Source organism: Phodopus roborovskii, unplaced genomic scaffold (genome assembly GCF_943737965.1).
Source record: "Phodopus roborovskii unplaced genomic scaffold, PHOROB, whole genome shotgun sequence".
Classification (NCBI taxonomy): domain Eukaryota; kingdom Metazoa; phylum Chordata; class Mammalia; order Rodentia; family Cricetidae; genus Phodopus; species Phodopus roborovskii.
The window spans coordinates 4,426,355-4,569,963 of record NW_026126558.1 but is presented as its reverse complement, the minus strand read 5'-3'; the positions used below and the strand labels follow the sequence as shown (position 1 = coordinate 4,569,963).

The 143,609-nt window shown below is 46.4% G+C and overlaps 3 protein-coding genes across 4 annotated transcripts; 2 read left to right on the top strand and 1 right to left on the bottom strand.

Moving 5' to 3' along the window:
* Positions 1-38,101: 38,101 nt before the first annotated feature.
* Cog2 (component of oligomeric golgi complex 2) lies at positions 38,102-71,661 on the top strand. Of its 2 annotated transcripts, XM_051201563.1 has the most exons (18): positions 38,102-38,269; positions 43,246-43,407; positions 45,042-45,107; positions 47,263-47,343; positions 48,135-48,238; positions 50,591-50,699; positions 51,423-51,602; positions 53,768-53,892; positions 55,219-55,345; positions 58,390-58,529; positions 62,173-62,234; positions 63,536-63,687; positions 64,704-64,877; positions 65,602-65,674; positions 65,922-66,064; positions 68,282-68,421; positions 69,646-69,826; positions 71,050-71,661. In XM_051201563.1, exons 1-18 carry the CDS (start codon positions 38,198-38,200, stop codon positions 71,149-71,151), a joined length of 2,193 nt encoding a protein of 730 aa, XP_051057520.1. In that variant the 5' UTR covers positions 38,102-38,197; the 3' UTR covers positions 71,152-71,661. The 2 variants fall into 2 exon arrangements, with proteins under 2 accessions (XP_051057520.1, XP_051057521.1); XM_051201564.1 differs by lacking the exon at positions 38,102-38,269 and having other exon boundaries at positions 43,262-43,407; positions 44,958-45,107.
* Positions 71,662-74,607: 2,946 nt separating this feature from the next.
* Agt (angiotensinogen) lies at positions 74,608-84,685 on the bottom strand. The gene is made up of 5 exons (XM_051201566.1): positions 84,615-84,685; positions 78,852-79,704; positions 76,929-77,196; positions 75,526-75,670; positions 74,608-74,982 (listed from the first exon to the last, which is right to left on the bottom strand). The coding sequence occupies exons 2-5, from the start codon at positions 79,657-79,659 to the stop codon at positions 74,791-74,793; spliced, it is 1,413 nt and encodes a 470-aa protein (XP_051057523.1). The 5' UTR covers positions 79,660-79,704; positions 84,615-84,685; the 3' UTR covers positions 74,608-74,790.
* An 8,582-nt stretch (positions 84,686-93,267) lies between these two features.
* Capn9 (calpain 9) lies at positions 93,268-129,817 on the top strand. Its single transcript, XM_051201786.1, has 19 exons — positions 93,268-93,480; positions 102,377-102,517; positions 104,289-104,422; positions 106,853-107,021; positions 108,094-108,177; positions 112,090-112,175; positions 114,966-115,043; positions 115,254-115,414; positions 116,500-116,657; positions 116,805-117,025; positions 118,999-119,035; positions 120,659-120,739; positions 122,729-122,786; positions 124,455-124,519; positions 124,927-124,995; positions 125,853-125,931; positions 127,256-127,372; positions 128,380-128,438; positions 129,677-129,817. The coding sequence occupies exons 1-19, from the start codon at positions 93,268-93,270 to the stop codon at positions 129,701-129,703; spliced, it is 2,037 nt and encodes a 678-aa protein (XP_051057743.1). The 3' UTR covers positions 129,704-129,817.
* Positions 129,818-143,609: the final 13,792 nt, after the last annotated feature.

Here is a 143,609-nt window from a genome sequence, read left to right as displayed (position 1 = left end):
GTTACCCGCTTGTGGTGGTTTGAATATAACCACTGTGGCCTTGTTGGGGGAAGTGTGTCACTGTAGAAACAGGCTTTAAGGTCTGATGTATATACTCAAGCCATGCCTAATGGGACAGACTCCTTCTGGTATCTGCGGACCCAGATGTATAATCCCAGCTTCTTCAGCACCATGCCTGCCTGCACACCTCTGTGTCCTGGCCTGATGGGCTAAACCTCTGAAACTGTAAGCCACCCCCAATTAAATGTTTTCCTTTACAAGAGTTGCTGTGGTTGTGGTGTCTCTTCACAGCAATAGACACCACTGAGCCATCTTTCCAGCCCCCTGCCTGAGTGTCTTTCACAGGCCGCACGGAGAAGCAGTTTGATAAAACTCTGAGGCCTAACCCTAGACATTGCTAGAATACGCATGCTTTGATGGTGGTGGGGAACAATGGGAAAGGAGAGGAGACCATGGGACAAGGAGAGAGCAGCCTCATTCTGCAGCAACTGCAAGGCTGGGAGTGAAATATCTGGAGCACCATCTGTGCACTAAACAGCAAGTGCTGAGGTGAACCCTGGAGGCGGCCCGGCCCGCAGATCGCCATATGTGTCCTTTCAGAGTTGGCCCAGCCCCCCAGTAACACGGCAGCACAATGGGAAAGCAGCACAACTGATTAAAGAGGCTGGATTCCTACCTTCCCTCCAGTTCTGGGAGCTGATCAGTGACACGGAGGTGAGAGATTGACTGCTCCTGCCTCACCAGCTGTGTTGGAACGTCCAGAGGCTGCAAGAAGCCAGGACTGAGGAGTTAGGCAAAGTAGAATTTTGATAAGGTTGGTAATGAAAACCCCCATTTTCCTGACTTTCACTCCTCTTAGAAATCTGAATCCTGCCCAATAGTGGCATCCACACCAATACGGGTTCAGAGCTGTGGGCCTAGGTTGCATGGACCCTATACATTTGAAACAGCTCTAGGGAGATGGGCTCCAAAGCCTTGGAATAGCCACTCAGATAGCAGATGCTTTACATTCTGAAGCTTCAGGCCACACCAGGGAGTTTATGTTAACAATGTGTGTTTTGGTGGTACCTTAGGCCATGCCATCCAAATGGGACCTTTGAGGGACTGGAGACCAGAGGGTTGAGACAAAGCATGTAGGCACCCTTAAATGGCCATTGGGTGAAGAAGCCCTGCGGGGCTGTGCTCCATAGGGTGCCATCCACACAACCCACAGGGAGTGACACAGGCAGCAGCACTCATCTACATGTCACCCCCTCCCATCTACGTCCACACATCTTTCCCTGTGCTGGCTTTGGCCCATTTCCTTAAACCTAAGTGTGGCAGCTTTGTGGGGTTCTATGAGTTCCTTCAGTGACTGCTGACAAAGGGTTTGTGGAAGGGCAGCCTCGAACTAAAGGATGATTTCAAGGCCCCCTGACCTCTTCTTTCCTGCCCCCAACAGTCTGGCTGCAAAGTGCACATCTTTGTTCCCTTTCCCCAAGCTCCAACCTGGCTTCCCTGGCCTCTGACTCCTGGAAAGTCAGGAAACCCCCCCTACCGCCCCCAGCCAGATTCTGTCTTTACCAAGTCTCCAGAGTGGCCACAGTCACTGCTGGCCCTGCAATCAGTCAAGTGATGCAGGACCTCACCTCACCCAAGCATACTCTCAGGAGATCCAGTAGGTGTTGCCCGCTGTGTCTGTCTGTGGGTGCTGGCTTCCATGATTTTCTACTAAACAGAACTTCCTGCCCCTACCTAGTAGGTAGAGTCTTGTGTGACCATTAGCTGTTGGCTGATGCCCACAGTACTGTCTCCCTGGAGCTGAACTCCCTCACATTCCCATGTGCCCCTGGCTAGGCTCATATGTCTAAGTCTGGCCTCCTGGTCCAGGCTCTCCCTGTCCACTGACTTAGCCGCAGGTTACTGACTGTTTGATACTAGCTTCGCTCCCTCCTCTGAACCACTGTCTTAGGGAGATGAGAACAAACTTCAAGATGCTTTCTAGTGTCTGCCTGTCAAAGGGCAGGGAACTCACAGTATTCACGGGAGACTGCGAGCTGCTGACCTGTCCGCAGAGGGTGAAGTCATGTCTGCTGTTTCAGCTCCTCCCACACCTGGCCACTCATCTCCAAGGGCCCAGAGTATGTGCTGACTCTTGAGACCTTCCCTCAAGTCCTCCAGCTCCACAGGCTCCTTTGGTCTGTGCTTTATAAAAACATGTGTTTCTCTGTGTGTCTGATGACTGGAGCCTCATCTGTCGCACCGACGGTGAGCTCGCTTGTGGCACACTGGGAGTGTTCACACTGAGTCCTGGGACCCAGCCCTGCACCTGACACACTGTAAGGGAATCAACCATGAGTGCCTCCTTCTCTCACTCTTCTCTTTTTCTCCTCCTTTGTCTTTTTTCTTCTCCTCTCTCCTCTTTGCTTCCTCCTCTCTCTCGCCCCCTCCTCTTCCTGTCCCCTTTCCCTTCTCTCCCTTCTCTTGCTAAAGTATTTTGGTGGGGTTTTGTTTTGTTTTTATTAGTTTTATTTTTAAGACAGGACGACCTGGAACTTATGATCCAGACTGCCTCCATTTCCCAAATGCTGAAATCACTGAAATTACCAGTATATGCCATAATATCCACCTTAAAACTCATTCCTTGACTTAAAGTGTGAGGTATATGGATCACACCAAAAACTACTTTGTATTTGTTTAAATTGCCATAATGTTTCTTTCTGCATGAGCATACTCTGTCTTCATGTTCTCTTGCCTTCTGATTTGGTCATCTGTTCAAACTTAGAAAGAAATTAGAGAAGCAATTAATTGCCAAGGCAACCATCTCTCACAGGAAAATTATAGATCTGGGTCTCATGAGGTACAGGATGAACAAAGAACAGAGGATAATGTACAAAACAACATAGAATATATTAAAAGCATAGAACTGCCTCAGTACATCCTGCTGTGTGCAACATCCTCCACCCTGTTTCTTCACCAAAGACATATCCAACATGTGTCCTTGCCTGCACATTTAGTCTGATGCTTTCTTTAAACAGCCAGGCAGTGTTGGCTTTCATTATTTATTCAGCTGTTTCTTTTTTCATAGAGATATTGGTTGTCTCCCATCAGGCCATACCTTGTGCCATCTCTGCCAATAAGAAGCCACCAGATGCAGCCCCTTGACTTTGACCTCCAGATATAAGCAAGGATAAACCTGTTTTCTTTATAAGTTACCCAGGCTGAACTGAATGCCACAGTTACAAACATCCCTGGTCTTCCTGCTTCATGAAGGCCAAAGCATGGAGGTGTTCAGCATCTCCCTCCAGCCCAATACTTTCAATGACTTTCCATGGCCCTTACAACAAAATGCAGCTTCTCCCCATATTTCCTATGGTCCTGTACAGCTGGTCCCATCCCGAGCCACTCCCAACCATAACCTGGTACTCTTACTACTTCTTGCTGTATCAAGGTTTTCTCAGTTGGGACTGGGCATCACTTCCTCTCACACCAGCTCATACTTCTTCAGAACCCTGCAGGTGCAGTGTGTCCCCTCAGACTCCACCAGCCCCTCTGGGTTTCCTTCATCACTGCTGCTGTGTCTTGTAACTCTCCCTGCATCCTGTCATTAAGGAAGATCTCCTGCCCTGTAAAACCTACACTGAATAAATTATTATACAACAATCTTAATGGTTTGTACTTTATCAGTTTAATTCTCAGGCTTCTGAGTGCAGGGGGAGAAGGAAAAAGAACTTTGAACTCCAGGTTAAATCACAGGTGACAATACAGAAGTGGGAAGAAGGAGCGTGTGTTTTCTGCTTTGATGCTGAATGGCAAGTTAGAGCAGCTGCCCAGACCAAAACTCAGATACCTCTACACCTATATATGTTCTCTGATCTTTAAGGCCATAAAGAGAAAAGTGCTTCAAAGTATGGCAATGGGAGGAGCCTGCTCACTCAAGATGACCAAATAGGCAGTGTCTTTGGAAGGGTTTTCATTGCCTGCTGGTGACCATGGATGTGACCAGCTGCATCAAGCCTGTGTCTTGACTTCCCTCTGGTGATGGATGGTAACCAGGAATTATAAACTGACCTAGACAAGCTGGTTGTTCTTCAATGACAGGGTCCTGAGGAGGAGGGTTTGCTGGGGATGAGAAAATAAAGAAGAAAGTTAGGACCAGGAAATGAAGAAAGTTAGGACCAAGAGGCCTCATATAAGCTGAAGGCTTATATCAAGCAAGTTTATTGAGTATAGCATTTTATACAGTTTACAGGAGGGGGGATGGGACAGAAATAGCAGGAAGCTATCACATAATGGGACAATGTTAGCAGAAAGTTTATCATGCAATGTTGACAAAGGGAAGACAGGGATACCTCAAATGATCACAGATCTAGTTGAGTTGATAACCACAGACCTTCAAGTGTATGTGGGCGGGGGGGGGGTGAGTTAAGTTTTCAAGATCTAAAACTGAAGCTCCCCCAAGGTCCTGGCCTTGCCAACATGTTCCTGGTAGACAAGGAACTATGTTCCTTCTCCATATATCCTTGTCTCACAGAAAAGTTCCAGGCCAGCCTGGCTCTCAACAATAAGCAAATAAACTCTTTCTCCTTTAAAATTGCTTGGGTCTGGGCATTCTATCACAATAATAGAAACAAAACTAGACACTTGGTGTGCTGAGAGCTCTGTGTAGACTCCAGTGACTACACAGGGTGGCAGAGGTTCACACCTTTAATCTCAGCTCTTGGGAGGCAGAGGCAGGTGAATCTCTGTGAGTCCGAGGCCACTTTGGTCTACAGAGTGAGTTCCAAGACAACAAGGGCTACACAAAGAAACTCTTGTCTTGAAAAAACCAAACCAAACCAAGCCAACCAACCAAACAAACAAACAAAAAAACCAGAAAGAAACCAAACGCCACTCAGCCCAGAGTGGAGTCAAGCTTGGACTGTGGGCATTCTGGCTCTCATAGACCCATTCTCAATGCCTACACTGAGATCCTGATATAAAGATATCACCAGGTTCCAAGCAGCAGTCAAGACTTGTCTGTAAAAGTTTTTCTGCTGTGTGGCTCAGATTCCTGTTGTCCCAACCCATTCTTTTTGAACACCTTGTCATCACTGAGGCTTTGTGTTTTGGAAGGGTATAGAGGTCAGTTTGAGAAGCCTCCTGAAAAACCACTCTGCTCTAGATGTTCTCTTTGTGGAGGATACTGATAACTATCTTCACATTTTAGTTCATCCCAAGCCAGGTTGTATGCTGAGCATGAAACAGTTGCATACAAAGTCCTGGGCACCTTCCCAGCCAATCAATCAGCACCATTTGGGTATTGATTAAACCAGTGACCACTCCACTTCATTGTAAACAAGATCTAATACATATTTTATTATTCAGTCTGTACACAAGTCATGGGGAATTGTCAGAGCCTTTATGAGTTTTCCAGACCTACCCATCCAGCAACCCCATCCCAAGTAAGAGAGAACCTTTTAAGTTGCTGGATCTTAGAACCAGCCAGTTCTCACTTCTCACACAACTGCGGGGTCTCTGCACAACTCTCCCACTTTATCCTTAATGGAGAGTCCTTGTAAAGATTCCATGGGAGTCAGAAGCTCCCTCCAGATCCTCATCCTGTCACGAGAGGGAGAGATAAGAGGAATTGTCAGGTCAGGATTCTCATGGGCCCGTTTCTCTGCAGCCTTACAAAGTGGTGGGCTATGTGTAGGGTATGTTGTTCCTTGCTTATGCTAATCAAATCATTGTGTTGTGTGTGTGATTGTTTCTTAATGGTTGGTTGTATGGTACAAATAGCAAATGCTACAGTGACTTGGATGCTTGCCACTCAAAGAGCGACAGGGCATGTCATCAGCTCCACCAAAATGTCAGGGATTTAGAATTTCATTCCCTCACAGTCTTACTAGGTCCAAAACCATGCAATAACAAGACTCCAGACTGCTGTTAGTTTTAACTATCAGCTTGACACAACATAGAATTAGCTAGGAAGACAGTCTCAATGAGGGGATTATCTAGATTGTGCTGGCCAACAGGCACGTCTGTGGGGGACTAACTTATTGTTAATTGAGACAAGAAGGCCCACCCTTGCACCATGAATGTGGAAGGCACAGTTTCTCTGCTGGGCCCTAAACTGTAAGAGTGAAGAAAGCAGCTGCGCATACACAGCAAGTAAGCAAGTGAGGATGGATTTGTTGGTCTCATTCTTGACTGTGGATGTGCTGTGACTACTGCTAGAGTTCCTGCCTTGACTTTCCCTCAAGGATGGGTGGCATACTCTCCCAGGTTGCTTTTCTTCAGGGTGTTTCGACACAGCAACAAAAATGAAATGAGAACACACCACTTGATGTCCCCTGGCCTCTGCTTCAAGGAGAACTACACAGCCACACAGTGTGAGGTGTCATTTGGCACTCTCTGTCTCAGAAGCCATCTGTTGAGGCGGGCACTGAACCTACAAGGCTGAGAAGCCAAAAGGAAAAGAAGCAAGAGGCTGAAATCTGGAAGACATTACATTCTTCCTCACAGTGAGAGAAAATGCTAAGACCCTCCAAGGAGAGAAGGCCTAACGGGCTCCCAGGCCTGGGTTTGGGACCCAAAGAGTGTTTGACAGAAGGGCAGACAATAATCTAAACCTCCCCATACAGGGCTGAAAATGCCTGGCTTCCAATCAGCTCTACCCCCACAATTGCACCATCTGCTCCAGCCACTTTGGGAAGTGAGACTTCACGCTAAGCTGGGGGTGGCTCAGTGTCAGCGTACACTTAGTACAAATGACCCTGGGGGTTCAATCCTCAGTGTCCCAAATCAATGTATAAATAAAGAATAAATGTTGATTCTTTTTGGAAGACAACTAACAATATTCAGAACCTTGAAGTGTATTTTTTACAAATGATATCTTAAGTTATATTATTTTATGGGTATGGGTGTTCCACCTGTGTGTATGTCTGTGCTCTGTGTGTGTGCCTGGTGCCTGCAGAGGCCAGAAGAGGGTACTGAATACTCAGAACTGAGTTACATATGGTTGCAAGCCACCATGTGGGAGTTGGAAATAGAACTTGGGTTTTCTGGAACCATCTCTCCAGTCCTGTCTCTCACATGAATATGAATATATATACTTTCAGCACCTGGAAGACTGAAGCAGTAGGATAACCATGAGTTCATGAGTTCAAAGCTAGTTTGAGCTACAGAGTAAGACTACCTTAAAAAACCAACCAACCAACAAAACTATCAAAACAAAAACAAGGAGGCAAAAATTGGGGGAAGATGGCTCTCAGTGGGTAAGGGTGTTTGCTGCCAAGACTGATAAGCCAAGTTTGGTTTCTGGAACCCACACCGCAGGAAGAGAGAGCTGACTCATCAGATTGTCCTCTCTCCTCTACATGTGCTCCACGACACGTGCTGTCTCACACCCTTACTCAAGCACACATAATTACATACATTCACATAAATAAAAAATGTGAAGCATTTATTTCTTTTTATTTTATGTGTATGGATGCTGCCTGCATGGATATCTGTGTTCCCCATGTGTGCAATGCTCTTAAAGGCCAGAAGAGGGCGCTGAATCACCCTGGAAGCAGAGTTGCAGGTGGTTGTGAACTGCTGTGAGGGTGCTGGGAAACAAACTTCTTCTGGAAGAAGAGCCAGTTCTCTTAACTTTTCAACCATTTCTCTGGGCCCTAAATAAACATTTTTTTTCAGTGTTTTGAGATGGGGTTTCTTTATGTGGCTTTGGAGCCTCTCCTGGCACTTGATCTATAGATCAGGCTGGCCTCAAACTCATGGAGATCCACCTGCCTCTGTCTCCTGGTAAATAAACATTTTTAAATTGAGGAAGATAGGACTTTACCAATAATTTGTGCTGGCCTACTACCATAGTTTGAATGAAAATGGCCCCTATAGGTTTAAAGGGAGAGGCACTACTAGGGGGTGTGGCTTTGTTGGAGTGGGTGTGGCTTTGTTTGAGGAAGTGTGTCATTGGGGATAGGCTTTGAGGTTTCAAATGCTCAAGCCAGGCCCACTGTTTCTCTTTCTCTTCCCGCTGCCTTACAATCCAGATGTAGAACTCTCTGCTCCTTCTCCAGCACCATGTCTGCCTACACTCTGTGCCACCATGCTTCTGGCCACTATGACAATGGCCAGAACCTGTAAGCCAATCCCAATTAAATATTTTCCTTTATATGACTTGCTGTTGTCATGGTATCTCTTTACAGCAATAGGAACCCTAACCAATACACATATCCTATATCTGCATATCTGCATGGTAAAATAAATGAATGAGTAAACAAACCATGCTGTGTGCAAAACTCAAGCCCATGTAGAGTGTAGATATGAGAAGCAAAACAAGGCTTCCACATGATAATATAGGAGAGGAATTCAGAGACTCTAGTTAAGTGAAGGTGTATTAAGTCCCGATCATAAAGAAAAAGATTGACAGTCCCATCACATTAAAACGAGCTTCTTTTGATGGAAGAAGATAATAAAAAGAATGGAATAAGACATAAAATAGAGAAAATCTTGTAATATTCATATTTGATAAAAATCTTAGGTACAGGATACACACACACACCACATACATACACTAAATTCTAGTATATGGGAATAAAAGTTCAAATAACTCAGTTTCTAAAAATGAGCCTAAGACTTAAGACTTAAATGAGGTAGCCTCAGAGATGCCTCAGTGGGAAAAGTGCCTGGTTTGCAAGCAGGGAAACCTGGGTCATGATTCTCATCACACATTTTATAAGCTGGATATGGCTAAATAAATAAAGCTGGCCTACAGCCTGAGTCTATAATTCCAGAACAGTGGGGATAGGAAGATCCCAGGGGCTCGCTGGCCAGCCAGTCCACCAAACACAATGCAGCACCACATCACTGGGTCCCCTGACAATTGTGGGGGCAGACAGGGAGTCACTACACTGCCCAGCAAAACAAGGAAGGGTCACATTCCACACTGCTAGCCCAGAAAAAGATTCAAATTCAAGATTCAAAAGATGTTTTATATCAGAACATGACATTACTTTCACTCTATTCCAACACTGTAAAACTAGAAGTCAAGACTTGGTAAGTGAAGGTCCCTTTATGCAGAAATCCCACCCCCTTTTTGGGAAAGACGTGGGTATAGCAGCCTGAAAGGAATAGTGGTGACTCCCAGGAAGCTGACCATTTTCTGCTACCCCTGTATCAACAGGGATGTGTGGTCTCCTGCACATCTTCACGATCCTCTTCTGAGATATGTTTATTTGTTACTTACCTATGTCTCTGCAATAAATTATTTTGTTAAAAATACAACGTGCTGGGGCTAGAAAGATGGCTCAGCAATTAAGATCAATTGCTGCTCTTGCAGAGAGCCCAAGTTTGTCCTGGCACCCACACCAGGTGGCTCATAACCACCTATAAACCCAGTTTCAGGGGATCCAACACCTTCTGTCCTGCATGAACATTGTGCACCTAAACTCACATAGACACATGCATATACATAATTTTAAAATTCTTTAAGAAATATAACTTGAAAAATAATTCATGAAAAAGCGCTCAGCATCACTAGTAACCAGTGATATTGAAACAATCAGATACCATCTTCTACCCTGTTGGGTGGCAATAATGTTTAGCATTGTTATTCGGTACAAAGAGTTGGGGAAATGAGTGCTTTGACATATTGGTACTAACATATTGATAGGTGATTATATATAGGTTAAAACCTTTTAAAGTGTTATTTGGAAACTAATACTAAGGAAATAATTACACTCATCTGCATAGACTTAGCTATTAGCATATTCATCCCAGAGGTGTTTTCAACAGTGAGGTATCTGAAAAAAATTAAATGATACAAAATTAGGATTGGATACATAAATAAGGTATAGTCTCATAAATATAATCACATTAAAATGAGAAAATGCGAAGTGTAATCATTAAAGAGATGCTTGTGATCAACTAAAGAAAGAAAAGGCTGTTTACAAAATATAATCTAGGGGCTGAGGATGTGGTCCAGAGGTTAAAACCCTTGGCATAAAAGGCAAGGACCAGAGTTTGGGTCCCCAGAGCCCACATGAATGCTAGGTACCCCTAGAGGCCTGTGTGAAATTTTAGCTTTGGAAAGGGAAGACAGGGAATCCTTGGAGGAAGCTGGTTTGGATGACTAGTTGCATCCTACCTCAAAAAGAACAGGGTGGGAGAGTGATCAAGGAAGATTCCTAACATCAGCCTCTCACCTCCACATTCATGTCTGTGAACACACACAATCTCACACACACACTCACACACTCACACACACTCACACACTTTCACACACACATACCAATACACACATACACACACAATCTCACAAACTCACACACACTCACACACACTCACACACTTTCACACACAATTTCACACATATACTCACACACACATTCACTCACACACACATACACTTACTCACACACACTTTCACACACATACCAATACAAACATACTCTTACACACACATATAATCTCACATACTCACACACACACTCACTCACACACACACACACACTTTCATACACACACTTTCACACACATACCAATACACACATACACACAATCTCACACTCACACACACAATCTCACAGACACACTCATACACACTCACACACACACTTTCACATATACAATCTCACACACTCACTCATACACACACACACACTTTCACACACACAATCTCATACACACACTCACTCATACACACTCACACTCACTCACACACACTTTCACACACACAATCTCACACACACTCACACACACATACTCACACACACACACAGAAAAAAAGTGCAATCTGATATGCTCTTTCTTATAAGGGAGGCAGCCCTACATCGTGTCAGTATACATACATGTCCAGTATTGCAGGAATGTGGTGGCAGCACAAACAAAGGCAGAGATGTGGATCCACAGGGAGGCGGGAGCTATAGTGAAGCATTAATAGTTTCACAGCTGGGAAGCCAGATATAGGTGGCTTTCAATTTCTACATGTCCAATCTCCAGTGTATGTGCCGCTTATTTACTTAAAAGTTATAAAAAGGAGGCAGTCCACCAGCAAGAAGCCACAATAGCTTCATGTCAGGTCAAGTTTTGCTGCAGGATGGGGTGGGATATAGAAACCTGTCTCAAAGCTCTGTGGCTCTGACAGTTTTGTTGGGCATCGTGTACCTCCACATGTCTGCATTGGAGCTTTCTTGTTCCCTGTGATGTCGGAAGTCTGTAAAATACATCCACTAAATGTTATTCTTTATTTCTTTTTTAAATTCAGTTTCTACATTCAAGTGACTTCCAGATATACGACAGCCCAGCCTGGCTACTTTCCATCAGCTTCTCTTGTACAGAACTGTGCCTGCATCCTAGGTTCTAGTCTAAGTGACATTTTCTGGTCTGCAACCAGACTCACCCTCTGCTACCCCTCAGGCTCTCCTGCTTGCTCTGCATGTCCTATCACAGAACATCAGCACTCAGGACCTGAGGTTCCCACCAGCCCCAGCTCCACCTGCCTGCCTGACCATGGAGTCACCCAAATTCCTTCCTGCTGACATTCAGTGGCAATACCACCGACTCTTTTCACCTAATGAAGCACTTGCAATTTTGGGAGCGGTGGGAACAGGGTCCCATTATATAGCCTTGTCTATCCTGGAACTCATTATGTAGTCCAGACTAGCTTGAATTCAACAAAATCTGCCTGCCTCTTCATCCCAAGTGCTGGGATTAAAGGTGTGCACCATAAAGTCTGGCCTCTCTAATCGTTTTTACATGGGTCTGTAATAACATGGCTATTCTCTCTCTCTCTCTCTCTCTCTCTCTCTCTCTCTCTCTCTCTCTCTCTCTCTCTCTGTGTGTGTGTGTGTGTGTGTCTGAGGAGGCCAGAAGATAGCATCAGATTCACTGGAGCTAGAGTTACAGGTAGTTGTAAGCCACCTAGCATGGATGCTGGGACTTGAACTCTGCAAGAGCAGCAACTAGTCTTAAACACTGACCCATTTCTCTTACCCTCCACCCCCTACTCCCCACCCCCTACCCCCCACCCCCTGCTTTGTGGCAGTGCTGTGGATGGAACATAGGGTCTTGTGAATACTACCCACATGCTTTACTATGGTTCCATGCACTCAGTCCCTCACTGGTGGATTCTAGACCTGTGCTATGGCATGCTCCCTGCCCCCAGAATCCTTGCTGGCTTTTTATAATAGAACCCCTGTACTCTTGTAGATTTAATTAGTAACAAAATTGTCGACTAGGATTATTTTGTTTCAACATGTTAGAACACGTTACAACTCCTGAGCCTTGAAACTAGTGCAAGGCAATAAAGGCATTATCCCCAGAGCACCTTCAGGTTCCTGGATGGATAAACAGGTTTACAGCCCAGATGCCTCCCTTTCTACTGCAGCCCTCAAGACCTCACTGACCCTCGGGCACAGAGTTGCATAATAGAGCTCTTCATTCTGAAACCACCCACTAGCCATTTAAATAGTGTGCCAATTATACAATTTGCCTATGTAATGAAGTTATTTATAACTTGCCTTTCACCCAAGGGCAAGCAGACGATTTAAAAACTTCACTTACCCAGAACTCCAGGAGTTTCAGCTTGACCCGTGAAGGATGCCTGATGCTGAAGGCTGGGGAGTCTGCAGGTGAGGAGATAAGAGAGCATTTCCCTCTCACTACCCTCCACTGTCATACACACTCTCAAGATCACACTAAATACGTCTTAATGCTCTTCTGATCTATGTGACCTTAGAACCTTCAGAAATGACCTGAAAATGTGGCATCTCAAACACTTTTCATGGATTCTGGCAAGATGTCTCAGCAGTTAAGAGTATGAACTGCTCTTTTAGAAAAACCTGGATTGGGTTCCCAACACTCACATTGGAAAGCTCACAATCACCTGCAACCCCAGCTTCTAGGGATATGGCCTCTTCCAGCCTCCATGGGCATCTGCACACATGAGGCATATATTCACATGGACACAGAAACACATACACAAATTAAAAGTTTTTAAAATGAACCTTTTAAAAAATTTTCAATTGCTAAAAATAGAGGGTATTTCTTTGACCTGAAGATGGATGAGGTAGTGAGTTAGTCTGTTTTGCAGCACCATAACATAAGACCTGAAACTGGAGATTTTAAAACAAAAAAGGGGAAGAGATTATTTATTTCATAATGTGGAGGCTAAACTCACTCTTAGGTAAATAATATGACTGTTATCTAATGTGCAAGGTCAGACAGCCCCATCTATTCAGCCTCTGATGAGGGTCCCTTGACAGGGTCACAATTGAGGTGTTGTAGTAGGAGTTTATTTGTGAAAGAGAGATCACATGCAAAGACAAGAGGTCAGAGAGATTCAGGGGCCAGACTCACTCCTTCATAACAGCCTGGTGGCTTTATAACACCAAGAGTTCCTCTGAGAACAGTATCCCCTGTGACTTAACCACCTTTGGCTAAGTTCTGCCTCTTAATGGTTCCTACCACCTTCACATGTTTTGAGTAGCTGTTCCTCTGTGGTAGGAAAACCACATCCTACCCACTGCAGTTAAGAAGGAGCTAAAAGACTTTGCATGTATTTCAAACTCCTCAATGGTTTTTTAAAAAATCAACTTACGGTAGTACATCTTTTTTTTTTCAGTACTGTGGGAGTTTGAATGAGAGTGGACTCATATATTTGAATACTCGATCCCTTGCTGGTGGAACTCCTTGAGAAGATTAGGAGGTGTGGCCTTGTTGGAGAAGATATGATACTAGGGATGGGCTTTGAGATTTCAAAAGCCCACACCACTGTCTCTTTCCCAGTTGGCCCTTTTTTCTGCTTCATGTGAACTCCAAGCTGCTACCCCAGCACCATGCCTGTCGGGCTACTGCTATTTTCCTCACTGCGATGCTCATGGACTGTAGCTGTGGAACCGCAAGCTTCCAAATTAAATGCTTTCTTTTGTAAGTCGCCTTGGCCATGGTGTCTTTTCACAGCAACAGAAAGGTAACTAAGACAAGTGCAACTTCCAAATTCCTCTAAGAAATTAATAATTCACATGATCCACAATTTTAATTTGTTTTGAGACAATGTCTCATGTAGCAAAGGGTAGACTCAAACTCACCATGTAGCCTAGGATGACTTTGAACTCCTGATCCTCCTGCCTCTACTTCCTAAGGGCCAGGATTACAGATGTGTAGCTCTATAGTCAAATGATGGAGTTAATTTTAGAAATTTACATAAAGGCTTGTTTGTAGCCTTATACATTCCGTGCTTCTCAAATGCAGCATTGCAGGCTTCTATGCATCTGTGTTTTGAAGGCATTGATCATTCCACACTGTAATTTGGAGGGAGATGGTAAGTGGAGGTAGGAGCTATAATATACAGCAAGGGTACCCAGCTCACCAGGGACTCCCAGGGCTTTTGAATTTAAAATCTAATGTGAACTGTCCTCTCTTAGAAGGTTGAGGGCAGGGGATGGGAATGTATACAAACAAAAAGCTGAACTACTGAAACCTTTCTATTAAAATGTTGAATAGAGTCTGGTGTAGTGGCACGTGCCACACATGCACAGCAGGGGTAGGCTGACCTCTGTGAGTTCCAAGGCAGCCAAAGATACACAGAGAAACCCTGTCTCAAAAAACCAAAAAGGGGGAAAAAAAAAAGATGCTGAATAGTGTTAAATGCAACATTTTCATATCAAAAGATGCTGAATAGTGTTAAATGTAACATCTACAGGTCAAGTGAAAAATCTAGGAGAATGGCCCAGATTGAAGGACAGTCTAACCCACAAAGCATTCTGTATCATGACCTGCCTCAATTTGACTTCCCAGAACCAACTACAAGAGTAAAGGATATTCCTGACAGCCTGACTACCCAAAGAGTTACAAAGATTTTAGGAGTATTGTTCCAGGATCTAGCAACAATGACAAAAATATCTGTTTCTTATTATGAATCACAATATCACACTTTTAAAAAGACCAGGTGCGGTTTTAAATGAGTTATTTTTTTTTTCTCAGCTCATCTGAAAGTATTTTGTTGTCACTTAACTTCTATTGTTGCTACTGAGAAGTTTGTCTTCAGTGCTGGGCAGTAAACAACAGGCAAGTCCTAAGGAATGTGTCCTCAGCCCCAGCTGAGACTTGGTGACATAACCCTGTACCTTTAAACTGCCAGCACTTTTCTCTATCATTGTTTTTGAGGTCTTTGTTGCTATGTATTTAGGTCTATTTGGGGGACTTTACATATGCAGATTTGCAACTTGAAAGTTCTAAAATACTAGCCATTGTCTCATCAACTGCAACTCTGCCTCTTCTCTCTCCTAAAAGTCTTGTTGAAACCTTGTTGTACTTACTGTTTTGGGAGAGCATGAGGACTGGGTATTGAACCTAAAGTCTCTCACATGTTAAGCAAGCGCTCTTCCACCAACTACGCCCTTTGCTTCCATGTTAGATGCTCCTACTGTGCTTTCCTTACCTTATAACTTTGCTTTCAAGGTTTCTGTGCAAGATTTCTATAAGAGATATATTCCTCTTCATCAATTCTCTCTTTAGCCATGTCTAAAACATGCCATGAAACCAACCATACCATTTATGAGATGTGTTACATTTATTTTTCCATGTTCAAGTTCACTCTTTTTTAGATCTCTTTGGTCATTAAAGTTTCTCAACTTTTTAACATAAAATATTTTAACTCTGTGTCTAATTCTAACATCAAAAACCCTCCCAAGACATTCTCTGTTGTTTGTGTTTTAGTGGAAGATTCACCCAAGCCCCTAGCATCCAAATACCAGAGTCTGGAATGTTCTGGTGGAAGTTCCACTCCAAGCCCCCTCCCCTATTTCTCCCTAAATCCTGCCCCATCTCAGAAAGCCTGCCAAATGATGACCCCTCCCCGAGAGATGCTCAAGACCACTCCCACAGGATATTTAAACTGTCCCCTCCCCGAAAACAAACGGGTGGTTTTCCAGTTTCTTTTTTCCATTTCCTCTCTGGGGGGCTGGAAGGCCATCCAGGAGCATTGTATCATTAAATGTGGGCTTTTTTCTAATTCGGATAGATTTGGTCTGATTTGGATTGCTGTATTGGCAGAGAGGCTTATTGGGATTCAGAAACTTTTTAGTTTGCTATTTCTGCTATCTCTCACTCATGATATCAAAAATGTTCCCAGTAACTTGTCTGTATCATCCTGTGAGCTAATTGTTTGCCTAAGAAGTTTATTGAAGGAAATTAATGTCCAAAGTCAAAGCAGATCCTTTCCTAGCCTTACTTTTGCTGGGAGAGGGGGACAAGAGGAGGGACTGGAATAATTAGTCTAGTCCAGTGGCATTGAAATTAACCATTCACCCTTGTTTCACCACTTATGTGAGTCTGTATATAAGGGCTGGCTTGGTGTAGGTGGGTTTGCCTTTTGGCGCATGAGGAGCTGTGCTATTTTCCCTGCAGTACTGTGGTGCGGAGGTAAGCACTAATATCTCCAGCCATACTTGCTCTCGGGCAGGTTTTCTAGTGTACCTAGAGTCTTCTAGCATAGTTTCCTGATTGCCCCATGCCTTATCTCTCAGGACATCCCTTGGGGCTGTCCCCCATATACCCACAGTCCACACAGGGGACATGTCGGTACTGGGTAAATGTCCCAGCTCCGTTTTATAAGCAGAGCTCTGGAGGCTGTGAAAACTAGGGCTTGGTAACTTGGCATGTTCCTCAGGCTGTATGCTAACTGCTCACTTCCCCCAGTCCCGCTTGCCCTTGGCTTTCCCCTGTGTGTTTCTTGGTTTCTTGCCGGCTCACTGAAGCTGTAAGAAGGCTTTGATTTTCAACCTTTTCAGTTATTTTCAACAGGAAGAATGATCTGGATAATTAGGTTGCCATGTTGCCAGGAAGAGAACCCTGCAGGGCTTATTTTTGCAAGATATAAAGGGAGGAAAATGATATTAATAAAATGCACAGGTTGGTAAATAGCACTCAGCTATTCATCCTGTAAACAGGCATGTCAATCATATTATGTCCATATGCCCCAAAGAGGCTTTGCTTTCTTCTCCAGTGGTGTGTGTTGCTTATGTGGCTTTCAGAAGAAGTCCTGGGGAGAGGGATGAGGATGGCAGAATCAGTGGGAATGAAAGGTCTCTACCACTTATAACTGGGAGGCACCACTGTCAACCAGTGACCGACAGGTGCAGGAAGAACTAACAACCCTGAATAAATAGCTCACATCCTTCACACCCTACCTCAGCCTCATAAAAATAGAGCGTTTGCCTGCCAACTACCAACTGTATACATAAAAAATGGACTAAATTGAGCAGGGATTCCTTTCTCTCCAATTCAGGTATAAAAAAAAATTTTTTTTGAAGTTGTCTCAGTGGGTGAAGTGTTTGCTACATAAGTATGAGGACCTGAGTTTGAAAGCCCAGAACCCACACAGAAGAGCTGGGCACAGTAGTAAGTGCTGGCAGCCTGGGGAGGCAGAGGCACAAGGATCCCTGGGGCTTGCTAGTCAGGCAGGCTAGCCTAATGGGTGAGATCCCCAGCCATAAGAGAGGCTATTTCAAAAACCAAGGTAGATGGCCCCTGAGGAACAAAGCCTGAGCTGACCTCTGATCTCCATGTGCACACACATCCATCCACAAGATATTTTAGTTCAGGTGAAAAGACAAAAGTCTTTATCAAAAAGGGAATGAGAACCTCACTGAGAGGTTTTTTTCAAAGAGCCATGTGGTAATTTATACCTCCTCTACTCCAAATGGGTGGCTCCACCTCAGCAGGAGGACCTGAAGCCTCCTTCCTTTCGGGAAGAGCAGAGAAGTAAACATCAGGTACCACTAGCCAGGCCTGGGCAGTAGAGACCAGAAACCAGGCTTTTTCCATTTAGAAGCCTAGGTTCAATATGTCATTAGCAAAACCACACACTGAACTAGACCACGCCTGACACATCAGACAGACAGCAAAGGCTCTCTTCGCCCAAACTAGAGAGTAGGTCTGGAGCTGCTCAGTGCTCTGAGGCGCAAACTCCTTCCTCACAGTTTTCTTCACATCCTCCCTCACCTATCCTTCAGCCCACCTCTCTTAACTCTCATCTCAGCCCCCACTGAACCAGTTCAGATAGACTCTAGAATGTTCCCGGAGACAGTCTTAAAAGAGACCAGTGCTGATGGAAAGAAATGAGTATGAACATATACACTAGGTGTGGTGAGGTTAGCCTCTGCTGACCTGAACTAGGAGAACAGCCGAAGACAGTCAAGTTCTGCTTTGTCAAAATGATATCCCTACATGGTAAGTGAGCCACATCTTCATGGTGCATCTACTCAAACCTGCATTACATGCCATGGTGAGACTAAAGACGTAGGAGTATCCAATCTGTGGCCAACTGGCCGCATGAGCCTCAGGAGAGCCATCAAGGAAGCCAAAACATTTGTAAGATGGCAACGCCCTGTCACATGTCAGAAGATTGGATATCCCTGGATCCTCGACACTCTCACAGGTCACCTTCTGTTTGTCAAAAAAGCTGATCTTGGTGTCTAGTAGGGCTCCATGGCCCACCTCCTACTTGGAATTACACCAATCCTGGAAGTGCATACTGGTCCACACCCTTGAATATCCAGCTGTGTCACACATACTACCGTCTTTGTCCTATGCAGAATAGGGACCTTGCTTTGGAGTTGGCTTTGGTCTGAACAAGAAAAGGTAAGTAGATGGTGTTCAGCTACTGCCTCCACATTTGGCATCTTATGTCCTAGTTCCTGTAAACCATCTCTACCCCCATCCATGCTGACCACATCCAAGTCCCACTGTGATGTCCTGCTTCTAATCTCTGCACTCACTTCTGAAGCACTGGCTCTCCCAAGGAGGCTCTCACTTACATGAGTTTGTTTCTGAGTCCTAGATTGACATTAGCCAGTAAAGATATGTTCCATATGTGGGTCATAAGTATATGGGCAACATTACCTCAGAACTTAGCAGCTTCAAATCATGAATTATTCTCAGTGTTTTTTAAAGAGCTAGACACCAGTAGTCAGCTGGGAGATTCCTTCTCAGGGTCTCCTATGCCAAAATGCCAGTGGGTCTGGAATAAAGTAGAAGCTGGATGGCCTCCATCCAAGTTCACTGTGTGACTGTCAGCAAGCCTCAGCTCTCTGCAGGCTGGGGAGCCTCAGTTGTTCATCACCGAAGGCTCGGTACAGGGCTGACAGCATCTTCAGAGGTAAGACTTGAGTGAGTGTTTCTCTCTCTTCATCTCATGCACACACACACACACACAGAGAGAGAGAGAGAGAGAGAGAGAGAGAGAGAGAGAGAGAGAGAGAGAGATCGTGAAGACAGAGAGAGAACAAGAGACTGAGAAGGCGGTAGCTCAGTGTCCTTTAAGCCAGTCAGAAATGGAGTAGCCTATCTTCTGCCACACCCAGTGTGACATACTGCCTTGACACTGGAACAAGGGCACAAGAGCCTGTGGGGTTCTCCTGGGTACCAACCATGCATTTTCTCTCCACATTCCAGTATCTCTGAAATGAGGATACAGCCTGTGACCAATGGCAGATCACAATTTACTTGCCAAAGGCCCCCATTTTTGACATGGGAAGATAACAAGTGTATCATGATGGTCCTCTGCAGGGAGACATGGCCTGTGCACCTTCAGGCCTTAAAGCGCTTTCCAGTCTCCCAGCTACTTGTCCTGTCACACCTGCCCATGGTCCACTTTGGCCCTGAGGCCAGACACTATGTGACCTCTTTTCCATTACCCATCACGTCATCTAAGTCACCCTCCTGGCAACATACCATATCAGATCTAACTGCACTGGGTACAGCTCTCTGGTCTCTCTGTGTCCCAGGCTCCTCTGGTTCTTGTCTATTCATTTGATGCTTACAATCTTCTGATGGCTTGTGGTAGCAGACGAGTTCTCATGTGTGAAAATTTCTTGGACATACACCAGGTATACATTCAGCATGTACAGCACATATTGCTATGTGTACTTACAGCTCTGAATTTTTACTTTGGTTTAGTTTTTATTTGCTTTTTAAAACAAAACAGGGACTTATATAGCCTAGACTGGCCTTGAACTCTCTGTGTAGCTGAAGACAACTTTGAACTTTTGATTCTCCTTGTCCACCTTCCAGGTGTGCACCTCCATGCCTGGTTTATGTAGTGTTGGGGTCAGACCCAGAGCCTTGTACCTGATAAGCATGATGCCAACCGAGCTATGTTCCATTTCTGAACACGAAATTTTTTAAAAACAAATTTGACTCTTTATGCAATAATGACCATCATCCTCAGCTTCTCAGGGAACATTTTATAAATAATCTGATATACAAAATTATAACCACCAAAAAGGCAGTGGTGGCACACACCTTCAGTCCTAGCATTTGGGAGGCAAAGACAGGCAGATCTCTGTGAGTTCAAGGCCAGCCTGGTCTACACAATGAGTTCCAGGACAGGCTCCAAACCTACAGAGAAACCAGTCTTTAAACAAACAAACAAATGAAAGTATAACCATGCACAAATTCATCTATTAACAATTGTAAGTCAAGGAGCAAAGAAAAGCCCTAAGCACCCTGGCTTCTCATAGCTCACCAAGTTCATGGTGGTCTGTGTTCTGTAACATCTAAGTTCTAAAGAGTATGTTCTAAGGAACATGACTTCTGGATATTCCTTTGTACGCCAGAATAGGAAGAGGGGTGACTGATTTTTATATTTAAAAAGTGATGTTTTTGTCTAGTAGCAGAGTTTGAAATAAAAACTCTTGTAAGTGATTTAATGTGTTCTAATATCTTGGGGTTTAATTTGAACAAGTAAATTGATTTAATCTGCATAAGGCAATTGAAAAACAAAGGGGGGGTGCAGAATACATTAACTTCCATTAAAACTAATTGGGAATCTAGTTGAGAATATTGCTAAGTTTAGGGACTTTTTTCTCTCAGTTTCTTAGATCACTTGTAATAGGCCTCTGCAGAAGACAAATAGTGCTGGGCATTGCAGGAATGCATGGGTATTGCAGAGGTACATGGGCATTGCAGGGATGCATGGGCATTACAGGGATGCATGGGCATCACAGGGATGCGTAAGCACAGAGCTCCTGGCACCCTCTGAACTGGCTAGTAACATCTCTGTCCTTGGGTAAACACACAGGAATGAATCCTCAAATATACCTGCAACCTCTTGCAAAGGTTATTAACAATGGATCACAGATCCATGGAGTCAGTCTGTCTTTGTACCACCAGATCTTAAATAACGACACAGAGACTTATTATTAATTATGAAAGTTTGACCTTAGCTTAGGATTATGCCCAACTAGCTCTTATAACTTAAACTAACCTATTTATGTTAATCTTTGTTCTACTACATGGCTCATTACCTTTGCACAATACCATGCGTCCTACTTTGTCTATGTCTAGCTGGCAAATCACACCTCTCCTGCCTAGCTATTGGCCACTCAGCTCTTTATTAAACCAATCAGAAGGTGCCTTGGCGGAGACACATTATTACATTGTACAAAAAGATTATCCCACAACAGATCCACATCTAAAAACTGGAACTTAATGACTTCCAACCAATTTTGGGGTGAAATTGTCCCACTTTACACAGCAGAGGGCTGAGCAGTAGGCTATCAACCCAGCCCCTCCTCTCAGTACAAGGCAAGAAGGGTAGAACCCTGTCTTAGTCTCAGGGCTAAGCAGGATGGGCCCACCTAAAACTAAGATCACGCTCTGACTCCAGTATGTCTCTGTTCTCAGTCTATGTTGATACCTAACTACAAAAAAGACTCACTGACATCTCAACCTGACATCTAGCAACACACAGGACCAATATTATCCACTCTTTCCACACTTAGGAGTAACCTCAAAGCATAGAGAGTTGGGGATCTATGTTTGTGAGCTGCTCTGAGATAAGGGAGAGGATTCTTGGGACTGAGCCAGTGCCCAAGAGCAGCCACTCACCTTAAGCTACTCTAAGACTAGCACATGCTTTGGAGGGCACATTAAAATAATTCTAACTAGTGTCCCCTCAGCCCATTTTTGACCTGTCTGGGGATGTTTGCTTTTATTGCTGCCTTCCAGAATTCCACAGGCTGCTTAACTTATCACCAACAGAGATTCATGCCTCACCCTTCTAGAAACTGTGACATCGCAGAGGGACCCACCTTTGTGTGTGCCTTCTTGCTGTGCTGCCCCCTGGTGGAAGGCAGAGGGTAAAATGGGAGGAGACAGAAAGGTGGTTTTTCTAAACTGTCAATTTGACAGGATTAAGAATCACCATGGAAACAAACCTCTGGGCTTGCCTGTGAAGGAGTTTCTACATTGGGTTTAACTGAGGTGGGAAGGTCCACCCTGCGTGTAGGTGACATCATTTCACAAGCTGGGATCTACACTGAATTTAAAAAAAAAAAAAAAGGTGAGGGCGGGGGAGTGAGTTTAACACCAACATCCATCTCCCCTCTGCTTTCCAACCTCCTATAGCCAAGTCTTCCTCGCCAGGTTACTATAGCCACACCTTCCCCACCAGGATACCATAGACATCCCCTTCCTCACGAGGATGCCTTTTTAAACTGTAAGCTATCATAAACCTTTCCATCTACTCTTAAGTTGCTTCTTGCCAGGTATTTGGTCACAGCAATGACAAAAGTAACCAAAGCAGAGACACAAAAGAAGACTCACTTTTTTTTTTCTTTCTTTTTTTTTCATGACAGGGTTTCTCTGTAGCTTTGGAGCTCTGTAGACTAGGTTGGCCTCAAACTCACAGAGATCAGCCTCCAGAGTACTCCTGCAATACCAGATGGGTGGAGCTACCAGACCAGGAGAAAGATGGGGAGAGGAAGGCAGAAAGAGTCATGGCCAAGAGACACCATGCCGCCCCAGGGCTTATAGCTGATCCCCAGACCCTACCCCTTCTCTCCCTAGACCTCTTCCTCAGGCCCTGCCCCTGCCCACCGCTACCCCCTGTGCCCTAGGCCTTACATTTCCAGCATGTGCTTTTGGGAAAATCCATTTGGAAGATAGCATCTGCATTTAAATGTTCACAGGCTATTTGTGGGTTGGAGTAAGGTGATGTGGCTGGTAATTTGGGGTGCTTGGTAGTTTGGTGTAGCGCCCTCTCCCCCACTCCCAGCTCCTCTTCTCTGCTGCCCTGGAGTATAATGACAGGGAAAATGCTGAATAAAGCCATCAAAGGACTCCTGCTAGCTAGCTAGCTCCCTGGGTGTTAGAAGAAACTAGGAAGCCTGTGAAGCGCTAGGAGACCCCAGCTTAGTGATGCCTGGGCCACCCCTGTGCACCACGGGAAGCACTAATCGCAGTCATTAGGGACCTGGTGGCAGAGCATATATCATAGGAGGAGGACAGGAGTGAAGGAAAACAATTACAATTAACAAATAGCTAAAGCAATCATGGGGCCACCCACTGAGAGCAGGGATGAGGCAGGATGGATGGGGCCTCAGAAGATACCAGAAGCTTTAGCACACACAGATGGGTAGGTGGGCATCATTTACAAGCAGAGCTAAAGGGGTCTGGTAGCAGACCTCCTAAAGTGTTCCTGAGATCCTGCAAGGTTTGAAGACCTCAAGACCCTGTAGCAATATCCAGAAGAAGACTAGGAAAAGAGGTTGAAATCGCTCCAGAAGTTTCTAAGAATCACAGCCCTCCACAGTGTAGGCCACTAACATTCTGTATTTGTGGATGTTTTCCAGGGAACCCATGGTGTTTAAATTATTAAGAAGTTTTAAAGATTAAGCAGTTTTAGGGGAGCTGGGCAGTGGTGGCACATACCTTTAATCCCAGCACTTAGGAGACAGAGGCAGGTGGATCTCTGTGAGTTTGCCAGTGTGGTGTACAGAGCTAGATCCAGGACAGCCAGAGCCACACACAGAAATCCTGTTTTAAAAAAGGGGGGTGGGGAGTTAGGAGTTTCGGTGGCTGGGGAGTTAAAAGTACATCCCACTCTTGCGTAGGGCCTGAGTTCTATTACCCATGTGGGAGCTGGCAATGCCTGTAGCTTCAGCTCCAAAAGGTCCCATGCTCTCTGTTAGCCTGTTATGTAGGCACTGCACTTACATGCACAGACCCACACATATACACATACTTTTTCAAAAAGAAAAACTTAGGAGGGGCTCATATACCAATCTGCCACTCACACTCCACGTTCACCTCTATTGGAGACACCAGGGATAGCATCACGAGCTCAGAAAGGCCTATCACTGTTGTCTTAGTGTTTTAGTCACCATGACCATAACAACTCTTTATTTTTTTTTTTTTAAATTCTGTGTGTCTTTCACATCAAACATGATGGGGGATGTCCTTCTGTATATATGTTTCTCTTATTGGTTGATTAATAAAACACTGATTGGCCAATAGCCAGGTAGGAAGATAGGCAGAGCTACCAGACCAGGAGAAAGAGGGGGAGAGGAAGGCAGAGAGAGGCCTTGGAGAGAGACCATGCTGCCCAAGGAGAAACATGCTGTATTACAGGTAAGTCACAGCCTCATGGCAATAGATAGTTTAATTGAAATGGGTTAATAATTAAGACAGAGCTAGCCAATAAGAAGCCTAAGCTATCGGCCAACATTTTATACTTAATATAAATCTTTGTGTGTTTATGTGGGGCAAAACAGCTGTGGGGCCAGGCCGGAAAGAACATCCATCTTCACATCCATCTCCATCCCATTCATTTCCTCATTCTTTTGTATCCACCCTCTGCCCTTGCAACCTCCCCCCCCCAATGCCAAATAAAGTAAAATAAAATTTAAGAAAGAAAAAGAGAGAAGGAAAAAAATCAGTCTCATCATGGAAGCTGCAGTGTGACACAAAGAGTCACATAATAAATCCCTTTGTTCATATATCTTTACTTGCAAGTTTTCATTGCAGAGAGTCATTGGTCTGGTTTGAGGCCTCTGGTTTCTGCTACACTATTGATGCTGGGCCCTCACTGGAGCTCCTTTTGGTTATCCTGCTGTTGTCCTGTGTTGTAGAGATTCTGCAACTTTGGGTCTGCAGGGCTGGTCCCTTCATCTCCTCCAGCAGATCACAGATGGGGTGGGCCAACACATAACGCTGGACCTGGGTTCTGGACCTGGGTAGTTGCAGAGTTGGTCAACCTGCCAGCCCTCCTACATTGTCCTGGCAAGTTCACCCTTTGCAGTGATGAACAAGAGGCAGGGGCAGCTCTCCTGCTTTCACATCTTCGTGGTCAGATCTCCCATACCTTCAGGGTCAGCTCTACTGTGTTGCCCTGGTGTAGGCACAGGGGCCACTCTCCTGAGTGCTGCAGCTAATGAGGGGCAGGGCCAGCTTTCCTGCTCTTGTGACCTCAGAGCTAGCTCTTCCACATGTCTGAGGCATTGATGGGCAAGAGGTACATCTCTCCCCTGCCCATGCTGCCACATGACAGATGAGTAGTGGGGACAGCTCTCCCATGCTCACAACTTCGGGGCTGACTCAGCCACACCTCTGCCAATAGGGCTGACTCTATTGTGCTGCCCACAAGAGGTGCAGGACCTGCTCTCCCGAGTGTAGCAGCTGCTGGCAGTCAGAGGCAGCTCTCCCAACCTTATGACCACAAGGCCAGCTCTCCTACCTGCCCCAAGCATTGATGGGTGAAGGTGTATTTCTCTCCTGCCCATGTCCAAGGCTACTCTTGTAATGGAAAGCATTTAATTGGGGCTTACTTAAAGTTTCAGAGGTTAAGACCATTATCCTCATGGCAGGAAGCATGATGGCATGCAGGCAGACATGGTGCTGGAGGAGTAGCTGAGAACTCTATATATAGATCTGAAGGAAGTGGGAAAAGAGACTCTAGCCTGACCTGAGTTTCTGAAATCCCAAAGTCCACACTCAGTAGCATACTTCCTCCAACAAGCCCACACCTCCCTCTCAAGTAGTGCCAGTCTCTGATGACTAAACATTCAAATATATGAGCCTCTGGAGGCAATTCTTATATAAACTACCACATTCCATCCCCTGACCCTCGTGGCTTGTAGCCATGTCATAATGCAGACAAAAAAAAAATGCATTCAGTTCAACTTCGGAAGTCCCCATGGTCTCTACATTCTCAAAGCTGTTTAAATTTCCAGTCTCTTCTGGGACTCATGGCAATCTCGTAACTGTAATACCCTGTAAAAATTTAAGTAAAAAAGCAGATCACAAACTTCCAATACACAATGGCACAGAATATACATTGCTATTCTAACATGTAGGGAAGGGAGCATAGTGAGGAAATACTGGACCAAAGCAAGACCAAAAACCAGCTGGGCAAACTCCAAACTCTACGTCTCCATTTCTGATATCAAAATGCTCTTCAGATCTCTAACTCCTTTCAGCTTTGTTGGCTGCAACATACCTCTCTCTCTTGGGCTGGTCCCACACTGGGTCTGTAGCTTTCCTTGGCAGGTATCCCATGACTCTGATGTCTCCAACATATTGGGGTCTTCAGGATAATGCAGGCTTCACCTCCACAGCTGCATGCAATGGCCTCTCTGGGCTTCCATGCTGGAATACCCCTGACTCACACCATTTTCACCAGCTTTCTGTTTTCACTATTTCCATTCACTGCTTAAGCTTTTATTTACTTTCTTTTCACAAATTGGAGGCTTAGCTGGCTGGGGTCTTATCCTGAAGTCAACACTCTCTTTATTCCATTTAGCAACAGACTTTCCTTTAAACTTTTCAAAGGAAACACTTTTAAAACTCTCGTTGAGCACTGGACTTAGTTCCATTACATCCCTAACCCTCAACCTGCATATTTTGTATTTTTCCTTGCTTACTTATTCCTTTTTATTAAAGATCTGAATAAGAATAGCCAGTAATAACTAAGCAATGCAGTCAATACTAGGCTGTCTTGAAATCTCCTCTGTCAATGCCATTAATGTAAAAGTCTTTAGTTTAGTATCAGGTAGGTTTTTTGGACAAGGGAAGAAAGTAGTCATATTCTTTGTCAAAACATCACAAGAAAGGTCTTCTCCTTTGAAATCTCTTGAACCAAGCCATCATAATCTACATCGCTCTTAACACCACTGTCTTCCACACTCTTACTAGTATGGCCCATTAAGCCCCACTTAAAGCATTCAACTGGTTTCCTAATCCAAAATCCCCAAGTCCACATTCTGCCAACAAGAATCATGGTCAGTTCTGTCACAACAATACCCCACTCCTGCCACTAACTTCTGTCTTAGCCTATGTTCTATTGCTGAGAAGAGACACCATGACCACAACAACTCTTAGAAAAGAAAGCATCTAATTGGGGCTTCCTTACAGTTTCAGAGGTTTAGTCCATTATACTCATGGCAGGTAACGTGGTAGGACATAGGCGGATGTGATGCTAGAAAATCCAAAGGCAGTAGGAAAAGAGGGACATTGGGCCTAGGTTGAGCTTTTGAAACCCCAAAGCCCATACCCAGTGACACACTTCCTCCAACAAGGCCACAACTACTCCTACAAGGCCATATCTCCCAATCTCTCTTAATTTACTAGACAACACACCTGGGATTGTTGGTTTTTATCACTTTAATAGCAAAGAGTATATTTTTGAGACATGAAGGTGCATTAATGTATTGTGTGATAGATTATGAGTGTAAAATAAATTCCTGCATTCATTCAATCTAAACAAATGCCTTCCAGTTCTTACTTGCTTTCCGGAAGAGATTAAAGATCTGTAATTCCTGAGCTGTTAGTAGACACACTGCAGCTGTCCCTGCCACCTTTGCAGTGATATAGAATGCACATGGATTTTGGAACCATGTGACAGATGGCTAAACCTGATTAAAGGAAAGAGGATGAAACTGCCAGAAAAGACTATGGTAAACAAGCTTCTTAGGGCATTCTGATGCTTTTCATGGGACCTGGAAAGATGTGGGCAAACATCTGTACACCCAAGATAGGGTACCACCATAGACCAAAGAAACAATTCACCCAAGTCTAGCTTGTGAACCAATGAGTTCACCGGGGTTACTTACAGAAGCATGGGCAATGCAAAGCCAACCGTATCACCAAAAGCCACACCCCAGCATGGTGACAACATACAAAAGCAGCATTCCTGAAGCTCCCTGAACAACTAACAGGTGACTTCACCAGAGTCTCATCTTCCTAGCAATTAGTAAAAAGTTATCATTTATTATCAACATAAACTGAGACATATGCAGACATGGGTATAGTAACATCATAAGGGGAAAAACAGCTTGACAACTTACCAAGCCATCTGACAAAAAGTGCCACACCCTCACTTGGACCCCATAAAAAGGACACAATACTGCAGTGGTGTGGTGGTTTGCAAGAAAATGGTTCCCATAGGCTCCCAGGAAGTGGTACTTTTAGGAGGTATGGCCTTGTCGGAGTAGGTGTGGCATTGTTGGAGGAGGTGTGTCACTGGGAGTGGGCTTTGAAGTATCAGATGCTCAAGCCAGGACCAGAGTGGCACTCTCTTTCTTCTGTCTGCCAATCATGGGACCTGGAAAAATGCGAACAAACATTTGTATATGTGACCTGTCAGGCTGTCTGCATCCCACCGTGCTTTTTCTACCACCATGACAATGGATTAAACCTCTGAATTGTAAGCCAGCCCCAATTAAATGCTTTTCTTTTTAAGAGTTGCTATGGTCATGGTGTGTCTTCACATCCCAAAGGCAAGTGGCAACAGTCCCACTGACCTGTCTTTGGACCACCTGGTGTTTATCAAGGGGCTGAACACTTCCAACTGTCTTGGGGTTCCAGCTCAGCGTGGTCCCCACTGCTTTGTGCAGGCCACAGAGTTACTTACTGTCCTTCCATCCATTCCAATTCTGCCCCTCACAGTTTTGGCTCCTGTATCAGGTTCCTGGCGGGGGTGGTGTGTGTGTGTGTGTGTGTGTGTGTGTGTGTGTGTGTAAGCTTGAAGCTTAAGCTGAAAGGGATAGAACTCATGATGTCAGAAATGCCAGAGCTATGGGACATTCTCTGAAAGAATGAGTAACTTGGCTTAATAGAGAGGAGCATGTGCCACAGGCAATGGCGCGGCAAGCCAGCCAGGCTGTAGACGATGTCATTAGGAGCCCCTGAGGCCAGGCATAGAGCTGTGTGGTTTGGGGTCTGCCCTGTTGGGCCGCAGTCTCACTTTTGTCTGCTCTTTGAGCTTTCTCCTCAATGGAAAGAGGATGTTTGCGCTGCACCATTGGGAATTGGAAGAATGCACTTTTTCCCATTTTAAAGATTCATTTTTAAAACTATGTGAGTGTCTGTGTGTCTGTGTTATGGGTATATATGGTGTGAGCACAGGTTCCCTCAGACATCCAGAACAGGGTGCTAAACCCCCTCAAGCTGGAGTTGCAGGCAATTATGGGCTGCCTGACATAGGTGCTGGGAACTGATCTCAGGTCCTCTGGTAGAGTGATCTGAACTTTTAACCACCAAGCCATCTCTCCAGTGCCTGAATGTATGTACTTGGTTTTATTTAGAGCTTGCAGTTAAGAGTTTGTCTTGAGTCATGGAGGAGACTAGAATTTTGAATAGTGTTGGCCCTATGAAAACCCGGGAGACTTTTAAAGGTGGCCTCAATGCATCTTAACTTAGGAAAGGAAAATAGACCTTAGAACCCTGGAGTGGGATGTTGTCATTCAAAGAGGTATGTTTGGTTGACAAGCTGATAAGGGCAGAGTTTGTGATGGTTACTTTCCATTGTCTACTTGATTGGATTAAGGCATTCCTAGGGCCAGGGAGACTTCCTGTGGAAAACTGCCAGTCACAAAAGCATGAGGACCCCCATGGGGGTTTGGATCCCCAACACCCATGTAGGTGCATTAGGACACACTTATGAGACTGGGGGGACGCAGAGGTAAGCTCATTGGCCAGTCAGTCTAGCCAATCAGTGATCTGCACATTCAGGGAGAGACCCCCATCTCAAAAAAAAAAAAAAAAAAAAAAAAAAAAAACAGAACAATGTAGAGGAAGACACCCAGCACTCACCTCTGGCTTCTACGTCCACATACACACATATATGTGTGCACCCAAATCATGTCTGTACAAAACACACACACACACACACCGTGTGCTTCACATAAATATGCTAAAAGAAGACATACCTATAACATTAATAAGTTACATGCTTGGGTGTGCCTATGAGAGCATCCATAGAGGGTGAACTGAGGGGAAGGTGGTACTACCCCATAAGGTTCCAGACTGAATAAAGGTAACATGGCTTGGGAGGGGTTTCCCTCAGCTCTTATTTTCTTTTTCTTAATAAGCTATTTCTGCTTCTGCGCTGAGGGTGGCAGCAGGAGAAGGGGGTGTCAGCATCACTCACGACTCTGCCTCCTATTACCCAAATGTGAGCAAGCAGCCTCCCACTTCTCCAACCAGATGAGAGCTGCTCCTACTGCCACACTGTCCCAGCCAGTACTGACTGCATCCTCAAACTGTTAACCAAAGTAAACTCTCCCTCCCTTCAGTTGCTTTTCATCAAGGCTTTGGTTATAGCAACAAGAAAAATAACAGCACACAGCTACAGTGAATGATGGTGGCTTTTCTGTTGCTTGTGTTTTTAAAGATCCTTCCTAAGGAGAGATAGACACCCTTAGGAGGGACAAAGTGACTTTAGGCAGAAGGACGGTCAAGGACATATATTCTAGAATCACCATTTTGGAGTCTGTGTGGAGATGAACTGATGTGGAGAGAGGCAGATGGCTGGAGGTGGGAGGCAAATTGGAAGTGCGGAATCATTTTGGCAGAGATGGTGCAGGCCTGAGCAGAAGTGGAAAATGAGTGTTAGAAACCATTAGGCTAATGGTTAGGGTTCTTGTGCATTTATTTTAGGGTTTAACTTTTTTAAAAAAAAACATTTAAAAATTAAAAACAATTATGTCTGGTGGTGATGACAACACCACGGTGGTGGTGGTGGGGTGTGGAGATGGAATCTGGTGGGATCTGGCTAGTAAACAAGCAACTGAAAAACAAGAAATGGACATCGAAGCTATTTTCATTGTGTAGAAGAAGGAGCCTTTCTCCTTGCTTTTTGGTCAGTTTGGCTGCTTTCTGGAGAGTACATGGGGAAAGGCTGGACACTGTTCAACATTTGTGGGCACCTACTGGGCACCAGCTGCCATGCAGACCACAGAGGAGGACAAGTTAGCAGAGGGTCAAATGCTGTCTGGTGAAGTCTCCATTTTCTGAAGGTGTCAGACAATTGGTAAACAAATACCTATCTTTCCACCTGTCAGTCATCTAGCTACCCATCTATCCATCCATCATTTTTTTTCTATCCCATTCATCTATCTATCTATCCATCTATTGCCTATTTCTCTGCTTATCTATCTTTCTATCTACCTATTTATCATCTGTCTATCATATTTTCTGTTTTGTTTGGCGGTATTTGGGATAGAACCCAAAGCCTTAAGCATGTAGTTCTGAATGATGACTTCAGCCCTGTTATCTATCATATATGTAGCTATCTGTATACTTTTGTGTCTACCTATATTTGTGTGTGTGTATGTATATCTGTCTGTCTACCTATTTATCTATTTCCTATCTATCTTCTATCTCAGGAATTGAAAGTAATTGAGCACAACTCAGAGGCAGAGAGGCTGGAGCACAGGGGGTTAAGTAGAACTGAGTTGGAAGTCTCTGCCACTAGCATAAGGTCCAGGGGAGAGATAAGATTGAGCCATGATGACATTTTGAAGAGCACATCCCCGAGTGAGGCCAGGAAAGGCCTTTGTATTTAATGAAAGCCACGGAGGCCAATGTAGTAGGAACAAGTGAGCCAGAGAAACACTGCTGGAAGCAGGTAAGAGAGGAAGAAAAGCCATGGAGGCCACAGGGGTGACAGTTGAAGCAGGTGAAGACTGCCGTGAGGTGTTAGAGGTTGCTGCAGGCTTCTGTGGAGTGCTGGCTTGGAGGACTGGAGCTATGATGAGGTTACTAATCCTCTATACTGTGGGAATTGTGGATCAGGCAATGTTTTCCCAAGGGGTCCAAGCCAACGTCCTTGGTCTCTGACCTCCAGAAGGTAGGAGCACCCATTTTCCCACTGTGCTGACTCTAAATGGCTTCAGTCTTTGCTGAAACTCTGAGGTGTGTGTGTGTTGGGGGGGGGAGCGGTATCGCTCTTTCCACAGAATGCTACTCATCTGAATGGCATGTAGCACTGGCAGAGGCCAGTGTAATGTTTGTAGGTTGGGAGGGGTGGTGAGATTCCAGCTGAATGCCAGGGAACAACACAGAATCTGTGGGAACTTGAAAAGAACGCACAGGTGAATGGGGCTGGGATGGTTTTAAGGTTTGGGCCATGACACACTAGGATAGTGCAGTTTGTTTACCAAGATGGGCAGACCTAAGGAAGGAGCAACTGCGATGGGAAGCCAGGGGTCTGTTTCTAATGTGCTAAATTTGAGACCTATTTTGAAACCACGTGGAGAGGACTAATAGGTAGCTACATGTGCCAGTCTAAGTTCAGGGAATATTCAGGCAAGGTATAAACCACATTTAAGACTGAGGTGACAACCAGAGCCCTGAGATACTGCAGGTAAGAAAGGTGTGCTGCTGACATTTTCAGGTGGCCTTTTAAATTGGTTAATATTATTCTTTTAAGTTGTGTGTCTATGTGGGTGTGTGTGTACAAAGGTGCAGTATCTGCAGAGGTCAGAGGAGGGCATGTGACCCCTGGGAGCTGGGGTTATAGGCAGTTATGAACCACAGAACTCTTTCTTAGTTACTGAGCCATCTCTCCAGCCACTAAGATGGCTTGGCTACAACTTTTGAAAATGGATCAACCTAAGATTTGCTTCTGGAGACATGCAAGGTGAGGAGGGTTTTACTCCTGTGCTTATGCGATGTCACCTAGGATTCTCTCTGCTAATTGGATGAGGAACTCTCTAGCTGGTCCTGAAGAAAAGACAGGGCCAAGCTGTCACCACTGTATGGAGGGTGGCACTGCAGGATCCACAGGTGTCTGAGAGGCTGCTGTGGACTCCAGTGAACAGTCAGAGAGGTTCTTGGCTCAGCCTGAGAATGCCAGGACATAAATGTGATCTCTGAGTGTGTGTGGAAGCAGTCTTCCTCGACTGAATCTACAGATGAGGACACAGTCTGGAGACTTCTGCCTCTCACGAGCTCCTGAGTGGAGAGGTCCACCAAGCCATGTGAAGACTCACAACAAGTAGAAACTGGCACAAACGGTGAGTGTCTGTTAAGGCTGCTTGATGTGTAGCCATTTCTTACAGAGCAATAGAACATGTGAACCAGAGGTCTGAGTACCCCAGTGCTGAAGGTGTATTTCAGGGAAAGCCCACAGGCAGGGCCCAAGGGGGCTTCTAGCACCCAGGGCAGAGACAGAAGCTAAGGAGTGCTGTTAGGAAAATGGAGTTACTGCTGAGTCAATGAGTGTAACCAGAACACTTAAGTTCACTGTGCCTATCACCACAAACACCAATGGGCAGAGATAGGAATTGAATCTTTAAGTTGTATTTTAGAGGGCTAAAGATCTGAGAAGGCAGTGCACCAACACCTTAAAAACTGCCTTCCGTCTCACCTCCAGCCAGCCACTTTGTAGGGAGAGGGAACAAAGGCTGTCAATCATTCCCAAGTTTAGTCTGGCCCCCTGGTCAGGTGATCAGCCATGGCTCTGAGGTTCATGTGCTGGAGCTTCTCTCATTGTGTCTCTTGCACTTTGCCCTACTTATGGCCTCTTACTTTGTGTATAAATGGATCTACGTACTCCTAAGGCCATCTAGCCTGGCTTCCTCCTGCAGTGCCACCAGAAGCTAATACAGAAGAGTTAGCGCAGGACAGACAGAAATGTCACTTGCTGAACTCTTTACATTGTCTGTGTGCAGATTCCCTCCTACAATATGAGGCCTTGGGTTCGATCCTCAGCAGCATACAGAGATTTAGATTCAGCAAATACAAGGAACCATGAAGTTGGGTCCTGTTGGGTAGTAAAATTAATAAGACTCATTGACAGTGGGGTAGAGAAAGGAAGAAGTTATGTCAAGGATGTGCCTTTCACCACATGGTGAATGGTTTGCCACTTATTAAAAGAAGTGTGTTATCTGGGAAGCAGTGGAACACACCTTTAACCCAGCACTTGGGAGGCAGAGGCAGGCAGCTCTCTATGAGTTCTAGATGGGCCTGGTCTACAAAAGCTAGTTCCAGGACAGGTTCCAAAGCTACACAGGGAAACCATGTCTTGAAAAACAAAAAACAAACAAAAAAAATTGTTAGCTTGTTCCATTGTTGTAACAAAATACCTGATAAAAGCAGCCTAAGTGAGGGAGAGTTTATGTTCCAAGGTATAGTAGGACATCAAGGTATAGTAGGCATGGCAACAGGAACACAAGGCAGCTGGTCACTCTGCACCCAATCAGGAAGCAGGGGAGATGGAACACTGGTGCCCAGATCTTTCTTCTTTCTATTCAGTCGAGAACTCCAGCCTGTGGGATGGTGCCACCACCTAAGTTAACCTAATCTAGACTCTCCATCACATGCTTTGTTTCCTAGTTGATTCTAGATCCTGTCAAGTTGACAATCGATATTAACTAACACAAGATTGAAAATATTACTTTAGCAAGGTCATATAGGAAAAACATTAACTTTGCTGGAATAAAATGTTCCTAATATAATTTGATTTTTTGAAATACACTAGCAATCTGTATTTCAGTTATTTCATGTACTACACCACACTGACTCTGAAAAATATAAATCAAAATTCCTATTTGTTTGTGTTTTTTTTAATCTGAAAATACAATAACTTGGTAGTCCTTCAAGACAAAACAAAAATTTAATTTTAATAGGATACTACTGTCTCTGACCCAAATCAAAGCATTTCAACATTTGCCACCAAACTCTTTGTTTTTTGTCTTTTGTTCCCCAAACTGATTAATAACTTCCAACCTGAACAACTAGGAGAGGCAGAATTAAGGGCTGTCAGTACCGATACCATCCTCTAGGGGCGTTTACCTGAAATGTGACCTCAATTCATCCTTGGGTATCAGCCCAAGGCATGAGCAGGGAAGCTGGACATCTGGAAAGTAGAAGTGCATGGTCACTGCTTGTTCTCTTGAAAATCACTTCGTGTTTTCTAAACTTTTTTTTTGAGACAAGGTCTTTCTCTGCAGTTCAGGCTGACCTCAGATTCACTATGTAACTCAAGCTGGTCTGGAACTCCTCATTTTCCTGCCTCATCCTCCATGTATAGGGAAGGCAGGTGTGTACCACCACACACCCAGCTCCACCCTGTCAGTTTTTCCAATAGCCACACACAGAATAAGAAGCTCTGAATCGGGACTCTTTTAAATTTATCTATGCACACAATTCTTCAGGGAGCTTGCAGAAATAGCTCAGCGTGGCAACTATAGTCTAGACATGTATTTGAGCAGTTGTCCTGTGAGTAAAGGAGGGCAGAGAGAAATACAGGAGCAGGAGTTACTGGAAAAACATACAGGGTCAAGCCAAGTCTAATGAGGAGAACCTGTAACCCCAGCTATTTGGGAGGCTAGGACAGGAAGATCACAAATTCAAGACCTGATGGTGCTACATGGTGCTTCATAGTGAGTTCAAGGTCAGCCTTGGGAACTTAGTGAAACTTTGTCTCAAAATAAAAAGTAAAGGGTGTTTGGAGGAGTTGAAGAGATGGATCAATAGTTAAAAAGCACCCTTCTCTTCCAGAGGACCTGGGTTCAGTTTCCAGTGCCCTTTTCAGACAGCTCACAACTGCCTGTAACTCCAGCTCCAAGGGGATCGTATGCCTTTAGCCTCCCTCTAACCTTCCTCTAGCCACCCTCTAGCCACCTTTTAGCCTTCCCCTAGCCTCAGTGGGTACCTGTACACACACACACACACACACACACACACACACACACACACACACACCTACCTAAAACTAAAGTCCTTCTTTAAAAAGTAAAGATAAGACTGAGGATATAGATACATTTAGCAATAGGGCACACAAATTCATGAGAGCCTTGAGTTCATTTCTCAGTGCTGGAATGGGGGAAGACCTGGTAGGATCAAAGAAAAGCTTTTAAAATATAGGTCAGATGCACCCTCATGAGCTTCCCAAGCCTTTGTAGACCTGGGGGCTGAGGGTGAGCCTACCTCCTCCTCATGACCCCACTTTGCCTGTTTTCCTCAAGTCTGATGTTGAGGTCAGACTATACACTCAGTCTTCAGGGTAGGTATACAATTCTTATAAAATTGGAAAATCCCTGGTCATCAGCAATAGCCAGACCTCTTGTTCTCTGTGGCGATGACTCAAGAAAATGCCCACATGAGTTTCCTGAGTGTGATATTTCTCTTTGAAATTTTTGAGTGTTCACTTGCAAACCTGCCAAAAATGGGAAACCTATAAATAGGGGAGAGTGGGAAGAAAGAAATAGGACTTGTCACAATGCCACTGGAAGTGGGGAACTAAGAATTTTCCAGAGATGGCAAGTCGAAGCAGGGTGACTACCTAGAAATGAAGCCAAAGGTATATGCTTCAAAAGACAGGAAGAGATCAATGAATGGAAGAGACTTAACAAGACATAAACATGTGTCAGGTAACGTCTCCTGAGGAAAGATGTAGCTCAGATATTGGGCAGGAAGCTAGGCATGTTGACCCCTTACCCAGTCTGGCAATACTCAGTTTCATGTTCACATCCCTAATTACGTTTCCTTAAATGCCATTCGAGAGTCATCATTACTATAGACTGTATGTGCAGTCATCAGTTGTCTTGTTGCTGTGGCCAAATCTATCATAGTAAGTAACTAAAGAAGGAAGTTTGAGCATTCAGTCCATCTTGGCAGGGAAGACATGGAGGCTGGAGCACAGGCAGGTCTTATGACATACACAGTCAGGAAACAGAGAGAGATGAATGCCAGCCCCCAGCTTGCCTTATCTTTCTTAGTCAGTTTGGGAGCCTAGCCTGAGGAATGGCATGGCTCACATGCAGGGCAGGTCTTCCTTCCTCAGTTAAATGTCTCTGGAAACACTGTCTCAAGTACGCCTGGAGGTGTGTCTGTGTCTTAGGAAATTCCAAATCCAGTCCAGTTGTCAGTGAAGAATTAACTATGCCCTTAACGATGACACAGGAGATGCATATCTAAAGCACAGGTAGACAGTGGGAAACTGCAATGACCCCTTAATGACTGCTCACAAGCAAGAGGAATAAGGACAAACAGCAGGTGTGCAGCCAGCTCTGGAGAGAGGCTGTTCATTGACCCCCGAGGAGGTGCCATTTGCACTGTGTAACACAGCAGAAAATGGTCATGCAGTCAGCTCTGAGTTGGATATTAAGACCCTGTTCTGGGAGGTCTGGTCTCCACCCTCTCCCACTGCCACTGGAATCTCCATTAACACCAAAGTTGATCTGCTGTTCTGGCTGGGGTTTGTTGGGACAGAATGTCAGTTCAGGTGATAGAGTCCAGGCTGCTCGCTACCAAATCCTGGGAAAGCAAATAGACACCAGAACTCTCATGCCTTCTGAGCCACTGACTCCCTTTAGCAGACCTACGATTAGCACACTAGGTCATATGTGTTCAGGTTACTTTCTCTGGTAAAGGGTGAAGAACAACGTTAGAAGGAAAGTTGTAGCTCCAAGCTTCTAGGAACCAGTCAGTTTTCCCAGGAGCCTTTCTTTCTCTGTCAGCACCTGGGCCCCTCCCTTGGTGCTTTCAAGTTGCCACTCTGGAATTGTAGTCAGGGGCTGAAAGCCACATCTCTCAATCCTATGTGTTCGTTTCATTAGGTTCAAGATGATATTTTGAGTTGAAAGAATGGTTTTGTTTGTTTCTTTGTTCTTTCACCCGAGGAACTGATAAATAGGATATTTTGGGGGTGTTCCAGCAATATCTTCCTGGGACTAACTTTGTAGACCAGATGCCCTCTAAATCACCAGATCCGCCTGCCTCTGCCTCCAGAGTGCTAGGATTAAAGGCGTGCACCTCCACCGCCTGGCTCCTCTGACCAATTTTTAAGGACCATCTTTAAGGGCGGTGAGGTTTTCTCCAAGGTAGAGGCTGATCTGGGACTGTAGGCAGCTCTGGGACAGACTGTCCTTTAAGAGAAAGAACGGCGATGTTCTGGTCCTTGACATTTCTCTGCAGTGCCTCTCTCGGCCACCGGAGGCAGTAGCGCCCGGGGGCAAGCGTCGGCCTCGGGCGCGCCTCTCCCACTGGCAACTGTGCGCAGCCGCCCGCGACGCTCGTCTATTGGCTGCCGCGCGTCACCGCCATACTGGCGGAAGCGGGGCCAGCGCGGTGCAGGAGCTGGATTGCCGCGTCCCCTGCGGTGTCGCCTGCGTCCTCTTTGCTAGTGGAGTCTCGGAGCTGTGTGGCGGCGGGCGGCGTGATGGAGAGACGCAGGATGAACCTGCCCACCGGGCCGGACACGCTGTGCTTCGATAAGGACGAGTTCATGAAGGTGAGGGACACCCTGCAGGTCCGCCGTCGAGGAGGCCCTGCGGTTCCCGAGACTCGGGCGGGTCGCAGGGACGCGGGGAAGAAAGGGGTGGGGATGTCCAGGCTGAACTTCACTCTGACGTTAAGGAGTTGGAGCATGACAGCCTCGTCACCCTGCAGCCCAGCAGTGGCCCTGCTTACAAATCCAAACGGAAAACACTTTGCTGATAGAATTTCACCCGGCAGGCACAGCCTAGGGAAAGGTTCAGGCTTTGGTTCAGGCTTTGAGCGGAACTGAAGGAGTTAGCCCTGATAGTTGTATTTCTCCCCAACCCCGCTGCCGTTGTTGCCACTTAAAATACTCCCCGAACATGTTTACACTAAATTTATTTCTTTCTTGAGACAGGGTTTTGAGTTGTAGCCCAGGCAGGTCTCGATTCTCTTGTTTCAATCACCTTCCAAGGGTTGAGAGCCTACAGGTTGTGTGGGTTAATGTGTTAAAGTTGAGATTTGAGGCACTTCAAAGCTACTTTCAGGGTTAGGAAATTAGACATTTTGTCTCTTTGGCACCTGAAATATTGAGCAAATGAGTGTAAGTCTTAGAGTAGTGTGTGTGTGTGTGTGTGTGTGTGTGTGTGTGTGTGTGTATGCGTATGCTTGTGACTCTCCTTTTACATGGTTTTTTCCCTCTTAATTGGCCCAGCTCTGTTTTGGTATTTGCATTCAGTTTACATGACCAAAGCTGTGGAGTTTTGGCTTTAATTTATATGTGTCTTCTTTACTGTGCCCACATACTTTTGTGTGAGGGATGTGTCTAGAGCCAGGAATGAAGCACTCTTATGTAGTGACATTGCTAAGCCACTGAAGTAAGTGTAGTTTGTAGATTTATTATTTTATGTGTATGTGTGTTTGCCTTGCTGAGTTTATGTGCATAGTGTGTGCAGAAGTCCTTAGAGGCAAGAAGACTGTTGGAGTTACAGGTGCTGGTGAGCTGCCATGTGGGTGCTGGGAGCCAAACTCTGGTCCTCTACCAGAGCACAAAGCATTCTAACCTCTAAGCCATCTCATCAGCCCTAGTGAGTGAGTTCAAATAGGATGCTTGAAAGAATGATTCAGAAAGCCCGTGTTCCATGCTGTGACTAAGAGCTACCATGAAAAGAGGATAGAAAGAGCCAAAGGAACAATTGGGGATAGGTTCTGGAGGAAGAAAGCTCACCCGGGATCATGGTTAACTCAGGCCTCCCGGATGCTTAGGGCCAGGAGCCTTTCTGCCTCATTACCCACTATGTCTTTCTCACACTGACATGATGCCTCTCTTAAACGCAGCATCAGGAAGTAGATGGCACAAAATGCAAGGAGTGAAACAGCACACAACAAACTGGGGGAATGAATGGCTGGCCTGCTGGCACTAACATGCTGTTTCACACTATCAAACCTCTGAGTGTGCCAAGCAATTTGTAGTTCTGTTAATGTGACCAGTTCAATTGTAGAAGAAACTACATAGAACAGCCATTCTCTGTGTAATGTTGGTTTTTGTAGGTGGAGGCAGAAGTTAAGGTCCTCTGTTTGTGTTTCCTTTAAAGAAACATTTTATGAGTTGGTTTGGAGGGGGGGGGGGGGAGTGCCTGCTACCCAGATTATATGTTTGTATCTTACTCAACATATTTTGCAGAGGCCTAGAATTTTTTTTTTTTAAAAACAAGGATAGGATATCAGATGCACATTAGAAGAGTTGAGACTACATGAATTACAGTCATTTGTTTGAAAACTGCTATTCGATTGCCATGGTGACAACCTGCTAATGCAATGGTAGCAATTATCTACTGACCCATAGGCATTCATTGAGCACCTACTGTGTACCAGCTATAAACCTGGACTTGAAGAGACAAGGATGGGAAGGTGTGGTTTGGTTATTGAGCATAATAAGAGGAAGAATGTGTAGGTTCAGAAACTGTACTTGGTCAGTGGTAGCTTTCAGACTTACCTGGTGTCCTTTTTTCCCCCTCCTGGACCGATCTACCTGTCTGTCTATCTATTCATTCATTTATTTTACATCCCAACCACTGTTTTCCCATCCTCCTCTCCTCCCAGCCCCTCACCTCACCTTCCTTCTACCTCTCTCATGCCATTTCTATTTAGAAAAGGGTACGCCCCCTATGGCATATCAAGGTGCAGAAAGACTAAGTGACTTGACATTAAAGCTGGGCATGGCAACCCATCATGAAGAACAGAGTCCCAAAAGCCAGTAAAAGAATCAGAGCAGCCCCTGCACCCACTATTAGGAGATCCACAAGAAGACCAAGCTACCCAACTATAACAAATATGCAGAGAGCCTAACTCAGTTCCATACAGGCTCCCTGGTTGTTGGATAAGTCTCTGTGAGCTCCTGTGACCCCAGGTTAATTGATTCTGTGGGTCTTTTTGTGTTGTTCTGGACACATACACTCCATCCCCACCCCAGCTCCTATAATCCTTCCTCCCTCTCTTTAGCAGGATTCCCTGAGCTCGGCCTAATGTTTGACTGTGGGTCTCTGCATTGGTCTCCACTAGTTGCTGTATGAAGTCTCTCTGATGACTATTCTTATCTGGTGTGTTAATTAGAGTTTCTATCACTGTGAAGAGATACTATGACCACAGCAACTCTTACAAAGGAAAACATTTAATTAGGGATGGCTTACAGTTTCAGAGGTTTAGTCCATTATCATGGCGGAACAGGGCATGCAGGTAGACATGATACTGGAAAAGCTGCTAAGAGTCCTACATCTTGACCTTCTGGCTGCAAAAGGAGTCTGTGTACTAGGTGTATCTTGAGCATATATAACCTCAAAGCCCGCCTCCAGGGTGGTATGCTTCCTCCAACAAGGCCATACCCCCTACTAGTGCCACTCCCTATGGGCCTATAGGGGCCACTTTCATTCAAACCACCACACTTGTTTCTTGTTTTCTACTCATTTCTCTACCTCACTTACTCCCAGTCACACACAGGTTTTGGCTGGAGAGTTGTCATTGGTGTCCCACTGTATTAGTTTTCTTATTGCTGTGACCAAATACCTAACAAAAAGCAACTTAAGGAAGTGTCTATTTCAGCTTACAGTTTGAGTAGATACAGTCAGTCCATCGTGGCAGAAAGAGATGATGGCAGAACTTAAGGCAGCTGGTTGGTCACTTTGCACCTGAGGTTAGGAGACTGAGAGTGATGAACACCAATGTTGAGCTCACTTTCTCTAGAAATCCCCTCACAGGCATGCCCAGAGATTTGTCTCCAAAGTGATTCTTCATCCTGTCAACTTGGCTGTATCAACCATTATACTCATCTTTTACTCTTAAAATCACAGCAGGCTGTCATTGATCCCATCACCCGCTCCACAGCTTTAGTATAGTCAGCTAGACCCTTCTTTTTGCTCAACCATGCAGACCATGCTCTCTTCATTTGTTTTTTCCTTTTTAAACAATGATTTGCTGTCTAGCCCAAGCTGGCCTTGAACTCTTGGTCCTATTGCCTTAGTAAAGCAAGTTACTATTGATTCTTACCCTTCTGGCTAAGATTGAGGACAGAACCAAATTTCTTAGAATACCTTCAATTCTCCATCAGGTAGCCTTGCTGTGACAACAAGCAACCCTAAATCACTTAGAATAAGACAGTCCACTTGTCACAGTGTCTTGTCCAAGGTCATATACCTGCTTATACCAAGACTGGGGTTGTGGGCCATGTTCTCCCAACCATCCAGGCTGATTGTGGCTGCAGATGGAAAAGCAGATGGCTTTTCTGTAGGTGGCTATGATGCTTTGGTTTGGGAGGAAGCCTTTTTGCCTGTATGATTATAGCAGGTATTTGGTTGAAGTTTTAACTGGTACCTGAAGAAATAGTGTATACAGACCTTTATATTTTAAGATAGCTCTGTATTAGTTCTCTATTCTTCACTGGTATGACTGAAATTAATCTGCTGGTTCCATTACAGTATGGTCTCTTTCATATTCACTTTGTTTCTCTCAGTGGAGTGAGAACCTGTGGGCATTTGCAAAGGATCTGCTGTAGAGTTTTCTGGGTTTGTGACTTTCCCACCCCCTGCCCTGCTGGGTTTATGTCACCCAGATATAAGTCGATAAGATTTGACTTTGCAAATTGCCTGTTTCTAGTCCTTCCAAAGCACCTGCTTTACTTTTCATGAAGATGATTGCCTCTTTTCAGTCATATTGTTTTGATTTATACAGTGTTTAATAGACTTATGTGATTGTAATAATGTGTTTTGGGGCCCTAACAATTTTGGGAACCATTACACCTGAATCTTGGTGATGGAGCAGCTCCACTAGTAGGAGGCTCAGTGGCAGGTAATGTAGATAGTAACCTGCCACCTGTGAGTGCATCAGCTTAGCAGGAGCTTCTGATGCCTTGAGGAGAAGCTAAGAGTATGGCTAGCCTGACAGACCACAGTGGGATGTGCTGGCCTCCATACCTGTTGCATGGAAGCCCATGCTTTGAACATGTCAATGCTCACTCAAGTGTGTTATGAAATATACTGGAGGTGTGTTATTATTTGGAGAGAACCATGTTAGGTGTATGTGTGCAGGTGCATGTGTGTATAAAAAAAAGGTCTAGAACATATGAAGTACAATGTTAAATAATGTAAAATAGATCAGTGATGTATATCTTATAAAACATGAAGATTTCATTTTCTTTTTTCTTTCTTTGCTGTTTTTCATAGTTTATTGAAAATTTTACACTGAACATTGAATACTTGGGAGGTTAAGAGAGGAAAGCTGTTTCTGCTTTTAGAAGAGCCTTAACTGAATTGTGTCATCTTTGAAACTTAAATTCCCGTAGACTGAGACCACAAGGAGACTGCCCTTGGCCCTTCTGGACACCTTCATGAGTGGACAGGCACCTCTGTCATAGCATGTGACCAGAAAGGGCTCTGAATGGGCTGGCCTTGTGGTAGGATGGCCCTTTCCTCCTTCTGTCTTCATGTAACAGTAACTTGGCTTTGCTGTCCTTTCCAGGAGGATTTCGATGTGGATCATTTTGTGTCTGACTGCAGGAAGCGGGTGCAGCTGGAAGAGTTGAGAGATGACCTGGAGTTGTATTACAAGCTGCTTAAAACAGCCATGGTGGAGCTCATCAACAAGGACTATGCGGACTTTGTCAACCTCTCAACAAACCTAGTGAGTTTCCCCCCATAGTCCCTACCACTGGTGTGGCATATAGGTCCTCTTTTGTGTAAGTTTGTTCTTAAAAGTACAGTATTTTAGAAATCAAATGACACTCATTAATGTTAATCACAGAAGGATTGAACTTGAGTGGTGGGTTTAATTTAGTTCTTGCTCACATAAATCTGTTGTGATCTTATTACTCTCTGCATTTTTGGTTTTCCTGAGATGGTCTTTTGTTTCTGTTGTTTTTGAGGCAGAGTCTTTCTCCGTAGCTGTGGCTGTACTGGCACTCTATATGTAGACTCTGCTGGCGTGAAACTCAGAGATTCATCTGCCTCTACCTCCCAAGTCCTAGATTAAAGTGTGTGCTGCCATTCCTGACTTTTGAAACAGGGTCTTAACCTGTTGTTCTGGCTGTCCTGGAGCTTAACTGTGCCGCCTAGGCTGGCCACAAACTTGCAGCAGTCCTCTGTCTCTGGGATGCTGCATTATAGGTGTGCATCACCATACCCAATGTGGCTTGATTATTCTTCTTTTTAAAAATAATCTTATTTGATATGTATTTTTCCTTTAAGATTTACTTATTTATTACGTTCTCATCTCCCATTCATGCCTGCACACCAGAAGAAGGCACCAGATCTTATTATAGATGGTTGTGAGCCACCATGTGATTGAACTCAGGACCTTTGGAAGAGCAGTCAGTACTCTTGACCTCTGAACTATCTTTCCAGCCCCTTGGTTATTCTTAAGTAGATACAGGGTATTACCTGGGAGTATAGTGAAAGGAGGGTAGCAAGAAGCCATTTTTGTTGGGTGCTGACAGGTTCACAGCAAGTTCCATTGGTTAGGCTGTTTTGCCAGAGTACATGACAGCCACTCTTGGTGGGAGTCTATTCAGTGGCATGACACACATACACATGCTATCCGGAAGCAGGGCCAGCACTGATCCTCAAGAGGCCAGCCTTCATGTATTGTGAGGACCATGTCAGTTACTTATCAGAGCAGCATAGGAATGCTCAATTTTAAAACTCAAATGTTTCTTTTTTCTTTCTTTTTTTTTTTTTAAATCTTGTTCATATTTTATTTTGCTTTTAAATGTTTGTTCAAAGACATATAGAAACTACAACCTCTGGGACTTTTAAGAAACATGAAAATGAATGAACTGTGTTTGTGTTGTGAATGTGTTACAGTTACTAAGATGGTTGTTCCAGTAGAATTAGGAACTTAGAGAGTTTTATTTCCATTGTGTTTAGTTTGGCTTTCCCCCAATAGTTATAAGGTTTAGGTGAGATGTCCATCAGACTCTGGCAGCAGTCAGTTGAAAATCATCACTTTCAGATAACAGTCACTTCTGATTAAAATCTTTACTCATTAAACTTACACTGGGGGCCAGGGCTCAGTGGTGAGCACTTGTACTCAGTGCTCTCTAGTGTCACCAAAAAAAAAAAAAAAAAAAATCATCCAAAGATAAGTAGTATGAAAGGAGGCTTTTATATACTCTGACATCCTTCTTCCCATGGTCTACATGTATAGCCACAATCGTTTCTGTACTCTGCCAACAGTGATCATGGACACTTCGATCGTTACACAGATCGTTACACTGGATTAGGACTGATGATTTTGAGCTGTCATGATTTTGCCTCTAGGTCGGCATGGACAGAGCCCTCAACCAGCTTTCTGTGCCTTTGGGACAATTACGAGAAGAGGTTCTGGTAAGTTCCCCCACTCTTTAGCATAAAACATGATATGCCTATCTGCTTAGAGATCCAAGAATTTCTAGTCTGCCAGTTTGTTGTTTTGGAATGGTCAGAAAGTTTACATCTCAAAAAGAGTTACAGATAAATTATTCTCTGCTTTTAGCTTGTGATATTGCAGTCTACAGCATGACTGGTGTAAAGCCATCTTCTGGTGAATGGCTTTAAAGTGACTGGAGGAGGAGAAGGAAAAGGTAGAGACTCAGTCTGTCAGTGACCAGTCACTGGGTCAGAGCTGGCTTATATCATAAGCATTTGCTGTTTTATAAGTGTTTTCCCAGGTGATAAATGATGTGTGCTTAGGTTCCTACTGTTAGTATTCAGGAGGCATCTTCATTGGCCTGTCTTTGGGGTTCTGACAGGATATGCCCTCAGCTGCAGCCACTAAAAGCACCGCCTGTGCATATTCACTATGTCCCTTTTAAAAGGGCACTACCTACTTCCCATCCTTCTCTCTCTCTTTCTCTCTCCTCTCTCTCCTTCTCTTTCCTATCTCCAGAAGCTGGTCTCCCCCCTTCCCTTTCTCCTTTTTATGATCCCTTTCCCTAAACTAAAAAAAAAAACAAAAAAACAAAAAACCCACTACATGGCATCTTTCGAGCGCCACTTTTCTTAAATTACACCTACCCTGCTCATAGAGCTCCTTAAACCCTTAAGCACCTAAGGATGATACCAATTTAATGAAATATTCTCACACAAGAGTTGTAATGTTTCTCTGATGTACTGTGCAGTGCAAGGAAGCCACTGGAGATGGACTTCTGGGTGAACATTACAGGGAAGTTTGGCATCATGTCAGAAGGTCACTGTGCTACCCTGTCCTTTGCCTCCTGGTCCACCCCACGGTTGCCTCAGGTCCCCTGACTGCTAGGACCTTTGGCACTGTGGAGCTATCATGTACTTGGTTTCCTGTCCCAGAGTGACCTGTGTGTATCACATGAGCTTGAAAAACCTTAGACCATGTTTGAACATGTCACAGGTAGACTTCATTACATGAGGAAATGGTGTCAGTGTCAGGTGTCTGCAAGGAAGGAGGCCTGTGGTGGGTGTTACCTCCATAGCTGGGCTTTGAACTCGCAAGCAGTGTGGATGCTGATGTCTTGGTTGTTTTTCTGAGGCTCTCCTGAGTCACTCTTCATAGGATGAAGGGGAATGATTCTGTGTTCCCCTCCTGGGTTCCACATGCCTGTGACTGTACCTGGAGTTCCCAGAGTTCCCAGAGCCCCACCCTCAGCTTTCTGTGGAGATGAATAGCAACTAACTGTTCTTTGCCTGTGGCCAGCTCATCACCTCAAACCTTCCCTCTATTCTGCTGTCTTCCTTCCCCTTCCCCACTGTATGCTAGTCACTTTAGCCACACTCTGCTGGGTGTTTTTTTTTTTTTTTTTTATCCTCAGCCCTAAAGCAGGCCTTTGAGATCCTGAGATCAGGATTAAAGTGTGCCATTGTTTGGCTTGCCAGTAGCCAATGTTACAACATTTTGTAACATTTATTGAATGAGTGAATTTATTTTTCTGTAGAATTTTTGTGATTTACCCATTTTATTCTAGTTTTCATTGCCTTCATTCCTAATTATCTCCTAGTTGGCCTAATTCGGTAGCTTTTGGATATGTTTTGTTTTTCTCTGTTCTAGCCTCGTGCTCCTGACTTCTTGGCTCCTGAATTTCCTCATTCTTAAGATGCTTTATCCATCCATATTTCTTGTGTAGATTCTAGCTTACCCAAGAAGAAGCCAACACCCACCCCTAGTTTATCCTTCTCTTGAAAGGGAAGCCTGCAAATACCAGGATGTGCCTTGCTCACCCTGCACGGGGCTGTCCTCATTTCTTGACCTTCTAAAACTTCCTGTGCTTGTCTACAGATTTTCAGGGTCTGCCCCATATCTTAAATCTCAGATGCTCACACACACAGGCTTTGATTGTGCTTTCTCCACTCCAGCTGTGGTGTCTCCTGTATGCCACACTTTTGTCACTAGTCTCCCATGACCTTGGCTTTGTATATCACTGTGCCTCCATATCCTGGGTGCCTCACTAAGTCTTATGAAATAGAATAGAATGTGTCAGTTTTATAATGTTACACTTCATTTTTGCAAAACAATTTTTTTATTATTTTCAAGAGTCTTAGGTCGTCTGTCAGTGAAGGAATTCTGGCAGTAGATGAACGAATGTCTAAGCAAGAAGACATTAGGAAGAAAAAGGTATGCTGTGGTGTCTACCCCTAAACCTTGGTTCAGTCTAGTGCCTTATCACCACTGTGGAGTGTGTGGTTTCTCTCAGGGTACTCTACTGAGAAGAGCATATTGACATCAGAATGTCTGTGTAGCCATTAAGGGCAGCACCTAGGTGGTGTTATGCCTGGTCTGTGAATAAGGTGAGAGGAGTAGCAATAATGTTTTAAAGTGATGTGTTACATGCTATAAACACTTCCCAGGCTTCTCATGTTCATCACTTACTGGCTTATTGAAGGAAGACAAAATTGGAGATGTGCCTGAGTGGTCACTAGATTAAATAAGTTAAATAGTAGCACCCCCACAGTAAAGCTTAGCAAGCATGCCATTTGTCCCTAGCACAGAGAGTGTTCTTGTGCACTTTGAGAGTCAGAAGCTCAATTTCTGCCAGCAGCTCAGCATTGTACCATGTGTCTACCTTTGTCCTTCTGTAAACTTTTGTAATAAGTGTCTGTAATAAACTGATTCTTGGGTATGTAGGTGTGCTGTGCTTATGCAGTGAAAGATGAGTATATTGGAAACAAAAAACATGGAAATGTATCTTAAAAAAAAGTACAAGGGCTGGCAAGACAGCTTGCCATCTTATTTTGTGTTATTTAATATCTTATAATAGATTTTTGAAATTTCACTGTAGACAAGCCAGAAATGAGTTTATATTCTTGGGAATTCAGGATTATGGAAGAATATTTAAAATGTATAATGTTGATCTTTGCCTCTCAATATCCTAATTACTCTTTTGTTTTTATTTGACATCTTTATAGATGAGTGTGTTGAGACTTATACAAGTTATTCGATCAGTTGAGAAAATTGAAAAAATCTTAAACTCTCAAAATTCTAAAGATGCATCTTCACTAGAAGCAAACAGGTGAGTGTTTTCACTCAGTCAGCTGTGTGTCACCTGCCTATAATCCCAGCATTTGGGAGATGGATGCTTAGGGGCCAGTGGTGTTGACTTGGCTTTGCCTGCTGCACACTGTGACAGTCCCTCCTGACCTGTCCTCAGTCAGCACCTGATGCCTATCCCAGCTTCTTTCCTGGGAACCTGTTGTACTGCCCTTCCTCTAATTCCTGCTCAACCCAGGGTGCAGTCTCAGAACTCTACACTTAACACATACCCTGGGAGTCCTCACGTAACCTTACCAAGGACAATGAACTGTCCGCTACATGTGAGCTTTTCCAGGCTGGGATTGGGATTGGTCTGACCCCACCAAAGCCTGTCCAGCCATTCTTCAGACATGTGTACTCATCGAGTGAGAAATTGACTCTCTTGTGTTTTCTCCACTTTCTCCAAGGCAGAAGAGCTCTACTCTTCTTTCTCCCTTATCTCAGGAAATGAGTACTCGTGTCCTTTCTCCTGCTGGCTAGGGTGAAACTGCTCTCTTTTCCCTTTCCTTCCCTTTCTCATGTCTAGAACCCATCCCTCCTCTACCCTAGTGCCAGCTTGGAATCTTGGTGGAGCAGTTCTCAGTGTTTGCTCATCTCCCCATTGAGCACTAGGCTGGAGCTGCAGGCTGATGGTGGGTCATGGCTGCATCTGCTCCCTCTCACTTTCTCCTCTGCCAGGTTTAGGCCTGGCTTCCCACCCTTTCAGTGCATGCCTCAGCAATATGATCTTTCAGCTTCTCAATGCCTAGTCATCCTGGGAATTCAAATCCCCAGCCTCCCTTCATCACTTGTACATTCTCCAGATCTGTGGCTCTCTGATTGCAGCAAGATCCAGGCTTGAGCCTAGTATCCAGACCCGCTGTCCCTCTTACTGAGGGCCTTTCTTTCATTGCCACCTCCCTTTGACTGCCCAGTTCACTTAATGTGTTTCCAGATTCACTCAGAACATGCATAAGGTATGGAAAGGTGGTGTAGCACTGTGCTAAATGGAAGTAGAAGCTAAAGGGGGTGGGGGGGGCAGCACTTGTTTGTGACATTTGCTCTGTCATCTTGGATACTGTTGATGTCTTCTGCTCTTGAAAGTTTCATGCAATTCTGCATCACAATGTACAGACAATACACACAGAAGATACCACAGTAAACCTTCCCTGACCTCCACCTCCCTTCTGCCATCGGGCTTGCATAGCCACCATGAACAGAAGCTATTGGTTGACTTGAGTCCTTTTCCTGTCAGACTATAAGGTCTCCAGCATCAGGGCCAGTCCTTACTACCAGTGTCAGTTGCTGGTAGACTCCCAACAAAGGCGCCAGGTGGGAAAAATGGATGGACTTCCAGCTGCCCTGGGGATTAGTAACACCTGTCACACTGTGCCTGCTTTGCTCTGGATCACCACTGGGAGCTTTGCTTAGCTCAGATCAATACGCGTCGCTGTAGCAAAGGGGAGGTAAGGACAAATTAGTGAGTAGTTAGGCTGAGGGGGGTTTAGAGACTAGACATAAACAACCCCAGGCTCCAGGAGAAGAGCTGCAGACACAGGAGCATCTTTTGGGCAGCCCTTTCACTTCCACTCTCAACTAGTTTTGATTTGACAGTCCAGAGCCAGACAGTCCTATGTCCTCACTGTGATGTTTGTTCCTGTGTCCTTATGCTAGGGACATTTTTCCCAGCTCACCATTTCCCCATTCCTCCTTGCATGGCATTGGTACTTTATATCATGTTTTAGGGGACAGGTGCTTGCATTGTATTTTATGGCAGCTGCACACTGCCTTCTCTCTAGGACCTACAGCATATAGAGGGTGCCCTTTAACTATTGGTAACATAACTTTAAGCTATTATTTAAGTAGGAAGGTATTTAAGAGATTTAATTATTGCTACAATTAGGACTACTTTATTAAATTGGCAAAAGAATTTGATGTTTTAGAAGTATCAGAGGTATTTCAGAAGAAGAGAGATGAGCAAGTAAAGGGGGAGAGAAGGTTCAGGGATCACAGTAGGAGAAAGACATACAGTCAAAGCAGGGACAGTGAGGGCAATTGGGGTGCACACGGCACTCTGTGACCCTGTGGTCCTGTGGCATGCAGCCTAGCAGCAGCAGTCACATACACTTTACTGATGGCCCACTGAGGCTGGAATAGTCTGGGTATGCCATTTGAAGGAGACAGATGGCACAAAGTTTGATTTTTGACCTTATAGCAAGGTGGCTGCTGTCTCAAACGAGCACCACTGTCTGAAAGCTGAGCACTGTGGTTTAGACCCATGTGGCCAGTCAGGTGCCATGTTCTCTGGGAAGTCAACAGCCTTGCAATGAAATTCTCTGCTTGTTTCTTCCAGCCCACTCTTGACTGGACAGGTTTTGGAGAGAATTGCCACAGAATTTAACCAGCTTCAGTTTCATGCTGTACAAAGCAAGGGCATGCCCCTTTTGGACAAAGTGAGACCTGTAAGTATGGGTTGGGCTTGGCTCCGGGATGCACAGAATCTGATTCAGTGGCTAGCAGCATGTCTGGCATGATTGTGAGTTACAGGATGTTGACCCTGGGCTTGGATTTTTGTTGGGGGCTCTATTTTCCACATTCATTAACTACAGATTCTATGGAAAGACTTAAACCTTCTCTAAGTCGTAAGAGTAACATTCTAAATCTGACACCATGGCACAGATAGCATTGAATTTTCCCAAATTCCCAAACTGAGCTCTTTTTGTAACCATTTAGTCTCTGTGTGCATGCCTGAGTGCATGTGTGTTTGCTGATGTCCATAGATGCTAGAAGAGGGTGTCAAGTGTTCTGGAACTAGAGTTATAGGTGGTTGTAAGTCATTCACTGTGGGTGCTAAGAACTGAACTCAGGTCCTCTACAAGAGCAGCAATTACTCTTAATGGCCCATGAGCCAAGCTTTAAATCTATAATGTCTGTCAGAAACCAACTTACCTTATAGCTTCAGAGGAAGACGACATTTCTCATTATGATTGCCTTTGTAAATTTGTCTTTGCTGAGTCAGTGATCTACTTGGAGAAAGGTTATGGGAAGAGATAGGCTGTTAACTCAGGCAAGGTCCCCTTTTAAGTGTCCACACACTGCCTTCTGTGGGTCAGGCACCAGTGTGTGTACAGCCATTTGAAGTTTGGAAACCATTGTGATATGAGCTTTCTAATGGCTTCCCACAGCGCATAGCTGGCATCACAGCAATGTTGCAGCAATCTCTAGAAGGCCTCCTGCTAGAAGGCTTGCAGACCTCTAATGTGGACATCATCCGGCACTGCCTGCGTACCTATGCCACCATTGACAAGACACGGGACGCAGAAGCTCTGGTTGGCCAAGTCCTGGTAAAGCCATATGTCGATGAGGTATGTGCTGCTGGTGTGGGGAGCTTATAGAGAGCCATGCTGTGCTGCCTTTGCTTTGTGTGAGGGCTTGATTTGCATGCTAGCTAGGAATGGGTAACTGGAATTAAGTGCATTCCAGTGGGTGTTCATGATGCAGCTGGGATATGTCTTCTTACCTGGGGTTAATTCACCCAGAAAGAAGGCATGGGTCAAAATATTTTAGGTCTGTTAAAGTGATGAATCATACTCAGTTAAGCACTAGAAAACAAAATAGACAAGCAAACAACTGGTACAGCACCCACAGAGTCCAGCGCAGTGAGGCATGTATAAGGGAAGGCACACTATCTGTCCACAGCTCTTTAGGGAATAGAAGATATTGGTCAAGCTTGAGAAACGGGGAGAAATTGTCAGGGCTCGGAAGGTGTGAATCAGATGAAGGGCTTTCACATCAAGCTGACAGTGGGACTCTTAGGCAAATATCCTTCACCCATTGGATTAGCTATCAGGTAGGAGTTGTGTGTTCTGCTGGGAACTGATTAAGTATAGAGATTCATTTTAATCCTGAACAATCTTAGAATTGCTAAAGTAGGTTTTCAGTTTCTCACATTTTTATCTTGTTACACTGTATAGCTGTCTGTGGAGGGAAGAGAACAAACTGTACTGGCATTTACCAGTAAGTGGGATATCTCAGTTGCAGATACAAGCCTGTGCCTTTCACTGAAGTGAGTCTGGAGTGCTGAAGTAAAGAAACCATTGAAGTTTGTAGGACATCGAGTGTATTAGTTTGCTTTCTGTTGCTGTGGTAAATCATCATAAAGAGTTTATTTTAGCTTACAGTTCCAAAGGGATGGAGTTTGTAATGGCAGAGAAGGCTTAGCATGCTGGCAAGAGCAGAAAGCTAAAGCTGGGTGATCACATTCTTGCCTGTATATGGGAAGCAGAGAGCAGGAACAGGAAGTAGGGTAAGGCTATAAACCCTCTAAGCTCATCCATAGTGAAGCTTCTACCTCTGGGAACCAAGAATTCAGACATGAGTCTATGGAAAACATTTCTCATTAAGTGAGTTATGGCCCCTTTTAAAACATACAGTTCCTGTTACATCAACCTTGTAACCAAAAATAAATTAATTAAAGTGAAATATATTTTCATTTGTCTGCCTTATACCCTCCCCTAAGCCTAGCAGTGATAGAAAAGGCCAGGGTTAGGCTGTGAGGAGCTGTAATGAACCCTTGCTCTAATCTGGACCTAGTCTGGAGGAAGCAGTTTCTTCAGTCTCAGGCCAGACCCTGTCACCTAGTCTCCTTCCCCACATCAGGTCAGAGCCACAGCTGAAGATAGCAACTGGTTCTGAATGGGACCAGTTTAGTTTTACTATTTAAAAATATGGAGTTGCCTCCTAGAGCCTTCATCTAGTAGCTGATGGAAGCAGAAGCAGACACAACTAAAGACTAGCCAAACTCCTGGAATCCAGTAACAGAGAGGGAGTGGTGATGAGCAAAGGAGTCAAGACCAGGCTGGAGAAACCCACAGAATCAGCTGACGTGAACAAGGGGGAACTCATGCACCCCGGTCTGATAGCTGGGAAACCAGCATAGGACTGACCTAGACCTCCAGAATGTGGGTGTTAGTTAGGAGGACTGGGCAGTCTATGGGGCCTCTAGTAATGGATCAGTATTTATCCCTAGTATATGAATGGACTTTGGGAGCCCATCCCACATAGAGGGATATTCCTTCAGCCTAGACACACAGGGGAGTGCCTAGGCCCTGCCCCAAATGATATGACAGACTTTGAAGACTCCCCATGGAAGGCCTCACCCTCCATGGGGAGCAGAAAGGGGATGGGCTGGGGTTTGGTGGGGGTGATAGGGGAGGGTGGGAGTGTGAGGGACCTGGGATTGACATGCAAAACAACCTTGTTACAAATTTAAAGAAAAAAGGGAAAAGAAGATATGCAGCTGACCTGGGTGATGATGGAAGGCCTTTAATCCCAGCACTGTAGAAGTAGAGACAGGCTGATCTCTGTGAGATTTAGGCCAGCTGATTTCTTAATGAGTTCAAGTCAATAACAGCCAAAAAGGAGAGTAGCCCAAGTTTCCCCTCCCACCTTTGTAGTATCTGTGTTTTTCTTTTAAAGGCTATTTTAAAATAGTTTCCTTTTTTCTTTTTCTTTTTTTTTTTTTAAACAGGTGATTGTAGAACAGTTTGTTGAGTCTCATCCCAGTGGCCTTCAACTCATGTATAACAAGCTCCTGGAATTCGTCCCTCACCACTGCCGCCTTCTCCGGGAAGTCACAGGAGGAGCTGTGTCAAGGTAAGTTCAAGGGTTCAGCCTGAGCTGCTCCCTAGGGCTGGCTTAGTGAGTTAGTCCATTGTGAGCCTAGTGTGTTACTGCTCCTCCCTGCTTCAGGAAGGCAGATCTGAATGCAAGTGCTGCAACAAAGCCAAGACTCAGGCTGTGTCTCTGAATGGAGTCCTCCATTTTCCTCTTCTGGACTGCCTTCTTCCCAAGTCCAGTTTAAACTGAAAGTATGTTCTTTTCATGGTCCAAATATCATTCCATAATCCAAACAAGCATTTTCTAGTTTTGTGGTACTGGGCTTAAACTCAGGAACTTGTACATGCAAGGCATAAATCCTCCCAATCGGCTATTTCCCAGTGTCCGGTATTGAAATCGGCAAGTTTTATACTGATCCTGAAACTGTCTTTAGTTCTCCTCCTTTTAGTCAGTTTCCATTTGCTTTAATCCTTTGCTTTAACCATTGCCATCTGACCAGTCTTCTGTTGTCTAACTTAGTAGGACCCGAGCAGGTTTCCAGTTCTCAGATCATGCTGAACCTTCTCCCCTGTTCTCAGGGCTTATCAGTGCTCGTGGGGAGGGTGCAGCCTCCTGGCACAATGGAGGAGGCCCTTCACTGTCTGGTCCTGTACTGTCAGCTGACCTCTTTCATACAGAAACCGCTTTATGAGCTTAAGTGTGTACTTTTATCACGGTGCTGAATTTGCAGATTAGAAATCCAGTACCTATTTCCAGACACTACAAAACAAAGCACACACACATTATCAAGATCTGTACCAAGATTTTAGATGAAATATCATAGATTTTTAGAACTGAATACATTCTTAGAGCATGAAAGCACAGCGCTTTAGGAGCAGATGGGTTAGGAAACTGGCATGGCTTATAGTAAGTGTCTTGAATGCAAAGGTTGCTCTTCCTGTGGTGTGAGGCTACTGTTTTTGACACCATGTCTTTTTGTGTGGCCCAGGCTAGCCTGGGACTCATATTTCTTCTGCCTCAGCCTCCTGAGTGCTGAGAGAGCAGGGCTGTGCCATTATGCTTGCTTTTAGGCTGGTGTTCCCAAGCTAAGAGTCTGGATGGCTGTCCGTGAGTGAAAGAGTTACATCAACTTTTTATGCAGTGACTTTGCCTTCTCCCTGACAGGATCGTGGAGGAGGTGTCAGGGAGTCAGGGTCAGTATGACACTGAGACCCAGAAGTGAAATTGAAATAATGTAGACACAAAGTATAGTCTTTAAAACAGTTTTTTTAAAAAAAGGTTTAGGCTGAGGGCCTTTATTTAAACACCATGCAGTAAGTAGAGGGTAGAGTGAGCTGACTGGTCTTGGCTCTTGTCCCACAGTGAGAAAGGTGCTATTGTTCCTGGCTATGATTTCTTGGTGAATTCTGTGTGGCCAGAAATAGTTCGAGGACTAGAGGAAAAGCTACCCTCACTCTTCAATCCTGGGGATCCTGACGCCTTTCATGAGGTAATGTCTTATCATCTTGGTTCTTAAAAAATATTCTCTAGCCTAGGGAAAGTCACATTTTCATTGACATAGTTTTGGTCTTTGGGTTAATGAAAAAACAAAACTGACTGTTGAGTGAGTTTTTGTTGAACACAAACTGCTTCTTTCAAGTATTGATATGGTACTTGGAGAGGAATGAGAAAGTTCTCTTTTTATTTTAAGATTTTATTTCTATGTATGTGTAATTGGAGGGGATGGGTATGTGCACTTAGAAGAAGGCATCAGATTCCCCCAGAATTGGAGTTAGAGTTGATTGTAAGCCTCATGATGTAGTACTAGGAACCAAACTTGAGTCCCCTACAGTAACAGTATGAAGTGGACTGGAGAGATGGCTCTGTGGTTAAGAGCACTGGCTGCTCTTCCGGATAACATAGATTAAATTCCCACACAATCAGTTCCAGGGATCCAAAGCCTTTTCTGACCTCCACAGGTACCAGACATGCCAGTGGCACAGACATACACTAAGGCAAATTATCCATACCCTTTAGGAGAGGGGGGAGGGGAGGACAGGGAGGGAAGGAAGGAAGGAGCGAGCAAAGGAGCAGTATGCACACTTAACTGTTGAGCTATCTCTAAGACCACATTCTCATCTTAGATTGTGATCATAATTCAATCTAGAGGCAGTTGTGTATAGATATATGCAGTAATTTCTACATTCCTTTAAAAAGTCCCAAGACCCACATAAAGTGAGTATCCATGTAGTTGTTTCCCATGAGAATTCAAGTGTGAGCTAGGTAAGAGCTCCTGGTGTGGGAAAGCTCCTGATGTGGGAAAGCTCCTGGTGTGAGAACCTGAGTTCTGATTCCCAGCACCTCCCACACACGTGCCACACATCTCTCTTTCTGTTTTGTAATGTTGAGGAGAAGTAGCAGAATGTTGAAGATCGCAGGAGGCGCTCCGGTGCTCGAGGCCCACTGTTGTCTTTGATGTATCTGAGCATGAAGATCGGTCTTCCCCTGGCTCCTGCTTCTGGAGCTTGCTTTGGTGATCTCCTCATAAAAACTGTATTTTAATTATGTGACTTTGAAGGTGTGGTGGGGCTTGCTTTGTTCTCCTCTGCCCTGGTTACTTCCTTGTTTCTTCCCCTTTCTCCCTTCTTTTCCTGTTCTTTTGTAACTTAGGCTTTGATATGTTTAAAATTTGACATTTCCTGGTTTTAGTAGTCATCACTCTGTAAATGACTCCCTGGGTTTATCCTTTCTGCTGTTCACTGTTGCTCACTGAAGATGTCAGCACATTCTTTCTTCTTCCTACTTCTGGTCCCTTGGAAGGCTTTTATAGTAAGGCTTATTGACCACATACTTCGTGTCTTTACAATAAGCGCTCAGTTTACCCCTGCATTTCTTTTGAGAAGGTAGTTTGATAGAGATGGAGCTCTTGGCATGCAGAGCTCTTTGGCCCAGTAACCAGTGAGCTACTGATCTGTCTGTCCTCTCCGGTTGCTGTTAGGGTCTGACTCTGGCGTGTTTGAACATCTTATTACCCTTGGGCTTTTTTGGGTTTCCTGCACTGAGGACTAGTATTTTAATTCACTCTGCTATGTCATATGTGTTGTCTCTTCAGGTGTTACTGTCTCTCATTCCTCAAGTTCTCTATTCTCCCTGCCACTTCGCTGTTGTACTCCAGATGGTGCTATGGCCTGTCTTCTCAGGAGGGAATGTTTTCTTCAGTTCTGTGTGAACTGTCACTCCTGAGTATTGAGTGCTTGGTGTTAATTGCCATCATGGTCATTTCTAATTCTCTTTGCTTTCTCTAATCTGCCTGTTTAATCTGTTGATCCTTTCAGCTGTGTAGGGGTACAGTTAACTGGTGGACTTTGGTTCGGACAAGTCTGGAGCTTCCTTTACCAGCGAAACCCACTGTGCTGTTAGTCCTGCATGTAGACTCTTAAATACTGTGATAACTTATGTTTTGATAAAGTTTGTAACCAGGTTTTATGATTTTGAAAACTATTGTGTTTTTTAGATTAGATATCATAAATGGGGTGAAAGCCATGTAGATGCTAGCTGATCAGGGAGCTTTCTATGCCTCTGTGTTCTTTAGAGACTCATATGGACTCAGCAGAGTTTTGGGCTCAGAAGGGAACCTATCTGAGAGAACCTGAACTCCAGGACTGTAGAACAGGACTAAGCAGCCCTTAGGCCGAGTGTTAATGGCTGCAGTTTCTGTGGGTCTCTACCGCTTTCAACAAATGCCTTCAGCTTGAAGTCCGTGCCATGCTTCTTCTGAAGGGGGTGGGCCTTTGTACTCTTTTAGTCTTCCCTGTTTTCAGAGACAGTTCTGTCCACTTTGTCTCAGCTTCTTACACCTAGACTACACCAGAGGGTAAGACATACCGCAAGTAGCTGAAAGAAATGTAAGACCTGTGGATTTGGTGACAGGGTATTGAGCCCTTTCTAACTGAGAAAGAGCAAAAAGTCCAGAAGGGTTTTCAGGGAGCCTGGCACTTAGGGATGGAGATCCCACAGAAAGCTGTGTGTGTAGAAGGAGGAATGGTTGTCATGACTCCTTTGTCAGACAGTAGGGAGGTTAAGTCGGTGCTGATGGTGCACTCCGTTTAGTGTTGTCAGTCAGCCCTCTCACCTCTCATCCACAGGATTGGTGTGTCTCATCTGATGGATTCTCTTTCCCATTTCCTTTTAAATAACTTCCGCTTGTGGAGAGGTGCTGATGAATTATGCTGCTTAATCTCCTGTCTGTGATTCCATGCAGAGATCACCACTGCCCTGGAACTGGATTGTGTCATTCAGAAAGCCCTGGCCTTGTGTGTGACACCTGGGCTTCCCATGGGCTTTTTCCTAAGGGTCCAGGGGACCACAGAGCCACTCTGGGTGTGGCGGAAGCTTTAGTGAGGTGGGAAGTTGGGGAAGTAAGCTGCCCTAAGGTCAGTCAGCTCTAGCTTGATTCTGTGTTGAGCTTTACTATCTTCACTGCAATTGTTGCCGTATGCTCCTGACTGTCTAGCGTTCTAATAGAGAAAATCCCACCGTTTGTTCTCCTTCTAGAAATACACAGTGAGCATGGACTTTGTACAGAGGTTTGAACGGCAATGTGGTTCCCAGGCCAGTGTGAAGCGACTCCGAGCACACCCTGCCTATCACAGCTTCAGCAATAAATGGAACTTACCTGTTTATTTTCAGATAAGGTCAGTCACTGCACTGCATCCTGCCCTTCTAAATAGACTTTTTCATGGTTGAGGCATACTCTTGCTATGGAGTTCAGGCTGGCCTTAAAATCATGATCCTCTAGCCTCAGCCTCCCAATTACTGGGATTATAGGTGCCTGTCACCACACTCAGCTAACTGGCATTTGCTAATTAATTAAAATTTTTAAATTATTATTAAGGCTTTTAAAATTTTGGGGAGGGGATATTACTCCAGTTAGCAGTTCTCTATGGATGGCAGAATTAAAGTGAAGATGTTCATGCATCATGCTTGCTGAACTACCAAGAAAGTGTGTGTTTTCTGGTGTGGGAGAGAAACTGGACTTGAAGTAAGCTGGACTCCAGGCCTGGCTTCATTGCCACAGTCCCTCTGGCTTTGTGATGAAAAGCACTGAAGGTGCTAGATGGCAATCACTCTGTCCTTTCCATTCACTATCTGCCTCCAGTCCTGGGCCTGTGTTTGGCTCTGTGTCACCCCCTTCAGCTTGTGAAAAGCAGGTAGTTATTTTCTCCCCTGTGACACTTGTGACCTTTGTTCCCTAACCTGGAAGACCATGATACTATCCTTCCAGATTTTATGATCTGTCACCATGTCAACAAGCAAATCTGTAGAATGCTGAGAAATTCAGACAAGTCCTAGCAGCTTGCTTCCCCAAGAATCAAGCAGAGTAGAGCTGCCATTTCTGTAGTATCCCAAAGGAGGTGGAGCAGATCCTGCCCAGACTAGCATTGCTGAAGCTTATGAGGGAAAGTTCCATGAAGGGCACCGGCTTTCTTGTTTGGCTGGCCAAGTACTTCACAAATATGATGGAAAGCTCTGAAGATAATTGCTCAGTGGAAACAACATCAAGAAGCAGCTACCCTAATTGTAAGAACTGAACACCTTATCATTATTGAACAGCGAAGTAACAATGCCCTGAGCTGGGTGTCCTTGTCACCTATGCTCTGAGCTTGCTCTTCATTTCCCACAGTCACTTTCTCAGAAAGAAATGAGGGGTTGCTAATGTAAGGCGCAGGATCTGTGCTAAAACAGTTATTCCATGAGTATCACCAGAGCCAGGGTGGGAAGCCTCAGAGTCCAGGTGTAGGTTTCAAACCAGCACAGCACTGTTTCCATGAGCAGGACTGTAAGAGAGAGACAGTACTGAGTCCCCAGTGCTCCTGTAGCCTGGGACTCAACTTAGACTGTGTTAGGTCCCTAAGCTACCTAGCATACCACATTCCAGTCACCCTAGCCTGCCATGTAGCCCTACACACAGCTCTAGCTGACAGAGCTGAAACTCAGCCAGTCTCTTTAGAAATGGATGTTGTTCCCAGATTTGCCCTGGCATTTGAAGAATTAGCCTTTGTAAACTGTTTCATTTGCAATTTTAAGAGTATGCTTAAATTATAAAGTGTAGCTCTTTCAGTTCAATTCTTCTTTCATCCAAGGGATAATACAAGATTTTGCAGAACATTTCCTGGGTGTTTATTCTGAGAAATGACAGCTCTGTCAACATGGCTGAGGTCAGAGTAACACTATTACCACAAATATTTGAGAACCATTTAAACAAACCTGAGTCAGGATGTGGTAGCTTACATATACCTGTTATTTAGCACTGTGATGCAGGGTGAGAAGATTCCAGACTGGGAGACCCTGTCTCAAAAAAACAGAAACCACAAAAGGCAAGCCCGAGGATAGGCTTCTGGTACTTAGAGGTTTTGCTAAAATGTACTGATGGGCTCTCAGGATCGGTGTGAACTGCTGCATCTGACAAGCACTGCTTGCCCACCCTAGGAAAAGGCAGCCTAGCCCACACAACAGCCTTTCTTATGAGCCGCCTTGGGTTTGCTCCTTCCAGAGATCTTGGTCTGTCTGCTTGACGTTGACCCTTACGGGCATATTGGAAAGTAGATGTCTGTTCTGTCCCTAGTGGAGAAAATAAATGCACACATGACCCAGAAAGTTTCAGATTGTTCAGAGAAGTGCTGGCCCTTCAAGTAGAAGTTTCTGGAATGTGCTTCCAGAACATTCTGTGAGTGTATGATTTGTAGTTCCTTCTTTGATGTGAAATCCATGGTATGAAGGCTTAGGTATCTTCACTCTGTCTCCCTAGTCCCTATTCTCAGAGCTGCATGTCCACAGATTATATACGCTTCATGCTGTCTGGTACTTAGAGCAGAGAGAGAGTGGCACCCTCCACTCTGGGCTGCTACAGGTGTAAGAGTGCTTTTACTTTCCTGTAGACCATGGTGCTCAGGGAGAAACGTGTGTGGAGTGTTTCCCCAAACCCAAAAGTTAGAGTTTAGCTGTCTTTCCTCTCCTGCTGAGATCCCATGCACAGTGACGCTCTAGTGCATCTGAAGGCTGGCCATAGCATGGCTGCTCAGAGTTCACCATGGTGGTCAGAAGTGTTGCAAGGCACTGGCCTCCCTAAGGCAGCTCTGCCTGCTGTCTTGGACCTTTCTTTCTGAGTTGTGTTTCTTGGCTCACCAGCATATGTACCACTGTTAAACAGAGTGTTTGCTGTAGGGGCTCCCTTCCATTGTTTCTGTGAATTTTCACAAATGTTCACATAACTTGGGGCCTTGTTCCTTTACCTAGTTTGCTAAACTAAACCTGTTTTCCTTTTTAGTACCAGGTTCTGTGTTTGGTACTATGTTCTACTCCACAGACTACCACAATCATGGCACATCCTCACCTTGGATGTGCCTCTTAGATGGTTCCACCTTTCCATTGTGGACAGTGGAGCTAGGCCCTAGGCCTCTGTATCAGGCTCCTTTTCTGTGTTTTGTGTAGATTTTGAAAGATGCTGTGGGGCTGAGGCAGAGTTCTAGGGGCTGGTATGTACTGCTGCTACGCGCAGCCTTCCTCTAGTCCTTGTACTTGGGGGCTGCTCCCTGGAGCTCTTACCACTTTTCTATGCTTCTTGCCTTTTCTCTCTTATTGCCAAGGCCAGCCTATCATAGGTTTGCCTGGTACCTGCACAGTTCATTTCCATGAAGTGACTCTTAGTGTCACTTAGATGACCTCATCTTGAGCATAAGTCAGAATTCCCTGTTAGTGAGGGTTAGCAAGTGCAAGAACGTGCAAAGGCTGGTGCAGTTAGAAACAGTGTCCATGGATGCAGCCAGTTGTCAGATCCAAAGAATAGCTTCATTCTGCAGTCAGGAAAACACAAAGTCTCCATTCGTGAAATCCAGATCTGATAGTGTTTGGGCGCTGGGGATAGGCAGAGGCTGATGGCATGGCATGTTCAGTGACTGGGACCTTGAAAATCTCCCTCAAGTGACAAACGCACGTATAAAGCCAGCTTTCCTGTGTCTTAGTTTGGGACATTTCTTCACTGTGCTTTTGCTGATGTAGCGGTTTAGAGATAGCACTATGAGTGGCCTTGAAGTGTTACTAAAAAGTGGAACTTAAGGAATCCTCTTAATAAGGCTCAGATGATGTGTATTTGAGACTAGCTGCAAATAGCAGAGAACCCTGCAAAATAGAGACTTAATTGAGGACTTTATCTCTCACATAGGAAAAAGAAAAAAGGGTCTTGAATATCCTTGAGAATATGGGGTTTCAGTGGGCAAGAAAGGAGGCTAGGCAAGGAAAAGCATTTGCAGAACACTGATCCATGTCCTTCTTTCTCAGGTTTAGAGAAGTGGCAGGATCCTTAGAAGCATCACTCACAGACGGGCTAGAAGACGCCCCAGGTAACCTTAGAATGGAAACAGCAGGTGTCCCCTAAAGGGGTTAGCTGAGCTCACCAGCCAGCTCAACCCTGGTCCCGAGAATGTTCCTGCCTTTTCTCACCATACAGTAAGTTGTGCTGTAAGGATACTGGCTTGACATCTCAAAATAAATAAATAATTCTTTTTGTACTGCTGAACTCAGGGACCCATAACATGCTGGGCAAGCGCTCTACCAGTAATTCTCAGAAATTCCTTTTCTTTATTTATTTTATTTTAGATTTTCGAGACAGGGTTTCTCTGTGTAACTTTGTAGACCAGGCTGGCCTTGAACTCACAGAGATCTGCCTGCTTCTGCCTCCCAAGTGCTGGGATTAAAGACGTGTGCCACCACCATCTGGCTAGAATTTATTTATTTATTTATTTTTAAAATGCAGCAAAACAGAAAACAGTCTTTTGGTTCATCAAGTTTCTTGCTTTGGAAAGATGATAAAAAGGGATGCTTTACAAAGTTAAAAAGTGACCTTTTCTATCCTGAATGCAACATATCACGGCTGTACCCCTGTGTATGGTCCCTGTATACTCTGGACTCTGACCAGTGCTCTTGAGATTGGGCATATCCATGGTGGAATGCTGTAGATTCAGTCAGCTGTCTGTAGACTTTGGCAGTTCACCTTTCTTCCTACCCCCAACCCAGTCATGTGCAGGCTGCACATGGGTCTGCATGCTCCTGTTTCTTCCTGACAAAGACTTAATTGGCACAAGCTAGGCCTCGCAAGGACTCTGAGCAGATGGCAGCTGCAGGTGATCAGACTTATGATGCACCATTCTGGACAGCCATTGAGATACATAATATTTCTGTGCCACACAGGTTCCCAGTCCTCCTGCTTCAGTGCCTGCACTAACACAGCCAGGTCTATGCCAGTCTGAAACCTCTTACTGAGTTGAGTTGTTTCTGTCCATCTGTCCATCTGTGCAGAAGTAGTCATAAGGGATTGACCTCCTCTGTGTGGATAGTAGCCATGTTGAGGGGGTAAAAACTGAAATTTAAGTCTTGCAAGCTGCCACATACCATTGTGTATGTTGCTGTGGTATAAAGTACCAGTTAAAAAATAGTTCAGTGCTGTGTTTGGTGTTAGCTCCCATGTCTGGGAAACAGACTCAGGTGAGTTACCAAACACATCACACTGAAGACATGTGGTCTTGTGCTGTTCTAGCATCTCTGTGGCCATGAGGCCATGGCATGCCCTGTGCTTTATTTTGAGTTGTATGCTGATGGTAGCTATAACTGAATGATATGCCCTGGGTCCGTGGTTTTTCTCCAGATGGAAGTCCATATTGCCTGTTGGCTTCTCACAGAACATGGAGCAGCCTGGAGAAATGCTGGTCCAATGAGATGTTTCTGCCTTTGTTGGCACACCGTCTGTGGAGACTCACCTTGCAGATTCTGGCCCGATTCTCTGTGTTTGTCAGTGAAGTGAGTAGCAAGCAGCCCCTCTCTACAGTCAGCACTGGTAGAACTTAAAGTGGCATGTAGCTAAACACCCACAGGATATTCAAAATGTGCCATGATATCAGATCTAGCTATGGACACCTAGCCACATGATCAGAATTAGTTACTAAGAAGTCCCACTTACTAAGTTTTTTTCTCTTCTCAAAATCTGACTCAAAGCACCTTGGAAATAAAATGAAACAAAAAAAAAAAAAAAAAAAAAAAAAAAAAAACACTAGAAATAAATGTAAGTAGGTTTAAGTTTTAAATGGTCGTATGATCATCAAAGTAGTTGCCCTCTATTTTAGGACCTCTTTACCTTCTTCAGGTACTCAAATGTATTAGCTCTCCACACACTCTGCTCAGTTGGCACTCAGGGAGATCCCGGAGCTCTTATCCCCAGGAGGTCAGTACTACTAAGAACTGGGCTCCCGCTTTAGGTCCTTGCAGACCTCAGTCTTTAGAGCCACCTCAGGGACACCCTCAGTGACAGACATACAAGTCAGTCCTCATGGTGTAGGAATCCTTAAACAGGATGTCTTTAAGAAGAAGTACACCACAAAGAGGGCAGTGAGTGACAGGCACACTCTTCTCTATTAGCCTTTGAGGTCCAGTCATAGATCCGCCAGCCTTTACCCTGTGGGCTTGAAACATTAAGCACCTTGAGTCTCTGTTCTTCTTTAATTTGGCAAAATGGCTTTTGTTTGTGGCTGTGGTGAGGGTTTATTTCTGAGCTGAGTTGTGAGGTGGGATGGAGCTCTGTGAAAGTCTCCTCCCTCTCATCTGCTCACAGACTTCCTCAGACTGTCCTGCCCCACAGGCTATGTCAGAAGACAGCCAGGAGCAGCAATTACAAGGAGAGCAGGGCCAAAACCTGCCTGGGACAGGCCTGCTATCCTTCTCTCGGTGCTTGTGCATAGCTAGCGTGTGTGCAGAGCTCCTGAGCAAGTACAGATGCCCTGTGTGTCAGTCAGTGAGTGGTCCTTCAAATCTTTTCCCAGATTTCTGTCAGGCCCATTTCAAATGAAAGCACCAAGGAGAATAAAAAACCTTTGGCTGGCAGCAAAGACCCTTCCGAAGACCAAGGAAGCCATTCTTCAGAAGTACAGACACCATCCATTTCCAGCACTCAGCTGGTGTATGTGGTCTCAGACCTGGACAGGCTTCAGGACTGGGTGAGCTTAACTGCACTGGGAGATATATGAATCTGTAAATTGTGGGATCACGGGCAGCTGGCAAGGATGTTCTGCCCCAGTGGACATTTCCCTACTTGTCCTCTCCACCATCAACCTCTGAGTGTGCCACATCTTCGCTTCCTGGGAGCTGCTGTGTTGTGTTTTGCCCACTGCTCCTTGCTCAGGAGTAACCTAACCTCTTGGCACAGTCGGGCTCCACTTTCCTCATCAGCTCCGCTCTGCTGGGGCGTGGCCTGTGGCAGGCTGGGCTGTAATTTGCAGTTCACTGCTCCATGTGTTTGAAAGTTCCCCATCTGTGTTCTTTGTCGAGCTCATGTTTCGCTCTCAGCCTTCAGAGAACTTTATGGGACACTCATAGAGTTTACACCTCCAGATGGATTTTGCTTTCCACAGTTTATGTTTTGTGTGATTGAATAAATGCATTGCATTCTGAGAAAACATGGGCTATTACTATGAGCAGTTTTGGTGTCATGGAGAGCTGAAAAATGAATTTTGTGCTTTTCTTCTGCCTTTAGTGGCCATGCAGCCAGTCGTCCCTTGCTGTGTGCTTCTGTACTGAGAACATGACTCCCACTTGATGGGGCCTTTGACCTGCAAGTTCTGGCTTAGGTTTCAGCACTACTTAATCATGTCTGAGTTTGTGGGTGAGAAGCTGCTTGTTCTGATTGAAAGAAGAAACTAGTATCCAAAATGTGTGTTTCAGCTTCCAGAACTCCTGGAGATAGTCAAGCCAAAACTTGAAATGATCGGCTTCAAGAATTTTTCATCTATCTCAGGTAAAAAAATTAACTCAGACTCAATCTCTGAATGTGAAATAACATAAAGTGAAATACCATAGACTGCAGTATCTAAGCTCCAGTTGTTAATCCTTAGTTGTTTCTGTGTTTTGCTTTTAACTTCTATAAATGAGATCCTTGTTTTATACAATGACATGCTTTATTAGTGCACTCTAAACGGTCTCATTTTAATGGAGCTTACCCTAGGCTGGACCAGTGACTCAATTCAGCTGCCCTGTGTCCACAGCGGCCCTGGAAGACTCTCGGAGTTCCTTGTCTGCCCATGTGCCAGCTCTCAGCAGCAGGATTGTCCAGGACCTGAGTGAGTCTTGCTTCAGTTATCTGAAGAGTGCCCTAGAGGTCCCCAGGCTCTACCGCAGGACCAACAAGGTCAGTGTCACTTCTGGAGAGAGCTCTGTGTGTAAGGGGGCAGGATGATGTGGTCCACGGGTAGACTGAGGTAAGGGACTCCGAAGGGTCAGGAGCTAGCTGCCAGTACAACCCATAGTGTGCACTTGGGGCCTGTGGGCTTTGGATCTTAAGGAAAAGTACTTTCTTATATGTGTAAGTACTGACTAGCTTGGAACTCACTATATAAACCAGGGTGGCCTTAGCTCCACAGAGATCCATTTTTCTCTGCCTGTGGAGTGCTGGCATTAAAGGCATACAGTACCACAGTTGGCTAGAAAAGTACTTTCTTTAAAAAAGAAGGCAATTAAAATTTTTATTTTAGATTTATTTTCCTTGGTGTATGTGACCATTTTTCCTGCATGTGTGTATGTGCACTATGTGCCTGCCTATTGGATCCCCTGACACTGAGGTTATAGAAGGTTGTGAGACATCACATGGGTGCTGAGAATCAAACCTGGGTCCTCTATAGGATTTACAAGGATTCCTAACTGCTGACTCTTCTTTCCAGCCCCAAGAAACCATTTAATGACATTTCTAAGTCCTGTTTATGTAAAATTCATTTTTGTCTTCATATAGTCACAAAAAATTTTAATTTATCTTACTCCTGCAAATGGTTATTGGAAACACCTGATTTTCCTTGTTCTTTCACTGAAAACAATAGAATGACCATAACATAAGAATATGTTATGGTTCATTGTGGTAGCCATGATGACAATCTTGAATTTGATCCCTAGGTCCTACCTGCTGGAAGGAGAGAAGTGACTCACACAAGCTGTCCTCTGGCCTCCACATGCATGCCATGACACAAACACCACTACCCATAATAAACTAAGAACTCAATTTAAAAAATACATTTTAGTATATATTAGGAGCTAGATGTAGCTAAGTGGTATATAGTATTTACTTAGCTTGCACAAGGATTCACTCCAGCACCCAAAAAGAAAATGCTAATGGCACTTACAAGACAAAGAAAGGCACATGCTGCCTGGTGTCAGAGACTGTTTTAGATACTTGGGTTGTAGAAAAGTCATCTGAGAATCTTTTTTCGCAGCTAAATTCTCATCTTCATGCATTCTCTCACCTGTTCTTACTCTCACATGATTGGTTTTCCCTCTGGTTAACTTTCACAGTTATGGTTAAGTTTTAGACTTAGTTTATTGCCTTTTGGTTTATTTACTACCCCAAACTCAAGAACTATAGAAATGGTCTGTCACCTTCCTTTTGCTTTCATGTGAGCAGAGGTCTATCTCCTGTTAGCATTACTCTTCCCATTTGTTGCCATAATTCTTGGGTACAGGAAGTTATTCCTTGTTGCTGGACTTACATTGACCAAAATTCATCTGACTGGATTCCTTTGTCTTGTTTATCATTGCTGTTGTCCTCGTCATTACTATCAGAGTCATTGTCATCACCAATATCATCTTTAAAGAACAGGGTTTAAAATTAACTCTGTAGCCCGGGCTAGCTTGGACTTCATTATGTAGCTGAGGTCACCCTCAAAACATAGCAGCCCTTGTGCCTCAGCCTCCTAAGTGCTGGGATTACAAGTGAGAGCCACCATGTCCAGTTGTCCCTTTTCACGTTAACATTTGGATTGGCAAAGCATTATAATTTACACCTGTAACCCTAGCACTTGGGAGGCTAAGAGGAGAATTACAAGTTTGTTTTTATATTGAGCTGCAAAGTCAGGCTCCGTGTCAAAAATCAAACAAAGCTGATTTAATTGTGCAGTAGAACACTATCACTTATAACAAAAGTGTCTTGTTCACTGTTGTTGGATGGGAGAGGCTTGAGCACATTGCCAGGTGACTTCCATTTCCTTCTGTTCTATGGGCATCATGGTGTGTGTGTGAGAGTATGCACAGCATATCCACTGAGCACTGGGGGCAGTCTTCACCTACAGAGCAAGGAACCAAGTCCCCTGTGCCACAGGATGTAGAGCCAGCCCTGGGCATCTCCTAGAGGGAGGAGTCAGGAACTCAGTCCTGTGCATCATACTTCAAAATCAAGCCTGACCTGGAATAGAGGGGCAGGTGGGGAGGGGTGCACTTTGGCACACTGCCGTCTCCAGGTGATTTCTGTGGCCCTCTGGTTACTATGTGGGAGGGATGAAGCTGTTTGCTGAACACTAATGGTGTGGTGGCTCTTTTTTTTGTTTTCTTATGTCCTTAACCCGGGCTGATAATTACATTCCAGGAAGTCCCCAGCACAGCCTCTTCTTATGTGGACAGTGCGCTGAAGCCATTTTTCCAGCTTCAGCATGGACATGGGGACAAGGTGAAGCCAGCAGTGATGCAGCACTGGCTGCAGGAGGCTCTTTGTGAGAGCACACACAAGTAAGCTACTGGCTGCTGGACAGCTGCCTGTCTGCATTCTGGGGACAGCAATGGCAAGGCTTCCTGGAGCAGTGGGTTGCTTATAGACTTAGCAAGAAATCCCAGAACTGTCAGTGGGCAAGGTGCGAGCAGTCCCTTGGTCCAGTCCCTCCCTCACCCACTCCTCCACCTGCATTACAGTCAGGCTGACCTGGAGTCTGTGAGTCCCCAACACAAACTCCAAGGGCACCTTTAATTGCCCCCGCTGCTCAGCCCAGCCCGTCCTTCCTCTCCTCAACTGTCACTCCAGCTGGTCCCACTGGCTGATGGGATGGCTTCTGGTGAGAAGAGGAAGTATCATGTAAACTGTAATCACAGCAGAAGGCCCCAGACAGGAACAGTTAATTGGATCTCTTCCTAGCTAACTCATGGCTAATAGAATCACTTCTTGACTCTTTAGTGTTTGCCTTAGCATTCTTACAGTTCTATCCCAGCACCACAAAAGAGGGAGGGACTATATTGCTTTATTTTACTATTGATTTCATTATTAATCACCATTTTGCAGTAGAGTTTTTTTTTTTTTCAAGTTCAGCCCCTAAACCCCACCTTGTGAGTCAGTTTAGAGCCAACAGTGCCTAATCCTGTGTTTTTATAGGTAAATAAAGTCCCAGTCCCAAACAGCTATCTTGCCAAGCAGGCAAGAAAGTGACTGATTTTAATGTATAGTGAGAGTTGGGGGTAAGTGAGCTTCGTTGAAAGACCTGAGATATGTTTGTACTCTAAGAGACAGATTGCTTAACTGGTCTTGAGACATGCTACAGAGGGGCCTCCACCTGGATGGGACCTGCCCTCAGTTGCTTGTGTTTAGGACTAGTGTTTTTATTTGTATGTACATGGGGAGGCCAGGGGGCAGTTGCCAATGTCTACCAATGTTGTCTTCCATTATTCTCTATTTTGTTGAGATGGGGTCTCACTGAGCCTAGAGCTCACCAATTCAGCTGTGCTGGCTGGTCAGAAAACCATTACTCTCCTGTCTGCCATCTCTCCTGCCCCTGAACATGCATTTCTTAAGCTCTCAGGGAACATCATGCTGGAGACTTAGGAAACATGACAGCACATTTCCCAGTTGAGCTGTTGTGCATGTGATTGCCATCTTAAGAATCTCTTGCTTACAAAGCAAATTCCTGCTTGGTGTCACCAGTATCTGTTTAGTTACTGACCCTTCATTATTCTCTTGTGCCCAAGGTACTTTGAGACTGTGTCTGATGTGCTGAACTCAGTGAAGAAGATGGAGGAAAGCCTGAAGCGCCTCAAACAAGCCAGAAGAGCCCCAGCCACCAACCCTATCAGCTCCAGCAGTGGCATGAGTGATGATGACAAGATCCGACTGCAGCTGGCCCTCGATGTGGAGTTCCTGGGAGAACAGGTACCAGCAACTTGAGCCTGGCTCTAAGGCCTAGCTGTGGCCAAAGCTGGGGTGTCACCTCCCTAGGGCTCAGGGTAGAAAAGAGTCAGGCCAACTTGCTGAGGAGGATGCATGCCAGGAAGCAAAAGAAACGGTAGAGTGCACAGCATCCCCTCCCAGCAGCCAGGGCCAAGCTTGCTGCTTCAGCATTTGCTCAAGCTGTCAGCATACCTGCCCTTGCTACCCAAAGTTCTTAGCCAGGGCCTGCAACCTCTTGCTGTATGTCCAATAAAACACTGGTTTTCAAGTCATAGTGGATGACTGATGGTAGCATGTAGACCTCCCATGAGGGGTTGTAGCGATATTCTCAGTACCACCAAATTTACACATATAGGAAAACTGTTTTCTTGACAGTCTGGATTTACACAAAGCTTGTTGTCCCAGCATTCAGGATACTTAGGCAGGAGAATTGCCATAAGTTAGATTGAGAGACACTGTCTCAAAAGAGAGAGACAGACAGCTGCAAACATCAGCTGCCATGTTTATTTCATGAGGGTTCTGCAGTCTTCTCACAAGCTACAGACATGGGCAGAGTGGACACAAGGAAGGGAGGCTGTGCAGGCTCTGCTGCTGTTCAAGGGCTGCTTGTCTTCAGTCCAACTCACTCTGAGAAGGCTGCTGAGAAAAAGGAGCTCAGCTGGTGCTTTGTGGAAAACTTTCCAGCTAAAGAGTAATTTTCTTTCTGGGTGGTGATTCTCACACCTTTAATCCCAGTACTCGGAGACAGAGATGGGAGAATCTGTTCAATGTTCAAGGCAGCCTGGTCTACTGAGCAAGTTCCAGTATAGCAGGAGCTACATCGAGAAACCCTGTTTTTAAAAAAAAAAAAAAAAAAAAAAAAAAAAACAAGAAAAATGAATTTTCTTTTTTATTCTCTGCACAAGACTTTTTTTTTTTTTTTTCTCCTATCATTTTCTGAAGCCCACAAAAGAGTCTGTGACCCTGGCCAGAATCTAGTGTGGTGGACTGAGGGATTTGGACATTCTACCTCCTTAGCTAGACCCAAAGCATACAGTTTTGCAGTAAGCCAGTGCTTTGCTCTAATAGAAGACCTATCTCTCTTTCCTTTGGGAAATCTTTCTACAGTAATGGAGACAGGGTGAATTGGTTGTCCTGGTTTGAATGGGGACCTCTTCCCACTCAGATCTCATCACAGTGACAATTCATTCTCATGGCCTTTGCAGATACAAAAGATGGGCTTGCAGACCAGTGACATCAAGAGCTTCCCAGCCCTCGCAGAGCTTGTCCTTGCTGCCAGGGACCAGGCGACTGCAGAACAGCCCTAGGCATCCTGTCAGGACCTGAAGCGGGGAGGAAAGCGACCCTTGTCCTCTGAGTCACCCAGCAACAGCCTGTGCCCCTGCCCAGTGTATGTGGGCCATCTTTCACCCAGAAAGAACCAAAAGCCTTTCCATTGTATGGAAGATAGTTTTTATGACATTTGAAGCTTTTTACTATAGTTTACTGACCAAATTGCTTTATTTTTATTGTAAATCTTACTGTAGTCAAGCTAATTTCTACCATAGGGTTAAAGCAAATACACAGGTGTGACTAGTGGGCTGCCCTACAGATGAAACACTGGGCAGCTTGGCACCAATACAATGTGGAAAAACTGTCCACATCCCAGGAGACACTGTCAGCCTTGGGCCTCCTCAGAGGCTGCAGGGTGGCCATCCCATGTTGGCACTTAAGAATAGCACTTCCGATCTTGCCATCCACTTCTGTCAGGAGCCAGAGCCAACAGCAAAGATTCATTTCCTAAATAAAGCAAGTGTCTGCTACAAACGTGTAAGTTATTAATTCAGTCCAACGGGCCTTCATCGTGCATGCCTTCAGCGACATGATTCCTTTTGGCACAGATAGAAGAGTCCTGTCTGTGTAGATCTCCTAGAACAGAATTCTGTCCCACACAGAGGCCAGTCAGCCTTGTCTGCTTGGTGGCTGCTACAGGTGCATGGAATGGGTTTCTACCAAGGAGCTATGCTAGAGGTCATAGCTTCACCTTGAACTCACATGTTTCCATAACCAAGGACCCCTGCCTGTCCTTGTCCCCTGATGATTATCACTTGATCCCAGAAAGGAGAGAGCACCATCTGCAGCCCAGCCCCAGTATTGATATTTCCATTCTTCAGATGACTGACAGGTGGGATTTAAAGGTAGAATAAATAGCCCTAAACTCAAATTGCCAGCCTGTGTAACCACATGTACACACCAGCCTCAGCCCACAGAGTCGGCAGTCCATAGTGGGCCTAGAGGCCTAATCTCTTACCCTATTGGCTGACTTCAGACCATTGCATCCCAGCCTCCCTGTAATGTTTCTGCACTTGACCCCAGGACATTCAGGCCAAAGCTAACAGTTTAAGACTTGTGTCTGACTCCCCCCAAACAGCTCCCTTGTTATTTTTCCTTAGTTTCCCTGTTGAGATTCAATTTAATTCAGGTTTAAAATTAAAGTATTATGTTTTTTCCAGCTTCAACATATACACTAAAAATCCATCTCCAATGTAGTTTATTGCTTTCTGGTATATATAAAAAAAAAAAAAAAAGGCCTGTAAGGAGGAGGCTTGCCTGTCCATCATTCAGGAACCTACCTGCAGCCCACTGTCACCCTTCTGTGCAGCCAAAGAGCATGCATTCATTTTTCAGGCTGCCCTCAGTGGCCACAAATTTGATAGTTGAATGCAAAGAAAGGTTCTGTTCTGGAGGCAGATGTTAAAAATCAGTGTGTTGCTGCCCTAATCTGAGGGCCTGGAGACCTTCACTACTGCGTGTGGCAGGCTGTTCTCTGTTGGGAGGGCCCTATGCTGTACGCACCCTGCTGGGGCCCATGGAGGGAGCCCTGTGGGTGGAGCTGGACTGAGCCAGCAAAGCTGGGGCTAACCACTCATGCTGAGAACTACAGGACTTCGGCTGGCTACCAGCTCAGCTTGTAGCCCGTCAGTCACAAGGCAGAGCTCAGCTGTGCTGTGTCCCACCAGGTGCTGACACCAGGTCAGCTACCAGGATGGCACAGGCTCAGGCTCCTCTGCTAAATAGCTGTGGAGTGTCTTCTACTGGGCCAGCCCCAGGGTCCTGGTGTGGTGGGCTAACCAGGGGAGGAGGAGATAGCATGTCGGGACCCAATCATATGGGACAGCCTGAACCCCTGAGCCTTATGCCAGCCACATGATTGCCTAGTCAGAGGTTCCCATGACAGGGAGTAGGGGACAGATAAATAGCTCTACTCTTGAAGAGATGGGCTGCTATAGGGCAGGGTGGCCTTGAAGAACTCTTAATTTTTGCTTGGTAAGGGACCAGTCTCAGCCTGGATATCAGTTCACCACTGCTATCTTCCATCTACTATGATGTTCCATCTTGTCAGCCTGATGGAATTTAGAATCATTCAAGAAACAAGACTCCGGGCATGCCTGTGAGGGAAGACTCACCCTAAAAGTGGGCAGCAGCATCCCATGGGCTAAGAAAGTGAGCCGAACCCCAGAGCCAGTCCCATGTGTGTTGTAACTGGAAAGGACCAGCTGTTTGGTGCTGCTCCTACCACTCCCAACACTCAAACATGAGCCAAAATAAACCCTTAAGTTGCTTTTATCTAGTATTTTGTCACAGCAAAGAAAAATTTACTTTACCACCCTCCAGGAACAGGGCCTTTTAGGATTAATCTACTCACCTTAGCATTTCCTGTTTGGAACACAGGCCAGAGAGAATGATGAACTGGCTGGCTTCTAGTTACATCATGGTACATAGATCCCTCCCCTGGCACAAGCAGTGAATGGCCTGGTTAGATTGCCACACCCTCAAGGTAAAACAGACAAGCTGTCACCTTGGTGTTGGAAGCCAGAGAGGAGTGTTCAGGAGTAGGGTGAGGAAAGCTGAGACTCAAGGGACATTGTCGCTCTTCTGTCAGGATGGATGTCAGCCACAAGGACACATTCCACCTCTCAACTCCAAACTCAGGAAAGTCAAAAACTCCAGCTTAGGCCAGAGAAGCCATTCCATGTGCTAACACAGGATTACCCACTGCATCATAGGTTCTATTGCTGTCCCTAGGTACTCTCTGGCCTTTTCCTGTGGCTAACATGCTACATTGTTCACCTGATTCCCTGTTTGTGCAGGGAGGAGGCAGCCTGCTACACACACACACACACACACACACACACACACACACACACACACACACACAAACACCTGGAGGTTGTAGCTATAATCTCAAGGAGACACAGAGAAGCAAGTAGCAACCCTGTGTCTTTGGGGTAAAGGAAGTACCTTCTGCTCTTCTGCTCAGGTCCTCTCTCAGTGGCACTTTGGGACAGGACTCTGCTCTGCCACTTAGTTGTCACATGTTGGTCTCTGTCGAGAGCTTTAGGAACACTGCTCAGCCTGTCAGCTAAACTAACCATGTCAAAATTCTCAGCAAAGTGATACAATGTCACACTAGTGTGAATTCAGTTTTTTAAAACTTGGTGCCATGGGTAAGAAAACTTAGGGTGATGTAGGGATTCCAAAGGTCATGGTCTCACACTCCTTGAGCTAAATACAAGCCCAAAACAAGGGGACAATGCGTATTTTAATGTTAAAAACCCAATTTTCTTGAATAAAAAGAGAATGCTTTTTGGTTTCACAAACAGTTGTTTGGTCCAAATTCTTTCCAGAACGGTAGTCTTGTGCAGAGCAGTGATCTGTACTCAGTACCAGCTCCTGGCTCTCACCCCAGTCTCCAAACAAAACCCGCAGCCCAGGAGGCCACCTCTGATGCTCATTGTTTATTCTCAGGCAGTACAGTCTCCATGGAGATGGCCTCTGCTTTGCTGGAAGGAGTAATGGAAAGCCAGGGGTGGCCGCATTGATTTCTGCCCAGGATATATCTCTGAAGCTGGCTTTGTTTGCATGGCTGTACATGAGGTCTTGAAGGGCCCCTATGGCACCAGGCCTCACAGCACACTCTGAGGGTTACTCACTCTGCCCAGAAAGTGCAGGGCACCTGAGTACCGCTCATAGATGGCAAACAGGAACGGGCTGCTCAGGGTCACATCCAGTGCCTCTGGTGAGCCAGAATGCTGGGCAGACTCGGTTGGCTGCTCTTCCTCACCCGCTTTGAGTTCAAAGAGGACACTGTTGAGAACCTGCAAAGCAGAGACAACTCCTTCAGGGGGGCTCGTAGGCCAGAGACTGCTGAACTGCCCTGAGGGAGGGCACTGTCCAGCCTGCCACGAGGAACTATGTACATACTCCTCTAAGTGGGCCCTGGGCACCAGCACCCAGCTCCCATAGAGGCTACTGCTCAGCATGTCCCATGTCCATATCTCCACCTGCCATCTTGATGTTGCTCTCCAAATGGCACAGTGGGATCATGTCTTCTACAGTAACCCTTCTTTGTTTCCCAGCAGCTAGCACAATGCCAACAGTATCCAGGCACATCCTCTGTTTACATAGTTCTCTGTCTCCTCCAAGGAACTACATTGGGGTCATTCCTCCCATCCTAATCTACAGATTCTTGGAGGATGCAAGGCTGGACTAAGCAGGGACAGAGATAGACCTGGAACTAGAGGTGGCAAGAGAGCTGAGCAATGCCCACAGGCCCTGTTCTTTCCCATGCTGGTCTTGCCCACAGCTTCCTCCACATCGCATCCACCCTCCCTCCCCAGGACAGCCGGAGCAGCACTTACCTCTCCCACTCTGGGGTTGGTGTCACTGATCTTGCCCAGATTTGCCTCAGCACCCAAAAGGGTGGGCAGCTTGGCCTGGGCCAGTAGATCCTGCAAGTTGTAGGATCCTTGGATTTCCAGCTTGGGTAGGGTCAGGCGGATGGTCCTGTGGAAGCAATGCCATTAGGGGTTTGGGGGGCTCCCACCCACTTAGGAAGGAGACCCTGATTTCTCACCCACTCAGTGTTGTGTAGCTATGTCCTGAGTTGAATAGTCCCTTCGGGAAGGAGGCCCATAAAGCCTCAGAAAGCCCCTCCCCAGTGTTGTATAAACGGAAAACAATTGCTGGAGAGAGACTGCCTCCAGACTGCTCAGGGAGCCCCAGGGATGCAGCTTTCAGGAGTGGTTGGGCAGCCATGCTGTGACGGCTCTTTGATGATGCACCCACACTTGTGAAAATAACCCCAGTAAATGCACTGAATGACCAAATTTGACTTGGAAGGAACTGTTCCTTTGGTCTGTAGTCAGTGCCCTATCTGAGGTGAACAGATGTTTGCTTGTGTCTCCCCGGGAAGGATCATACAATACAGGCCATCCATACTCCAAGGAAATTCTCAGAAACAAACACCAAAAGTTTTCACATGGCCTGAAACAGGAGGAGAACCTGAAACATCTACCGTGGAGAGCCTGCTGATGGTGGGCAGCTGTCTGCCCTTTGCTCTCACACTAGCTGCATACCGAGGCAAGAGAACTACCACACATTCCAGACCCTCTCTCAAAACCAAAACACTCACAAAGAAAGATAATGGCCTCTGTGCTGGCCAGTTTTATGTCAACTTGACACAAGCTATATTCATCTGAGAGGAAGGAAACTCAGTTGAGAAAATGCTTCCCTAAAATTAGGCTATAGGCAAACCCGTTGGGCATTTTCTTAACCTGTGTTTGAAGTGGAAAGGCCGGTGGTGCCATCCCTGGGCTGGTGGTCCTGTGTTCTATAAAAAAAAAAACAGGCTGAGCAAGACATGAGTAGCAAGCCAGTAAGCAGCATCTGCCAGGGCCTCTACATCAGCTCCTGCTTCTAGGCTCCTGCCCAGTTTGAGCTCCTGCCTTGGCTTCCCTCAGTGGACTGTGATTCAGGATATATAAGTCAGTAAATCCTTTCCTCACCACGTTGCTTCTGGTCATTGTGTTTCATCATGACAATAGTAAGCCTAAGACAGCCCTGGTTAGCTCGTTGCCTTCCTGTAAAGGGAGGTAATATCTGCAGGGTCACAGATAGCAAGCCATCCCCACAGCAGGACGGGGGTGGGGGGAGGCAACAGGATACACTGTGTATGTGTGCACAGACATGGAGAACAGGCACGTGAGCACGCAATGGATGCCATTCATTTAACTCTACTTTCCGAGAGTCCCACACTTCCTACCGAGGAGGTGGGTTCTTTATCCGAGTCAGGAAGTCATGCTGGAAGACGAGGGCCTCCACCCTGTCTAGATCAGACATGCAGTGGGGTTGGATCAGCAACAGCGTGGCACTCTCAGCCAGGGGCACACGTGTCATCGAGAAGTTGTTCTGGGAGTCGCTCCAGTGTTGGAAGGTCCCAGTGCCCGAGAGCATGGGGACAGACACTGTGGTGCTGTTGTCCACCCAGAACTCGTGGGATCCAGCCAGCTGGGAGAAGCCTTTCATCTTCCCTGGAAGCCACAGAGACCGGGAAGAAGGCTCAGTGGGGTGGGATGGGAGCTCTCCCACCACTCCCTACCACCCCCAGCTTCTTCCCCTATTCACCCTGCCATGAGGCTGCACTGGCCTGGCCTGAAGACTTCACCCCAGGTGCTCTCTGACACCCTTTTGCAAACTCTGGCCACTTGAGCTCCCTGCAGAGGCCCCAACAGTAGCAGAAAACACTGCACATGTGGGTGTGGAGTCTGAGGTCTCACGCCTGTCACCTGCAGGGGTTCAGTCTGCTCCTGCCTGACCAAACAAGCTCAACCCAGGTCCATTCTGGTTTTCCAACTCTCGTGTTTTACAAACAGAGATTTTAGTCTGGGAAGCTGGCTCTGTGGATACACTGCTTGTTCTATAAACCTGGAGCCCCGAACCCTTGCAACAGCCAGGCATGGCAATGCAGGTCTACAGCGCCAGCACTGGGGATATGAGGACCTCAGGAGCTCACTGGCTAGTTTAGCTGAAATGGTAAGGCCCAGGTTTGGTAAGAAACTGTGTCAAAAACTAAGCCACAGCTGACACCTTTGCCCTTTGGGAGTACTTCTTTTCAGTGACAGTCTTCCCAGGGTTCCTCACAGGGACTGAGGCTCAATTCCAAGATCCTTTCCAACTTATACAAGGTGTAGCCACCTTCAGCAGCCTCTTTCTCCTCCTCCCTTCCCAGTCTCAAAGGGAGGCCAAGCTCTCTCCCCATTTGAGTTCATAGATGACGGATATATTGTCACTGTGGCCAAGTCATCAGGGCACTGATCCCTCTGCTTACACTCCAGCTGGCATGTCTTCCTGCTGCCCCGCATCAGTGCCCCTACCCCAAAAGCCATCAATTTGAAGATCTGACACCCTTGCCCAAGTTCCCAGGACAGTGTACCTGGACCATTGCATGCCTTTGGATGGCGCATGCACGCACCACACACGAACACGCATGCACGCACGCAGACACACACACACGCACGCATGCCCCTGAAGTGCTGTCACAGGCCACAAGACTAACATCCAAAGAATAAAACTGTCCTGCTCAGCCCACTGGAGTAGGAGCACTCCTCACAGAGTGTTCGGGCTCTGAGCCCAGCCTGTCATTCTGCCCTTCCCCCACCCTGAACTCCTGAGGCTTTGAAAGGATGTTTGCCTGTTACAAGTCACTCCCTCCCACCTCACAGTTAGCACTGTTCCCTGCAGTGTTGCCTCAGGCATTTGCCCTTGGGGGGGGGGTCTCCATACTTGCTAATGTTAAATAAGAAACCTGGGCTCAGAATCTCCTGCCCGCCTGAGACTCTTGTCCAGTCTTGCAAGTAGTAAGAATAAACAACTTCCCAGACAGGAATATGTGGATAATTCCCTATGTGAGCAAGTAAGCTGGGTGTTCCTGCATGGGCCAGCCACCCTACACCCAGGCTTCTCAAGACACAGGAGCGTGACCCAGCAAGAAGAGGTGGAGTTAGAGAGGTGGGGCTGTGCCATCTTGAGCCAGGTTTGCTTCCTGAGTATCCAGGGCTTCACCAGTGACGCGCAGGAACCTGCCGCCCCTGCCCATCTCACACGTGGACCTTGGGGATACCATGGAAACCCGGATGCCACCTCTGGTACAAGCCGGGGCCAGGGCTGACCCAAGCATTTGTCTTACCTTGGAAGTGAACATAGGTGTTGAAAAGCAGGGTACTGTCTGCGCTGACCCCTTCCAGTGGCAAGTTCATCTTCCATCCTGTCACAGCCTTCATGAATCTGTTGATTTTCTCAGTGGCAAGACCTGGGTCAGTGGCTAAGTCCAGAGAGCGTGGGAAGACGGCAGGGGCAAAGGGGGCCAGACCCTGAACAAATGGTTGCTTTAGGCGTAGACCTGGGGCCGTGAATAGACCCACTATTGTGGACTGTAGCACCTGGCTGCTAGTACCACCTTGGGTGACTAACAGGCCCTGAATGGCCTGCAGGGCAGCAAGGACCTTGTGCCCATCCAGTCTGGAGGTACAGTCTCCATCCTTCACAGGAACACCCAGCAGTGCCTGCAGCTGGCTGGCTGTGGGGTCCAAAGACCCAAGGTAGAAAGAGACCAGGGTGCCAAAGAGAGCTGGAGGGGAGAGGATGGCTCCATTAGCCACGCCCCCTGCCTCACTCAGCATCTTGTACATGCGGAAGCCCATGAAATTGGCTATCATTGCGACCTGAGCAGCCCGCTGCCGATCCTCAGCCCCTAGCTTCTCAGTGGCCAGCACAAGCTGGTCGTGCAGGGTCTTCTCATCCACAGGGGAGGTCTTGGCCTGGATGGGCACTGGAGCAAATGTTGGCTCTGGGGGTGTCTCTGCATTGGGGTTCTCCAACTGGGCACAGCTGCTCTTGCTATAGAAGAGCAGATGGAAGGGGTGGATGTATACCCTGTCTCCAGCTGCCAGGCTGACCCAGGTCAGGATGCAGAAGATGATGGCCTTCGGGCCCATCCCTGTGGGAGTCTTTGTTGATATGAGCGCTTACTTCTGTATGTCCTAGAATGATATTATGTGAGAGTGGCAAGAGCTTATTCGGAGCCCTGAAGCCAAATCCTTAGTTGTTCTGGTATTCCCAGTGACCACATGTAATATACATTCTATGGGTAAATGGCCATGTGCTCTTTTACCTCACTGAGCTACTGGCTCCAGGAGAATGGCTGCCTCCCCGTTCCCTTTCCAGGCCCAATTGTGTCTGTATCACTTACTTCTGCTGGACGTTTTGAGAGCATGATCTGATGATGTTTTGCCATCTATCTGCTGCTTCTATCTACCACTTCCTATTCATTTTTACTTTGTTTGCTATACACTTAATAACTTAGCCACTCAAAACCAAAAGCAAGGCTATTATAGATGACAGAAGGAATATAGTCAAAGATCCATGGAAAACTCAGGATAATCCACGTGGAAAACACACTGTCATACTTTGAATTGCTCCCCCAAATTTACAAGTTAACATTTCTACCACCAGGGCCCTGGAAATGATAGTTTGGGGATGGAATCCATGACCTCTTGCATGCTAGCTAAGTGTTGTACCAATGCATTCCCTCTCCAGACATTTTATTTGTTTTTTGTTTTGTTTTTAAACAGGGTTTCATGTATCCCTACCTGGTCTTGAACTCACTATGTATAAATTAGGATGACTTTGAAGTTCTGCTCTGCCTGCCTCCACCTCCAAGTGCTTGCGTTATGGCACATCCCACCATTCACAGTTTGTAAGAGGGCTAGGATCTACCCCAGGCTCTCATGCATGCTAGGAAAGCATTCTACCAAAGGAGCTAGCCCTCTTTGGGCCTTTCTTAAGTTGCCCTGGCTAACCTTGAAATCATTTAATATTCTGGGCAACCTTGAACTTCTGACCCTCCTGCTTCAGCCTCCCTAGTAGCTGGGATTACAGGCCTGCTCCATCCCACTCATCCAAATGAGACTATATTTAGAGATAGTGCCTTTAAAGACAGGGACTAGCATGTCCTGATGAAATTTGATCGATGTTGATGTTCTTATACAAAGAAGGCATCTAGGGACAGAGGTATAGATCTGGTGGTGAAGTGGTTCTACTGCAAGCATGAGGAGCTGAGTTGGATCCCAGGAACCCATGTAAACATACCAGGTGTGGTGGCATATGAATGTAATCTCAGCACTCAGGCAGTGGAGACAGGTAGATTCCTGGGGTTTGGTGGAGAGAGATGGCTCCCTGGGTTTCTCTGGCTAATCAGTCTAGCCTAATAGGTGAGCTCTATGCCAACAAGAGACTGTGTCTCAAAGGGGGTAGACACCATTCTGAGATGACACCCAAGGTTGTCATACACCCTCTATACACATATGAACATACTTGCACACACACACACAAATGCTCACATACACACACATGCATGCACGCATGCACGCACACACAAGGACATCAGGATGCAGGAACACAGGTAACTATGAGGGTCACAGGGAGAAGAGCCAACCTGAAAGTGAATGGCAGAGGCCTCAGGACACAGCTCTGACCATGACTTGGCCTCAGGCTTCTGGAGTTCCTTTATTTATCATACTAGGCTGTGGCACAGTTCTGGTAGAACCAGACATGCAGGTGACAATGGCTATGAGTTCATCCCTGGAGAGCGACATGTGGACAGCCAGCTATCTCTGTGTAGCTCTCATGCCCACATGGGTGTACCTTAGGATTTGTTTTAGTGTCCATGAGGTCCTAGAATGTAGCCAGAATTAGGTGCCAAAGCCTTGCCAAAGCCCTGGTCTGATTTTTATACCTATCATATGCTCCAGGCAGGCTGGATCCCACAGTGACCAAAGAAAATCCACAATTGGCCTGCTTACCCAGGGTTGGCTTCAGTAGTCTACAGTAAGTCAGGGATTGACTTATCAACTTCCCAGATGGCTGTGAGGCCAGCCATGGACCAGGGGATGGAGGCACCCGGTGAGCTGGATACCCTTTTCCCTTGAACCTCAGCCCTGCTCCAGCCTCAGCTACCTACCATAGACAGTACATAAAGTTAGCCTGAGCTGACTGTGGAAAACCTACATCTTACTCCTCTGATCCTGGGGTGGGAGTGGGGAAGTGGATTCTATTCATTATTCAGTTCTGACCATGTAGGCCACGTGTGCTTGTTTCTATAGAAGCAAACATCCTGCCATGTGACTTCCTACCTCTCACTTCACTTTTCCATGGCCACCGCTGCTAGGCCTTGTGCCTCAGTCCTGACTGGAGGTTACCTTGAAGCCTTCATTTCCCCTACTTCACCTTCACACATGCAATCTTCCATGGTGCTCGACAAACAACCCCCAAGGTCCCTGTGTAAAAATCTTAATGCCAGCATTGATCTGTTGATGGTGCTGTAGACACTTAGGGCACAGGGCCTGCTGGGAAGGCCTGAGGTCAGCAGGGGTGTGTGTAAGAAGGGTTGTGGGACCTCTGTATTTATTTCCTCCCTTTATTGGTTTTTCTTCCTAGCTACATGGGGAGCAGCTCGTTTGGCCAAATGCTCCTGCTATTGCTACCTGACACCCCCAGCAGGTCCAGAGCAATGGGTCTGTCTGAACCTGGCCTGTAACTCCAGCACCATAAAACCAAAACAAACCTTTCCCTTTATAAGTTAATGATCTCAGAATGCCACTATGGTGTTGCAAAGCTCACCCTAGCCTCCCACACTTAGGTCATGGCACCCGCCTGGGCTGCACATAAAAATCTTCCACAGACAGGCAAGGTGCTCTTTGCTCTGCTCAGGTCATCCCGCTGATCAGATGACCTTTGGCTTCTGACCCTCCAGCACCTCCTCCTCTTGGCACACACATCTGGTTCCACCCACCATTCTCAGAGGAAGTCTTGTGGTTTGGAAAAGCAGAGTGGAAAACTCTACCTGTGCCCACTAGACCTTCCTGCACAGAAGAGAGACTGTGCCCACCTGTGCTATCATAAAAAAGGCACAGTAGGGTCGGAACCTGCCTTAGGAGCCCATGTGGTAACATGGGCCATGTGAGAACATGCAGTCCCTTCCATACTGCTGTTCCTGTGAATGGGTGCTATCTAGGGAGCTGTGTCATGGTCGCTGTCCTAGGAAGCACGGCCCTGCTGTTCACAGGTGAAGCTGGCTATTTGCGCCCAGCTATAACCTGCTGCCATCCAAGTTCATCCCAAGTCAGGTTGCATCAGGCCCTGAGAATGGAGGAGTTCTAGACGCCCTCCTGTTCCCTCCCAACAAGCCACTTCTCTGCGTCCCTGCCCTGTGGCCTCTCGTGGCTATGCTGTCTGCCCTGTCATTGACAGGGTGTGCTTTCAGTACTCTCTTATGTCACAGGCTCATCTTCACCACTCGATGCCCGCCCCAGGCTCCCTCGGTACCTCTGTCACCTCCTGCTTACCTAAAGCCACCAGAAGCAGCCTGTATCCTGTGTATTTACTATGCGTCCCACCCAGCTGCCTTCCACGAGGACCTGAGTGCTGTAAGTCCACACGTTAGCCCACCTTCCCAAGGTCATCCTGGGACAAGCAGATCCTCAATAGGCAGCTGTCAGGTAGAATTATTAATGCCATTTTGTAGAGAGCAGACAAGTCTGGTGGCCTGCACCAGGTCACAGCCATGACTCAGACATGACTCTTGATTCCATGAGTGACATTTAGGTGCAGTGCACATTGCCTCTTAAAAGAAATAAGGAAATGATAAGGTTAGGAAGATGTTCAGCAACTGAGAGCATTTCATTGCACAAATATGAAGAGCCCTTGAACCCTTATAAAAAGCCAGTCTTGGCCACATACACCTGTAACTCCAGGGTTGTGAAGGGTGGACACAGGGTGATTTCTGGGGCTGCCGGCCTATCCCCAACCTCAGTGGGGGGACCCTACCTCAAGGGAATAAAGAGGAGAGTAATAATAGTCAGGACACCCAATATCCTCCTCTGGTCTCCATCTGTGTTCATGGGCTGCTGAACCCATTCCTCCCCCACACCACATATGAACTCACATACATACATACACCACACATGCATACATGCACACATATACCACATATACATAAATACACAGATACATTGGGCCGGGCATGGTGATGCACTCAGGAAGCAGAGGCAGACAGAACTCTGTGACTTCCAGGATAGCCAGAGCTACAGAGTGAGGCCCTGTCTCAAAAAACAAAACACACATGTACTACACAGTATAAACATACACCACATAAATACATGCATACCACACACACATCACACACTTATATACACATAAACACACACGCACACACATGCACACACACGCACGTACCACACACTGAAAATAAAGGAGCTAACTTTCTGCTTAGCCTGACATTATCAGTAACTTCTACATTACTGAGCCCTCCAACATACCCAGCCTCAGAGAACCTTAGAGCCATGAGGAAACCTGTTTACAGAGGGGCAAGTAAGGCTCCATTTGTGAGGAGCCAGATGACACAGGCATTGAGCCTGGATAGACACTACTTGAAATGACCATGGGACTTGTCCCTTCTTGCTGGTTGCAGTCTGAACAATGAAGTCTTGTACTCCCTTCAAGCTGGAATAGGTCCCGCAGACTTGGACACCCTAGTACCAATCCAGTCAAATCCTGCCTCCGAGGACGCAGCTGGGCTCACAGAAGGCAGAAGACCTGGGTATCCTGCCTGCCTGAAGACAAGCTATTCCCATGAGCCCAGAATAAGTGGTGAGCAACAGAGGACAGCCTACCTAGATATCTTGCCTTTCAGGAGAAGAGACATGGTCAGTGGTCATATCTCCTGAAAGAAGCACCTGCCGCCACAGGCTTTGGGCTCCTCGCTTCAAAATGAATGCCAGAAAGCCCTTTTCAGGGTCTGCCCACATCCTGCCTCCTCTTGCAATCCACAGCTCAGCTACTGCCCAGCAGGACCGCATGAAGCACCAGAAAGGAGCTGAGAGGGTTTACCTACCTTTAATTCCAGCCCAGACAAGCACAGCTATTCTCTGGCGAGCCCCACAGGCTTATTTATACTGGAGGGGTAGAGGTGGATCTATTCCCAGGCTACTCTGTACAGAGGCTGGGGGAGGATCCGGGTCGGGAGGCCATGGGAATCCAAGCTCAGCCAAAATGGACCAAGGCCAGGGCGATGTTCCTTTGGGCCCCTTCCAGGAAGCCCTGGTGACAGATGAGCGCCATGCAAAATGGACTGGCTTTGAGTTCAGTTACACATTTACCCCAGTTCCCTGGAGTCAGGGCCATAGTCACAGGACTGGCTGGCTTGTGGCAACTTGAAGCCAGCCATACAGGCCTTGGGACTCAAGCCCCTCGTGGTGCACTTGTAAGCCTCTCAGGACCTGCCAGGAAGAGGCCCTGCTGCAGGTGAATGAGCCTCACGTCACAGAGGCTCTCAGGATGTACAACCTTGAACAGCTGTAATTGCGTTAGTTGCCTGTTCTGAACAAGGGTTTCTAATGGTCTGCGGATACACACCACCAGTAGGATGTGCCTTCTGGAAACTTCTAGCACATCTGGGGAAGCCGGGAAATTCCAGCTGTGGTGCAGCCATATTGAAACAAAATGTTCTGGGCGTGTGCACAGGAGATGCCTGTTTTGGAGGGTGGAGGTTTTGGAGTGTCACTCTCGGTGAGTGTAAAGAATGGATGGGAAGACAGGGTTTCAGAGGATGAGGCTGGTGGGATACCAAGAAAGGGTGGGAGTGTGGGGACAGATGAGGACACAACAGGCCCAGGGGGAGAAGGCCTCCAGAGGGTCCCCATGCAGTCCACCACAGTCACAAGAACCCAGAACCACAAGCCATGGCCATGGAATAGACACAGTCACAACCTACCTCCACACAGACGAGGCATGGGAAACAACAGGCAGAAAGGGAGGGAGGGCGGCAGAGCAGTCCCTGGCTCACGAGGAAACAGATGCACAATACAGGCCATGATGGGGTCTGAGCTGGGGGCTGGAGAGTGACCTTCACTGGGTATGGATGTAAAGTGACTACAAGTAGGTCTCAGTTGGAGGCCAACTGCAAGAGAGCATCAAGGCTGCAGCCATGAATACCTACAGTCTGAGGACTACAGAAGCAAATGCCAGCTGTCAGAGGCACATGCAGGGAGTAACGGCTCAGGAAAGGCCAGCTGTGGGCAGATTTTCCTGAGGAGTATATATATATATATATATGAATGTCTTAGTAGCTTTGGGGCTTAGCAGGGAGACCTGGACTGGGGACACAAGAGTTTCTGAATGTAGGGATGAAAAGATCTTTCTTCTCGGTTCCTGACCCTAGAAGACTAGCTCTTCAGATCATTGAACATCTTTTTTGTAGCTGGATACTTCAAGATCACTTCAGGAAAGGACTAGTGGCCAGAGAGTCTGGCCATACAATCAAAAGGAACTTCCAGCCTCAGGCCCCTGTGAAGAGTGAAGGACTGAGGTGGAGTTGACCAGTGTAGGATGTCACCAGTCCTGTATATAGAGGTACCTCAGAAAAGACCCTATGCCCCGAGGTCTGGAGAACTTCCAGGCTGAAGAATGCATATGAGGATGCATTTCCCAATGTGACGAGGTCCTGTGCTACAACCGTTCTGCCTCTCGCCCTCATCTGGCTGTTTCTGTTGGTCTCATAACAAACCAGCCAACAGAGGCAAAGTGAGTTGCTGGAGCATTTCTAGCCAACTGTGAAGCATGAGGAGGCCAGGGACAATCCTGATGTGGAGCCTCGCTATACTGAGAGTGGGTAGCCCTTGCTATTAAGGCTTTCTAAGCATGAGCTGCCTTCCTGATAGTCATCCTCGGCTCTTCATTGACTCCATCCCAATTAATACAGATTACAAGTGCATTTCACACCAGCTGGAGCAACTGCCCCTGTGGCAACAACTTAGACAGCAGAGCTCCCGGGCCAGGCTTGCTGTGTAGACTCTTTGGTTGCTCTGAGGGTTACTGAGAAGTCTGCAGCCCTCGTGGTCCCCTGCTCCTATACTCTCTAGGACAGAGGGTGAGAAGGTGCAGAGCCTTCATGCTGTTTCACTCGGCTTCCTTCACCACACAAGCAAGTGCCCCCCCACATTCCTCCATGGTGTGTTCCCAGACCTCTTTATGACCAGGAATTTCTCTAAGCCTTACATCCAGGGGTAGCGTTATCCCTTGGCTTGTGTTCCTCAGTACTCATGGCTGTCAGCCATGTGCTCCACACCATGCCTGACAGATACTACAGTTCTCCTAGCTCCAGGGTCTCACTATGGTTTACGAAACCCATGAAACCACAGGCCCACTCTCAGAGCACACACAGGTACATATATATTCCTGCTCTCAACTGCTGGAGCTTCCTACATCCCAAGCTCAATGCATGTATGGTTGAGAGACTTGCATAGGAGGGAATCAAATCTGCATTTTTTTTTTTTAATCTTTGAGAAAAGCTGTGCCTAGACACATGGGTGAGAGCCTAGGCCCTATCCCTAATGACAGGACAGACTTTGATGGTCCCCCATGGAAGGCCTCACCCTCCCTGGGGAGTGGATGGGGGCTGGGATGGGGAGAGTTGGTGGGGGGCATGGGAGGATGGGAGGAATTTTTTTCTAATTTAAATAAAATTTTATATACAAAAAGAAAAAGAAAAGCTGTGCATGTATGTGTGTGCATATATGTAGTTTGTACCCACAGGCATATATGAATGATTGGTGCATGCATGCATTTCTGTGATTTTTCACGTCTGTGTGGATTGTGCATACCTTTCACTGGGTGCCACATGGAGGTGGAGTTTTCCTGTCCCATCTGCCTGTTCCCAAATAACTGCTTCAGAGACTTAGTATAAATTATAAATTCTTGGCTAATAGTTCAGGCTTGTTACTGGCTAACTCTTACCCTTAAGTTAACCCATATTTTTACTTAAATTAACCCGTATTTTTGTATCTATGCTTTGTCATTTGGCTTGGCACCTTTTCTCAGTATGGCATGCCCATCTCTGCATCCGCTGATGACTCTCACTCTGCCTTTCTTCATCCCAGTATCCTTGGTTGGTTTGATTGTCCTGCCTAACTTTACCCTACCTTGCTCTAGGCCAATCAGCTTCTTTATTAACTAATGAAAGTAATACATATTCATGGAATACAGGCGATTGTTCCATAGTATTTTGTGGTTTGTGCATATATGTATATGTGTGGTTTGCATGTATGGGTGATTTATGTGTGCATACATGTTTGTATGTGACAAGGATAGATGCTACCAGGGGATTGAGAGTCAGAGCTGTATTGTTGTTTTGCTTCTGTTGCTTGTTTTGGCTTTTTGTTTATGATGTTAGGGGTGGATTGGGGAGAGCCTTCCAGCTCTCACCATACACTTGACATGAAAGAGAATTCAACCTGACAGAAAATGCTCTTGAGAAATAAAAATGGAGAATGCTTTATTAATTTGGAAAACACTGTTAAAATATATAAATTGATTAAGGAATACAATCGCTTTAGTGGCTTTCTTTACTTTTAAGACAGCATGTCATATAGCCCAGACTGGCCTCAAATTCTCTATGGAGCCAAGGATGACTTGAACCTCTGATCCTCCTGTTTCTATTTCCCAACTGCTGGGGTTACAGAAATGCATCACTATGTCTGGTTTATGGGCCACTGAGGATTGAACTCAGGACTTCATGCATGCTAGGCAAGCACTCTTTCCATTGAGCTAATCTCAGGCAGACTCCAGTAGAAACAATTCGCCAGTTAAAATTCCTCCAGAGTCACATACATCATAGCTAAAGTAGCAGGTTCTGGGGGCATCCTCAGGGTACTATTACCATCCCAGCAGAATGAGGCCACAACAGCAGACAGAAAGTGCTTTTTCCTAACCCATTCCCTACTCTGGCTCTTTAGTGTTCATGCGCCCACAGCCACAGCCACAGCCACAGCCGCAGCCACATGTTGCTGGTCCGAACTCCATGTTTGCATTGGCTTAGGTGCTGGGAAAGTCTATGGGAGGGTGCTTCTACCGCAGCTCAATGAGTTTAGATAAGACATGGCCCTTCCTACGGAAAATGTCATCACCCTCTTTCCACCAGAGCTCCAAGCAATGGTACAAATTCTGTCCTATGGGCCTGGCTGTCTCTTGCGAAAACTGAGCTTTGGAAATAATATTTGCTTTATGGTCAGTTCTTCTATGGAAAACACAGCAAAGACATTTGGAAACACAAATACTAGCATCTTTCTGCTGCAGACAACGAAGAGAAGGGGCAAGCCAGGGTGGATGTAGGGCATGGTGGTGCAAGCCTACAATTCCAATACCCAGGAAACAGCAGGAGGATCGCCTCAAGGTTCTGGACTGCAGAGTAAGATTCTGTGTCCAGCAAGCAAGCAAGCAAACTAACCAAGACGGTGGATGGAAGGGTCTCACTGGAGGACTGTTAGAGGGTACTGTGGTTGCTGAGGCTCCTTAGCCACTGATGCCAGCCACTGTGTGGAGCTAGGCAGCTCACGCTGCCCGGGCATTCATGTGAGAAGTAGCCATTTGAGTGATGAGACGTAACAGAGACTTTGTACATAGTCCAGGGTATGAGGTCCACCTGTGTGGCTGGGGATGCTGCACTGATGGCCCAGCTGAGAGAAAGCGCCACCTGATTAACATACACAGTGTTTAAAACAAAGGTGTGTGTCTTACAAGCAAAAGGACCTGAGTTTAGCAGAGAGAGAAAGAGAGAAAGAGGGAGACAGGGACAGAGAGAGAGAGAGAGATCCCTGGAGCTCACTGAATGCCACCTTTGTCAGTTACAGGCCAGTGAGAGACTCTGTCTCAATAATAATAATAATAATAATAATAATAATAATAATATTGCCTAAGAAACAATACCAATAGTTCACTTCTGACCTCAAATGTGCATGTGCACCACACTACACAATGCACCCCCCCACCACCCCCACATACAAAGAATTGGAGGAAAAGGAGAGGAGCCAGGGAAGAGAGGTTGGAGAAAGGTGTCTGTGTGTGAGCTCATCTTACTCATGGGAGATGTGTCTGTCATAAGACGTGTCTGCCTAGTCTGTAACTGTTAGGCTCACCACATAGAAGGACAAAGGTGGGTAAGCAAAATGGCTCAGCGGGCAAAGCACTTGGATCCAAGTCTTATAACTTGACTTCAGCCCCTGGGATTCACATGGTAGAAAGAGAGAACTGACTTCCATAAATTGTCCTATGAAACTCGTAAGCACACATGAGTACACACACACACACACACACACACACACACACACACACACACGTAAATGTTTGTGCGTATGTGTGTATGTTTTAAAGAGCAAAGGTGACCTGACCCTGTGTCTGATGTAACCTCCCTCCCACTGTGCCCTTTGCTACTCCACACTTCTGCTTTCATCCACACTCAGCTAGGTCAGAGCCGGGGGACCATGGCCTCCTGTCACCCTCCCCCAGCTCCAGGCAGTGACATTAACCCCCACTGGATGCTGTCAGGTCCAGACAAGTACTGGATAAAAATAAGAGATGTGATCATTCCTATTGAAGATGGAAAGTGACTGTGTGCAGCCTGTCATCATGGGGACTTTCTTCTGTAGGTATACAAAATCTCTCCAAGGGCTAGGCAGGCTCAGCCAGATGTAGGAACCAGGAATGTTTGTCAGAGTCCTGGACCATCTGTGGAGACACAGTTCTGGATCTCTGTGGGAAGCAAGACTTGACTTTGGGAGTATCTACTCCAAGGCACCAAGCCTTCCAGTAGGAGGACAGGAAGCTTGCCCTGCCTCCGGATGAAGTCTTGTGAGTGATGTACTCCTTTCAGTCTGGGTGGTTCTTAGCAGCCAGGTTCCTGCATCATCTGGTTTCTTGGTAACCAGAGACTTACCTGCTACTGAGTTTCCAGCCTGGAAGGTGAGCTTGATTTCAGGTCTAGTTCCAACAGCGCTCCCTGTTGACGGCTGCTCTCATGACTCCTGACATCACCCCCTCTCTACCTGTCTCATCTACAGCACCACTGGAAGGGAGCTCTTTTCAAGCCCTCCCAGAGAGTTGCTTTCCCAAGGCTGGCTTTCCAGTCAGTGCACAACTCCATTCAAGCCACCCGCTTCCTCTTTACAGCCACAACACCTGTCCCCTGACCCCCTGACCCCTGGTCCAACACAGTGAGCTCACTTCTGTCCCCTGAGCCCAGAGGCTCAGCCCCCACACAGTGGGATGCTTGCCTCTATGCAACAGCATCTTCACACATTTCTGGGCCCCAGAAGAGAGTTCTGTGACCAACAGAGAGCTTCGAGGGACTAGCCTTGTTCTGGAGAACTTGAGCATGGAGTTCAGATGGGGAGGAATTATACAATTTCTTTTTCCTCTTTCTTTCTTCTCCTCTTTCCCTCATTCCTTCCTCCCCTCCCTATCTCCTGCAGGGTCTCTAGCCCAGGCTATGTAACTTTCGATTTACACTGCTCCTGCCCCATCCCCCAAGTGTTAAAATTACAGTCATGTGCCACCATGCATGTTTCTGTGGTGTTGAGAATCAAACTCAAAGCCTCCTGCACACTAGACATGTACTCTGTCAATGGGGCAATAGTCTTGGCCCTATTTCTTGTAAATTAGCTTGACGGGGCCTTTGAGGGCACTGTGAAATAGAAATAATCTTCATCTCAGTCAGTCACCCAGTTAGCATTTCCCAGTGGCTACCTTAGACCTGAAAACCCTGTCATAGACTCTGCTAGCTCCCCAGGTACCATTGTCCTGGCTCCAGGAAGAAAGGTTGTACCAGACGATGCCTGAGTATGCTTCTGAGATACCTAGAAGCTTTGCTCAAGCCACTGAGAGCCTGTGAGGTCCTGATGGAAAGTTTATGTGATTAGGGACATTATGGCTGCAAGGTCTGGAGGAGAGATTTAGAGCCCTCCTTTCAGCTCACCTCTTTCAGGGCTAAACCACCAGGACCTCATGTTTTTGGAGAAAGAGAGAGAGAGAGAGAGAGAGAGAGAGAGAGAGAGAGAGAGAGAGAGAGAGAGAGAGAGTGAGTAGGCCAAAAGTCAACTTTAGACATTGTTCCTCTGGTGCCATACACCTTGTTGTTATTATTTCTCTATCTGTATGATGTTTTGCCTACATTATGTGTAGTGATATATTGTTTATGATTTAATAAAGATTGCCTGAAGTGTCAGAAAGCAAAGCCAGCCACACTGGTTAGCTGTAGAAGCTGGGCAGTGGTGGCACACACCTTTAACCCCAGGACTCAGGAGGCAGGTGGATAGAGCTACACAAGAATGAAGAGTAACAGAGCTCATGCCTTTAATCCCAGCACTAGGGAGGTAGAGGCAGGAGGATATGGTTGGGTGGAGAAAAGAATATAAGGAAAAGGAGACAGGAACTCAGAACTTTTTGCCTCTGAGGATTCATGGTTTCAGCTTGGTAGAGGTAAGATCTACTGGCTCATTGCTTTGCTTCTCTGATCTTCAGCTTAAAGCTTGAATTCCAATATTAGTCTCTGGGTCTTTTATTTTTCATGTTACAAGTATGTATATATATACTACATGTGTGCAGTACTTACAGAAGCTAGAAGGGATTGGGTTACCTAGAACTGGAATTACAGATGGCTGTAAACTACTATGTGGGTGCTGGGAATTGAACTTCTGGAAGCGCAGTCAGTGCTCTTAGCTGCTGAGCCATCTCTTCAGCACTCATACCTTGTTCTTTTTTGTTTGTTTGTTTTTATTTTTGTTCTTTTTGGAGATAGGGTTTCTCTGTGTAGCCTTAGCTATCCTGGAACTCATTTTGTAGACCAGGCTGGCCTAGAACTCAAAGAGATCCACCTGCCTCTGCCTCCAGAGTGCTGGGATTAAAGGTGTGCGCCACCACTGCTGGAGACTTTGCTCTTTTGAGGTAACATCTCTCCTTGGCCTAGAGCTATCCCCAAAACACCCATCTGTCTCCGCTTTCTCAGTGCTTGGATCACAAGTGGATGCTACTATGCCCAGCTTTTCTATGTAGATCCAGGAGGCTCAAGCTTGTGAGTGTGCAGTAAACACTTTCCCACCTGAGCCAATTCCGCAGCCTTGTAGAGAAGGCTTGGTAAGGACGTAACCTCATATTTCTGTCAACACACTTACTTTGGCAGCTGTGACTGTCAAGTGAGTGAGCACAGACGGTGTTCCACGGACTTTAGGAAGGCCTACCACAGAAGAGGCTGCTGAGACCTGATGGAAGTCAGGATGGGATTGTGGTCACAAAAGACCAGAGAGCTCTGCCCGCAGTGTAATATTGTCAATCACCCAGGTCCCTCAACCACAAAGCTCTGCCCCTCTCTGCTCTGACTCCCGAACCCCCCAACCACCCCCTGAACCAATTTAGCTGCTTGCTCTCCTTCCTTCTGAAGCAGCCCTGCCTGCCCTTCAGAGACTCCCCAGTGTATCAAACAGAGGTGCCTCCTCCCTCTGCTCACACTTAGCCCGGCTCCAGAGATGCCTGTGGTTCCTCGAGCCTGAATGGGCAGAGGTCTCGCCTAGTGTTTGTCATTAGGGAGGGTCCCATCTCATTTCACAGGGAGGGGCCCAGCAAGCAGGCGGGGGACAGGGTGAGGACCTCTGGTTGTTCCTCTTTGCTGGCCACTCTCAACTTGCCTCTCACATCTCCCTCTACCAGGCTGTGAAGCAGTCATGCCTTACCTGCATCAGTCTCTGAGGCCCCAGCCACACCCAGTGCCCAAGGATGCCCGGACTATCCACTCCTCAGGTCAGACTTTTGAGGAGCTGAGGCAGGACTGCCTAGAGTCCAGCATCTTGTTTGAGGATGCCGACTTCCCTGCCAGCAACAGCTCCCTGTTCTACAGTGAGAGGCCCCAGGTCCCCTTTGTGTGGAAACGACCAGGGGTGAGTAGGGTGAGGAGCAGGAAGAGAAACTGAGGCAGGAGGGGGTAGGGCTAGGGACAAGGGGAGGGGGAGCTGGAGGGGTGGGAAAGAGCCAATCACTTGTAAGACCACTTTCTGCCCTTTGTGAAAGGCTCTCTGGTAATGTGCTGACTGGAGACACCTTCAGCTGGTCCCCAGGGTATCTGGCCACAACCTTTTGGCCTCCAGCTCTGAGTCCCACTGCATCTGGGGACATAAAGAGAGAAAGTCTCATGTATGACCTGTGGGCAGAATCAGAGCTATAGCCCAAGGACAGCTCTCTGGTGACTTGGTCAGTCAGAACACAGAGGAGGCAAACTAGCCGGGATGGCAGGTGAGGGGGGTCAGTTGAGATGTGTGTGATGTACTGAGATGGCCAGCCCTGGTCTGAGGATGTTGGCCCAGAGCTGGGGATACACTATAGAGATAGGTGGCTGTTACTACAAGTTCTTAGCAAGTGTGTGATGTCGGGACCCTAGGTAAAGCAGGGCTACCTTTCCAAAGCAGCACACACCACTCCCAGATAGACAAGAGTGGTGGGTGCCACCCCACCCACCTCCAGTGTCCCTAGGAGGCAGCTGGTGCTCGAGACACAAGGTCAATATTTGCAGCACCTGGCTAGTCAGGGCCCTCCCTGGGACCCAGAGCCAGCGTGTTGCTCCACCCTCAGGGTGGGAACAGGTGTGTGTGCAGGGAGAGGCAATGCACCGTCCGTGGCCTCTTTACCTAGAGATGACTGAGGTAGGTCTGGGCCAGCACAGAGGTGCCCTCGGTAAAGAACGGATTGTTACTGTCAGCACTGCTGTGTGCTTCTCCATCATTGGTAGCTCAGAATCTCATCCTTAAGTTCTATTTGTTTATCCATTTGTATTGCATTTACTTGATTTACTTGGGTGTGTGTGTGTGTGTGTGTGTGTGTGTGTGTGTGTGTACATGAGTACAATGGTCATATGGAGGTCAGAAGGCAACTTGCAGGAACAGGTTCTCTCCTTCCACGTTGTGAGTCCCAGGGATCAAATGCAGGCTATCAGCCTTGGCAGCAAGTGCCTTTGCCTGCTGAGCTTTCTCACCAACCCTTATTTTGTTTACTCTGTCTGTGGGCATGAAGGCTCCATAACAGGCATGTGGAAGGCAGGGGACAACTCTCATGAGGCTGCTTTCCTTGCTTCCCGGTGGGATCCGGGGGTGGGGGGGTGGGGTGGGGGTGTCAAACTCAGGTCCTCGGCCTACACGCAAGTGCCTCTACTGCTGTACTATCTTGCCAGCCTTCAGATTTCATCTTCCTTACCGTGACCACCTCTTCTTATTGCACATCATCAAAGTAACGTCAATGTGCTCAACATATGGCATGTCTGACTTAGAAAACACATACACAAGAAAGACATCCAGGCTCCTGGGGGAATTATGTACAAAGCCCTGAGATTGTCCTAGTTTGCTTCCTTCTGCTCTTATCAACACCATGACCAGAAGCAACCTGGGGAGGAAAGGTTTTATTCACCTGGTATCTTATTGTTCGTTGTAAATGGAACTTGAGCAGGGGCACGAACTTGTAAATGGAACTTGAGACAGGGGCCTGTCTCAAGGTACAAACCTAGAGACAGGAACTGAAGCAAAGACCATGAGGAGAACATGCTTACTGGTTTGCTCCCTATGACTTGCTTGGTTACTTGTCTTACACAACCCATGACCACCTGCCCATGGGGACACCTACCACAGTGGCCTTGACCTTCCCACATCAATTATTAATAAAACAAAATGCTCCACAGACTTGCCTATAACCAAATTGATGGAGGCAATTTCTCAATTGAAGTTCCCTCTTCTACAATGACTCTAGTTTGTAATGAGTTGATAAAAATTAACCAATACTTACTTGCTACCTCCTGTCCTAGACAATGTGCAGTTTATAAGTAAATACGTTTATTTCAGATTGTGTATGTATTATGTACACACATAGGCATTTGTATGTGCCTTCACATAATATATACTCACATGTATGCATATGTGTCTGTGTACACAGACGACACTGGCCTCCATCAGTAAGGTAATGGTCCTCATGGTCCTATTTTGGTGTCTTATTGTGGGGGACAGCAAAGAGCATTCAATGGTCCTGGTAAAACATAGTGAAGGCTGCCAGGATCTCTCTCTGAGCACTTGAAAGCCACTTTAAGTTAGTTTAGTTCTTTGCATGTGACCAATGATGGTAAAGGTAAATACTTGGGCCATGTGGGCTGATAAATAGACTGCTCTCTGCTATGGAAGAAAATGGCCATTCCTAATGTGAAAAAGTACAGGTCCTAAGACACAGAGAAGTGACCTCTGATGACACTTTGGTAACCCTTGGGTCTTTTGGGGCTTGTTTCCAGCCGTCAGGACAAGGATAAATGGGTACATGGCTACTGCCCAAGCTGTGTGTACATTTCATCCATTGGTGTGAGCGGCTATCTGGGCTATGGGCTAAGGATGCATTTCATTCCATGTTGAGCAACTTCCCAGGCTGTGGGTGCATTGCATCCAGTAATGAGCAGCTGCCTGGGCCATGGGCTGTGGTGCAGTTCACTCAATCCTGGGAATTGCTGACAATCAAGGTCTTGGGAAATTATTCTTGAGAAGTTGATGCCTCTTCTCAGGGTAGTCACAGCTTGGCCTGGTCACTTTTGGCCCTAGGCAGCTTTCCCTTCCATCTCAGGATGCCACACGCAATCATGTTTCCTGTGTTGCCCGATGAGTACTTGTTCTAAAAGCTTCTGGGAGCAGACTTACTGGGGCCACAGCCTTTGATAGCCACACTCTTGACACATGCATGTATATATGTATGTATTTTGTGCATACAATTTATATTTGCAAGTGTGTTGTGTATGCCTATGTGCACATTGTGCACATGTGTATTTGTGTGGTGTGCATACTTAGCTCTGTTCTTGCATGTGTACGTGTCTGGGCACTTTGTGTCTGTGTGCACACACATGCACGCATCCTGTGTGTGTGAATTTCTCTATGTGTACCTACATGCTCAAATATGCTATAGGCCTTGGCACTAGATCTCTGTAAATGTGGGAGTCTGGCCTAGGGACCTCTGGGTGCAGCAAAAGGCTTGGTTCGGCAAGCCATCAGGACTCCAGGTGTTCCCAGATGCTGGTCCTCTCTTCTCGTCCACTCTCAGCTTGCCCTGACTTTTGTTCCTCTTCACAGTCTGCACTTTCTCTCCTCTCAGCCTCCCTGCTGAGGCCATCCTGCTCCTTTAAGAACTGCTCTGTGGCCACGCTGAGTCACTCAGGAGGCCCAGCCTCATACCTACACTAACATTGTTCCTCTAGAGCAGCTGTTCTCAATTGTGGGTCAAAACCCCTTTGGGGGTCACCTGACCCTCTCACGGGGTCTCATATCAGATATCCTGCATATCAGATATTTATATTACAACTCATAAAACCAGCAACAGTAGAGTTATGAAGTAGCAATGAAAATCATTTTATGGTTGGGGATCACCACAATGTGAGAAACTGTTTTAAAGGGTCGAAGCATTAGAAGGTTGAGAACCTCTTCTCTAGAGCCAGAAGACCTTTGTCTCTCCTCCTGGGATGGGAGACTACTAAAAGCGCTGGAGACTCTGAGTCTCAGCCCGAAGCCCTAGAGACTGTACCACTGATACCCACCCAGAGTTGCCCGACACTGGGAGGCTTTGATCTGCAGGGCAGGGCCCTGAAGCACAGGCCTCCATGGTGCTTGCCACATACCCCTTGCAAAGGTGCCCCAAATTTGAGTCCTTCTGTCCTTCCCTGGCTGAGGCTGGAACCAAGCCATGCCTGTCTTCATCACATTCAATGTTCAGTCTTGTCACAGCCCATCCTGTGGATCTGCTTCTTCTGTGAGTGTGACCCACACTGTCCCTTGCCTACATGTTGTCCCTGAAAACCCACTCAGGGAGCCTGTTCTCTGTATTCAGCCCTACAGCCCCAGTGAAGCCTGAGTTTCCTCTTGTCATGCCAAGGGGCAAGTGTAGGGTCTGGTGCAGGGCAGGCATACATAGAGGTCCTGAGCTGTCTCAACCTCCAGAAAGCCTGTGGCTAAGTGCATACCTCATGCAGGGCACATCTCAAGAGCATATGCCAAGCTACTCTATGGGCTGTGGGCAGTGACCCTCCTTCTTGTCAAACACAGCTGTGTGGGAGGAAAGGGAACACAAAGCCAGTGTGACATTAGAGGTGGTGGAGTGTTAGACTCACTCCCAGGTGGCCCAGAGCTAGAAGCACTCAGTGGAGGAGAGTAGGGGGAGAGGAGGAAGAGAAAGGAACCTAGTGTTGGCAGGAGCAAGAGGGAACATACCAGACTTCTGCTTGGGAGAGGACAGCAGATGGGGACAACAGTGTGCCATGCTGTATAGAGAAGGCCACACAGCCACCCTGAGGTACAAAGATGGAGGAGCTGTTCTACTGCCTCGCTGTCTGTCCTGGGCATGGTGGATGGGGTCAGTTAATGGACAGGCGCCAAGGCTGCCAGGGCCGAGGGCGGGTACAAAAGGTTGTGCAGGGTCCCCGGAGAAGCTGGCCTCCCATGTCCTTCCTCTGCCAGGCCTGAGCTTCTGGCACAGCCAACAGCACAGTCTGTCCCAGAATCCTCGCCCTAAGGTCACATGAACACTTTAGAAACAAATAAAGGCACACAGCCCTTCCTGGGCAGGTGACCTGGGAGACTACACTCCCCAAGACTGCTTCATCCTGAGGGCCTCATGGAAAGCTATCAGCTTTCACTTTGGTCCTTGGCCTTAGTAGACTCCCACTCCCACCATCTCTGTGGGATCTGAGCCCAGGAAGCAGGCAACTTGGACTGCTAGGAGGAGTCACAGCTGGAGCTATTCCAAGTATCAAGTTAGAGACTCTGGGGACTTTCTGCCCCAGTCCTGGCTCCTCCTCTGTTCTAGCTTTACCCATCCTGCGTCCTTTCTGGTGTCACCCTGATCCAGTTAAAGTATCTCTGAAGCCTCGGGCTATGCTCTTCCCTCTTCTGGACCTCCACAGGAAGGCCTCCAGCAGATGCTTGTGTCTCTGTGCACCTTAGCCTCCCCTCAGTTTCCTGGTCTCACACCATACACAGCATTCCCCAGCCCTTCCCTGACAGCTGACTGAAGGTCCTGAAGTGCCAGGGACAGAGCCTGGCACTTGGAAAGGCAGAAGAGAGCTGAAGCAGGAAGATCCTAATTTCGAGGCCAGGCTATGATACATAGTAAGGCCCTGTCTCAAAAATCCCAAGGAACAAAGGAGGGAGGGAGGGGGGATTGGGATGGGAAAAGAAGAGAAAGAAGTCAAGACCTATAGGACAAGTTGAGGCACACTGAGTGTGGCAGCATATTTATTCCAGGGAGCAACACAAATTCTCCAACTCTCGATGCCCAGAAACAGTGTTCCTAAATCATAGGGCCTGGGTTTCTGAGGGAGGAAAGAGTAAGCAGAATGGACAGCAAGCAGCAGTGGTGTGGCTGCCCAAGGATAGCAACCTAGGAGTAGGGGGCCCCAGTAACTGCTATGAAGAAGTGAGATGAGCCCAGCAACCAGCAGGCTCAGACAGAAGGATCCCAAGTTCAAGGTTGACATGAACTCTACTGGAGAGTACAAGGCCAGCTTGGCAACTTAGTGAAACGTGTCTCAAAATAAAAAAATAAAATAAATATGGGGGTGTAGATCAGAGGTAGGGCACTTGCACAGCATGCTGAAACTCGGGGATCCATCCTCAACACAGGGCGGGGAAGAAATGGTTGATCAAAAAAGGCTCCCCCTGGAGCTATTTATTACCTCTGCCACATCAGGTGTCCTCAGAGCCCTGCTGTGCCGGTGCAAAGTAACCAGGTGACAGCAATCACATGCTTCATGTCATATGACTGCATTCTTAAGAAATTTTAAACCCTTTTTCATATATATATATATATATATATATATATATATATATATACACATTTTAGATGGATGTGGTGTTGCACACCTTTAATTCTAGCATCAGGGAGGCAGAGGTAGGAGTATCTCTATGAGTTCAAGGTCAACCTGGTCTACAAAGTAAGTTCCAGAACAGCTAAAGCTACATAGTGAGACCCTGTCTCAAAAGACAAAAACAAAACAAACAAAATCTACATGTTTTATATAATTGCTTTTACTTTTTAATGTTTTATATAGAACTTTCCATATTAGGTTTCCACGTGTTAATGTTTATAGTAATACACATAAAAATATACACAATTACATAAATCCCTAATATGATAATATGTATTAAAGTGTATATAGTACATGCAGATAAAATTATGGGTGACATGCAGACATCCCTCTACATGCGATTGGGAAAAAGAAAGCAGCTGGGTAGGGTATGCTTGTCTGAGGTGCTGATCACATGCTCATTACATGGTGAAGAGCTCAAAGCCCAAACCTGGTAAGAGGCTACATAGAACCAGCCTGTGCCTAGCCACACACTGAGGCTTGATACATGGCTGACTGCCCACTTCCTCATTAGATACGGTGTGAGTTTCTATAGAGGAAGGTGCCGGTGCCAGGCTGTCCCCTGGGCTGAGCTGTGGATGGACTAAGCTGAGTCCAGGGAAGTCAGAGCACAATCCCTGGAAGCTTTTTGCATACTCCTGGCCTTCCATGAGAATCTTTCTCCCCGAGGGACAGGGGCTGCCTTTCTCTCTGCTATGGCCGCTGTGCGTTGGGCCTTTCCCTAAGATATTCTCACTCCTCCAGGAAATTGTGGAAAACCCAGAATTCATTCTTGGAGGAGCCACCAGGACTGACATCTGTCAAGGGGAACTGGGTAAGTAGGGAGGAGAGGGATGACAAGGGATCACACTCTAAGTGCAGCACAGGCCCCTGAGGATCAGGGCCCAGGGCTGAGCAAAGCAAGGCCACCACCCTGTCCACCCCCTCCCTAGTCTTCAGCTGCCTGCCCTGTGGGGAGTCCCGTGGCCTCCCCACCGCTGGCACTCCCGCTTTTCTGGTACCATTGTGCTTTGATTCTGGGTCTGTCCAGAAGTTCCCAGAGAGCTGAGCCTCCCCTAAAAGCTGCACCTAACCCTTCAGCTCATGGTTTCATAGCTCACTGGTGCCTACACCATGAACCTATTCACCTACCAGGTACTTTCCCTAAGATTTCACACTTCTGTTCCTCTTCCCAGACAGCTCCCCATGGCTGCATATGAGTAAACTGAGGCAAAGGAACCAAGCAATAAGTCCAAGGTCATGAATGATAGATGGGCAGTCAGACTGCAAAACCATTTTGGCTACAGAAACCATACTTCTAGCCATTACACCACAGTAGCTTTCATGCTCACACAGTCTTACTCCAACAAGGGACCCTGGTAGTCCTCACAGCAGCGAAAGCAGTCCAGTACACCAGGAGTTATTGTAAAACTTGCTCTTATTGAATATTTGAAAGTCAGACACATTATAGAATCTACTAAAGAAGGAAATATGACTTGTGTAGATTTAGCTACTCAGATCCCAGGCTGTCACTGTGATCTTTATGGTTAGAACAGATTATCTGGAATCTCAATGAGAACCTGAGTTGTCTTCACACAGAATCCCAAAGCCAGCTGCCCAAAGTGGTGACAGTAAACTAGATTGAAAAAGAGAGATAGACCATTTATAGATAGATAGATAGATAGAATACAGATATATAGATGATAGATTGAAGACAGATAATATAAATAGACTATAAAAGATAGTCAACATATGATAAGCAGATAGATAGCCCGGCATTGGTGGCACCTTTAATCCCAGCACTCGGGAGACAGAGGAAGGCATGGTCTACAGAGTTAGTTCCAGGACAGGCTCCAAAGCAATACAGAGAAACCCTGTCTTGAGAAACCAAAAAGAAAAAAAAAAGTAGATAGATATATGATAAGTGATAGATAACAAATAGATGATAGATGGTAGATAATAGATATATGTGATTGATAATACAGATAGATGATAGATAGACTGATAGAAAGACCATAAAAATCAATATATCATACATAAATAGATGTACAAATATGATATCTGGTTGACAGATGAGAGATAGCACAAATAGAGAGATAGATAACGGATGGTCAATGGATAGATGGGTAGGAGAATGGTGAATGGTAAATGGGTAGATGATGCTTGGGTAGATTAGTGATGAATGGATAATAGACAAATGGATAGGCAGATGAATGGTAGATGGATGGATGATAGATGGGTGGATGAGTGATAGATGAGTAGATGATATATAAATGATACATAGATGAATGTGGGGTGAATGGATGGATGGATGGATGTTGGATAGATGAGTTGATGAATGGATAGAAAATTGGTACAAATTCAAGCCCAGTTTAGGCTATATACTGAAGTCCAGGCCAGGCTGATCTATAGAATGAAACTCTGTCAGAAAAGACCAGGAAGGAAAAAAAAAGAATGAAAGAAGGAAGACAGAGAGGAAAGAAGAGAGGGAGGGAGGGAGGGAGGAAGGAAGGGAGGGAGGAAGAATGAGGAAATGATGGAAGGGAGAAAGTGAGTCAAAGGAGCCTCCTTGGAGCTATTGCTGCTCACAGCTGAACCAAGCCTAGTCTAGGAAAGGCAGTAGCTCAGGATTGCAATAGGTACTGGCTCGTTTCCAAGACCCTTTCCCCATCCAGAAGTACTTGACACATCACTCAGCCCTGGTTCTCTGAGCCCTTATGAAGATGAGACGCAAGCAGTCAGCAAACACTGCCGCAGTATCCAGGAGGCAGCCACAGGGCACGACAGAAGAGCAGGCTGGACAGGTGGAGGGAACAGCAGTATTTGCTGTCACTCCATTGTTTTCAGCCAAGCAGAAATGTGTCTCCACACCCCTGTGGCATTGCTTTTTCTTGACTCCTGAGAATCAGTGGCAGAAAGTATGACACCTTCGTGACCTCCACTCTGCAGGAGACTGCTGGCTCCTGGCGGCCATTGCCTCCCTCACCCTCAATCAGAAAGCACTGGCCAGGGTGGTTCCCCAGGACCAAGGCTTTGGCTCTGGCTATGCTGGGATATTTCACTTCCAGGTAAGAGAAGCCTGAGCCTCTGGGTTGATTTGTTGGGGGAAGAGGCCCAGGAGATACTGTGTACAGCTTTGTACTGTTGACAATTCTGGGAGCTGTGTGACAGTGTGCATGAGTCTTGGGGGGATTTCCAGAGGCAGCAAGCAGTAGGGAAGGAAAAGCATATAGTATCCTCGGGGAAACATGGATGCCAGGGTACTTTTCTTAAGCAGAGCAGCTCCCCTTACTGAGGAAGTGTAGATAGGGAGATGTTTGAGGCTTTCAAACAGAAGACTGAGACACATGGCCCTACAAGCCATGATCTTGTATGGCAGCTGATAGTGAAGCTTGCCCCATAGGTCTGATGTCCTGTTGTCCTCATGCTTTCTCTGCCTGACTCTCTTCACCTAGGTAAACACACATGTAATACACAGATGAGCACACTGTTCATATGTGTATATACTCACACACGTGTGCACACAAAAACATACACATGCACTCACATGCCTATGCAAACATACACATTCTTCTATACCTGAAGGCAATGCACATTCTCATGCATCACACCTATTGACTCACACACAGTACACCCACATATATGTGCTAACTCATATATGTGCACACTCATACATACATACATACACACACACCCATTCACCTACATATTCACATCTACATATTCTGTCCCACACACATTCACACGTATACTCACCCACTGTTCTAGTTTCTTTCTGTCTCTGTGGAAAGTAACTTAGAGGAGGAAAGGTTTATTCAGCTTACACTTTTAGGTCACAGTTCATCACTGAGGGGAAGTCAGGGCAGGCACTCAAGAAGAAACTATGGAGTAATGCTGCTTACAGTTTGCACAGTAGTTCATGCTAGCTTTCTTATATAGTGCAGAACTATCTGTTGAGGGTGGTGTCACCCACAGTGAGCCGAGCTCTCCCACAGCAGTCAAGATAATTTCTCAGACATGGCCACAGGTCAACCCAACCTGGGCAATTCCTCAATTGACATGCCCTGAGATGACTCCAAACTGTCAAGTTAACAGCTGATGCTAACTAGGACACCCACACATGCACAATTAAGTGTATACACATGTGTATTAACCTGCAAGTGCATGTACACGAACACACACCACATGCATGTACATGAACACATTCATGTTCACAAATATATGCATGTAATGGTACTCGTGCCCATAAATGCATATGTTCACACATGCATACTCCCAAATGAACTCTCAGGTGCATTACATATATGCTCCTTACTTCTATGTGCATGGCTCACGTTGCAGCTCCATCTTCAAGGGGGAATTATGTGGGTGGGAAAACATGGAAAAGTGAAAGCCCAAACAAGGCAGCAGTGTCCATGGAGACTGGACTGTGTGTGAACAGAGCTGAGCCCGTACACCACCCTCCCCTGCCCACCTACCCTGGTGTCCTACAAAGAAGATGGATTAGCTCAGAACACAGGTGTGTCTACTGTGACTGCTCCCTCACCCACTTCCATGGTAACACAGTCCTGGAATTGATTTTCATGGTGGATTAAGGCCCAGTATATGGCTGAGTGGACAAAGCCAGGTAGGCCTACTGTGACACCTGGCTTACCGTGCTGTGACACCCAGATGGCCTTGCCATGACATCCATGTGGCTCTGCCATGGCAACAGGTAAGATTTTCTTGGAGCACAAGGGCAGTCTGCTCAGAGGGAAGAACCAGGGAGTAAGCATTTACCACCGGGCCCACACCCCCTCGTGACTCATCCTTGTCATCTCTTCCTGCCCTGGCCACTAGTTCTGGCAGCACAGTGAGTGGCTGGATGTCGTGATCGATGACCGCCTGCCCACCTTCAGGGACCGCCTGGTCTTCCTCCACTCTGCTGACCACAATGAGTTCTGGAGCGCACTGCTGGAGAAAGCCTATGCCAAGTGAGTGGGGCTCCCTCCTACTGCTCCTGGAAGCCTGGGCTCATCCTCTCAGGGGAGTTTGGTGGAGAAACTGGGATGCAGAAAGAGTGGTTGCCAACTGTCGGGGACTTGGACCACTAGACTGTTTTCATGCCATGGCCTAGACATTTACAGCCTCAAGCATGGTGGCCTCTTGTCTCCTCTGAATTCTTGACTCACTGATCCGGCAGGAGAAGCACTCAGGGGAAGCAGGGCCCCTGGCTGTGCCCACATGGGGCAATGGCTCTTTAAATCTTATGCCAGGGTTTGCCATGGCTCAGGTATGTGACTTTAAACCACATAAGTGGAAAGACAGAAACTGTCCCTGCCCAACAAGTACTCCTTTCCTTCCTTTTAAAAATTGTTATGAAATGTTCATGCCATAAAATTTACCATTTTAATATTTTGAGAGCCTAGTTCCATGGCATCAACACACTTACTTGCCATGACACCACCACACACCTATTCTCAGAACTGTTTGCCTTGCAAAACTATAACCCCAGTCCCTGACAGACACTGACTCTCCTGTCCCTCTCCTTCCAGCTCCACTTAGCACTGCCCACTTCCTGTCTCTGTGATTGGACCTGTCCAGGAACTTCATATATGTGAGGTTAGCACAGCTATTTCTAATCCCTAGCCAGATGGTCTCGATCCCCAGAGTTCCAGCCTGTGATTCAAAGGTCCAATCACATCACAAATGTGTGAAATAAATCTCATTTGAGTGGGGGGACACAGTAGATGCCTCACTCACCCCAGAAACACATGTCTGAGAGATTAAGGTACTGAACTCGGGTAGATAAGGACACATCTCTTAGGGCACAGGCAGACGATCCTGATGCAGTGGTCCACACAATGATGTCGAGATGGAGGGCAGGTATGGAAAAGCCAGATGCTAGCTATTAAAAGGCAAGATTACCCACCAGCATGTGTAGCATATGCTGATGGAGGGAACTGGGGCATAGGGCATACTTATGATGCCCCCATCAGAGGTAGTGATAAGAATTGTATGTGTGAAGGTTATGCACACAAATTCAAAAGGTTAGGCTATCATAATTGACTATAACCCAAGTGCTGTAGGGAGCAGAGATGGGAAGATTTCCGGGGTTTGCTGGCCATTAGCCTAGCTCCAGGTTCAGTGAAAGACCCTGTCTCAAGGAATAAGGAGGGGAGTGATAGACAAGATCCTCTTGTGGTCTCTGTGTGTACACATAGGCATATGCAGCTACACAAACATGTACACATATAACACACCCACTCACATATATTCATGGCCCAAAAATCTCAACAAGAAGCTAGGCATGGTGATAACTACCTTTAACCCCAGCTCTGGAGAATCTGAGGCAGGAGGATTACTATACGCTTGAGCCCAACCTAGCCTACATAGCAAGTTTCAAGCTGGCCAGGGCTATATAGCAGTGCTGTACTTTAATTTTTTTTTTCAGTTACAAGTTGAGCATAGTAACTTACTCTTACACTCCTAGAACTGGAGAATTTGAGACAGAAAAATTGCTGAGTTTGAGGTCCACTTGGTCTATGGAATCAGAGCCTGTCTCAAAAAACATCAATAAAAATAATTGTGGAATTTCATTTAACTCTGCAAACATGTGCTGCATTTTTACAGCAGATGTGTTGCTGTTTTACCTTGCCTGCCTAAGGCACCTGATTAGTCTAATAAAAAGTGAAACTGTTGCTGGGTGGTGGTGGTGCACACCTTTAGTCCCAGCACTCAGGAGGCAGAGGCAGGTAGATCTCTGTGAGTTTGAGGCTAGCCTGGTTTACAAATGAATTCTAGGACAGCCATGACTACACAGAGAAACCCTGCCTTGAAAAACAAACAAAAAGCTGAACTACTAATAGTAAGGGAGGAGATATAGGCAGGACTTCCAGGCAGGGAGAGTAAGTAGGAGGAAAAATTTAGGCTCAGGGAAGAAAGAAAAGAGGTGCCAGGGAGAGAGACATCAGGGGCCAGACAGACAAACACAGAGAAAACAGGAAAGTAGGACATACAGAATGAAAGAAAGGTAAAAAGCTCTGAAGCAAAGTGTAGATGAATAGAAACAAGTTAAATTAAGTTAAAAGAGCTAGTGGGACAAGCTAAGCTAAGGCCGAGCATTCATAATTAATAATAAGTCTCCATGTCTTTATTTGGGAGCTGGTTGGTGACCCAAAGAAAATTCCAACTACAAATCTTAGCACTTTGGAGGCTAAGGCAGGAGACCAAAACAAACAAACAACAAAAGCTGAGCAGTTGAAATATATCACCAGGAAGATGATAGGAGTCTGGTACCCAGGGCCTTCCCCACTGCCAACCACTGCTTTTCCTCCCAGAGTCCGGCTTGTGCTCTGTGGGCTGAGCAAACCCTTTTCCTGTCCCTCCACCCCTTCAACCAATCTGCTCTCCCATCTTTGCAGGCTTAATGGAAGTTACGAGGCACTGAAGGGAGGCAGCACCATGGAAGCCATGGAAGACTTCACTGGGGGTGTGGCCGAGACCTTCCAAATCCGAGAAGCGCCAGAGGACTTCTATGATATTCTGGAGAAGGCCTTGAGGCGGGGTTCCTTGCTGGGATGCTCCATAGATGTAAGTGGCTGGCTGGCCATCTAAGCATCAACAGACAGAAGCGGCAACCCAGAAGGGACTTGAGTATCTGGAAGGCAGTCATCTTTAACTAAAACAGTTGGTAGAGCACTTGCCTAGCTTGCAGGTGGCCCTGGGGCCCATCCCCAGCATTATATAAAACAGGCTGATGAAACATATCTATAACTTCCAGCATTCAGGAAATGGTGGTGGGAAGGTCAGAAATTCAAAGTCATCTTCCACTACATAACCTGAACACAGGCTGGGATGCATGAGACTGTCTCAAACAAACAAGCACAAGCTTTCATTTAATGCTTGTTGGGTTGCAAAGGCAAATAAATACACCTGCTGCCAAGCGGAGCATCCCGTGAGGTCTGAAAGCACAGTTGTCTGTCTCTCCCATCATGTCCAGGGCTGTTTCCCCAGCACCACATCCACCAGGGTGCTGGCTGTCCTCCACACCAAGCTGCCACTGCACATCAGCAGTGGAAGGCTGACTTCCTGTCACTGAAGGGAACCCTCCGGTGTGCTTTTCTGAAATGTTTTCCTTTTACTTTCTACACCATACAAAACAAAGATACCAGATAGAAGGCTAATAGCATTTTTCTAATTCCTCTATGCATAGGATACATATACAGGTATAATTTTATACCGTCTGTTTTTGAAATTTATTCAAGTTTTCCCCCTTCTTTTTGGGTTAACTATAAAGATCTACTTTTGTAAACAAATTATTTACTTCTCCTACAAGGTCATGTTTTATGATCAAATCACACGTCACCAGAATAGGCCTCCTCTCTGCATGACTGTGGATGCCATTCACTAATCTATGACTGGTGTGGCTACTGTCTATTTGGGGACAGAAAAGTAAACCCATTTTAATGGAAGGGGATCCCCCCCGAAGAGTTTGATCTTGCTGTGTATCACTGATGAACCTATTAGGAGGTCCTATACCCCCAATTTCTAAGGCCTATAAATATAGCTGCCATTGTGTAATTGAGGGCTGGGATGTGTGAGCTAGGCATAGTGCTGATGCAGAGGGAAGCTGGCTTAAAGGATGTGTCTTCTTCTATTCTAGATCCTGAATGCCTCCGATTCTGAAGCCCGCACACCTTTTGGTCTCATTAAGGGCCATGCCTACACTGTGACTGGGCTCGACCAGGTAGAGGTGGGGCCCACTGTAGGGGACCGAGGTTGAGGAACAGGACAACCCTGGTCTTTAGATATGTTGTGCAGCAGAGAGCAAGCCGGCTGGGATGAGAAACAGCAGACAGGACCCAGAGAGGAGGCAGGTGACCCATGCACCAAACTCATGTTTTGGGAATTGCAGTTGGTCTACCTTAGATTTTATGGGATTTTTGTTTGTTTATTTTGTCTGTTTTTCAAGACAGGTTTCTCTGTGTAACAGCCTTGGCTATTCTGGAAGTCACTCTATAAACTAAGCTGGCCTCTGCTTAAAGGTGTGAACTACCACTGCCTGGCTAGATTTTGTGCTTGTAAATTAATTATTTGCCAATTCTGCAACAGTCCTATACAGCCAGGGTTTTTCAGAGATATACAGAGATTATAAGAACAAATTAATAAACATATATACATACATACACATACACACTCATTATGTATACATATATATGTTATATTTGTGTGTTGACATACATATTCATTATGTGTGTACATATGTATGCAGGTTATACATATTTGCCCATATTTGTGTTTGTTATGTGTGACGCACATGCATACTCATTTTATATAACAAACACATGCACATGTGTGGGAATTTGTAATTATACACACTCATGTGCAATTATGATATGAATATATAGGGATAAGCCTGTATAAGTATGAAAACCACTCTGACTTGTCTCCTGTGGCTGGAAGACTGCGGGAACACCCCTGGCCTCACAGTGGACTAAGACTGAGGGAAAACCAGCAGTGTGGTTCCTGGTTCTGAGGCAAGGAGAGTCATGCTCCAGCTCCAGCAGGCAGCACAGACAGAGAGGCCTCCTTCCTTGGCTTTTAGTTTACTCTTCTCTGCTCTTCAGGTACAGACTGTTTGCTAAGCCTTCCAATTAAAATTTAGTCTTTCACATAAAAGCCAGAGACACAAGCACACTCTCCTTAAACCAAATATCTGGGTGCCCCATGACCCAGTCAAGTTGACACATGAAATTGACCACCTTGAATCCTTGGTAGTCTAGTGTGTAACTGGCCCTCAGACACCTAGACTCCACACAGCACACCTCAGTTCTAGGAAGTGGCTGTCTTAGGGGAGAGGCTCTTGGATATATGGAGAAGAGAGGAGAGACTGGGTTAAGGCAGAAGACAAGAAACTGGAAGCTCCAACCTTCAGGTCAAGTCCAGCAAAGCCCCAGACGCCTCCTTTGCCCCAACCCCCCTCTGGATGGGTGTCCAGCCTTGTCTATAGAGGCCATGGCACCAGCAGCCTCTTCTCTCTGCAGTGTTTTGAGTAGTACATACTAAATGTTCTAGGAGCAGAGTGTGGAAGAGAACACATAAACACTCCAATACACTGCAGCCCCTGTGAAATATAGGGGTGGACTCTGGGCTTCTTCGGGATGTTAGTCACTGTCTTGGTCTGTTTCTGTCTTAGTGAGGGTTTCTATTGTTGTGAGGAGACACCAGGACCACAGCAATTCTTATAACAAAAACATTTAATTGGGACTGGCTTACAGTTTCAGAGATTTAGTCTATTATCATCATGGCAGCATGCATGCAGACATGGTGCTGGAGAAAGAGCTGAGAGTTCTACATCTTGATCTGCAGGCAACAGGAAGTGAACGGAGACTGGGCACAGCTTGATCATAGGAGACCTTACAGCCCACCCTCACAGTGACACACTTCCTCCAACAAGGTCACACCTACTCCAGCAAAACCACACCTCCTAATAGTGCCACTCTCTATGGGAGCTATTTTCTTTCAAACCACCATAGTTCCCATCACACATGCTGAGACACCTGCTGTCTTGAGTAGGCAAGTAGATTTTAAGCTGGATCTTCCAGAAATTCTCAGCCTAGTGACTTCTCCTCACTCTGGTTCACTTGCTTCTGCATTTTTTCCCATGGGCAAGGTGCTTGCTCATTTCTGAATGTAAAATACAAGAGTTGACTTATATGATTACAGAGCTGTGAGCTCCTAAACACTGAGGCTTGAATTGTTTTGTTTTGCCTTGTCTGAAATAGAAGCTCATGTACCCTAGGCTGGCCTTGAACTTGTTATACAATCAAGGCTGGCCTTGAAGTTTTAATCACCTGCTTCTACCACCTGAGTGTTGAAATTATGAGACTACAGGCATATGCCACCACACCTGGTTTATGTGGTGCTAGGGATCAAACTCAGGGTTTCATGCATGCTAAGTAAGCTCTACTAACTGAGCCACCTCTCCAGTTTATTTGAATTGTCATCACATGTCAAAATACAACTCTCATTCAGCATGTAACAATAAACTGATAGCTAAGATTTCTGGTTAGTTGACACCTCCTAACCTCTAAATACTTTCTCAGAGTCTCCCTTTCCTACCAAGACCTCAGGAATGGTTTGCCTCCTACTGGCTCAGGCCTACCCAAGGCAACACCAAGACTCTTCTTCTCTTGACCATAGCTGGAGAAGGCTGAATGTGAAATGCAGAATTCTTCATTTGTTGTTGCTGCTTAAACTCCTAGCACATAGGGTTATAGTCTAATTAAACTCCCGGCACACAGTCATCGAACACTGGAATCATGGAGTAACTCCATGAACTTCTGAGCACTGCTATGCATCATTTCCTGAGCAAATACTAAAGGAACACACATATGGGACCTGGAACCTTTGGGGACCATAGCCTAATGGAAAACTCATTCATGTGGAGATGGACCACTGTCCTATTAACTAGATTCACTTCCCAGATGTGGCATGACCAATGTACAAAGGATGGTTCAGTATTCTTTTCAGAAAGAAAGTTCCATGGGCTCATAAAGAATGAATGAGTCAGGGCTAGGAAAATGGATCAGTGGTTAAGAGCACTGGCTGTTCTTCCAGAGGGCCTAGGCTCAATTCCTAGCACCCACATGGCAGCTCACAAGGGTATGTAACTCCAATTTCCAGAGGATCCAATATCCTCACACAGACATACATGCCATACACACAGACAAAATACCAATGCACATAAAATAAAAATAAACAAATCATTAAGAAAAGTTTAAAGAAAAAAACAATAAAGAAAAATGCTAGTACATGTTTAAATGAAAGTGAAATCCATCTACCCAGTGGTGGCACACACCTTTAGTCCCAGAAATCAGGAGGCAGAGGCATGTGGATCTCTGAGTTCAAGACCAGCATTCAAGGCCAGTCTATTCTACAGAGCAAGTTCTAGGACAGCCAAGGCTACACAGAGAAACCCTGACTCAAAACAAACAAACAAACAAAAAGAATGGATGGATGAGTCAGGGCCAGTGAAATGGCTTAGCAAATAAAAGCATGTGCAATACAAACATAACAAGTTGAGAAGGTGAGTTCAGCTGCCAGCTCACATGGTGGAAGGAGAAAAGCAACTCTCAAGAGTTGCCCTCTGACCTTCACATATGTATGCACTGTGGTACTCCTGTGCACACACACACACACACACACACACACACACACACACACACACACCAAGAATAAAGTAAAATGGAAAACAAATGGATGAGTCATCTTGGGGTAGCACTGCACATTGGCAGCCCCAGCACCCATGATGCCAGCCTGAGTTACACAACAAGACTGAGATGAGTCCGGGTACCTGGTGAGACTGTCTCAAAAGAACATTTCTCACCAGGGCTGGGGGTGCAGGCTTATAATCCCAGTACTTAGGAAGCTGAGACAGGGGTATGGAAAATCTGAGGTCAGTATATAGCGAAACCCATCCCAGAAAAACAAGGAGTGAATGGGCACGAGCACCAGTTTGTGTAGCACATCATCAGTGTGTTTCCCTCAGGAGCTTGACTAATGCAGTCATCCATAGAAACGGACCCAGGTCTCATGGATGGCTAAAGCCAACTTCAGGCTCATTGCATCATGTTTCCTTGATGATTTTTCCTTTGAGGTTAATTTCCAAGGCCAGAAAACTAAGCTCATCAGAGTCCGAAATCCTTGGGGCCAGGTGGAGTGGACGGGACGGTGGAGTGACAGGTGAGTGGCTCCCTCCCTTCTCTAGGGCCAGCTCCATGTGTAGCCAGGATGACCTATGCAGACCTGTGAGGCACTGGTTTGTCCGGAACTCCCTGTTTCTTCCCTTCAAACCTTACTTAGAATACCTCTGTTAAACTTGATCCTGGATAAACAGCTCTAGGATACCTCTCTCTTCCACTGCCACGTAATCATATTTACGGATAGTCACTGCCACTGGGGTGTCAGGAAGGACTTTGACTCCAGTTACGAGTGAGTGTGTGCGTTCATGCGAAGGTGGGTGGGTGTGGATGAGTATTTTGAGTCTGGGAATCGCTGAAACACTGCCAGACAGGTCAGGTCACTCTAAGGCTCTTTCTGGTAGTTATTGATCATTGGCTAAAGCCCACGGTCCCACAGAGAAATGGAAGTAGCACAGGAAATTGGCCCATTACTAGGCTCTAATAATTTGGAAAGGCGAGCTTTCCAGGCTGTCCCCACCTGTCCTTTGGATGGTGACACAGGTAACTAGGAAGTGAGAAGCTGATGTCTCTCCACACCCCAGCCAGGCTCTTGTCCTGCTGGGCCACATTTGCCCTTCTCAGATCTCAAGGAGACTGGGTAGGAAGGATTCAGACAAGGGCAGCAAAGGAAGAGCAAGATTGGCCCTCCCTCTGCTGATGGAAATGGGAAGAACTGAGACTGAGTGAAACCTAAGATGGACATTAAAACTAAAATTATTTTGAGGGCACCATGTTGTAGCCCTTTGTATCCTATGTCTACAGAAGCAGACTGTTTTCCCCTTCTGAAACTCGGGCTAAAGGAGAAACAAATACAGTTTGAGACTGACAGAGGCTGTCTGCCTACAAAGCTTCCAGGTGCTGTGGCCATTCTAGCCCCTTGATGTCCAACACTACCCATCAAAGGCATTGCTTAGCTGCCCTTCATTGGATGTGACCCACTTAGAAGAAAATGACTCAGTGAGTCATTAAAGACCCTTAGTTCTCTCTTCTCTCCTGTTGGAGACCTCCCTGGATGCCATGAGCCCTGTCTAACTGGACACAAAATATACCTCCACACAGTCACAGCACCACAGCAGAAGTGAAGAGATTTAAATGACAACAACCCCCTTTACCAGAGATTTCACCACCCACAGTTTCAATTGAAAATATGATATCATATGGAAGGTTCTAGAAATAAGTATTAGCTGTTTAGAATAATGTTACTGTCACATCATTCCTAGTGGTGTGATGAATTCTATACTATATAAACCACTGTGTTGTGGACTATTGCAGTGTGTGTGTTCAAGTAACCTTATTATGATAACCCCTAATTAAGACAATGGCAGGTCATAGAAATCAGAAAACGCACCCTTCAAGAGAAATTATAAAAGTGCTCAGCTTAATTAAGAAAGAAAAAAATGTGTTAGGGTTTCTAAGATCTACGGGATTATTAGAGTAATAGATATGGATGGGTGGGTGGATGGATGGATGGATGGATAGATGAATGGATAGATGGATAGGTAATGGGAGAATGGATGATAAACTTATATGTAGATAATGGATGGATGATGGATGGATGGATACATTAGTGTATGAATGCATAGATCATAGATGGATGTATAGATGATGGAGATGATGGACAGATTGATAGATTATGGGTTAAAATTGACTATAGATGACAGATGGATGTGTAGGTGTATGAATGAATAGCTAGATGACGGATTAGTAGATGGAGAGATGGTAAACTGATGGGTGCATATGGGTAATAGGTGGCTAGGTAGATAAATTAATGGATGAATAGATAGATGATGAAGAGTGAGTGTATATATGATGGATGAATAGATAATAGGTAGATAAGTAGATAGATGATGAATTAATGGATGGGTATATGATGGATGGGTGGGTGATGTGCAAATGTAGGATGAACAGATGATAAGTAAATGATATGATGAATGAGACAGATGATAGATAATAGATTGGAAAGTAGATAGATAATAGGTAAGACATCACACAAGTTTTGATACACTATGTTTATCTGATTGTCCTACTTTAGTATTAGACGTTGCTGTTAAACTCTTCTTGTGTCTGTTTATAAACCAAATGTCACCATCTGTGTATATATAAGAAAACATGTATAGGACTCTGTCTATTCTAATGTATTTAGTATCCCCTGGGGATCCTAGGACCTACCCAGGGCTAGGGAGACTGCTGGGTTAGAAGGCAATGAGGAAATCACAACACACACAACATTGAGACCACCACATCAAGTTTGAGCCTGCAAGGGTGTCAGCATATCTCCTTGATAGCTCTCTTTGATAGCTCTTCCTGAGAATGAGTTCTAGGTCTACTTGAGCCTTCAGGTTGGGACCTAAGGTTGGACTCACCCACAGCAGACCCTTCCTGAGCTCCTGGTAGCATAAACGAGACACTTAGTATTTCAAATGGCAACCACAAGAGTTAGAAGCACTACCCAAGTATCAATTTATAAACCAGAAGGGCTTTGGCCTGGCACATACCACAGGCAAACTATAAGTTAGGGACATGCATGACCTGTGACCTCCAACTGGGCTGCTGTGTTCAGTTCCTTGTGTTTGTTCCATAATGACCTGTGAAGGCACTGTCTTCCAACAACACTTGAAAGTTCACTTTCTAGCTACTGTCATGCTGGAGCCAGCGGAGAGCTGGCCTCATGTCCCTGGGCCCAGCGAGACTCACTAACCAGAATATAATCCCTACATTATGCATATCTGGTTTGGTGTGACTCCAGGGAAGCAGCCCTACTCCCAGGCTGAGTGTGACTCTGATCTTTCAGCTCTCTCGAGTGGCACTCTGTGAACCTGGAGGAACAGAAGCGCCTGGCTCACTCTGCTCTTGATGACGGGGAGTTTTGGTAAAATCATCCTTTGCATTTTTGCTTGAAGTCAGGGCTTATGTATCCAACAACCACTCTCCTTTCTCCCTTTCCTTCCTCATCCCCTTCCCTCTTCCCTCTTTTTCCCTGACTCCCTCCTTCTGGGAGAGACCCCGGTGACTCCCCTCCCCAGGAAGAGGGTTGACATCACGATGATGTTCTGATGATGCATTCTCCCCTCTGTCTCAGGATGGAATTCGAGGACTTCAAGGTCCATTTTGACAAAGTGGAGATCTGCAACCTCACACCTGATGCCCTGGAGGACAATGCCCTCCATAGGTGGGAGGTGACCATCCACCAAGGAAGCTGGGTTCGTGGCTCCACAGCTGGTGGCTGCCGCAACTTCCTGGGTAGGTGGCCTGTCTGTGCTTCTGTGTCCTATTCCCATAGCCAATCTATCTGGGGACATGGAAGGGGCAGTCTGTGCAGAGCTGGACAGCAAGCTCAAGCTCAGGGGATGACAGCTGAACCTTAGGCGGAAGCTGGCCAGAGAGACTAAGGGAAATGCCCTGTTGTAAGGTTCAGATGACGCAACTGCAAGTCACGCCAGGTTAGTAGGGGAAAGGACCTACTGCCCAACGGGGAAGTGGGGCAGGCATCACAGCTTTTCAGGGCTATGAGGACAATGGCTGGAAGGTGGAGGAAGTGGAAGCCCAAAGTTTAGAGTATTGCTGAGGATAAAGAAAGGTGGGTGAGAGGGCTAATGGGAACAGAGAGAGAAGAGACCACCTTTTCAGGGTTACAAACTAGCAGCGGGGGTGCAGTAGAGAGTACATGTGTCCTTTGTAGTGTGGGTTTTGTAATTTTTTTTCTTTATGTAGTGTTATGTGTGCTCATGTGTGTAAACCCATGTGTCAAGTTTTTATTTTTATTTTGTACTTCTTTCTGTGTGTTCCTGTAAGTTTAGAGACAAGAGACAACCTTAGCTGTCACTCCTCAAAGTTACTGCCTTGTTTTTGATACAGGGTCTCTCACTGGGCAGCTCATCAAGTAGCCAGTGAGTGCCACGATCTACCTGGCTCCACATCCCCAGCACTAAATTCATGCACTTTACCTATCTTGTGTTTTCATTTATCACATTTATTTAGTGTGTGTGTGTGTGTGTGTGTGTGTGTGTGTGTGTGTGCGCACACTCATGTGCATATATGTGCACTCCATGGGACACCAGTGGAGGTTAGAGGACAGCTTCTGGGAGTGGGCTTCTTCCCTCTGTCTTGTGGATCTCAGGTCATCAACTTTTACGGAAAATGCCTTTATCCACTGAGCCATCCTGCCGAGCTTTTTGTTTGTTATTTATTTTGGTTTTGGCAGGGGTAGGTTCTGGCACATAGAACTCAAGTCACCAGGGTGCCTGCTCAGCAAGCACGTTGTCATCTGAACTATGATTTTGCATTTTTAAGGAAGGGATAATAATCCACCCCCCTTTCAAATACAGACACCTTCTGGACCAACCCACAGATAAAGCTGTCCCTGACTGAGAAAGATGAGGGCCAGGATGGCTGCACTTTTCTAGCAGCCTTGATGCAGAAAGACCGCAGGAAGCTCAAGAGGTTTGGTGCCAACATGCTGACCATTGGCTATGCCATTTACCAGGTAGGGGCCAGCTGCTTTTGGTGTCCCTGCAAGGGTTTTGAGTTCCCTGTTGCTTCTGGACTCTGTGCCATGATCAATAGCCAATTCTCCAACTGAGTATGAAGACCAGAGTCATGTTTCTCTGATGACCTCTCCTTTTCCTTGCAGTGCCCAGACAAGGACCAGGACAAGGATGGACACCTGAGTAGAGACTTTTTCAGGTACCATGCCTCCCTGGCACGAAGCAAGACATTCATCAACTTGAGAGAAGTCTCAGACCGATTTCAGCTGCCCCCGGGAGACTACGTCCTCATTCCCAGCACCTTTGAGCCACACCAGGAGGCTGACTTCTGCCTGAGAATCTTCTCTGAGAAGAGAGCAGTTACTCGGTGAGGAGTGAGCAGAGCCTTCCCTGAGTGTGTGCTGTACTTCAGGGCCACCAGGGAGACATCTAGCAGAGCTAGATCCCCATTTTCCCCTCCCATCACCTGCTCAGGAAGTGATAGGTACAAAGCAACTTGCATCCCTCTAGCTACAGATCCCTTCTGAAGCACACCAGTGATGGATGACTCACCTGCTCCTGGAGTCGTGATTACCAGGCCTTTTGGGGATAGCCACTCAGCCCCAATCCCCAAGAAGCTTCTAGAGTGGGGGAGGGGGCTTATTTAAGGATGGTGAAGGTGACTATTAGAAGTTTCCAGAATCACACCATCTTTCAGCTCCAGTTTTAACACCCACCAGTGAGTGTGAACCATTTCACACTGCCACCTCGTGCCCTGTCTGTGCCCATCCAAGAAGGAACAATCTGAGCAGGCCAAGTGGCTGGTCTTTCAAGAGGTCTTTTAAATTCGTTCCTACTGTTGCTAACATTTTTCACTGCTGTCATTCACCATCAGTGACTGTGTTTGTGGCAGTGGAAGAACTCATTTCCAAATCTAGGGGGAGACCATTGCAGTGGTTCTCAACCTGTGGGTCGCGACCCCTTTGAGGTTGAATGACCATTTCATAGGAGTCACATATTAGACATCCTGTGTATCCAGTATTTACATTACAACTCATAACACTAGCAAAATTACAGTTATGAAGTGGCAAGGAAAGCAATTTTATGATTGGGGGTCCCAAACATGAGGAACAAACAGTATATTAGAGGGTCACAGCATTAGGAAGGTTGAAAACCACTGATCTAGAGAATTTCAGATAAGGCCCCAAAAGGGACCAACATGCACAGATAAATCAAGAGAGATGGCTGTGGGCTCATCATTCCAGTCTACCTTCTGTATAGTAAGACAGAATGGGACTGGCAGTATACAATGAGAGGGTCCCGGTTCCAAAATGTGGCTGGGGTTCTCAGTGGAGGACAAAGGCACAATCATTTTTCTCAGCCAAAGAGGAACAATGAAGTCTTCACATTTCTCCAGTATTCTCCTGGATGGGTTTCTCAGCCTCCATTCCTGTTTAACACCTTTACAAGCCCAAGATGACCATACCCTGTGAGTGGCCAGTACAGGACAGAGCCAGGTGACACCAGACCCAAGTTTTTGCTTTCTATCCCCTAAGAAGACTGAAAGTTGAGCCTGAGGCCCCACTATGATGCAGAACCCAAGTCAGCACTGTGTTCTCATCACAGGGGATATAGCAGGCTCTGTCTGTTTTGTGGCTTTCGGGGAGGGCCCTAGCCTTCGGCATTTCCGGGGGGATAATGCCATGTGTGTTCAGGGAATGATGAGGGAGGGAACAGTGTCTTGCTTATTCTTCCTATTCCTGTGATTAAATGCCCTGGCAAGAGCAATTTAAGGTTTAATTTTTAGCTCACAATTCTAGGCACATTTTTTCCATGTTAGTGGAGGAGCCCAGGAGCTCAAAGAAGCTGTGCACATTGCATGTCCAGTCAGCAAGCAGAGAGAGATGGATGCTGGATGCTGCAGCTCAGCAGGCTTTCTCCTTTCTGTGAAATTCAGAGCCCATCCAAGAAGGAACAATCTGAGCAGGCCAAGTGTCTGGTCTTTGACAATGTACATCTCCTCTGGAGGCAGAGCTTATGGATATTTGGAGGAACCAAGATCACTTCAAGAACTCTCTTTGGAGTGCATCTGGAAGGCAGGAGATGCTGTTATAGCTCTTGTTGTCATGTTCTCGGGATTGTAAGCTGTCCTTGGATTAGGATCCTACCAGTTTCCTCTCTGGCACACTGGGCAGGGATGAATGACTGGGGATGGGGTGTTGGTGCAGGGAGGGGTTGCCAACCCCCTGAGAAACAAATAACACTGAACAAGAGGGCTCTGACAGGTCAGGACCTCTCCATAGCTCTAGTCCCATGGAATGCATGTCCACAACTGAGGTGGTGTGCTTTCTGCCACTGCAGGGACCTGGATGAGAACACAGACATTGATCTCCCTGAGGTGAGTCCTCTAGTGTGGCTGTGGAAGATGGGGTTCAGCTGAAGGTTCTAGAGCTCTTCTTTCAAACCACAGTTCCTCTAAAATTCAAATTCAGGAGCTGCCTGCTTGTAGCAAGGTAAGCAACCTGGCTGGTTCTATCTCAGAGGCCAGAGCTTTTGTTTCTCATCCCTCACTGCCCAGGGGACTAGGCAGGAGCCCTGGGGTGCTTGGGATAAAGTTCTCTCAGGTGCCATCTTCCTTTGGGCTTCCTCATCTCCTGAGAGACCTCTGCTAAATGTGAAGGAAGCCAAATGATTTCAAATGTATTTAAGAAGATACACTCATGATTCCAGCACTTTAGAGGTAGGGACAGGAGGCCAGTCTTGGCTACCTGGTAAACCTAAGACCTTCCAGGGATATATATAAGGCCCCATCTCAAAATAAACACACAAAAAAGAAAAGGAAGGAAGGAAAAAAGGAAGGAAGGAGAGAGGAAGGGAGGAAGGATGAAAGGATAGAGGAAAGGAAGAGGAGGAAAGAATGAAGGAGGAAGGGAAGAGAAGAAGAAGGAAGAAAGGGCGGGGGAGTGAAGGAGAGAGGGAGGGAGGAAGAGAAGAGGAAGACAAGAAAAGAAGACAGAGGCCGGTTGGTTTGGAGAATACAGTCCTCAATGTGAGATTGTTAGGACTGCTTAAGAACTATCTACACACGTGCCTATGCCTATGTGTCACATATATGTAGAAGGGGGCTAACCAGAAAGAGGAAGGGCTCTAGCAGGGAGAGCTGGAGAGGCTAATGGAGGAATTAATAGGGTCAAAGTACTTAGTATGCTTGAGTCAAAATGCCATGAAATCCAGAGCTGTTTAATAAATATTGGCTATATGAGCGGTCGGGGGAGACTCACCAAGTTCTTCTGAAACAGAATGCCCACCAGCAGCCGAAACCTGCTTTGGGGGAATGATTGCTGCTCTGTGCTGCCCCCTAGGGCTGCAGTTGACAAATGAGCCAAAATCTACAGAAAAGCAAAACCCCTAAAGTGTACTGATCCATCTGCCCTCTCTGGGTGCTGGTTACAGACTCTTGGAAGGTGATTGTCGAGACAGATAATGAATCAGGGATGAGGTTGTAGCATGGCAACTCTGTGTCAAGCTGCCAGTCAAGCCCAGACACCCTTACCCTTCTAATTCCCACTAAGTGAAACTTAGGGAACTCTCTGTGAGTACAGACAGAGCTCCTACTCTGGCCAACTAAAACGGGGTCACTCAAGCTGAAGTTCATGTTCCTGAGATGAAACCAAGTTGTTCATCTAGCTTTGAGAAATCAGGAGATGCAGGATGAACCCAACACGACAGCTCTGGCCATGTGACTGGGAAGGCCCCCTGCTCTGCCTCCCATGTGAAACTCTCTGGATCAGCTGGATGCTGACAGCTGTGTTCTGTGCTGTGCACTTCCCATTCTTTTGTTGTGTGGGGACTGGACCCAGGGTCTCCCGCGTGCTAGGGAAGAGCTCTACTGACTGTTCCTCCAGGGACAGCGTACTGTCTGTCCAGTGTGGGGCTCTTCTTTTCTGCTATTCGTGTGAGAAAGCATGTGTCGGGTTTCTCTTCTGTGAGCCCTTTACACAACCTCATTTGGTTCTTTCAGCCCTCAAAGCCAACTCCACAGGAGGAGGAAACGGAGCAGGAGCAACAGTTCCGGGCCCTGTTCAAGCGAATCGCTGGCGAGGTAGGATGCATCTGACTTGGTCCCCTCCTACCTCCACCCTGACCTTGGCTAAGCCTGCTTTGGGTTCGCAGCAGAGGACTGTGTTCATGGACTTGTCAACAGCACCTCTCCAAGCCCCTCTGGGCTAGTTGCAAAGTAAAGCCTAAGTCCCAGCTTGTTAACAGTGTCAAATCAATGCACCTCTGTTGACCAGCAATAGGTTAGGGATAGGGTTAAGGTTAGGGTCCTTGGTGTTCCAGCTCATTCCCATCTCTGCTCTGCTCTGCTTCCTTCTGGGGAGCCCTGGAAATTCTGGGGAATGAGATGAAACCTCACGATACTGCTGGTTCCTGCCTCATTGGGGACCATAATGTAAGGAGCCTGATGAATTAGCTCATGTCAGACACTACTAACTGTATTACCTCGCTCCCTTCTCCTGCCTGTGGCTCCTGGATGGAAAGGGGCAGCCTGGAGGAGTGATCTCACACTTGGAGAACAATATTGGCTGGTGGCTTTGCATATCCTTAAACAAATGGAGCAGGGGACTCTGGAGAGAAATGGAGTCACATGCAGCCAACCCTCTCCAGACCCAGGAAGAGGATGATACAGGGTGAGGGGGGCAAAGTTCCAGAGTCAAATGATCTAAAGATTCCAGAGGTGATAGGCTGGTCCACATCATGATCGCTGCAAGCCCTTGAGCAGGTGCATGAGGCAAGGACAGAAGTCACTGAGGGAGAGGTGCAGCATTTGGAAGGAAATGGGCAATCATGCAGGAACATTCACTCAACCTTCATTAGAAACAATAAAAAAAAAAACCCAGACAGTGAAGTTCTACCTCTCTCCATCCAACTGGCTGGCTGGGTGTAGCTCCATGTCTATTTCCCCTGGCCAGGGTAACCATGTACTGTAATTTACTTTCTTCCTAGAGCTGGGCATCCCAAAAACACACTCCCCAGGCCATAAAGCTTCAGGGCAGAGCCAACTGGAATATGTTAAAATAATGTCAACAGTGACTATGTTCACATGGGTTAGTATAGCACCCAGATGTATTGAGAAGCTAGACAGACCTCCATGTGTGTAAAAACCACATACGTAGACAAATGCGGTGATTGGTGCCTGGCATGCAAGCACTAGGGAAGCTGAGGCAGAATGATTTTCAGGCCAACCTGGGCTACAGAGTAAGACCATGTCTCAAAAAAAAAAAAAAAAGAAACCAAAAAACAAACAAACAAAACATTACACAAGATCTGGGAAGATGGTTTAGCAAGTATAAGCACTTGGCCATGCAAGCCTGATAGCCTGATTTTGATCCCCAGAACTGAGGTAAAGGTGGCAGGAGAAAAACAGCCCCATAAAGTTGTTCTCTGACCTCCACACACATACATGCTAATACACACACACACACACACACACACACACACACACACACACACACACACACTACAATAAAATTTCTTTTAAAATGTCTGGGCATCCTAGAACTGCAGACTCCCTTCCATGGCTCTGGCAATGCCTGAGTATCTCTCACCAGCTTTTGATTTGTGGATGCTGGGGCTAGTGGATTTGTTACACTGAGGATTCCAGGATTCACCCCTAGAGGTTTTATATTAACCAGTGAACTGAGTTCTAGGTCTTCTGTCTTGAATAGCAGATGAGATCCCAATACATGAAGTGTTTCCGGTTCTTGGGGTACTCCTGTGAGAAGGTACGAGGACCTACTGGCTCTCCAAACACCTTCTGACCCTTTCAAGTTTCTGGCGGCCTTTTGAAGCCTTTGCAGAAAATCTTGCATCCTCAGGGGAGTGGCAGCATGCCTCACCCTTCCCTGAGTCTTTCCAGGCTGCTGTCTCTCCTGGGGCAGTCTCCCTTCCCTGAGAAACCAGTGGGCTGCAGCTACCACAGAGGTGAACTCAGCTCCCAGCACAGTGTCCTCAGGGCCATCTCTCCAAAGAGCCAAGCTAGGCTTATAATTGCTAAGGACCAAAAAGAACAATTGTCTCTACCCCACAGGACATGGAGGTGACAGCTGAGGAGCTTGAGTATGTTTTAAATGCTGTTCTGCAAAAGAGTAAGTGTCATTCCTCCAGGGGACAGGCTCCCTGGAGAGGAAGAGTGGCCACACTGTCAGGGCTCTGCCAGGCTCTGCTCTAAAGAGTAGAGCCTGACTGCATACAGCTGACCTGCATGCAGTCTGTAGAAGCTCTTCTCATTGCTTACTTCCTAACTGCACAAGTGCTGCTGGCTTCTGGTAGTGTGTCCATAGACTTTTCTACAGAAAAGCGAGTGGCAAAGATAAAAAGCAGGTCACTTGATGACCCTAAGTAGCTACTGTCATCATGTGTGTGGTCTGTGCTCTGCAAACGTGTGTGCACATGTGCATACAAATATGCTGTGCATGTGTGTATATATGTCTCTGTTGTCTTGCTATGCATGTATATATGCATACATGTGTGTTATCTTGCTGTGTGTACATGTATGTGTTTTTACATGTGTATATGTACCTATGTTTGCACGTGTGTATACAAAGTCCATTATGTTACATTTTTGCCACAGCAGTCACTCCCTATTCTATCCTCCCCCAGCTCCTGATAACCCCTCATTTACTTTTTATCTCAGACTTGCTATTCTGGACATTTTATATAAAAGAATCTTACAATATGTGGTCATTACTGGATTCTTACACTTAGAATACTGGTGTGTGTGTATGTGTGTGTGCGCGCGCGCGTGTGTGTGTGTGTGTGTGTGTGTGTGTGTGTTGTCATATGTACACCTGCATGTAGAGACAGAGGACAACCTCAGATTTGCCTCCTGTTTTTATTTGTTTGGGTAGAGTCTCTTGTTGACCTGGGACTCAGCAAGTAAGCTAGTCTGGTCTGCCAGGGAGCCTTCCAGGACCCCACTCCCCAATGCTGGGGTTACAAGTTCATGCCAGTACTTCTGATTCTTTTTATGTGGGTCCTGGAGACTTGAACTTAGATCTTCATGCTTACAAGACAAGCACTTCATTGCCCGAACCATCTATCTCCTTAGCCTTTATTTGTATTTTTTGAGACAGGGTCTGTCTAAATTCCTAGACTGGCCTCAAATTAAAAGAAGACAAATCTTTAATAAACAGACAGAGGGTAAAAAATCTTAGGATTCTCTACTGCTAAAGTAAATGCGTGAGAACAGCCCCATCCCTAAAGTTTTCTGCACAGACTGCAAACATTTCTTCCAGAAGTCCTATAGCAGGAATAATAAAAATCCAGAGAGGGATATTGAGTTAAAGCCGAAGACCAAAGAAGACCAGAGAAGTTCTCACTTCTACCAATGCTCAGGCTGAAGGGCGATTGTGTCCTCTGATTGCATGTCCAGATTGCAAGGCTCCTCAGATTGCACTCCTGTTTCCACCTGACTTATATTCCTCTCTGGTACTAGGATTAAAGGTGTGCACCACCACTGTCCAGCTTCTATGTCTAACTATTGTGGCTGCTGGGATTATAGGTGTGTGCCACCACTGCCTGGCCTCTATGTCCTCTAGTATGGCTAGCTTTGCACTCTGATTTTCAGGCAGGCTTTATTTGTTAGATCATAAACAAAATATCACCACACAGCCCGTACTCTCAACATCCTATGACAGTGTCCACATCATGGTCCCAGGGAGCCTGATCTGTGTACACTGATGGTCTCTTAGAAGAAAGGAGGGTAAGTTTGTCTTGTCAGGGCAATCGATCACACAACTTCCGTATGATTGCAGAAACAGCCCTCAAGTTCAAGAAGCTGAGTCTGCTGTCCTGCAGAAACATCATCTCGCTGATGGACGTATCCTTTCCATAGACTGGTCCTTCTGAGAAGTGGTGTCTTGAGAGTCTCACTCTCCTGGGACAGGCACCACAGCTCATAAAACAGGAGGCCTTGCCAGCCTGACTTGGGTTGGATCAGAATCCAGAGGGTTGGGACAATGCAGTAGGGAGGGAGTTTCTGACGGGATCTGGGGTCTGCTCTGGGGAAGAATGGTTCTGCTCCCCTGTATTGTAAGTATTCAAGTGCCCATCCCATCTCACCTGCTAGTTCCCCTCTTCAGAAGTCCCTGTTCCCATCAGTAAGGTTACCCCCTAAGGGCCCTAACTCTGTTATTCATGCCATACAACCCTGGTCTCCTTCTGTGATCCCAGAGCTGGGTTCCCAAAAGGGTCCTAATTTGAAAGACCCTTAGCCCAGGTGGCCAGACAAGTGGCAATGGGAAGTTGGAGTTTGAAGAGTTCCGGGTATTCTGGGACAAGCTGAAGCACTGGATGGTATGTGATCTGACCCAGAACCCCAGCAGAGTGGGGCAAAGACTTAGGCTATGGGCTGAACAGTGTTGGGAAGGGAGTCGGGGAATCACAGTGCATCCTGCTGCTGGAAGAGGTACCACAGTGCTTCCACTCAAAAGGAAAGGAGGCAAGAGATGACTCATGACTGGGAGTAGAGCCTGCCATGTGAGACCCTAACCCTCAGCACTGCACTGAAAAAAGCAGGCCTAGTCCAGCAAGGGCAGTGCACACCTTTAATTCCAGCACTCTGGAGACAGAAGCAGGCGAATCTCCAAGTTTGAGGCCAGCCTGGCTGGTCTACAAAATGAGTTCCATGACAGCCAGAGCTACTCAGAGAAGCTCTCTCTCTCTCTCTCTCTCTCTCTCTCTCTCTCTCTCTCTCTCTCTCTCTCTCCCTCTCTCTCTCTCTCTCTCACACACACACACACACACACAAGAAGGAGGAGGAAAGGAAGAAAGGAGAAAAGGACCTAGGGACTTGGGGTCTAGCTAAGCTGATAGTGTATGTGCTTAGCATGCATGAAACGCTGGGCTTGATTCCCAGCATGGATCTGGTCATCTTGATGCACATCTGTAATCCCAACACTTAGGCAATGGAGCCACAAGCATCAGAAGCTTAAGGTCATTTTCTGCTACATAGAGATTTGGAGTCTATCCTGGGATACATGAATCTGTGAAAGGAAGGAAGGAAAGAGAAGGGAGGGAGGGAGGGAGGAAGGGATGGAGGGTGGGTCCTGGTCCAACCTTGACTGTCTAGACAGCAGCTGTCATCCCGGGAGCTACCAGCTGTCACTGGCCCCTGGGCTCTGATCTCTCAATGCTCTACTCCCTGGCCCCAGAGCCTGTTTCTCCAGTTCGATGTGGACAAATCTGGAACCATGTCTTCCTATGAGCTGCGGACGGCACTGAAAGCTGCAGGTAAAGAAACACTAGTCAGATGTGTGTCCTAGCTGATATTTCCATGGTTTAAGAGGGGGTGAGTGCAAGCTATGAACCTGGAAAGAACATGAGAGAGGAAAAAGAAATGAGGATGGACGGGGCAGTCATTTGGACATGTGGCAGGAACAGGAAAGGAGGCTGGGTGGAATAGGGAGGTGCAGGGAGAAAACATAGGGGAAAGAAGCAACAACAACAAAAGCCTAAACAGGGCTGTCTGTGGCAAGCATGATTGCTCTGCCTTGTTATGTGCTAAACAGGCATTTGCAACTGGTCATAGCAGAAGGCACAACCGAGTGTGACACCTCGGGCTCTTTGTGAAGAACGAAATGTGTCATAAACATGAGGCAGAGCCTGATTCTCTTAGTGGCTTGCGACCCCGTTATTGGGCAGAATAAACTGAACAGGGAGCTACAGGATTTAACCGCATCTCTGCAGTCCTAAATTGGTATGGGGGAGAACTGCTCATCTATTCCTTTGGTCTTATGGAAGAGATGCCAGGGTTTAGGAATGGATGAGCTAAGCATCGTGTGCAGCTCCAAAGACATGCTCTGAGCCCGACCAGCCTCTGCCTCTGCTGGAACTGGAGGCGTAAGTGAGAAGACCCCCAGTGGACTTCCAAACGCTCCTGTGAACAGGCACACCTGGATTAGGAAGCAGAGCAATGAAATCAGATGCAGCTGGAACTCCAGCTCATCCAATCTGTCTGATGAATGGGGGGAAAGAAGGCTGGAGAAGTGAAGCCACATCCTGTGGCAGCCAGGGCACCTCCAGGGCCATACTCTCTAGCATGATGTGAGGAGTGAGCTTCTATACAATACCCCTCAATGAGGGTAGCACCACCCTTAGCAGATAACTGCAACACCCTGGATTTTAAGTTAAGTGGACTGGGCAGATGGATCAGCCATCAAGTCCTGACCACACTAGATACAAGGACCTGGGTTCAATCCCCAGAGCCCATGTAAGATAAGTCAGGTGTGGTGGCATGCATTTATAATCCTAGCACTGGAGAGATGGAGACAGGAGGATTCCTGAAGTTTGCTGGCCAGCCAGCCCAGCCTACTTGGCAAGTTCCAAACTAGTAAGAGGCCTTGCTTCAAAAAATAAAACAAGATGGCCTGAGGAATTACAGCTACCATTGACCTCTGTCCTCTACTCATACTCTCACACATGGCCATCCACATGGACACATGCGTGCAGGCTTTGTAGGTTGAATAAATTCACTTTTGTGGCTCTGAATTCCCAAAAAACTGTGGGTTCACCATGGTGCTCAGCCATGGCAGGTTGTGAGTCTGTCTCTCCATAGGCTTCCAGCTGAGTAGCCATCTCCTGCAGCTGATCATCCTCAGATATGCAGATGAGAGCCTCCAGCTGGACTTTGATGACTACCTCAACTGCATGGTGCGGCTGGAGAATGCAAGCCGTGAGTGTGCAGGGGAACCTAAAGTGTACAGGAGAGCTGGGAGTGACCCTGGATCCCCAGGGGCATAGAGTGCCCAGCTCGGGGTCTCCAGTCCCCATCTGTGAGAATATAAGAAACAACCTGGAAAAAATATGGTAGATCTAGAACGCAGAGGGCCACCATGGGGTCTGTGCCTGCCATCAGCTGACAGACGGAACTGCTGCAAACTCTGTCCTGTGGCTACCATTCATCACACATCTACAGGCTGTGAAGGGCTATGAGCGGGCCAGGTCTCATGCTGCTTACCGAGGAAAGGTCCCACTTCAGATCAAGTTCCCTCATAGCACACAGAAGGAGAAGTCTTTGTCCCTTGCCTGCTGTCCCTCTGAAAGCCCTAGATATAGACTCAACCATTTTAAGCAGGGTCTGCTATACCAGAAATCGAAAAGGTATGTGTACAGGTACTTTAAAGAGGTGGTTCATTGTCACACTCTCCTCCTACAAATAGCCCTGAAGGTTAGCCAAATGTGTCCAGGGCAGCTCGGTCATCTTGTCCCTTCTGCTCAAACAAAAATGTCCCAATTCTTGTGGTTTTATAATTGCCACACATTTTACACCCATAGAAAAAAAAAATCTTAGCTAATCTTCACCATCATGGATTACCCAGTCCCTAGTGAAGTGTCCAGTGTAGCGACAGAATGTTGTCACCATTGCTTGGTAGACTTGGCATCCAAACAGGTCTGAACTGAATTTATGGAATCTCTCCTCTCTCTTTTCTGCTCTGGGACAGCCCTCCTCCTCCTTGTTAACCAAGATTTGTCTGTATCTCTTCTGGAGTGGGAGCCTGGGGTCCAGAGAAAACAGTGGCTTCCCAAGTCACTTAGGCCAGAACTGTCTCCACCATGCCAGGCAGGGAATCTAGTCTCCACTAGAGGGAGCAGCTATCCACAGACTTCCCAGCGGTCCAAGAATCCTTAAACCTTCCAGGGGGCTTGCCTCCAATGTGATGCTTTCTCCCCTCTCACCAGGGGTGTTCCAGTTTCTCAGTATGAAGAATAAGGACATCATCCATCTCAACATAAATGAGGTATGGCCGAGCAGACCCCAGCCAGGACCCAGCAGAGTACCATACCGGATGCCCCAGGCAGGGCTAGCACTCACAGTGGGCAATTACACTGTGAAGTGTTTGTGTCAACTTGGAGTCAGTGTAACTCTTTGAGCTGTGCATGTCCTCATTGCACCAGTGTGTGTTCATGCTATGCCCAAGAAAGACATGTGGAGGAAACAGGCATTCTGTGGACACGTGAATGAGCCTGGTAGGATGAAGGGAAGAGATGAAACACTTCCGGCTGCTTCTGGAGCAGTTCGCTTTCTCACAAAGAGCTGAGTCATCAGTCTGCTTCTCAGTCCCTCAGCTCCACTATGATAGAAGGATCCGGGTCACCTTTATCTGAAAAAGGGGGTGTCACCAAAAAGCAATCACAACTCACACTGCCCTGCCCAAGATGTTTCTGTGAGGCTGTCCCCTTCAACCGGGAGAAAACATTTTCTTTTGTAAATTTACTGTTTTACATTTTTTTCTAAATTTCATTTTACATTCCAACCAAAGTTCTCCCTCCCATCCCTCCTCCCGCTTCCCCTCTCCTCTCCCCTAGCCCACCCCCCACCCATACCTCCCAAAAGTACGGGCTCCCATGGGGAGTTGACAAAGTCTAGCACATTAAGTTGGGGCAGGACCAAGGCCCTTCCTGCTGTGTTAAAGCTGAGCATGGCATCCCCTCATAACTCATGCACCAGGGATAGATCCTGGTAGAGACAACATATTGTCATTTCTCTGGCCTGAAAGTTCATTCAGGTTTTTAAAAAGAAAAAAAAAATCATGTGGCCAGGGAGATGGTTCAGTGTGTGAAGAGCCTGCTACATAAGCATGAAGACATGAGTTTGGAGCCCACCATAACCCATGTAAAAAACCATGTTTGATGGCATGTATCTGTAATCCAAGCCCTGGGGGCTGAAGCTCACTGGTCAGTGAGAGGTCCTGTGTCAAAATATAAAATAGGAAGAAAAATGCCTGATATCTACCTCTGGTCTGCACACATGCATACATACATAAAATAATTGTATATTTTAATTTATATAAATTAAAACACACCCACCAAATTTGTTTTAATTTAAATTTAAAAGAAAGGATTTCATGTTGAGTCAGAAGTCCAGATTTATAAGCAAAATGACCAGCAGCGTTCTTGTGACATGAACAGACTGAGGCCTCTCCTGTGCTAGACTGGACTTGGAAGGGCAAGCCCTCATCTCTTGCTTTATTTCCAGTTCATCATCTTGACCATGAACATCTGAGGCTGCACCAACGAGATGCTGTCTGATACTCAGCTGCTGGACCAGGAGACTCAGAATTTGGCCCTCTGCTCACTCCCTGCCTCATAGCACCCTCCTCCCTTCTCCACCATGATATAGAAGAATCTAAAGGAACTGGCTGCGTTCTATGATTCTGTGGTACTTCTTGTAAAATTATTCCTTCACAAGAATCAATAATACCATTGTGCTTGTTGCTAGAGGTGCTAGGTACTCCTCCTTCGACGCACCCCCCCCCCCTTTCCACTGACTGGCTTCGTGTGCTCCAACCATGCTACTAACACACACACACACACACACACACACACACACACACACACACACACACTTTTTTTCATTCAAGGAGAGGTTAGTAAAGATGTCCATCTCAGGTGGAAGAAATGGAGCCTGCTGATGCTGAGAGTCTAAAATGCTACTGGGGGTAGGGGTGTCTGGAGAAATGGCTCAGAGGTTAAGAGCACTGGCTGCTCTTTCAGAGGTTATGAGTTCAATTCCCAGCAACCACATGGTGGCTCACAACCATCTGTAATGAGATCAGGTGCCCTTCTCTGGTGTTCAGGCATATATGCAAGCATAATCCTGTATGCATAATAAATAAATCTTTTAAAAAATAAATAAATGCTATGGAAGGACATGGAAATTATTCTGATAGTACTATGGGTGACTGTTGGCACGTGTGTGTGTGTGTGTGTGTGTGTGTGTGTGTGTGTGTGTGTTGCTCATGCATGCAGATTGGAAGACAACCTCAGATGTCCACTCCTCTGGTACTATCTACCTTGTTTTTAAAATATATTTTAATTATATTTTAAACTTCATGTATTCATGTATGTCTTTGTGTACATAAGTGCAGTTGCCTTCAGAGCCAGATATGGGTATCAGATCCTCGATAGCTGAGGTCACAGGCTGTTGTGAGCCTGGTGACATGGTGCTAAGAACTGAACTTAGATTCACAGCAAGAATAGTGTGGACTCTGGCCTGTTGTGCCATCTCTTTAGACATTCCACCTTGGGTTTTTGTTTGGTTGTGTTTTGTGTGTGTGTGTGTTTGTTTGTTTTTTTGTTTCTGAGGCAGGGTCTTTCACTGGCTTGGACCTCACCAGGTGGGATCTGCCTGTCTCCACCTCCCCAGTGCTGGATTACAAGTGCACACTGCCACATTTGCCCTTTTAAAAATCTGGCTTCTGAGGATTAAACTTGGATGCTCTGACTTGAGAGGCAAGCACTTTACCCACTGAGCCGTCGCCTAGCCTTTTCACTCTAATTTTAAAAAATATTTTCTTTTTTAAGTGAGATGTCTGCATGGGGGAATGGACACAAGGATGCAGGTGCCCAAGGGGTCCAGAAGGGGACGCTGGATTCCCTGCAGCTGGAATTAATTACAGGCAGCTGGGAACTGCCCAATTGCATGCTGGGAACTGCAAGGGCAGTATGCTTTTTTTTTTCTTCTTCTTCTTCTTTTAAGAAAGTCTCACCTATGTAGCTCTGGCTGACCTCAAACTCACAGAGATTTGCCTGCCTTTGCCTCCCTAGTGCTGGGATTAAAGACATGTATGTGCCACTGGGCCTGGCTAGCAGTATTATCCCTAGCCCATGAGCCACCTTTCCAGTCAGCACTACTTTAAATTGTTTTTTCTCCATTTGGAGAAATGACTCAGTGGTTAAGAGCATGAACTGCTGGTGTCAAAGACTGAAGATGAAGTCTCTGTACTCACAAGTGTGGCTCACAATCCCCTGCCACCAAATTCTGTCCCTTCCAGTGGTCTCTAGGCTTGACCCCATCGGCCCTGTGGTCAGACCTAAAGAACACACACCGGGAGCATGTAAACTGTCTCTACAGGTCTTTAGATTTTCTCCTTTGGTCTCTGCCTGGTGTGACATACAGAATCAACCCCTGGTATCTGAGATTTGGAGGTGGCTCCAAACTCCCCCAAATCCTGTCACCTCAGAGCCTTGTGGTCTACTGAGAAGCCAGGGCTTCAGAAAAACAGGGCTTGTAACTTGGGCAAGGGTACCAAGTTCACTGGTGCCAGCCCAATTCAGGCCTCTGGATCTTTTGTGAAAACAAAGCATCATTCTACTGAGAGCCAAGAACGCCTGCCAGCTGCCAGTATGAAGGCTACCCACCACCGCAGTTGTGAATCAGCAGTAGGCTGTGCTGGCTACCAGTGTGACCTGGGCATGTTCCCAGCCCCTGGGCCTTTCAGAACAGAGAAAGGGAAGGAGAGGAGAGAGCTCAAAAGACTTTCAGGGCACCTGAACTGCATTGGAACACTCCTGGGGACAAAGCCCGGGGACACATTGAAACCACAGATTCAATACAAGGTGTTACTTCTGGATGGTCCTTTTTTCTTTCAATGTATTAAAGATGTTACTCCAGTTTCTTATAGTTCACAGTATATCTACTGATAAATCTGTTGTCATCCTTACTCTTGTTCCTCTGTGTGCACTGTGGTCTTGTGGTTGGGCTTCCTCGAACATCCGCACCCTATTGCAGGAGTAAAATCTGCTCCTGTGTTCCCTGTACCTGCAGTCCACTGAAGTTCCTGGGGCTTTTGTTTGTTTTTAAGTTTATGGCTCTTACTAAAATTTGAAATTGGTTACTTCTTTCAAGCATTTCTTATTAACCACATTCTGCTTTGAACAACTGGGAGTACATAGATACATGAAGACATCTGATAGCTTGCATGCTATCGTTTACTGTTTTAAGTGTGTGAGCATTTGGCCTGCATTTATGTATGTATATATGTGAACAATGCCTACAGGGGTCAGAAAAGAACTGGAGAGACAGGTGGTTGCCAGCAACCATGTGGGTGGTGGGAACTGAACCTGTGCCCTCAGGAAGGACAAGTGCTTGGAGCCACTGGATCATCTATCCAGCCTTGTATGCTTTTTCACTCTTTCTTTTGTTGGGCTTTTTCTTTTTGAATATTTATTTTATTGCTTTATGTCTATGAGTGTTCTGCATACATGCACCCTGTGTGTGCCTGGTACATTTGAAGGTCAGAAGAGGGTTTTGAACCCCTGCTTCTAGAGTCATGGCTGGTTGTGTGCTACCATGTGGGTGCTAGGTATTGAGCTGCAGTCCTCGGCAAGGGCAACAAGTGCTGAGCCAACACTACAGCCCTCAATTATTTTTCCCCCAGTATTCCATTATATAACTTTTTCTGTTTTTCATTTTCTCTGTCTGCTTCTCTTTCCATCCGGTACATTTTCTCACCTAAACCAGTGTGGTTTCCATCTCTTCAGGTCAGCGGAGGTTCCCTATCTTTTCCCTGTCTCTGATCCAGCTTCCTGCTAGCTTTGTGCACACAGAACACTGTAGAACCCTATTCATGTCCTTGCTCTTGGTCAGTTTAAATGATTGATTTCCCCATCATTATTGGCTGTATCTTCCTGCTTTGTCTGCATGACTGAGCATTTTAATTGATTGTGAATTTTAGCTTGGTTGCTAAATATTTTCACATTCCCATAAATATTCTTTAGCTCTTCAGGGACACAGGATATTGGAAATCAGTTTGATTATTCTGCATCTTAACTTTAGATTTTGCTACCTGGGACCACTGCAGCATCTAGTTTAGGGTTCATTTTCCCCAGTGCTGAACTCACACAGAAAATCTAGTATAATCTGTTAGTTTTAAGGCCTTTAATCTGTTTAACAATTTTTTATATTTATTTTTAAGTTGAATGTGAATGGTGTTCTTCTGAATATATGTACACATACCATGTGCAGGAAGCCTTGGAGGCCAGAAGAGGGTGTTGGATCCCCTAGAACTGGAGTTGTGGGTGTTTGTGAGCCACTGGGAACTCTGGGACTTCTCCAGCAACCCTTGTATGTAGCCAATCTGGAACTTGCTATGTAGCTGATAATGACCTTGAAATTTTGATCCTCTGCATCTAACTTCCAAATGCTAGGATTGCAGGCATACATTACCAAACCTGGGTTTTGTGGTGTGGGGCTTGAACCGGGGCCTTGTATGCTCAAGTCAAGCTCTCAGTACCACCTGAGCTACATCTCTTGCCCCAAAGGTCTGTAATTTTAAATGTCTTTTTTCAGATAACACAACATTTTCAGTGTTTTGTTTTGTTTGTATTTATTTATTTATTTATTTATTTATTTATTTATTTATTTATGTATTTATTTGTGACAGTTTTTCTGTGTAGCTTTAGAACTTGCTCTGTAGACCAGACTGGCCTTGAACTCACAGAGTCACCTGCCTCAGCATCCCTATGCTGGGATTAAAGGCATACGCCACTACTGTCCAGCCATTTTCAGTGTTTTGGAATTACAGCCTGAGAGACAGCCCCGTCACCCCAATTTATTCCTGTCTCCTACCTGAGAAACACTGGTGCTCATTAGCTCACCAATGGAGCTAATGGAATGGAACCGTCAAACATTGCCTTTACTGGGTTCCTAGAGCTCAGACCAGTCCTGCCTCTGCTCAGACACTATGCCCCTCACCAGCAGTCACCTGCTCCACCATCACGTCTGACGAAATGGGAGCTTTTCTCCGCTTTCTCATTTTCTCCCAGGGCTTCTCTCTGATTGATGTGCCCTCACAGGGAGCAGGCTGTCCAGGTACCCGTTTATGGAGATGTCACTCGGTCATGTGGAGTAGCGGGTTCCGCTGCACTTGTCTCTTCTGCCCTCTTAGGAACAGAAAGTGGATCAACAGACAAAGGGCTGCAACCAAGTGATGAGCAAAGAGGCAGATGTATTTATTGCTGGAAAGATTCTCTGAAGCACTGTTCATGTTGAAGCTGTGGGATGCAGCGTTTCTAAAGGAGATGCCTTTCGGGCTGTGGTTTGAGGCCTGAGAAAGCTACATGCTAGCCTCTGCTACAGCTGTGGGAGGGTGCAGCAATGAGAAGGAGAAGAATTCAGGCTGTGTTTTCAAGGACAGCACATGGACAGGAGGTGGATGGGAAGAAGTAAGCACTCTCCATGAGTCTCTGGGCCTGCTTTCTGGCTACTTAATGGAAGAGTCTTTGTGAGGGCAGCTGGCAAAGCAAAAATGGGTTTTGTAGAGAACATCCTCTTGGGAACAGGGAGAGTGCAGAGCCGAGGAAACAAGGCCTGCTCTTCAGAATCCTCTTCAAAGTGGTGCCTGTAATGCTGGACCTCCATCTGCTTAGTTAGTCCAGTGAGAACCCCCCACAGACATACTAACCCCTTATATCAAATCAAGTTCCTTCTTGATTGCCCCCCCCCATCCCCGCCACCAGGTGACATCTATCCACTCTAGTTTGCCGGCTTCATTTAGCCAGATGCACCTTACTGCTGGTATTTCCTTTTAGTAATTTTCCAAGTCCTGACCATCCATCCCACTCTACCCTGGAAAAGTAAATGATCACTTTTCCTTCCTTGAATGCAGGGAGGAACTCAATGTCCTCTGCAAGGCAGCACTCCACTACACACTCCTTACAACAAAGCTTGCATTCCTGAGACATCTGCTAGACTGTTTTTAACAAGGGCTGAGAATAGAGTTTTCTTTACCTTACCTTCCTGTCAAGCTCCATCCTTCCCATAGCCCGTTCTTGTGCCCTGATACTGGCCGTGCCAAACTGTACTCCAAAGGGGAGACACACAGCTGTCACTGTATGGCCTCCCTCCTGGACCCTTATTTACAAGATTTTTGTTTTCCAAACTGAAAACTTTCCTGCACTAAAACCAAACCCAGACACATGTGGTTTGTTGTATTTTTATTACTGTTGTGCCGAAAGGAACATGTAGAGATTTATTGGCATGTACATGTGACTTGGAACAATCTATATAATCACATTGAATGAACTCATTCAGAAGGAAGCTGGGACATCATGTGTCCATTAAATAATGGAAAATGAAATGTGTATTTTGAGAAAAAGCCTTTCACCGAGACAAATGAGATCATGTCCTAGAAAAAAAAAAAAAAAAAAAAAACTGTGCCGGGGTAGAATGAGGCCCAGGCTTCCCCTTGCCTCTCTGTGGGAGGGTGTAGAAAGGCTTGCCGATCCCTTCACCAAGGGTATAGAGAGGACGTCCGCCTCCAACAGGAAAAAGAAAGGAACGGCCTTTTATCCCTTGGTCTGTCCTCCTCAAACCTTAATTCTCCAGATAAGATTGACTGGACAAAAGCTGACCGGTGTCTCAGGTCTTTCCTCTGGAGATTCTTACAAGGAAGGAATGTCACCAGACCAATGAGCTGCTAGCTTATCAAAGCTTGAAGCCAATGTACAGGAAAGGGAATGGTGAAGCTGCATCTGGGTGAGTCAAGGCCAGAGTCTTGGGGAGATGGATGGACTGTTGGCTTCGGAGCTCTGTCTTGGGGACCTGGGGTAGGGGTTCTAAAGCATGCGTGTCCCCTCACCCCCTTTAGCTGGGACTTTGTAGTTGCTTTTGACTTCTTGAGGCTAGTCCTCAGTTTTCTGAAGTCAAACGTGGTACTTCTCTTTTTTTAGAAAGTACATTTATTTATGGGCATGGAGAGGTGGTTCAGAGGTTAAGAGCACTGGCTGCTGTTGTAGAGGGCCAGGGTTCAGTTCCCAGCACCCACATGATATCTCACTGCCACCTGTAACTCCAGTTTCAAAGGAGCTGACACCTTCTTGGGGCCATTGTGGTCACAAGTCACATACATGGTGCACAGATACACATTCAGACACATAAAATAATCTTAAAATTACATTTATTGATTGACTGGTGCATTGTTTTGTCTATATGTGCACGAATGCGCCTTGTGGGCATTCACATGCCATGGTACATGTGTGGAAGTCGGCAGACAACTTGTGAGAGGCAGTTCTCTCCTCGTGCTATAAGGCTTGGCCCCAGGTGCTTTTTTTTTTTTTTTTTTTTTAAATCCACCAACCCATTGGCTAGACAGAGCTAGCCAATAAGAGATGCTAGTAACAGGCCAACAGCTTTATATCTACAACAGCATCTCTGTGTGTTATTTGGAGCTGACACGGCTCTAGGACCAGGCTGGTGGGGAAACTGCTCATAACAAACTCCCTCTGTAGCTCAGGCTGGCCTTGACCTTTGAATCTTCATACTTCGGTTTCCCCAGTAGCTGACATCATCAGAGCCAGAAGGGCGGAGACATTTAAAAATGGGGAAATGTTGGGGCCTGGAGAGATGGCTCATCCATTAAAAGCACTGGCTGTTCTTCCAGAGAACCCTGGTTCAATTCCTAGCACCTACATGGTAGCTAACACCTGTCTGGAACTCAGGGGGTTTCAGAGGATCTGATGTCCTTTCCTGCCCTTCTTCGACACTGCATGCTTGTTGTATGCAGGTATACATGTTGGCAAAATGTTCACAGACATAAAATAAAAATAAACTAATTTTAAAAATGAAAATGGCTCAGTGGTTAAGAGCACTGACTGCTCTTCCAGAGGACCCGGGTTCAAACCCAGCAACCACATGGTGGCTCCAAATGTCTGTAACTCCAGTTCTAGGGTATCTGACGCTTTCACACAGATATACATACAGGCAAAACAACAGTGAACATAAAATAAAAATAAATTACTTTTTAAAAATAAAAACAATAAAATGAGATTAAATAAAAATAAGCTGCCAGAGACGAACAAGAAGGGTCCCAAGGCCTGTGGTGTGGTTGGAGTTGAAGAAAGACATTACATTACAGCCCTGGTCTGTTTGAATCCAAGTCCATGCTTTTCCTTCCCAGCTTCCAGGGTCAAATGCAACCCCTCAACCCAGTTCTTCCCTGGCCTTGAACTAGAGTCTTCCAGAATCTCTAAGGAAAGAACTTACCCAAGGTCACAGAGAAGAAACTGGGTCAAAGGAAAGCCAAATGGAACGAAGCAGATTGCCTGGTTGAAAATACATGACTGACAGGTGCTAAGTAGGGGCAATGTGAGCCAGACATAGTTTCTGGCCTTGGGAGCTGAAACATGGTGGGCGAGGACAGGCAGATGTTTAATACTAGGCTGTGTTAGATAACCCCACCCCGGACCTGTTCTCCCAGGGGTTCCTGCACATGTTGGAGGAGGCTTAGGTGAACACAGCTCCACTGGTCACATGCCAGTTCTTGGGGCTTCCAGCTATCTTAGGAGTAACTCTGCTTTAGCTCTGGGACCAGCCAGTGGAGCACAGTGGAAGACTGAGGTGGCCTTGTTCTCCTGGGACACTGCCATGAGGAACCTGCCCACTGAGTTGGCTCTAATGCTTGGGGAACAGGAGAGGCATACAGCCAATCACCCCAATGCTCCATCTCCAGCTGACTGGGTACCTGAGCCACCCAGGAGACAGGAAGTCTTGCTGGGATCCTCAGCCTCTGACCCTCAGACAGTGAGTTTAATATGCTTGCTTATCTCTAGCTGTGGGATTCTGGGGTGGTTTGTGAAGCTTTTTGAGGCAATAGAAATGGATACGTTATTTGAATAGGAGGAGATACCATTGTTTCAGGTTATCTCAGGGAGGCCAGGGTGACAAAAACCAGGGGCAGGGAGAAAAGAGTCAAGGCTTTACAAACAGAGCAGGCTGGCAGAAATGCCAGTGTACATCAGTAGTGTGTGACGTTCATGGCCATGATGAAAGGCCTGGGCAGTCCCAGTGGGTCCTCTGACTCACCTGGTCCAGGGAACTATGGGTTGCTAGGTTACAGGGTACTGATGGCTTGAGAACAGAATACAACACTCCTACTTCCAATCCACAATGGCAATCCAGCAGGCCGCCTGTTAGAAGTGGGTGGAGAGCTAACTTGGAGTAGAAGTGGGAACATAAAATGTGAGAGCAAGATAGCTCAAGTCTAGAGGAGAAGCCGCCTGTTTCAGGCAGCTTGGCCTCAGCTTAGGAAGAGGATCACTGGCTTGTAGTTCTGGAAGTGTCCCATGATGAGGTCTGTAGCAGAGACCTCACACTTGCCCCCACCCAATTCCAGGCGCCAGCCTTTCTCTTCTTGTTAACACATTTTGTGGCTTGGCTCTCCTGTGAACAAGAAGGCTGGAGGGAGCCTGGCCGGCCTGGTGGTGCCAGCCTGTTTCAGGAGACTGAAGTAGGAGGATCACAAAGCCTGGGTAACTTAATGAGACCTGTGTCAAACTTAGAAACTGAGAGTTCTGGGAATGCAGCTCACTTGCTGAGTATTTGCCTAGCATGCTCCAGGTCCAACAGTCTGCAAAAAAACACCAAGAAAAAGCTATTTATACTTGAGCCCCCTGAGGACCAACTCTTTCCACTATGAATAAAGCTTTCTCTTCTTTTAGTGTGTGTGTGTGTGTGTGTGTGTGTGTGTGTGTGTATGTGTGTCTGTCTGTCTGTCTGTATATATGTGTGTATCTCTGTATGTGTGTGTATGCATCTCTGCATGTTTGTATGTCTGTGATTCTGTGTGTGTGTTTGTGTATATGTGTATCGCTGTATGTGTGTCTATGTGTATGTATATATATCTGTGTGTGTATGTGTGTGTATGTGTTTGTGTTTGCGTTTGTGTAGGTGAGTCTGTGTGTGAAAATGAGGAGGTCAGAAAAGGGTACCAGGTATCTTCTGTCCATACCTGTGTTATTGTTATCTAACTTGAGGGTCACAACCTACACCCCCAAGTGAGGTCTGCCCACCCAACCTCAATAAACCAGCTAAAGGAGTTAACTTTAAAGTGGAAAGAAACAGGGTGGGGGAGTGGAAAGCAGGAAAAGGAGATTTATTGAATGTGGCCACACTGGGAAGAGGGACCAAGAGATCCATCAAGCCCCATCTCCCCCAAGTCCAACTTCATGGTCTTGAAGTGAGATCAAAGTTTAAATAGAGAGCCAAGGACATGCATGTCTATGTAGTCCTTGTCAAGATGGTGTCCCACCCACCACTGACCCATCATTGTCTGGATATCAGTCTTGTCCTGTAGGGTAGTCTGATAAGTTGTTAAAACTGTGTAAAATCTCTTTCTGGGAGACAAGTCCTCCTCCAGTAGATACCTTTTATGCCAGGCAGGTGACATCATCGCCTTGAGACTCAGGTCCTCCGGCTTGCACAACAAGCACTCTTGCCCACTAAGTGAGCTCCCCAACCCCATGTCTCATTAGTACTTGTCTATTTATTTGGCCTATTGTGGACAGGTGGCTGAGCCTTGCTTATTAGAGCTGCCGGGGCATAGACTGACTGACCTTGATGACTCTTAACATTTTGACTCCACCTCTGCAGATGATGCCTGGGGTCTAGCTGTTACAAGCCTTCTCAAGCTCTAGGTCATAGGTCTGCCTGTTTCCACATGGACCTTTGATGTTGTCAGTGGCAGAGCAGTATCCACCCTGCCTGCCTTGTATCATGGTTCAGCGGGAAAGAGGGCCAGCTGTATCCCATGTGTGTTTGCAAAGTGCTGTGTGCTCTGAGTCACAAGACCAGACACCCCATTAGAATCATCTCTGGCTTTGGGCATCTCTGAGAGGAGCCAGCTGGCTCAACATCTACGGCCACCTGTTTCTAGGAGCATCTGGCCCAGTTTTGACACCACTAAGAAGTGAGTGCTGCCAGAGCCCCAGGGCCTGTTGCAAGGGGAGATAAAGGCCATTTATAGTGCCCCCCTCCCCCCGACCCTGGTGATACTGTCTGGATCCTAGACACTCAGGGATGGTTTGTCAGTTTTCCCCTGCAAAAGCTTGTCTTTCTCTGTCCTTCAGCACAAGGCAGAAATTCAGGAATGGACTGTTTGAGGCCAGGAAACTCAGCTTCCCATGCTGGGCGAGTTGACATCTGCCTCTGAGGGTAGAGTCCTTGAACTTCTGGGACCTCCTTACTTAAGTCTGTTATTAGCTTTAGCAGCCACAAAAGACAGGTTCAACCTGCATCCTCAGTTGCCAGTGACATAGACAAGTCATAGTGAAAAGCATCTAAAGGAGATTAAATCACTGTGGCCACATTGGAAGAAGGACAAAGAGGTCCAGTGACCAAGCCCATCTTTGGAATACTGATGTGAGGTTTAGGTTTAAATTGAGGGTATGAGTTAAGCAGCCCTGGTCAAGGTGTGGTCTAGCTCACCATTGACCCATCATTGTCCCAGCCTTCGTCTCTTCCAAGGTGGTCTGACAATTTGTCCAAACTGTGTGAAATCTGAATCTGTCAAGAGACAGGCTCCCTCTCTGGCTGGCATTGGACTTTAGCCTTTTCCCCCACTGGGCATCAGACTCTGGGGAAATTCCAATTCCTTGGCATCCATTACTTCAACAGTCTGATAGACAAGAAGAGAGGCACCAGTGTCTCTGTGGAATATCCATGTCCCTGGCAGCACCAGTTAAGAAACCCTTTGAGAACGGGTCTGTCCCATCTTCTGGGAACTGTCGATAGGCAAGCACTCACAGACCTTTTTAGGGAATTCAGCTTCTCTGACACTCCTGCAGGCTGCAGGAGACTCTGCCTCTGTCCCTTGAGCTGCAGAGAATTGGCTGCTCATCCGCAGGCCAGGACCAGCCCTCAGTCCTCAGTCTCATCCTTCCTTTCTGCAGGCCTCTTCAATTGCTTGACTCATGCAGAAGCTTCTGGTCTAGTGACCTGGTAACTCTGCCCTATTGGAGCTTTTCTCCACTCAGCTTCACCCCCTAAGAGCCCAGCCATGCCTGCCCCTCCCCCTCTGGGGTCACACTCACAGCTGGTGTCCTGAGCCTGGGTAGGAGGGCAGCTAAAGGTCTGCTGAGGCCTGGGTGCAGGAGGTTGAGCTAGCAGCTGTGGCTTCCACCATGGAGAACAGCATGCCTCACCCTTGATGGTCATCACGTCTTAGACAGGCCATGGGGTCCTTAGAAAATTCCAGAGTAAACGACAGAGTGTTTTCTGTTTAAACTGAACAGCCAGAACTGGGTCACAAGGGGAGCAGAGAAGGACATTTTTCTCCTCCACTATTGACTCCACCCCTCTGAGTGACTCACCCATTTCCTAACACCTTAGGAGCAGTGATCACCTCTCCAGCACGCAAGGCATTACTCTGAGTATCTGTGAGCCCAGGCGCCTTCACACTCAGAATGTATGGAGAAAGAGATGTTCCCTCCCTGCCCCTCCTGCCCCCCTACTGTGGACATGGCTGAGCCAAACCACACAGGAGGATGGGAACTCCTGAGACAGCCTGCAATAAACCTTGATACCGTGTGGGACATCATTGTAGTGCCTGATGGAGACCCCAGCCCAGGGGCTCACATTCCAGCGGGCAAACAGGCAAAGATGGTTTTCATCACACCCGAAGGACAACCATGTTGTATAACATGACTTGGTCATTCTGACCCTAAAGCAGAGACTGCTGTCAGTTGGTTTGGGTTAAAATCCAGTCCAGAAAATTCAAAAATAGATGCATGAGTCACCAGTGATGTTTGGAGGCAGAGAGCAGTTTACTGAGAAGAGACCCAGATGGCTGGTGACAGGGACATGGCGAGTTTGGTTTGGCAATCTGTGCTTCTCGCTTGCATCGGCTGCAAACGGCGGGTTTTGCTGCAGTGATGCCATTCCTCCAAAGGCTACTAAGATGGATGTCACAGAGCCCCAAGGGCAAGAAGGGCTCCAGGGAACCTGATGTCAGGCCACTCAGGTTGACATATGAGTCCTACTGTGTGCCAGCCCTGTGTCTGCATTTTAGTTCCATTCCTGTTTCTCATCCCTGTCCCATGTCACAGAGCTACCGTTTCACACCTAGGGAAGGCACTGCAGAGGGACTGGGCCAGAGTCACTAATGGCAAGGCGAAGATTAAGGAAGAGTTCCAGAAACATAGACCTATTGAGGCCATTGATCACAGAATGCCAGGCTAGCTCTGGCTGTTTCGATGTAAAGGAGGCTGGCAATGTGGCTGCCTGGCTTGCTTCCAGGGAGCCATGAAGCCTCACTATCTCACAAGGGTGTTGCCAGGGGCCCCAAGCAGAGCAGAGCTGGAAGACAGGGGCTGGAACACCAAGACCACACTTTTCCAGAAGCCCCTCCAGATGCCTGAGGGTCAGTTGGGGCTTCTCTACCGTACCTGCCCCCTCTATTTACTCCAGTGCTTCAAGACACCAAGCTGGTGGGCTTGGGGGTAACTTGAACATGGAACCTGCGTCCCTCTGTAGAGTCAACGCTAGGGAAGCCAGGGAACAGACTGGCAGGACAGGCAACCGGCTGAAAGAAGCCTGCAGCCAAGAAGGCATGCAGAAGACAGCAGGGCCTGAAGTGAGATCACAGAAGCAAGGGCGGCAGGTCCTCAAGGGGGAAGCGAGGGCATCTCGCTGTGTTTTGTATCAATCAAAGTTTACTTGAAAAGTGACATCTGGCCAGGCGTGGTGGTGTATACCTTTAATCTCAATACTTGGGAGGCAGAAACAGTTGGATCTGAGTTCAAGGCTACCTGATCTGTAGAGTGAGTTCCAGGGCAGCTGGGGCTACACAAAGAAACCATGTCTGGTCTTAAAAAAAAAAAAAAAAGTGACATTGGAAATTTTTCTCTCTACCCTTGGCAATTTATCATTCTGAATCAACAAACTGGAGCAGACTAATTAACTAGGTTAGATATGGAGTGGCCTTTGTTTCCGCTTCCTACGAAGCCTGCTGGCTGGAGGTGGGATATAAGGCAGTTTTTATGACGTCGGTGCATTGCCTTCTTGGATCTCTTGTGCCGTGAACAAAACTCAGCTTCAACATTCATTCCTGCCTCTGCCCACTGGCATTTGTGGTGATGGGCAGCATGAACTCTGGTGTTCTGGTTACATCTCCAGGACAGTCATCTGTGTGCTGGGGCAGGTGCACCTGGGCCATCCCCTCCACTAGCGGCAGAGGGGATGGTATAGGCTCTGATGGGCTACCTCCCACAGGTGTGGGTCTTTCTCTATGCCATGTTGTAGTGGAGCCTTCCCCTCCAGGCATGACTACTGATGTCACAAAACACAGTTGCTGTGGTGCAGAAGCCATGGCCCACAGGAAACTAGAAGGTGGTGGGAGCTAGATACGAGGTCA

Coding starts and splice junctions, on each gene's coding strand:
- Cog2 (XM_051201563.1), top strand. CDS start 38,198: ATGGAGAGACGCAGGATGAACCTGCCCACCGGGCCGGACACGCTGTGC. Junction 51,603..53,767: donor TAAAGCCATATGTCGATGAG/GTATGTGCTGCT, acceptor TTTTTTAAACAG/GTGATTGTAGAACAGTTTGT. Junction 65,675..65,921: donor GAATTTTTCATCTATCTCAG/GTAAAAAAATTA, acceptor CTGTGTCCACAG/CGGCCCTGGAAGACTCTCGG.
- Agt (XM_051201566.1), bottom strand. CDS start 79,659: ATGGGCCCGAAGGCCATCATCTTCTGCATCCTGACCTGGGTCAGCCTG. Junction 75,671..76,928: donor ATAAAGAACCCACCTCCTCG/GTAGGAAGTGTG, acceptor TTGCTTCCACAG/GACCATCCGCCTGACCCTAC. Junction 74,983..75,525: donor CCAACCCCAGAGTGGGAGAG/GTAAGTGCTGCT, acceptor TCTGCTTTGCAG/GTTCTCAACAGTGTCCTCTT.
- Capn9 (XM_051201786.1), top strand. CDS start 93,268: ATGCCTTACCTGCATCAGTCTCTGAGGCCCCAGCCACACCCAGTGCCC. Junction 108,178..112,089: donor CTGTGACTGGGCTCGACCAG/GTAGAGGTGGGG, acceptor TTTTCCTTTGAG/GTTAATTTCCAAGGCCAGAA. Junction 124,996..125,852: donor ACAAGCTGAAGCACTGGATG/GTATGTGATCTG, acceptor CCCTGGCCCCAG/AGCCTGTTTCTCCAGTTCGA.